Source organism: Gymnoscopelus braueri, assembly GCF_963280865.1.
Source record: "Gymnoscopelus braueri genome assembly, chromosome: 8".
In the NCBI taxonomy this organism is placed as follows: domain Eukaryota; kingdom Metazoa; phylum Chordata; class Actinopteri; order Myctophiformes; family Myctophidae; genus Gymnoscopelus; species Gymnoscopelus braueri.
Window position 1 is genome coordinate 43,702,566 of NC_137609.1, and position 144,179 is coordinate 43,846,744.

At 41.9% G+C, this 144,179-nt stretch overlaps 1 protein-coding gene across 5 annotated transcripts; it reads right to left on the minus strand.

Moving 5' to 3' along the window:
• Nucleotides 1-13,234: 13,234 nt before the first annotated feature.
• gabrg2 (gamma-aminobutyric acid type A receptor subunit gamma2) lies at nt 13,235-79,916 on the minus strand (the record flags this gene model as incomplete). 5 transcript variants are annotated; one of them, XM_080435238.1, is made up of 8 exons in its annotated part: nt 13,235-13,513; nt 17,136-17,159; nt 22,822-23,027; nt 31,575-31,724; nt 64,098-64,235; nt 69,621-69,703; nt 73,166-73,386; nt 79,860-79,916. In XM_080435238.1, 8 exons carry the CDS (start codon nt 79,899-79,901, stop codon nt 13,235-13,237), a joined length of 1,143 nt encoding a protein of 380 aa, XP_080291364.1. The 5 variants fall into 5 exon arrangements, with proteins under 5 accessions (XP_080291364.1, XP_080291362.1, XP_080291366.1 ...); XM_080435236.1 differs by having other exon boundaries at nt 31,575-31,727; nt 79,860-79,901; XM_080435240.1 differs by lacking the exon at nt 17,136-17,159.
• Between the last annotated feature and the right edge of the window lie 64,263 nt (nt 79,917-144,179).

Here is a 144,179-nt window from a genome sequence, read left to right on the forward strand (position 1 = left end):
CTATGCTGAACTCAGACTTTCTAAAACACGCTTATATGTAGGCCTACTTTAATTTCGGTGGCATTTCTGAGAGGTGCAAGTGCACAGAATCTGCATGCGCTAATTTTGCTATTATTGAACCTGCGCCACTGGAGATTCAATTAACAGCAAAAAAATGAAAGGCTTTTTCAACCCGAGCATTTCTCTTTGAACTTTCCTCATGAAAAATGCTAATCGTGCAGGAAAAAAAAAACACATGTAAATCGAGCATCATAATCATGATATCTAGCACATAGATGCTAGTGGGTACTTTACTGTATACATACTGTACAAAGAACCTTGCACATCACAGAGACCCGTTTGTGCACTATGCACCCAAAAAGACGGTCCCAGCAGAGGCTCATGCTGACATGTTTGATGTGGATGCATTAGAGCGTGCCAAATAAATAAACATTCGCATCCATCACCCCCGCACTAGCAAGTGGTAAAAGTTGTGATATATAGCAATGCATAATTCAGTCTTTGGGATCATTTTCAAGAAACAGGGCTGAACGTGACCTGAATGCGCGGAACTTGCAGGGTTTGATAGCAGCCGTGAGCGTAAAAGCTGTGTGGCATATAGATGTCAGTGATCCCTAAAGACGCTATATAGTCGCTAAAGTCTCTGGTAATTACTGAAGTTATTTTTTTTTAAAGATTTTTGTTTGGCTTTTTCTGCCTTTATTGATAGATACAGTAGACTGACAGGGTTAGTGGTGGAAAGTAACTAAGTATATTTACTTAAGTACTGTACTTAAGTACAATGTTGAGGTATTTGTACTTTACTTGAGTATTTCCAACTTCCAATACTTTTACTTCTACTCCACTACATCTTGGATCCAAATATTGTGCTTTTGCTCCACTACAATTATTTGAACACTTTAGTTACTAGTTACTTTGTAGATTTGGATTATTATTACAAAACATACATCAACCACTTCAGCCCTATATACATTTCAGCCATTTGAAAATAGCCGATATACAAGCTCACAATGCTATGCGACGCATTGTGAGCTTGTAGATCTGCTATTTTCAAAAGATTTGTATACATGTGAAAACGCGTGAAATGGGACATTCTGCATTATGAGTACTTTTACTTTTGGTACATTTTGATGCCTATACTTTTGTACTTTTACTCAAGGACATTTTGAATTTCGGACTTTCACTTGTAACAGAGTATTTCTACATTGCAGTATTGATACTTTTACTTAAGTACAAAATGTGTGTACATTTTCCACCACTGCTGACAGGAAATAAATGGGGAGAGATAGATGGGGGGTGACATGCAACGGAGGTCGCCTGGATAGGGATTCGAACCTAGGAGCCCGGACCGCTACGTCAGCCGTACGGGCCTGCTAATTACTGAAGTTCGGGGGGAAAGTGAAAAATCTAATTTCTCTGTCAAAAACTGGGTGTGATTTTACAATTGTTTTGGTTGCAACCTGATTTGGTCACAAGTTATGGCACAGTATACGTCATTCTCTTTGTCCGCCACATGTGCTTTGTTTTGCTTTTATTTCATCAAATGCATCTATAATGTCGCTTCACTTAATACCCCAGGTTTATCTGTGTTAACTAAGCATAGCCTTCTCCAGACAAACACATTTTCTGTTTAAGAGCAAATAATAGAAGCATTGTTCAACACTTTAACCCATTAAGACCTGGAACGCATCTGTGTCATTTTTAGATTTGAGCTAAAAAAGCATTATTTTACACTTTGGCTATTCAAAAATAGCAGATATACAAGCTCATAGCGCGGCACCGAGTGCCGCGCTACGAGCTTGTAGATCTGAGATTTTTGAAAAATCTAGAAAATGTGTGCAAATCTCTAAATATATATATTTTTAAAGCGAACATTTGTAACTCAAATCTTTGCTTCTAGGGGGTCCCTGGAACAGAATATTTTGAGATGGGGGTCCGCGGCCAAATACATATCATTTTGGGGTCCTTGGCATGAAAACGTTTGAGAACCACTGATATAGCAACATAAGTTTTTTCCAAAAAAAACTGTGAGTTGAGAAGACATTTTGTAGAATCGGAACCTCAGGCCTTGGGTTAAGAGCAAATAATCGACACTTTAACCCTGGTATCCCCATTGTGTGTGTGTGTGTGTGTGTGTGTGTGTGTGTGTGTGTGTGTGTGTGTGTGTGTGTGTGTGTGTGTGTGTGTGTGTGTGTGTGTGTGTGTGTGCGTGTGCGTCACCCTTTCTATCCAGAATGGGTCAGTGTGATTGAGCAGATGTAATTAGGGTGCCTTGTCAAAAGGACACTTTGAAGGGCCACTGTGGGCTGTTGTGTGTAACCCAGTTATAGCATAACTTTGTAAGAAACAAGACAACCCTGCCATTTTGTAAACATGAAACTGCCTTGCTGAGAAACCTCTGTAGAGCCAGACAGTAGTATAAACTTCTAGCCATCAAGATTCACTGAACCTTTTCATGTCTTGACAACACACACACACACACACACACATATCAGCAACACACTCATGCACTTTAACCCTGCATGGTATCCCCATTTGGGGATGGGCATGTTGTTGTTGGCGAACATTCTCTTAAGCCCATGAATGCTTAATTTATACATCGTTCGCCAGTGTTTCGCAGCGGAAATGTAGCCAATCTACAAGCTCGTAACGTGTCGTGATGTGTGTTGAGCTGGTAGATCTGCAATTTTACGTGAACTTTCCCACCGGAATAGGAATGTTAAGGTCAAATATTCAGTGAGAGCTGTTCAGATATTGAGTTTTCACAGCTAGAGGTGGAAGCGTTTTCGTGATCATGTGAGCTTTCTCACCATTTACCAGCGGATAGGATACCTCAACAGTATGAGTGTTATCAATTCAATTCAGTTCAATTCAATGCATTCCAGACACTCAGACAGTGAGCTAGCTTTCTTGGCGCAGGGGGTTGTTGGACGGACTGGTGAGCCGTGGACTTTGAGCAGTGGTGGAAAGTAACTAAGTATATTTACTTAAGTACTGTACTTAAGTAACATTTTGGGGTAATTGTACTTTTACTCCACTACAATTATTTGACAACTTTAGTTACTAGTTAGTTTTCAGAAATAAATTATTACATTATAAAACATACATGAACCACTTTAGCCCTATTTTATACCTAGGCTATTTTCAAATATCTTAGTATTTGTATAAAGTACATTTTGAATTCTGGACTTTTACTTGTAACAGAGTACTTCTACATTGCAATACTGGTACTTTTACTTAAGTAAAGAATTTGAGTACTTTTTCCACCACTGACTTTGAGTTCGAGCCCGGCTCGGGGCGCTACACTGTTGTCAGAAGTGATGCGTTGCTCGTGTGGGGGACTCACGTGTCACTGGAGTGAAGCGCGAGGGCGGGCTTGGATTCGAACCGTGCAGGAGAGTGTAGCATCCCCATAACTGGCCACAACTCGCTCCACTGAGACCGAGTGAGCTAGCTTTCTTGGTGCAGGGGGTTGTTGTTGGCCGGACTGGTGAGCTGTGGACTTCCGAGTTCGATCCCGGCTCGGGGCGCTACACTGTTCGGTCGTTACAATAGAGTGCGTACAAATAATAGACAAAACACATCAAATAAATGTAACAGTTAAACAGTTAAAAACCATAACATTCCTTGTGGTTTGCTTATATTCATTTCCCCCCTCTTTTTTATTTGTACATATAGTGTTATTTTCTCTGTATTTTGTGTTGATTTTTGAACTGTTTGTCTGCTACTATATATGTCTATGAACCGAATACCAAGGACCTCAATGGAAACAAGACCGCAAGTACTTTTTTGGACGGACCTTTTAGACAAAGTATTATAAATGTAATTGTGATGTTTAAATGTTTTGCCTAATAAAATATTCAATCAATCAAAGCCTTCGTTGAAAGGATTCATTTGAAGTCATGGCTGACTATTTTGTAAAGTGGCATCATGGGTTGAGCAGTTCAAACTGTATTATTCACTAATGAAGGCTGCAGCATATTGATGTGACAAGGTGATACAGTATTTTCAATAGGCTATTCATTTTTCAAATTACCCTTAAATGTTTTTTTGAAAGCAATAACTGCCAAGCTTAGCTCATTAAGATCACCCAATTCAGTTTGAGGACTTTTCATCAATTTATAGTTCACTTTTGTGTGGCCCTTTATTCTACAACAAGGCCATGTCAAATGCATTCACAGCAGTGGTGGAAAGTAACTAAGTACATTTACTCAAGTACTGTACTTAAGTACAATTGTGAGGTATTTTTTACTTTACTGGAGTATTTCCAGTTTTCAGTGCATCTATTACTTTATTAATATTGTACTTTTACTACACTACAATTATTTGAAAACCTTATAGAAGTTCCTTTGTAGATTTTGATTATTATTACAATACATACATTAACCACTTCAACCCTATACTGTACCCACTTCAACCCTATATACATTTCACAAAAACCTAAGGTGTACTGTATATGGTGTATCCTGCACCAGCATTACTAAATGCCAATCACCTTTAATAATATATATCTGCATTCAAGCTCGAAGCTTGAATGCAGAAAGAACATTTAATGGTGCCATCAAGTAGGGTTCAAAAAGCACCTGAAATGCAAGAAAAATTGGCAGGCTGTCAACATGCATGCACAGCACGCACCGAGTTTAGGATTAGAGTGCTCCCTCAGGCAGCTTTTCTTTTTTTTCCTATAATAATGAAGCCATATACAACCTATTACTGTATCTAACAGGCCCATTTTGTTACAAGTTATGAAATGTAACTTCAACTGTTAGTTGCCACTCACATCTAAGTTGAAAAAAAAGATTGTATATATCATCTCTGTTCAAGGACACATCGACAAGGCTCTGACAGACATTGCCTGAATGCTAACACACACTACCGTAGCCAAAAAGTAAGCCATGTGCAGACTGCATTATTAATACAGGGCACCTTGTACTCCCAGCTCCCCACTCTCTGAAGCCTGCACCTCAGCAGATGAAAGGGGCCAGCTTTAATGGCGTGACGTTGCGGTATGTTTCAGATGGTTGTGTAATAATCGGAGGGTTTCACAGCCATTTCTGTCCCCCTGGCAGCTGCCACCCTGCACAGTGGAGCGAAAGGGGGCCAGGTGCCAGGTAAGGTTCCTGTGTCAGCCAACTGCTACACTGTAGCGAGTACACTGCTGGAGCGCAGACAGTTACAATCGAATCATTGACCCGTCAAGCGACCCTAAAAGCTGTACATGACAAACTTCTTTCAAGCAAAGATGTGATTTATACCATGCTCCAATGGTAGAATTTTATCTCGCCTAATAGTAATGTACTGGGCAGGTTTCCCAAAAGGCCCTTAGCATTAAATTCACCTTTTTTATTCTTCTTCCCTCTCCCTTATTACACAACTGAGATATTATACAACTGGTCATACTTCTCTGTGCTGTAAGGATATGCCTCCAGGGCCATCACAGTCTGCGATGATCATTCTGCTCTTAAATCCAGAGCACTTATCGTCACAACAGTTATCCATACAGAATATATAACACACGGCAATATATTATTATCACCTCAAATCAGAAGTGAGTCATATCAAATCATGTGCTCCGCAAGTGCTCTCTTTCTCTCTCTCGATCTTTCTTGCACACACGTCACAGACACTTTCAAAGGAGAGGGCAATACACAGCAAGATTGGCACGTACAGTACTGTGAGAAGTTCTGTGTAGAACCCTTTACTGCGGAACTGAATGTACGTCTTCAAAAGCACGTGCATTTGAAGACAGCTGTCCGTTATAGTGTCACTTCGATGTTGCATCGCGTACACGTGAAAACATGAGGTTAATTAATGATGGATAAGATGGATTGCATGTAGACGAGCTGTCAAGTTAATTGTTGTAAAGGTTGTTGACCCCATCATGAAACTACACTCCATAATATATCAAGAAAACCTACATGCAAAAAGGTTAAATTCAGATCTTAATGAGGTTTAAGGCTACAGTGGTGAAGATGGTTAACTTCATAGTTAAGCGATCTGCTATCACACACCACCACTTCCAGTTCCTGCTTGAAGAAATGGACTGCATGCAGATATCCCTCTGCACTCAGTGGTTACGCTGTGGAAAGGTTTTGGAGAGTTTCCTAGGCTAATTTGATGCTTGTCTTGCTGGCTGAAAAAGACCAAGACTACCCAGAAGTTGAGGACGAGACACTTCAACAAGCTCAATCTCAAATTACAAGCTGCGGGGCAAACTGTTTGGGCGCTTTTGACAGCAAGCTAACTATCTTTATAAGAGACATTGCTACCTCCACTTACCAGTACTTCAGGCATGTATGGATGGAAATATGCCAAATACATCAGAAAAGTTGAATTGGACTTCACAAGACAAATTGTAGACTTATGGAACTACTAGGTTCAGGCCGCTACGCTACGCTACTCTTTCAACTACTCTGCAACTAAACATACAACTTTGGGGGACCACCTTGAATACATGGTAGTCAGCATTTAGCTCGGGTGAGTCGGGTCTACAGGCAATTTTTCCAAATCCAACTTTAAATGTGAAACAGAAAGGCAATATGTTACGATTAGGCGTGATTTTGTCGAAACTTAAGCAGGAGTTAAATGGATGATAGATGATTCAGTGAGTGTTCACAGTATTACTCCCAAAGTGTCGAAAAAGTGGGCAACATTTCAAGGAGGAAGAGATGCATTTTATCATTTGGACCAAGTGCTTTGCTATTAGTCATTAATTCTGCTTTATTGTACTGCAAGCCAAAAATTTAATTAAACAAACACACCCACCCCTTCAGAAGCAGAACTTCCGTCCTCAGTCAGCAAAACCATTGGCCTTGACTCAGAAGAAGAGCAATAAACAGTCACACACTGACAAAAGAATATATACTGTACCCGCCAGAGGTGACATTTTTTTTTAGGTGCTGCTCTGTATTGTGTGTGTGTGTGTGTGTGTGTGTGTGTGTGTGTGTGTGTGTGTGTGTGTGTGTGTGTGTGTGTGTGTGTGTGTGTGTGTGTGTGTGTGTGTGAGTGTGTGTGTGTGTGTGTGTGTGTGTGTGTGTGTGTGTGTGTGCGTGCGTGCGTGCGCGTGTCATGCAACGCGTTGTGAGCCTCCCAATTTGGAACCTTCATGTCCTTTGGGCATCTGTATCTCCCTAACTGGCACTTCTGTGATTACATTATTTAAGTTAATCAAAAGGGGAGCAATGGATGATAAATCTGTAATGCCTGCAACGTTATTAGCTGAATGTATCACCTGAACAGGATAGATTAATCTTTGACTGTATGGTATACCCATGCACCTCAGATTCCAACTATAAATGTGCAGTCAGTGAAGTGCATATCTCTGTCAGGCTGTGTAGCCTACCCAGGGCAATTTACGTCGTGGGTTGCAGCCGTCAGTACCTGAGGAAGCTGCCAGGGGAAATAGCAAAATGGCTAAACTTCATTGCATGCATGGTTGGATGTTTGAATTTCTGCAGGGTCTATTTTGAGCTACTTTGCTTTAAATGCTTTTAAAGAACAAGTTGAGAACAAGTTTCAGGACAATACCATACTGAAATCCAAGTGGCTATCTTGAAAATCAAACAAAACTTTATGCTTTGAAAAGTGGTTTGGCAGCAGCAGTATAGAGAGGCAAAAGTTTATGGGATAAACATGGCCTCTAAGCTGAATACTGGACGTTTGAGTGCAGGTAATCACAGTTATATTAGCTGGGCTACACAAATGGATGCATATTGAACGAAAATATGTTTCTATCACTGCAGGCTTACAGTTACTGAAGATGGAACAATGCTTTAGGCATCTTTTAAGGGTGGATGGAAGACTTTCGAGCTTATTTCAACTCTTGAACCTTCGAGTCTGAATAATCATTTCTATCTCTGTTTATTAAAATCCTACTATAAAATGAGGAGATCTCTGTCTGTCTGTCCTGTCTGAATGCATGTTTCTCCTCAGGTTGACCGATTGATCTGAACTTGCACACGGGCATTGACCATTGGCATATGAGAGTGACAAAGCCCATTTTTCACTTTCCCCCCAAATGTAATCTGTTTTAGCATTTTGCCACGGGCTATGGGCTCTGTTGTCACGGTTGCAGTCCCCTCGGGCGATAGGATCCGTAGCTGCGGTCGTGGTCCCATAACCCCATAACGGACGGTGGGCGGACCTAGCTTCGGGGCTCACACACACCAATGTGCCCGCCAGTCGCCAAAGAGAACGGCAGCACAGAGATAACTGGCTCAGTGTTACAAAGTTATGAAGGACTTTGATTTAGGAGCCGTGTCCACAGAAAGCATTTTATGAGCGATGGGGGGCGCTTTGAGAATCATGTCCGAAACGCTCGCGTTTATTGACACCCGCAGCGTTCGCGCCGATCAACCGTTGCTGTGTCATCCTCAAATACGTGTCATCTGTGTTATTAGCACAACAAATGGCATAAGCTGAAACAACGTAACCATGTAAAGTTGGTTTCATGGTTTGTATGGTTGTGGCAACGATTCAACGTCAGGTCGTAAATGACCCGGGTCGTCAGATACAGCCAGCATGATCAAACGAGCAGCGCTCCTCTCCAAAAGTTAACCCATTAAAACCGCATCTGTGTCGTTTTCGATTTTTGCGTTGGCTATATTCAAAAATAGCAGATATACAAGCTCACAGTGCGTCACTTTGTGCCGCACTGCAAGCTTTTTTAACATTTTTGAAAAATAGTGAAAGTGTGAGAACTACTGATTGACGGGTAGTGCACATTCCTGGGTATGGACACGTTGAAATATAGAAACACAAAACACAGTTGAATGCAATCATTTTATTGTAAAATACCACAGCTGTGTGCAATTCCCTTATGAAAAGGACTTCTTTTTTTTTCCAGTACATGTACAGTATAGTATATTATGCAGACCCTAACAGAATTCATCAGTGCCCCTTTTCATACAATACTGAAGAAATACAGTAGGTATACTGTATGTTTAGATGGCAAACAACTAACATGTCTATGGTAACCAGATGAAGATCTTTTTTTTGTTTTGTTTTTTGGAAAACAAGTACATGGCTCCGCAAATACATCATGGCATGTTTTCTGCAGTCTGACAAAATATGTAATAATAGAAAGTATTTACGTGTGCTCTTCACATATAGGTCTCATTTGTGGGTCCCCAAATAAATAATAGAGGCGCTTTCTGGAAAATAAATACAGTACAATAATGGAGGCAAAGGCCTGAGGGCAGATGAGCTAAAGCTTAGATTAGTCCAGATTCCTTGAACTATCTGAAGTTCCTCTCTGTACACAGACAAATCCAGAGGGTTAATTTAACTATGCGGGTTAAATAAACCCTCTGGACTATTGCTAGTTGACCTATTTGTGCTATGCACATTTTGGTGATTATCAACACCGTTCAGCTTCCCTTGTGACCTTCATATAGGTTTTGCCGTTATATTGGAGTACGGTATGTGAAAAGACACAAAACATTGATAATACAAGCTTTATCCATATGGAAAATAAAATACAATTTATTTTTTCCTTTTCTTTTTTTTCTCAAAATCATTCTTTACAGACATGACATGCTAGGCTCTCTGTACTATGGGCATGTAAACAATCTGAGCTTGACTTGCATAACATGTGTATGGTCTGATTGCTGTCCAAATGAGCAAAACAAAACTCAAAAAGATGTTTTAATAATGTTGTACCTTTAACCTTTTGCAGTATGAGATATCAAAAAATTTGCATGTTTCAAGCATCTGAAAATGATATTATGTCCATTATGTTCCAATCGATAATAAACATGGGATTGTATTCTCTGTACAGCATTTTCTCGGAGAACACAAATATGTTTCATTTAATTTGATCCACAAAGTACTGTACACTACAGTATAGGATGAACCAGGAACCATATGTTTTGATATTTTGTATGTCGTGTGGCTAATGTTGGCACTTAAACACATTTTTTCCATTCCATGTATTTCTCTAAACTAAAAATAATATTAATGGTGACCAATGTACATTACTATTGACACATATATTTCCTTCAGATGTGAAAGATATGTGCACACAAATGCCTAACTTATACTCCGTAGTACGGCGTTTTTTAGCTTGTAAATCAGTTGTTGTCAGCAAGCAACACCATGGTGCATTGGAGTATAAATCCAGCTTTAAGACAAGTCAAGAATACTAAGCGTAAGCTTTGAAACACAAGAAAACCACAATTGAATACAAAAAAGGAGAAAGGACTCTAGGACATGTATGATTACTGTCATTGATTAGGGCAGAAATGCGCATTCAAACCATGGGGGTGCTTTGCAGTATACAGATAAATAATCACAAAATTAAGCAAACGTCTTGTTGCCGCCTCAGGAATTAACACTGCAGTGGAGTGTCTATGTTTTCCCTTTCTTTTCTGAAATCAGTTGAGTCTAAAATTTTGAAGCTGCACAGGTAACGGGTAACTGGAACTATTTGACGGATATAATACGTTGGACGGGCCTTTTTGAGCCCAAAGCATGTAGTTCACAACATAGAAAATACACAGATCAACAAGATCAAACTCCATTACCACATAGAACAAAAAATAAATAAATCAATACAAATGTGTCTCTCTCATTTCAACGTTAGCATTCTCTGTTTCTCTTCAGGGGGCTATATCAACATAAAATACAACAAATTTTCAATTAAATAAATAGATAAATACCCCGCCCATGATATATTTTATAGAGTCAGCCCATCATAATACAATAAATCTAATATAGAATGATGTATTGTTGGAATGCTGAAATTAACAAATATAGTATATACATTTACAAAAATTATATGGGTTTGATATATGGTGTGTCCCCCTTTAAAATATATATACATAAAACAATGTGATTTACACCTGCTTAGGAGATACCGAGTCAGGTAGAAACACCTAGCCTGGGATCCAGCCTGCTTCGCTACGTTCGGCTGACTTTTTTTTCTCTCTTCGCTTCTCAGTCTGGAGAGCACCCTATTGACTCGTTTCGCAGAACTACACTGGAACTACACTGGAACTACATATGTTACGTTGGGCAACGTCGTTGCTGATTGGATGTTGTTCAAACGAATGACGAATCACAACGATCACACTGTTTTTTTTGTCCCGCCCCGCACCACAGACCAATCAGAAGCCACGGTTCGATTCCTACCTTATGCCAAAGTCCGCCGAACGTAGCGAAGCAGGCTGGATACCAGGCTAAGAAACACCTGCCCTATGTTCTTTATCAAAGTTTAATTGTGAGGGATTATACAGTACTTAACAGTGAAGGATATTATGTTAAACATTCACAACTGTTACTTTATCTGTGTTCGTTCTCAACTCATTTTGACACTGTATTATAAAGTAACCCAAACAATTAAAATTAAAATAAATACTGAAATTCCTTGAACATCTTCCAGACCATTTGATCATTTTGTCAAAGTCAGATAATTTACAACTCCACAGTGTCTTTAAAGAGACAGCCAGAGACAGAGAGAGTGTTAATAAGGCCTACATATCCGGATCACAGATGACATTTCTTTTATTTTTTTTACCTGTATTGTACTTTACAACTTTACTAATATTTCACACATTGTTTTTGTTCCCCTGCATTGCCTTTAAATACTCAAATGATTACTGAAGGTATATACTCACGGTAGCCCTGTTCAACCACTGGTTTCAAAGTTCCAGATATAAGATACCTTTACCTGTGTACACAGTACTTGTATTTGCATTAGAATAGTAATGCATTTTTTTAAGTCATATACTTGGGAGAAGATACAGCCTTTGGAAATACACATACATTGATATGCAATACTTACACTGAAAAAAAAATCCTTAATGCATTGATATGTAATTTATACACAGCAAAATCCTCAAAGTTAAATTAACAGAGGATTTTATTGTGTAGGAACCCAATATGCATCCTTTTGTTGGTATACATAATATGTTTTTATGCCGTTTCCCTGTATGCTCAGAAAACCAGTATGCGAGCCACCAGCGACTTGTTATTTATATACTGTACCTTTAAGTCATTGTTTTTAATACGAGAGACTTTTTTCATCACAGCCTATACAGTAGGCTAAGGTTAGGCTGTTATTACTGATAGCAGAATAAAATCCTTAACTGATCTTGCTTGTAGATAAAGATAATTCTCAACTTGGAGAAATACACAAACAAAAAGAGATCAAAAACACTTTAGTTTTTTGTTTCCTTTCCCACTTTTCGTTGCAAGAACATATAATGAGATTCTGAATGATAACCAACAGTGCTCTTTTTTTTTTTTGTTGCTTCCAGCCAACAATAGAAGACCTTAAAATGTGTTGATATTTTTTGTTTTGGCCTGAAAGGTGCATGCAATAAATGTAAAACACTACGCAATAATAAAATATATACAGGGTCTGTACATGTGACCATTGATCATAAATAGCATTATCTAACTCTGTGAAACCTCACATGAAAACAAAAAAAGAATGTTTACTTGTACCAGATAGCAGAATACATTTTTATCAAAGTGAATCTCAAAAATCACACTGTCCAACATTGCTCTATTAAAGTGCTTCAGATGTAGCTTTTTTTTTGTATGTTAGATGGATTCAAATAAAATTGTAGTAACGCTGTGCGAGTTGAGGTCGTAACCGAACGCCGCTCAGAAAATACTGGACAGATGACTAATTGGAATATCAGTACGGTTAGTGTCATCTCAGGAGAGGGAGAATATTAAGATCTTTGCTTGTAGACCCTTCACTGTTCATAGATATCCTACAAAGCAATCAATGCTGCGCCCACAGAGAAGAGATAAGTACGTTTGAAAGGAAAAGCATCCTTGTGTGTAACAGTAGAGGGAATCTGTTATAAAGCCTACTGTAGGCATGCAAAAGTAAATAATGGAACTCAGAGTTTATCGCTATCCCCTAGCACAATCATTGTTTCACTACACATCATCAGACGCCTTCATGCCAGTTAGTTATAATGCTACAACTTTTGCATTGTCGTTATTGTAAACATATAACTAATACTGGAGAGAGAGAGTAAAAGTCATGAATACAAATTTCATCATCCAGGAAAAAAAGAAGAAGAGAGAATGTCAAATCAAAACATTGTGGATTTCAGTTGGTCTCCTCCTTGAAAATGTTTTTCGCTGGAGCAGAGGATGGATGGATGGGTACCTGAGAGGTACTGATCTAGTGGGTACCCAATGTGATGATCTCAACTGGCTACCACTGTAATGCGATGAAACTGTGTGATAAGGCCGGGCTACGCAACAGAACCTTTTAGAGATAGAGATATGACACCCAGTAGACGAGGTTGAAGAGGCCAAATGCGGTGGGGAAGCCGATGCGCGCGTACGAGTCTATCTTGGCGACGCGGATGTGCAACCTGCCGTGCCGCCACGCCCCAGAGCGGCAGTCCTCGAAGCAGCAGAAGAAGCTGGTGCAGTCCTTCCCGTCCAGGCACTCGTAGCCATACTCCTCGTCCCTCTCCTGCATGTGCGAGGCGTTGTTCATCTGGATGGCGGTGGCGGAGCGCGGGCGAATGTCCACCGTGGGCGTCTGCTTTTGAACAGGACAAAAAAGGGGACGTGGTTAGCCACCAGAGTCACTGCGAGCGCTCCGATTCAACGGGCATTGTGCAACCAGTGGTGGAAAAAGTACTCAAATTCTTTACTTAAGTAAAAGTGCCAATACTGCAATATAAAAATACTCTGTTACAAGTAAAAGTCCAGAATTAAAAATGTACTTGAGTAAAAGTACAAAAGTATTGGCATCAAAATGTACTTAAAGTACCAAAAGTAAAAGTACTAAATATTTGAAAATAGCAGATCTACAAGCTCACAACGCGTCGCACCGCGACGCGTTGTGAGCTTGTAGATCGGCTATTTTCAAATAGCCTATGTACTGTATAAAATAGGGCTAAAGTGGTTAATGTATGTTTCATTATATCATAGTTTATATCTGAAAAGTAACTAGTAACTAAAGTTTTCAAATAATTGTAGTGGAGTAAAAGTACAATATTTGCCTCTGAGATGTAGTGGAGTAGAAGTAAGTTTTGGAAATTGGAAATACTCAAGTAAAGTACAAATACCTCAAAATTGTACTTAAGTACAGTACTTGAGTAAATGTACTTAGTTACTTTCCACCACTGTTAGCCACCAGAGTCACTGCGAGCGCTCCGATTCAACGGGCGTTGTGCAACGCAACACCAAGGGGCCTCATTCATTTCCTGTCAGTAGTCAGCGAAATGTAATTTGCACCTTCAACTTGCCAACGGATCCTTTTTGAAGGAAATGTCAGGGTAATACAAATGGGCCCATAACTAGCACCTGTGGTTGTAATTAGGGGTGTTTAGGCCTATACATTAGCTGACAATGGGTCAGTCCCCGTGGAACTCATGATGCAAATGACACCTTTGGGTAAACTCTGGGATAGAGCTGGCTTGCTGAGGTTTCCTTTTTTTTTTACATTGTTATTTTGCAGATTTATGATGCTAGTGCTGGGCAATTTCCATTCCACATTTAATGGTAATGACCCTACTGTCGCTGTACAACAATTGAACACATCGTGAGATGAAATTTGCAGATCAAAGCATTAAGTCCTTTTTGGTGTGCGATGACTCACTGAAATTACATAATTTTGATGCTGTGTGGATGACATTGTGGGAGCTTCACTGTAAGAAATGCAGGACACATTGTAATTGGCTTATATGATGCATCAGGGATCTAAGCTGAGAGATACGGAGTGTTTTGTTGGAAGATGTACACCGCATCTCTCCAGCCCACTCTTCCTCCTGCCACTTTAATGTGTTAAAATAAACTCCATTTCAAGCTGCGCTCACTGCTGGAGGGCACACACAGGCCTTCATCTGTGAAAGACTCCCGAAATAGGACAGTGACATCAGCACGTCTTTGCCCTGTCACTTGAAAGGGAGACAATTAGTATTCAAATAGTGAGTTTTCATCACGATTTATCTCAAAATGCCATGCCACCTTTGCACAAATTGGAATTCTGGTTCTTTGGAAGATTAACCGCTCAATCCCTCCTCTTGGCAGTCGAAGTTTTCCCTGACCTTGCAGATAAACTCTGGGCGTTGACCTCAACGTTAAGAAATACAGTGCATTGTGAGCTTGCAGACGTCAAAGGGCCAACCTCCACAGATTTATCGTCACTGCACATTTCAAAAGAACTGCCACTTGCTGTCGCCTAAAAAGCTTGTTCATGTCTTGGTTTTGAAATGGATAAAAGTACATCAAATAACCGCATGACTTTCATAACATTATAGTCTAACCAGGTGTATTTACATTGGGCACTGTAAAACATGCTTCATGCTGACTGTCTGACATTTATTGTTAGATGTTTATAATGGACAAGAGGGGTGTACTTGTCCCTCACTCACAAATAGAGAAATGTTGGTAAGCATGTGGTAGAGTTCCCACATGTATTGCCATTCCTGGCGGCTTCACATTTTGCCCAGCACTAGTGTACACAAGGGTGGCTGTCATCCCCTTGAAAACGATACATAACCATGAAAAAAATACGTGCTTTTTTTCTCCCACTTGTTTTTTTCCCACCCTTTTTTCCCCCCCTGAATTAACAGCCAGTTCGGCTCGTGCTGGAATGATTAGCACAGCAGGTTATGTGAGTCAGTTCTCAAAGGGGATTGGCTGCACCGCAGGAAGCGTGGTGGAAGCTCAAGCAGAAGGAAGTGGCACAGACAGCATCCCGCCGTACGGCAGTGGTGGGGGCCAGGCCCCGGGGCCACAGGGGTTTAGCAAAGAAAAATACAATACGTACAGCACAGTGGCATCTGCAACTTTAACCGGCTGAAAGTCAGACAACCTCCCTAGATGACCAACATCAAGCACCCGGTTTATACTTAGCTGCATGGCTGTGTCGCTCTGCAAAAACTCAAGCTGAAAAAAAGTGTCAATGTGATTCGTGACAATGAAAATAAATAACAAAATAAAATAAAGGATGTATAATGCATTTATTTATTTTTGGTCGAGTGACACAGCCATGCCACAAAGTATGACTCAGCCTTCAGAATGCTTGTCTAATATATGTCATTTCAGCAACAAATTTGCCTTTCACAATTAGTTACCTGCAGAAAAAGGGGATTTGTGAATCATTGTAAAAAATATTTTAATGCAATAAAATATTCGTAGGTACATATTTAGCATTTAATATATTTCATAAATTAAGTATATGTAAAATATCTTTGGTAAAATACTGGAGGTTTTTTCCTAAATTTAGCTCCTCGCTGGCGCCCACCCACCTGGTGTGCATTTTCTGGGTATTTAGAGATTACGTTGTGTTAATCCACTGAACGGACCCAAGCTCTAATTAGACTTAACACAGTGTCGGGGTTGTCTATTTCAGTCTGTTAAGGCTCTGCTGACTCTGTAGGAAGCGTCAGGGTTTAGAAGCCCAACAAACACGGTTATAGATTTACTGGCAGGAGATGGGGGAAGAAGAAGAAGAAGAAGAAGAAGAAGAAGAAGAAGAAGAAGAAGAAGAAGAAGAAGAAGAAGAAGAAGAAGAAGAAGAAGAAGAAGAAGAAGAAGAAGAAGAAGAAGAAGAAGAAGAAGAAGAAGAAGAAGAAGCTGTTGCAGCAACTACTAGCTTATCGTAGATACCATTACGGCGGAGAGTAAAGCCTGATATAGACAGTGTCACACGCCGAGAATATCAGACCTACAAGCTCACGACGCGTCAAGGATCCGACGCGTTGAGAGCTTGTAGGTCTTCTATTTTCGGCCATTCTCTGCGCACGACATAGCATAAATTAGGCTTGACACAGGACAGAGGGAGCCAGAATGCTGTCATACAGGGCCCTTGGCTGGTGCAATCATTTTCTCATGTACACACGTATGTGTGGGCATGCATGGTTATTTGAGATTCCAAACAAAACCACATTAAGTAGGGTATACGTCTGGCTGGCTGGCTGCCTCCGCACTGTGCGCTGCGGAGCCCAGGTTTCTGTGTTATTTCTGCTTATTTCGCTACCCAGGAACTCAGGTGGGAGTACATTGACAATACAGGTAGTCAGAGAGAGGATTATGCTTTAAGGAGAGGCAGTACTGGTCAAAGCAGTGAAGTGCTAGGGGCCCAAAGAGCCACAATGCAGCAAACACATGCAGTCAGTTAGAGGGTATAAACTCAGACACAGGCAGTATACCTTTGACGAAAAGAGTCGGAGGAGCTTTTGTCCGGGACAGGAAACAAAGAACATGTGGAATATTTTAAAAAGAGAGCAACACTGGAGTAAACAAGACGGCTAAACAATTAGATTATCAAACAGACACAGATATACAACTCTACTGTCTTAACAGGAAGGTAGAAAAGAGACGTGTAGGTTACAGTACACAGCAAAATCCTGAGTGTAAAACATGGACCCGGGGGTTCATTTTAACATGCTCAGAGTTAGACTAATGCTCAGGATTTGGCGGTGTACTGTAAAAGAGACATACTTATTACACAACAGACAAGGCTATTGTCAATGGAGATGCATAGTACAACATACAGTATCACAGGTGGCGGTGCTCTTAACCACATAAGCCCTATTTAAATGTGTTCAAAAATATCCAATCTATAAGCGTGGTGAGCTTGTAGAATGGCTATTTTTAAAATATAAATAAGTAAATAAATAATTATTAATAATAATTAAAAAAATAATGATAATATTAATTCAAAGACATTTGGGAAAACAATTCAACATTTTTGAAAATCTTTGACATCTTTTTGCCTGTAATGACATGCCCAGAATAGGGACACTGTGTTTAAAGTTGTTGGAACTCCTTGGAACATCTACGACTGACACAAAGTAGAGAGAGATTAATTATAGAAAGTAGAGAGAGATTAATTATAGCACAATACATCGGTTAAATAGCGTCTACATGGCTTATGAGTATTTAATGTGGTACATTGGGGCAACGTGGTAAACGTTGGCACTTGTCATGACTTTAAACTGAGGTAATGCATAAGTAATCTTATCTAAGCCATTACAGAATGTTTCACACATTTAAGTTTATTTGTATTCATTAATTCGTCTTCTTTATTAGCTGTCTTATATGTGGTACACATCAAAAGATTGTTTGCATCTCGTTGATAAGACAGTAAGCCCTGGGATATGTGTTATCAGATCTAGTGTGCATACATAAGATAAAACACTGGTGGCTGTGCATAATACAGTATTTTGGGAGAGAAATATACCCCAAACAAAACATCACAGCTCTAAAATAGGACACAGTGTTAGTATCTCTGGCAGAGAAGTTGATTTATATGGAACACAGCTTAAAGGAAATCAAAAGTGTTTTTTGTTCTTTTGCTTTGTATCTAATCTCCTCTGTCTTCTGTTATTTTTAGAGCATACTATATTTTATAACTTATCGTAAAGATCAAAACACACACACACACACACGCACGCACGCATGCACGCACGCACGCACGCGCGCGCAGTTGCGCAGTCACGCTCAGCATGCAGTGGTGGAAAAAGTACTCAAATGTTTTACTTAAGTAAAAGTATCAATACTGCAATGTAGAAGTACAGTACTCTGTTACAAGTAAAATTCCGGAATTAAAAATTTACTTGAATAGAAGTACAAAAGTATTGGCATCAAAATGTACTTAAAGTACCAAAAGTAAAAGTACTAAAATGTTTGAAAATAGCAGATCTACAAGCTCACAATGCATCGCAATGCGACACGTTGTGAGCTTGTAGATCGGCTATTTTCAAATAGTCTATGTATAAAATAGGGCTGAAGTTGTTAATGTATGTTTTATAATGATTTATATCTGCCAAAGTAACTGGTAACTAAAGTTATCAAATAATTGTAGTGTAGTAAAAGTACAACATTTGCCTCTGATATGTAGTGGAGTAAAAGTATAGACAATTGGAAATACTACAGTAAAGTAAAAGTACCTAAAAATTGTACTTAAGTACAGTACCTGAGTAAATGTACTTAGTTACTTTACACCACTGCACGCACACGCACACACACGCACGCACGCACGCACGCACGCACGCACGCACGCACGCACGCACGCACGCACGCACGCACGCACGCACGCACGCACGCACGCACGCACGCACGCACGCACGCACGCACGCACACACACACACACACACACACACACACACACACACACACACACACACACACACACACACACACACACACACACACACACACGCACACACACGCACAGACACGCACGCACTTGGCACGCCGAGTCGGAACATCCCCTCTGAGATGGTAAACTGGCATACCACCTTCCCGTTCATTATTCATTCATTCATCCAGTTACTTCAGAGCCCCGCAGCAGAACCTTAGTTACAGCGATGGAAAGTAGAGCGCTCCAGTTCTCCTCAAATGTTCAACTCAGTGTTATATGTTGCTGCTCTGACTGCATCGACAAAATGTTGGTCAGTGGACTCACTAAAGCGCCCACTCATGTTGTTTCCCCTATTTGTTATTTATTTATTCCCCCCCAGAACTTTGGAACCTTTCTTCTCCTTCATACTTTCACATAGAAAGTTCTTTCAGACTTTTAAATGTTTGACTTCGTAGGCTTCCATACAACTTTTAATACTTAATGGTGGCAACAAAAAAAAACACTGCCCGTAGACTTGGGTTTTAATAATATTTATATCAGGCTTTCGGTCACAGACCTTGTTCTTTGAGTGTGCGTTCAAATGTTTTATACATAAAATATTTTACTTTTTGAAATATACATTTTATACTGGAAGTCAATGGCGAGGCAAATATTATGGAGCTACGTGGAACGCCATTTTATGTGGACGTCAGTGTAGCCTCTCAAGCCAGACAACTATTCCACAATCTTTGAATGCTACATAGTTGAGGCGGAAGCCAGTGTCGTGAGCTTGTAGATCGGCTATTTTCAAATACTATTTATTACTAAATATTATTTTTAACAACACAAATCTGGTCCCTGGCACCAAATGTTTTCAGATGGGTATACGCGGATAATTACATTTAATTTTGGGGTCCTTCACATGAAAATGTTTGAGAACCACAGGTTTAACAACATTAGGAAACAAGCCCAAATTAGCAACAACATTTTACAAAGTCGCTTATAATAAGCAGACATGGTCGGAAGCATTTGAAAATGGCTGGAGTCAACAGTCTGGCTTGAGAGACTAACGTCAATCAATACGACCACACTGTTTGTTCAGGAAACAGTATTGGCCAGTTAGCTCTGTCGTTGTTTTTCCTCATTCATTGCATGGGCGGGAGAGAATACCACACATTCTGACTTGATCTTCACCTGGTCTGTTATGAGGGGATAACTATGTGAAGAATGACAGGAGAGATGAGAAAATAGAGACGGATAGTCAGAGGGACCACCTATAATCTAGCCTCGGAAACACATGCCTTTTTTTTCTGTAGGCCTATATATGTTTTTAATATCAATATTATATTATCAATAAAACCTTACTGTTTCGCAAATTATTTAGCCTTACTTGCAATATTGGGAGAACCTTGCAGAAACGGTGGTTTAGGACCTTGTTATCTCCTAGCCAATCAGAGTGCAGAGGGGCGTCGCTCTAAATTTGGTGACGTCAGCGTGCTCCGTGCACAGGCCGGGGGGGGGGAGGGGAGGCGGGGACATAGATTGGTGAAGCAATGGGAAGCGGCGCTGGAATCCAACCGCCTGGGTTTGGATCCGCCCTTCAAGACCATCGATAGGGCTCGCTCTTTCAGGCTACCTGTAATCAGACTTCTGCCTCAATTAAAAGTATACTGTGGACTAGCGGAAGCCACTAACTATGCCAGCGATCCTCAACCTGGGGCCGGCCCACCTAGTGGGCCGTCAGAATATTGCAAGTAAGCCTAAATAATTTGCGAAACACTAAGGTTTTATTGATAATATAATATTGATATTAAAAACATATATACAGAAAAAAACATGTCCTGGAATGTTTTTCATTAAAACCTTGAAAAACTACTTTTCATTGTGATACCTACAAATAGGAGCTGATAGTTCCATCGATCAAGCCAGAACACGACTGACTGATCAATAAAATAAACATGCGCTGAAAAAACACACGGCCCACCCACCTGATCACTTAACACGGCTGTGCTAACCGGGAACGCATCTGTGTGATTTTAGATTTTCGCTATAACCATTATGTTCTACTTTGTGCCATTCAAAAATAGCAGATATACAAGCTCATAGCGCGGCACAGAGTGCCGCGCTATGAGCTTGTAGATCTGCTATTTATGAAAAATCTTGACAATGTGTGCATATCTTTGAAAATATATTTTTTTATAGCGAACATTTTTAACTCAAATCTTTGCGTCATGGGGGTCCCTGGCACAAAACATTTTTCAGATGGGGGTCCGCGGCCAAAATGTATATCAATTTAGGGGGTCCTTGGCATGAAAAAGGTTGAAAACCACTGCGGTAGAGGGAAGGCTGCACTATACGCTGCCGTGTGTGGGACTCAAGTCTCCTATACAGTACGAGAGACTGCACTCCTGTTATAGTATAGTATGTGACACGGGTTTAGATTACAGATGTGTGATGTGCTGTGACAGATGTGTTGCACAGATTAAGGACAGGTCGACTGATCCCCCCCCCCCCCCCCCCCGCCACCACCCACCGTGAGTGACATGAGGTTGTGACCTCTGGGGGAGATGCTCCCTTAGGGACAGTTAGCAGCACGGGGTAAAGAGATGTCCCTAAGGCTTATCCCATGTATACTCTATATAATACACTAGGGGTGATTGGGTTGTTGGGGGAAGAACTATAAATAACAAGCAAAGGTCCTGAAATCTTTGACCTTTCGCCTACAGTGTACTGTATACTGGAGGATTTTGACTGAGCAAAAGTCTTTTGCATGGCGATTCTCAACCCTTTTCATTTTCAGGACCCCCCAGTTTGGTGTGCCACGGACCCCCATATTCTTCAAATAGTACAATCAACAGGAAGTTGACATTTATATTAAAAAGAAACAGGAAGTTGACATTTATATTAAAAAGAAAAAACAGTACTGGGTTTGGCGATGTTCTATATCGTCTGAATCAACTTTGTTTGCGTTCGTTTACGTGCTAAAAGAGTGACTTTGAGAGCTGTTTCACTTTACGATGTAAGTCGATGAGGAGCATTTTTGAATTATCAATTTCTAACTGATGGAGCAATTATCTTTGATTTCTTGTCCACCTTTTGGAGTTACACATCATGGCAAGGTAACTACAAAACCCCAACCTCTACCAAAGTGGTCTAGCCCTTGAATCTCTAGGACCCCAATCTACGCTGTCAAATAATCAGCGTAAATTTAACTCTGAGAGTGTACCAAATGGAATCAAATGGAAGGGTCCATTTGTTCCTTATGGTTACAGGCCTTACATTTGGTTCCTAACTATCATTTAACCCCACTTAAACCCCATATGGGTAACCGGAGTCCCTCATGGCTCAATACTAGTATCTTTTCTGTTTTCTGTTATTGTGGGGAAAGTTTTCGCTGAAAATAGCCGAAAATAGCTCACTGTCGACCGGCTATTTTCATCGAAAGCGTTCCTCACAATTCCGATGCTGGGGTTTAAGTGGTTAACTGGGGAACCCCCTGGAATCCCCTCGAGGAGACCCCACATTGAGATACAGTTGTCTAGAATGAATCAATGAACGGACATAAAGTCATGACGTAGCATCAAAGGAATGCCTCGAACTTCACCAAGCAGTTTCGTACTTTCTGCTGAACACAATAGCTGTAAATTAACACTCTCCTTTGTAGCTTGTTGTCTGAAGAACCTTCACGTTTAAAAAAGAACAGAAAAACAGAACACCTGAGCCTCGTTCACCCTCGTTTTGTGTGTTTTGATTTTGGGAAGACTGCTTACCGGATTTTTCCTCTTCTTGTCTTTTTTAGGGTTGGGCTTCCTGTTGCTGACGAAGTAGTGCAGCGTGCCGTACTCTATCAGCGCGGCGAAGACGAAGATGAAGCACACGGAGACAAACAGGTCCATGGCCGTCACGTAGGACACTTTGGGGAGAGACTTCCGGGCGATGGTACTCAACGTGGTCATGGTCAGCACGGTGGTGATTCCTGGCAATGGGAACATACGTTAATTTCAAGGACCCCCATAACTCAGTATTCAAATGCAGTGGTGTAAAGTAACTAAGTACATTAACTCAAGTACTGTACTTATTTGAGGTACTTTTACTTTACTGGAGTATTTCCAATTTTCTATACTTTTACTTCTACTCCACTACATCTCGGAGGCAAATATTGTACTTTTACTCCACTACAATTATTTGAAAACTTTAGTTACCAGTTACTTTGCAGATATAAATGATTACATTATAAAACATACATTAACCACTTTAACCTTATCTTACACCTAGGCTATTTGAAAATTGCCGAACAACACTTTTACTTTTGGTAGGCTTTTGGTACTTTAAGTACATGTTGATACCAATTTGCATACTTTCAGGATTAAAGACCACTGGTATACACCACAAAATCCTGAGTGTCCATTTATCTCTGGGAGAATTGTGCAGAGTCCTTTGTGTGGTATCAGAAGACAACACAAACAAAGAACAACATTGTTTTATGAAAATTAAAGCCACAAGAAGACCATAGATGATTTAGATTGATGTTGATTGATGTCAATTACAACATGTTCTCAGTATTCTCAATTATTGCCTGTTATGAAACTATGCTATCAACAGTCTGAAATAGAGGACACAGAGATCAAGTACCTCATTCTTAAAATGGTTGTATGATCAGTCATCCCACTATTTATGGGGAAATCATTTGCACTAATTTAAAAGTATTATTTAGTGTTGCCGTTTGGGTAGAAACTGTAAAAAAAAAAAAAAAATAGATTTGTTTTTGTTGGTTTAATCAACACAAACATAAATCCTGTTATCCTTGGAAAAATATGTCAGCCTTGGATCTTATGATCAAAGAAGCTCAAATCAAACTTTATTTGCAGAAATGACATCTTAGATGGGGTTAAAGCAAAGGGTGACACGTGCCAGTTGCTGTAAATCAAACTGACAGATGCCACTGATTGCTGTGCCTTTAATGTACTGGATTCCCCATGTTATTCATTTTAACGTAGATGTCCGTGAAAAGAGACAAACAACCCAAAAGGCTCGTCTTGCATACCAATGTCTCTAAAGCAAAACTGTTTTGATAGAGCCTATTTTGACTGCATAAACCAAACAAAAACAACTATAGTGATGGCTAGCCACACACACACACACACACACACACACACACACACACACACACACACACACACACACACACACACACACACACACACACACACACACACATGCACGCACACACACGAGCGAGCACACACACACACACACACACACACACACACACACACACACACACACACACACACACACACACACAGACACACACACGCACGCGCGCGCGCGCTTACGGTACTTTATAAATGGTGAAGGTATATATTGGTTATGATCAGGTAATGGGAGAAAGAGCACACCATGTTTATTCATGAGGTACTGGTATAGAGGAACGCTAAGTAAAAAGGAGAATCTACACGCGCTGGCTCTTTTGTGATAACTATTTTACCAATATTTTGGCTGTGGTCTTCGTCTGTGTCTTGTAAATACCTGGTCAAATAAATAGTTATCACTTTCATCTAGAGGTTGTTTTCTTTTCTTTTTTTCCAGTTGATGTCAACGAGGTTGTTTTTAAACAGAGCTAACGGACAGTGACCATAAAAGGTCACGCTGACATACGCTGAACGACGAACACAAACGATCAACAACATCTGATCACTCTTATTTATAGATATTCTCAGCCCAGAAAATGGAACGCTTACATGGATTAACAAAGCAAAGCGAAGGATTACACAGCACGGTGAATGCATGCCGTTTGATTGCAGACACTTAGGGTAGTCACCATAGGCTGTCCTCTTGATCCATATAGTACTACATTTCTGGGTTTCAAGAGCAGCCGGCACTGACTGAGACTGTGCCTCTGTATCCAGTGGTGTAAAGTAACTAAGTACATTTACTCAAGTACTGTACTTAAGCACAATTGTCAATACTTTTACTTCTACTCCACTTCATCTCAGACGCAAATATTGTACTTTTACTTTACTCCACTACAATTATTTGAAATCTTTATTTACTAGTTACTTTGCAGATATACATTATTACATAAGACATACATTTACCACTTTAGCCCTATTTTATACCTAGGCTATTTGAAAATAGCAGATCTACAAGCTCACAACGCGTCGCGATGCGACACGTTGTGAGCTTGTAGATCTGCTATTTTCAAAAAATGTTTTACTTTCACTTTTGGTACTTTAAGTACTTTGCTTCTACATTGCAGTATTGATACTTTTACTTAAGTAAAACATTTGAGCACTTTTCCCACCACTGTCTGTATCCACCATCTGGTGCTCTCTCTCTCTCTCTCTCTCTCTCTCTCTCTCTCTCTCTCTCTCTCTCTCTCTCTCTGATGATGTGGGTGGAGGTGGAGGGTTAGGGGCACACAACGCTGAACCCAGTTTAACAAGAACAAGACTACTGCTGCCAGTGGAGGTGAGCCCCCCCAATAGCCCCCCCCCCCCCCCCCCCCCCCACAAAAAAAAGAAAAAAAAGCAACCCTAAGCAAGCAGACCACCACTCCAACCCATCAACCACCCAGACAGCCAGCCTAATTGGCCACAGGGGGGGTGGGAGTTCTCGGCAGTCTGTGATTCGTGTCTGTTTCTCACGTGGAACGAGGCACATCGTTGTGGGTTTCAAGATTAATGTTGCAGTGTTCTGAGCGATTTTGATATTTTTGCTGGATTGCCATTGAAGGATTAAGAACTATGTCATCGCCATTAATCTCCCCCCCCCCCTCCTCTCCCCAATCCCACCAGCTTGCATTAACCTCTCCTGTTATCTTTGCAGGGGGGGGGTGAATTAAGACATTTTGACTCTGAGCCCAAATCCAGTGGGCAATTAACAACGCGGTGGTGTTTACGCGGATTCATGGGGAAGAGCGGCGGGGAAAACGTGTGATAATCCGGCCTGCAACGGAGACATAAAACAAAGCAGCCTATTTTTAGAGTAACTAATAACGGGAGGAATGATTGCGGTACAGGCTGCACAAAGCCTCCTGCCCCCCCGATGTATAAACTCAAACCATGTCGGTGGACGTCAGAGCCCTGGATCACTTTAACATTCAGCCATGTTCACTAATGATCACACGGCTATTAAAAAAATAGCAGATACACAAGCTTGTAGCGCGGCACTAGTGCCGCGCTACGAGATTGTAGATCTGCTATTTTTGAAAAATCTTGGAAATTTGTGCAAATCTTTGAATCTTTTGAATACTTTTAAAGCGGACATTTGTAACTCAAATCTTTGCTTCTGGAGGTCCCTGGAACAAAACATTTTGAGATGGGGGGTCTGCGGCCAAAATACATATCTAAAAATATTGTCTAAAATCCTAACAGTATATCAGTGGCGCTCCAACTTTTCCACGTCAAGGACCCCCGAAATGAAATGTATTTGGCCGCGGACCCCCATCTCAAAATATGTTGTTCCAGGGACCCCCCCAGAAGCACAGATCGGAGTAAAAAATGTTCTCTTTAAAACACATTATTCAAAGATTTGCACAAATGTTCACGACTTTTCAAAAAAATAGCAGATCTACAAGCTCATAGCGCGGCACTCGGTGCTGCGCTCTGAGCTTGTAGATCTGCTATTTTTTTAAATAGCCAAAGATATCTAAAATGACAGAGATGCGTTCTCGGCCTTAAAGAGGTGGTGCCATGTTTTTGCACTTTTTCTGTTTTTCATGTGTCTATGAGGTTGATAGAACTTCATTAAGCCCCCCGGTGGTGTTTTTATGGTGTTTTATGTATTCTCTGACTATTTGGAGTTTCTTCCTGGAGGCTGAAACCTTGAGGGTCAAACGTGCCAATAGAGAAACAGCGCTTTAGTGACATCACAAAGCCCACACCCTCCCCCTCATTATCATAACACAACAGGTGTGGGCATGAGGAGGAGGAGGAGGGACTAGGACAGGTGGGTGGTGCTAAGGTGGTGGAGGAGGTGCTAAGGTGAGAACCAGGTATACTTAATGCACTGGTGGGTGTGTCTACATAAAAACAACAATTTAACACTTACTGTACACTTTTTTTATGTTGAAAAAAATCCTTACATAATAATAATACCTTATGATCAGGTTTTAGGGTTGAAAAATATCATGGCACTCCATCTTTAAAGGTTAAGGGGAGGTGGTGGGGTGGTTGGGTAGGGGGGCAGCTAGCTGACTAAGGAATACTGCATCTGCACCATGTACGATCTCCACTCCTTACATCCTCATGAGGATGGCCAGCCCTACACCCTCGGGATAACCAAGGGCAAGTTCAAAAGCTAATGAATTTCCTCAAAATTCAACCTGTCCGACCCCACAACTTTTTTTTGTGCGTGCGTCTTTTCTTTGCCTTCAGTATAGGAGCATGCCACCTGCATTATTATTATTATTACGCTGAGGCGGCATCTTTGCATCTTCCCCTCGCTGCGTTGCATAATTAATGCCTCATTAAGACATGCATAAAAACATATGTGCCGGGATAGGCCCTTTTTCTAATCAAGGTGGACTAGATTCCTGAGCAGATGCCCCCGGTGGTCTCTGAGGAGTAACCGGGGCAGGGAGGAGAGGAGAGAATGTACAGAATGGAGGCTCTATGAAGGAGTGAAAAACAGACTGTTCTATGCCGTTTTTAACCAAACGTTTCCAGTGGTGGAAAGTAACATGTACATAAGTACAATTCTGAGTATTTCTAACCCTATGGAATTTATGGAATGCATGTGCTAATAAACAATATTTAAAATATTCCTTTGATGCTCATTTGCTCATATTTTATTAGCACATGCATTCCATACATTCCTTAGGGCTGGACCACACATGGACATATGACATCATCAACTTGCGACGGGAGCAGTCCCTATTGAGTGAAAGAAGTACTATTTATAAAATAAATACAATATTTAAGGTGTTTTTAATTCGATATCGATATTGGACCAAAAATTGCTCAGATTGGCTATTTTTTTGCAAAGAGATTTGGTGTAGACAGGAACAAAGTGGTCCAAGTACAGAGACAACTCAGGTCCAGTTTACTAAGTCTAGAGGGTTTTAAGTGGTTAACAAATATGTATATGAGCTGTTTGAACTTGTAAGATGTGTGTCCAGGCCTGGAATTTTGTCATTTTAGGGGTTAAAGCCACTTGGCCTTTGGTGTTGTCCATTTATTACCCAAATGCAAGGCAGGAAGGCCATCAAATAAAACAAGATTATAATAATTATAAATAATTATTTGAATTTAAGCTTTAAGGATTTTTTTACATTTTAAATGTAATATGTAGAGTCTAGACTATCTGCCGTGAAATAAATCAATTATGGTATTTGCAATCTGATCCATGCTCAGCCCTGCACCAATCAAAGTCACTGGATTGGTTTAAAGATGGAGACTCAGGGGAGTTAAGAATTAAGAATCTCAACCAAAGACTGGTGTCTACATGACAAGAAAGAGACACTGGTGTCTACATGACAAGAAAGAGACACTGGTGTCTACACGACAAGAAAGAGACACTGCATGGTGTCTACATGACAAGAAAGAAGAGACACTGGTGTCTACACGACAAGAAAGAGACACTGGTGTCTACATGACAAGAAAGAGACAGACACTGGTGTCTACATGACAAGAAAGAGACACTGGTGTCTACATGACAAGAAAGAGACACTGGTGTCTACATGACAAGAAAGAGACATTGGTGTCTACGACAAGAAAGAGACACTGGTGTCTACATGACAAGAAAGAGACACTGGTGTCTACATGACAAGAAAGAGACATTGGTGTCTACATGACAAGAAAGAGACACTGGTGTTTACATGACAAGAAAGAGACACTGGTGTCTACATGACAAGAAAGAGACACTGGTGTCTACATGACAAGAAAGAGACACTGGTGTCTACATGACAAGAAAGAAGAGACACAGGTGTCTACACGACAAGAAAGAGACACTGGTGTCTACATGACAAGAAAGAAGAGACACAGGTGTCTATACGACAAGAAAGAGACACTGGTGTCTACATGACAAGAAAGAGACACAGGTGTCTACATGACAAGAAAGATACACTGGTGTCTGTCTAAATGACAAGAAAGAGACACTGGTGTCTAAATGACAAGAAAGAGACACTGGTGTCTGTCTACATGACAAGAAAGAGACACTGGTGTCTACATGACAAGAAAGAGACACTGGTGTCTACATGACAAGAAAGAGACACCGGTGTCTACATATTGACAAGAAAGAGACACTGGTGTCTACATGACAAGAAAGAGACACTGGTGTCTACATGACAAGAAAGAGACACTGGTGTCTACATGACAAGAAAGAGACACTGGTGTCTACATGACAAGAAAGAGACACTGGTGTCTACATACGGTATTGACAAGAAAGAGACACTGGTGTCTACATGCCAAGAAAGAGACAGAGGAGAAAGTGGTACAGTCAGCTGGGGCATTAAGGCCACTGTGGCCTCGGGGCATATGCCATTTTTTGTGGGGCACAAGGCCAAACTGAGGGGCAACGACGGCCATGGCCTTTGTGGCCTCCCTGAAATTCCTGCCCTGTGTGTGTCATTGATTGATAACCAAAAAATAAGGAACAAAGTATGTCCCTTATCACTTCAATACGTCTTTTAGTTTCCAAATAAGGGACAATTTCTTATTTCAAGGGACGGTTGGCATTGGCAACCCGAGTTGCGAGCCTTCCTATTTTAAATTGAATCCCCCGGCAGGACATAAAAGTTATGGAGCAGCCAGGGGTGGAGAGTAATTAAGGACAGGACTGACTGCTAATGAACTTCATTGGTATGACTGCAGCATATGTGTGTTTGGGCTAGGTTGACTGATTATGAAAATGAATCCAAGCATAGACATTTTCTTCTCTCACAGGCTCACTGAGCAATTACACAAAGCAAAGGGATAAAAAAATAAAAGAGACAGCATTCATGCCTCTCGTATTGTAATTTAGTAAACGAAGCAGTTTTCTGCTGTGTATACAATATGCTACCAAATTAAGTTTGGACTAGTTTGGAAACAACACACGACTTCTGAGAATAAATATTTGCAACTATTTACATATTCATACTGAAAGGCCCTGCAATTCCCCAAATTCCAAAATATTATAAACTATTTATATTCAATTTTTTTCTCTTTTCCTGCATACTTTTTCTTGCATGTTCACCCCTGTCCTTAGTAAAATAACACAGCCTTTGTGTTAATTTAAATCTGACAGTGTACAAATAACTCTTCTGAGTTAAATTAAAGCTACACTACAGTATGTACTTTAAATTTGTTGTGTAAATAAAATGCTATTTTGACCAATCTGTATGGTAGTGGTTCCCAAACTGGGGGTCCGCCCCCAAATTATTTTGGGGGGTCCACAGATGATTAGCTTAATGTGCAACATTGTTTTCTCACTCAACAGTAAACAAACCAACTTACAGTATAAGTGTAATAAGTACAATTTAATGCGGTGATTTAAATTGGTCAAATATTACATTAGAAAGGGGCAAACGTTGTTGAAAAATCTACAAGCTCTCTGCGAGGCGTTGTGAGCTTAAGTTGTAGTTAGGCTATTTTCACAATATTTATCTGTGGAACAGAGTCAAACTAGATGTAGTGCCTCAACTCCTACAATTCCAAGTGCTTGTCGGTGTGGGGGGGGTCCCCAGTTCAAACATGATTATTTTCGGGGTTCACAGCCTGAAAAGTTTGGGAACCCTTGCGGTAGAGTATGCTAATACAATATAACGAACACAACTGGAATGGTTGTATTTGGTCTCCCTGACACATTTTGATCATGTGGTCTGGTGGCAGTGGTGTAAAGTAACATTTACTCAAGTACTGTACTTAATACAATTTTTAGGTACTTTTACTTTACTGGAGTATTTCCTATTTTCAATACTTCTACTTCTACTCCACTACATCTCAGAAGCAAATCTTGTACTTTTACTCCACTACAATTATTTGAAATCTTTTACTTTTCAGATATAAATTAAGATATATAATATTATTATAAAACATACATTAACCACTTCAGCCCTATGTTATACATAAGCTATTTGAAAATAGCCGATCTACAAGCTCACAACGCGTCGCGATGCGACGCGTTGTGAGCTTGTAGATCTGCTATTTTCAAACATGTTAGTACTTTTACTTTTGGTACTTTAAGTACATTTTGATACCAATACTTTTGTACTTTTGCTCAAGTACATTTTGAAATCCGGACTTTTACTTGTAACAGAGTATTTCTACTTAAGTAAGACATGTGAGTACCTTTTCCACCACTGTCTGGTGGGACCACTACTGGTCAACAAGTGGTACTGACAAAATTCTGTATCTCCCCTGAGCAAGCAGGTGATTTGCTCTAATGGCTCAGTGAAAGAAAAAAAATAACTTGCGAGGGGGACCGGGGTTCGAATCCCCGCTAGTACATGAAAGTTGCAGAGTGCAGCTTTAACGGGAAACGGGAGTATGACCCCACCTGCCACCATCATCACCACCTCGATGAGACTCTACGAACGTACCTAAAGAGGTCCTGGCGGGCACGGCGTCTTTGTTGATCCAGAACGAGACCCAGGAGAGAACCACGATGAGGGTGCAAGGGATGTAGGTCTGGATGGTGAAGTAACCCATCCTCCTGCTCAGGTCGAAGAACACCGTCAGCACCACATAGTCTCCTGCATGGAGAGAAAGAAAGGGGGAAGCGGAGAGAGAGAATGGGGACGGGATGTTAAATATCGCAGAACAGAGGGGAACATGAGTTTTAACCCTTTAAGACCGGGGGACGCATCTGTGTAACCACTTTATCCATATTTTATACTTTTGGCTATTCAAAAATAGCAGATATACAAGCTCATAGCGCGGCACCGAGTGCCGCGCTATGAGCTTGTAGATCTGCTATTTTTTTTTAAATCGTGTTTTTTTTTTGCAAATCTTTGAATATATATCTATAAAGCAATTGTTTTTTACTCAAATCTTTGCTTCTGGGGGTCCCTGGATTTTTATTTTTATTTAGATGGGGGTCCACAGCCAAATACATATCGTTGTGGGGCTCCTTGACACTGACATTAATATTATAGCAACATAAGTGTTTCAGAAAACTGTTTTAAACTGATTTAGAAGACATTTGTAGAATCCCCAGAAGCAATAACATTTTAGCTAGAAATGCTCGCTTTAAATATATATATATTCAAAGATTTGCACAACATTTTTCACGATTTTTCAAAAATAGCAGATCTACAAGCTCATAGCGTGGCACTCGGTGCCGCGCTATGAGCTTGTATATCTGCTATTTTTGAATAGCCCAACGAAATCTAAAAATGACACACAGATGCGTTCTCAGGTCTTAAAGAGTTGGGGTAACGTTTTTTTTTGTTTGTTTTTCTCGTCCTGGTCAGAAAGTCATGGGAAGCTGTCGGCAATTGTGGAGAGGGGAAAAAAACAACATCGAATAGAATAATAACATGGCCTGCCTGTCCAATCTTAGCCAGTGGTCATAATGTGCAGTTTGTGAAACGAAGTCGCACAATAGACCAAATCAGAATGTTTGTAAACATACTGCATGGGTTGGGTAGGCAGTATAAATATTGTATTTATTTCAAAGATCACGTGATCACAACAAAATGAAGCTGGTTGTGTTTAGTATTATAGGATTTATAAAAATAAAAAATTTCTCTGCGTTTCTGTTGCTTTTTGCCAGAAACTAGCCATCATTCAACTGCCCATAACTATGGAATGGATTTAGCGCGGCGGCACATTTGTTTTTCTCCGATTCTACGAGACCCCCCCTACGTCTTTTAAAGCGATCGGCGGGTGGATCGTTGAGAAGAATAATATTCTATGATTTTTTCAAAGGGACATGCAATAGAGGCACAAAAATGTAAAAGCGTAAAAAAAGTGAAGATAAGTAAAGTTAAATTAAAAACGTGTCAGTCCAAGACTGCATCGCTCGACCAGCCTATCTCTCTTGTTGCTGCCAGCTCTCACAAAATATCTAACCAAGTGTTCAGCAACAATTTAACGCTGGATTTGTGCAACCCCCTTAGGAGTACAAATTATTAAAGCCATTTCAGTTGTTCACTGTGTCGCTCTCATCCTGTGTTCTGTTCTGTTCTGTTCTGTTCTGTGCAATTCAAATGGTGTTGGAGTCAGTGTGTGTAATGAGAATGAGAACCCCAGGGGCGCGGGGAAAAAGCTGCTGTCCTGGCAGTAGTTAGCAGACCATTAACAGACATGATGAGCTATCCCTGCGCTGACCCACCCACCCCAGCAGATGTTAGGTGCTATGGGGTGGAGGTTAGCCGCGCCTGGATGGACCTGACCCTGACAATCTGGATCAGCAGGCCTCCCTCTGTGTAAAACACACACACACACACACACACACACACAAACACATACGCACGCATGTAGACAGACGCACATGCATGCACGCACACACAGACACACACACACACACACACGCACGCACACGCATACAGTATGCACGCATGTAGACAGACACACACACGCGCGCGCACACACACACACACGCACACGCACACGCACAGGCACACGCACACACACACAAATAGAGTACATCAGATGCACACCTAGCTCTTCACACACACACACACACACACACACACACACACACACACACACACACACACACACACACACACACACACACACACACACACACACACACACACACACACACACACACACACACACAGATAGAGTAAATAGAGTGCATGTCCACAGATGCACACACACACACACACACACACACACACACACACACACACACACACACACACACACACACAGACACACACACCGGTGATCTGGCAGCTAGTACTGTGATGTTGGGACCACTGCCAGTTGTTGCTGTTTCGCTATACTTGTGTCTGTCTGTCTGTCTGTCTGTCTGTCTGTCTGTCTGTCTGTCTGTCTGTCTGTCTGTCTGTCTGTCTGTCTGTCTGTCTGTCTGTGTGGGTTTAGTGCCAGCTCACCAGTGGCCTGCAGCACACTGTGTTGTCTGCTAATTGATTAACATGCGACTGTCAACGGTGTCGCAGCCCTTCTCCTGCCCTTCTGCTACGGCTCTGTAGCCTGCAGTGTCCACACTATCTCTGTCCTGTGTGTGTGTGTGTGTGTGTGTGCGTGTGTGTGTGTGTGTGTGCGTGTGCGTGTGCGTGTGCGTGTGCGTGTGCGTGTGCGTGTGCGTGTGCGTGCGTGCGTTGCAGGGATTCCTTAGTAGCTGGGGAAATAACAGCTGTTGTCCGTTAATAACGAACAGTGCTGAGTAATTTGGCAACTTGGTGAAGGAGGGCCAAACACATGCTGTGTGGTTTGCTGAAAAACACCAAACATCTGTGTGTTTGTTTAATCACTTTCAACCTGGCGTCCCTGTTTGGGCATTTCAAAAGTTACGGAAATAGCCGATCTACTAGCTTGTAGATAGGCTATTTTTGCTATTTGTCGAATGATAAAGGATTTGAGAAAAAAAATCGGATGTGACTGCAGTCTAGAGGATTCATTATGGCATGGATGGCAGGAGCTGCAGTCACACATACTGCTCGACCGGCTAGTGTTTCAACAGGAAACAGTGAATAAAGTGACATCTGCGTTACAGTAAACGGGGTCAGAAATTGTGGTCGCAAGCACACATTCGATATGCAAGGAAAAACAGGTGACTGACAATGTCAACGCTGAATGTGATCAGACTGTGTCAGCGAGAACGGTCTTTCGTCGACTACAAGGATGCTATAGTACATTTGATCGTTCAGCTGTGTTTGCGAAACCCATAGGTACTGGTGTACAGAGAGATGTGGGAAAAGGTGATATGATCAGATGAGTCAACCCTTGACTATAATCTTGAGAGGTGGGTAAGTGCAGTGGTGTAAAGCAACTAAGTACATTTACTCAAGTATACTGTGCTTAAGTACACTTTTGAGGATTTTTGGGCGGTGAAACCGCCCCTATAAGTGAGGTTTGGAAAAATGTACAAATATCCTATGCTGTGAAACCGCCCCTATAAGTGAGGTTTGGAAATTTGTACAATTATCCTGCACCGTGATTGGCCAATCACAATCTATTCAGGACTGTGATTGGCCAGTGTCACATGACACATGTGCATAGCCCTATATAAGAAACCATAACTTTAAAAAAAACATAAATTTGTTTTTTTCAAGTTATGGTTTCGTCCATCATAAAGAGTGTTTCAATAAATGTATTTATCTTTTGTACATGATTGGTTGACTCCATTCAGTATTGTGATTAGCTAGCAAGACACCGCCCACTTCACACAGGGTGTGATTTTTTTTACTTTACTGGAGTATTTCCAATTTTCAGTACTTTTACTTCTACTCCACTACATCTCAGAGGCAAATATTATACTTTTACTCCACTACAATTATTTGACAGCTTTAGTTACTAGCTACTTTGTAGATTTAGATTATTATCACAAAACATACATTGACCACTTCAGCCCTATATATATTTCGGCCATTTGAAAATAGCCGATCTACATGCTCACGATGCGTCGCGATGCGACGCATTGTGAGCTTGTAGATCCGCTATTTTCAAAAGATTTGTATTCATTTTGAACTTGTGAAATTGGACATTCTGCACAATGAATACTTTTACTTTTGGTACTTTAAGTATATTTTGATACCAATACTTTTGTGCTTTTACTCAAGTCAATTTAGATTACTGGACTTTTACTTGCAACGGCGTATTTCTACACCGCAGTATTGATACTTTTACTTAAGTAAAAGCTGTGAGTACTTGTTCCACCACCGGGTAAGTGCAGGTACACCAAGCAGAGCACTACAGGGTTGAAAAGTGAGGGAATCCGGTATAGCTGTCATGCTGTGGACTTGTGGAGGGTATTTTCCTGGCATGGTTTGAGTCCACTTGTCACCTTAGAGGGGGTCACTGCAAATTGATAGAAAGTTATCACCCTTTATCCCATATAATGAAACACTTCTATCCTGATGGGAGGGTTTACTGAATGGAATCATACTCTAAAGCTATGGCCTTCGCAGTCAGGCCCAGATCTCAGTCATATCGGAGTGTGTGGACGTGGACCAGGTTCCAGATCCATATCCCAGCATGCACCCTGGTTCACCACAGTGCAGATACTATCATTAGATGGACTAAGTGCATCAGGGACACCGGCATAAACTGTTCATATCCCTTTGTATGCTTTTTCTGCTGAGGCAGGCAGGTGTGCCCGTTAGATAGCGGTATAGCAATGAAGCCTGCTCATATACTGCCCACCCACCCCTCATGATTTTTTTGTTTTTTTTATTAACATTACATTAACGGGAGCCTGGAAGTTCCCTAGCCAAACACACCCACTGACAGCTGAGAAACTGCCAGCTAATACACTTATTTCCGCTTCTCTCAGCAGTTTGCAAGCTGGGTTCGCCTCCTTCTCTTTATGCTTGCAGTCTTAATAATGATGGGATTTCGACCACAGGGGCTTGGCTTACTGGCTCGCTGTACGGCGAGGCACTCCGGCCAAACGTCCGGTATAGTTTGTTTGCCAGTTTCATTACGGCCGGCAGACCTTGCCAGGTAGAGTTTTGTGCATGTGTGTGTGTGTGTGTGTGTTCCGAGGGGATTTATCGACCGGCGCCTTCTTGGCAGACCAAAGTGTATCTGTATCAGTAAGTCCGCCATTACGGCTCCTCTGCTCTAATGTACCAGTTTTGTTAATGACTTCCTGATTCCCCCACTCCACTCCAAAAACAAAATGGTTTCCACTCTACTATTGTCTGTTTAAAGCTTGCTGGGCCGCAGTTCCGGCTATTGCCTCATTGGAAGAGGGGGGGCTGCATTTACTCACGCACAAAAAGCAGTCTAAATGCAATCAGCAGGCCGCGAATGCATATCAAATTACACCGTTATGGCCTGTGTGCAGAGGACTGATTGCACCATATCGATTTTAATATGCATTTTTGATACCGGGGTGCAGTCAGCGAGGGAAAATATTGGGGCAGCGTACTGAAATTGGTTCTCGTCACAGTGTGAAATTCGTGTTTTTAAAAGTTCTTGTCAATGATGACACCTGCGTGTTGTGTTTTTACGTCTGTTATGCGCTATGTGTTGTGCGTGGATGCTGGTATGCACGTACGTCCAGTGGTGAAAAAGGACTCAAATGTTTTACTTAAGTAAAAGTATCAATACTGCAATGTAGAAGTACTCTGTTACAAGTAAAAGTCAGGAATTCCAAATTTACTTGAGTAAAAGTACAAACGTATTGGTATCAAAATGTAATCGTACTCAAATGTTTGAAAATAGCAGATCTACAAGCTCACAATGCGACGCGATGCACTGTGAGCTTGGAGATCTGCTATTATCAAAGGGTTTTTATAGATTTTATACATTTGAAAACTTGTGAAATGGGATATTCTACGGAGACAGAGACAGAGACAGAGACAGAGACAGAGAAAGAGAGAGACTGCATTATAATTTCAATGTTTGTAGGTCTGAGGTTTGATGGCGGGGCCTCAAGTTGCAAACACTGAAAGATGATCAAACTCTAGACTTTCGTCTCAGGTTTAAGTTGGTCCAGAGAACCAACAGAGTGTGGTGGTTAATTAAAATATATTGACCGAGTATGAACTACATCCCTGACTTAGACATAAAAACAATTAAAATGTGTGTTATTAAAAATTTGCTTTATGAAAGAGTTGGGCAAACTGAATTGGAGTGGGTTTGCCCTTCATTCTTCATTCCTCCTCATATCCCTTTGCACAAGTTGAAAATATTCTAATCCTATTACGCTATTGCGGTAATTTCATTGCATTCAGCCTGATCTATGCGTCCCTGTTTACCACGCGGGGATGAAAAATGCTGATGTCTGCGGTGTGAGAAATCAGCCGTGCAAAGCGATGGCTTCACAAAACCTACAGCCGGCGCGGCTTATATTAAGATATTGTTTGGAGTAGTTTTATTAGCATCGCACATTTTCCCATAGAGGGCGATTTACTATACGTACAGCTAGCAGATGTAATCTCCTCCTCTCCTCCGTCTGAAGTGTTCTGGAACACAATAATAAAGGGGTGCGGGTGGGTGATCATTCATCAGCAACCGGTGTCTATCGGTTGTTAAAGCTCCACAGGGAGAGCACGCCCAGGTGAATTGCTTAGCGAGTGCACTGGAAGAGGTGCGTTTTTTTGTTTTACTTTATATTTTTATCCCACGATTTTTGTAACCCATTTTTTTCACCCAGCGATTGCCTACCTAAGCTGTAACCCTGGGCGCTACTCTCCCTCTGCCAGCCTGGGGAAGGCCCCGAATTGAGTTCAATGCATGAGGAGTGAGCAGGACGCTTTTTATCACCTGACAGGGGGGAGTTTCCCCTATAGGACGTAGCCCGTGGAAGGAACACGTTATTCCAACCAGTTCCTTTTCCCTCCATCAGGCGCCCTGGCTGACCTGGCAGCCAGGATTACTGCATGTTTTTTTGTGAGGGTACCTATACCCTAGGGGACACGGGGAGAACATGCAAACTCCACACAGAAAGGCCCTTTCGCCAACCCCACCTAGGGTATGGGCACTGATGACGTGGAGGAGAGAACACGCCCCCCAGCGCCCATAGCGTCCCCAAGACCCAGGACGTAGCTGTGAGGTGACAGCGCTACCGATTGTGCCACCCTCTCCATTTTATCTGTTGAACACTGAAACAAGAACAGTGTATATAACCTAACCTGGATTGACAGTGGTGGAGTAGACTTTCTTTGTCACAGTATGGGTTGTGTGGTGAACTACTGGGGAGAGATGAAGGATTGGTGTCACATGAGGATACCATTGTGCAAGCAGCCAAGCTGTAAATTGCCGTGAATGTGGACACACAGAGAGAGAGAGAGAGAGAGAGAGAGAGAGAGAGAGAGAGAGAGAGAGAGAGAGAGAGAGAGAGAGAGAGAGAGAGAGAGAGAGAGAGAGAGAGAGAGAGAGAGAGAGAGAGAAAGAGAGAGAGAGAGAGAGAGACCTGAGGTGGAAAAAGTAAGCTCACAACGCGTCGCGATGCGACGCGTTGTGAGCTTGTAGATCGGCTATTTTCAAATAGCCTAGGTATAAAATTGAGCTAAAGTGGTTTATGTATGTTTTATAATGTAATAATGTATATCTGAAAAGCAACTAGTAGCTAAAGTTTTCAAATAATTGTAGTGGAGTAAAAAGTACAACATTTTCCTCTGACATGCAGTGGAGTAGAAGTAAAAGTATTGGAAATTGGAAATACTCAAGTAAAGTACAAATACCTCAAAATTGCACTTAAGTATAGCACTTAAGTAAATGCACTTAGATACTTTCCACCACTGCATGTTATAGCGATGGCGCTCCGATGCTAGGCGGACGAGCAAACACTCGTGTCATGAGCTGCTGACACACTGCATCCCGCTGCCGAGTTCCTCTCCTGTCGGGGGTCATATGAGACGTGACAGTGGGCACTGCTGCATGTGACAAGTGAGTGTGTGTGCGCACGCTATTGCGTAGGCTATAGACTATGTATGGCGTGTGCACATGCATTATGCTATCTTCCTATAATTTGAGTAACCTCTGTCTGTCTTGCGTCGTGTCTGTCTTGGGTCGTCTGTGCCCGATCAAACTGCGCATGCGTCGCATCCAATCCAGCCGCGACACACTGTTGCCCGTGTGTGTGTGTGCGCGCACACGCTGGCTCTGTGTGTGCGTGTGCGCGCACGAGACGACTCGTGCTAAACTGTGTGTGTGTGTGTGTGTGTGTGCGCGAGTGTCGCGCCTGTGTGTGTGTGCGTGCGGGGGTTCCGCGACGGGGGGGGGGGGGAGAAACCGCGCGACAGGACACGCACACACAGAGCCAGCGTGTGCGCTAAACTGTGTGTGTGTGTGTGTGTGTGTGTGTGTGCGTGTGTGTGTGTGTGTGTGTGTGTGTGTGTGTGTGTGTGTGTGTGTGTGTGTGTGCGCGCGAGTGTCGCGCCTGTGTGTGTGTGTGTGCGTGCGGGGGTTCCGCGACGGACGGGGGGGGGGTGCCCGTGGGGGGGGGGGAGAAACCGCGCGACAGGACGTGCAATAACCCCAAGTTTGCAACTACTTTCGCCTGCGCCCTTCACCGGGTATGGTCTAGTAGTGTATAATGGAGTGTGTGTGTGTATGTAGTCAGCGGGCAACTCTGGTAATGACCAGGGTTGCACGCTGTGGCAACTCTTCAGGGACAGCTTACAAGAGTGGCAGAATATGAACTCACCCTTTTCCACTGACATGTCCCGGGGCAATTTGAACGAGCTAATGAACTATTTACCCTTTTCTTTTTATTTAAACTTCCACTATAGGCTACTGCTGCAACTCTCAGCCAGACAGTGAGTGGAGGGGCTGATGTCACCTTAATCTTGCGTTGCCACATGATCATGATGACCTACCATCAAGATCCAAGTTAGTGGCTATATAGAGAACATTGACGAGAACGGCCGCTAACAAAACCACGCCTATACAGCTTTGGAAACCAATCATATCACTGCCCCAATGTGAAGGACCGCCCTCAACCCATTAAGACCGGGAACGCATCTGTGTAACCACTTGATCCATTATTTTATACTACATAATCGCGAACATTTTTGCAAATCTTTGTATATATATATATTTTTTTAAAGCATTTAAAACATTTTTTAACTCGAATCTTTGCTTCAATCTCCCATTGAGATGGGGGTCCGCGGCCAAATACATATCATTTTGGGGGTCGTTGACATGAAAAGGTTTGAGAACCACTAATTATAGCAACATAAGTTTTTTTTTTAAATGTTAGGATTTAGAAGACATTTGTAGAATCCCCAGAAGCAAAGATTTGAGTTACAAATGTTCACTTTAAAAAATATATGTATTCAAAGATTTGCACACATTTTCCAATTTTTTTTTTTTTTGCAGATCTACAAACTGGTAGCATGGCACTCGGTGTCGCGCTATGAGCTTGTACAGTATATCTGCTATTTTTTAATAGCCAAAGAAATCTTAAGATGACACAGATGCGTTCTCGGAATGAACGGGTTAAGGCTTTGTATTGGTTCTGCAATGCAGGTGGGGTTGTGTTTTTTTAACTCTGAAAATGTAAATGTTTTTTTGCAACAAAGGCTGGGAGATCGTCCTCAGTCTCTAGTTGAGAGCAGCGTTTAGAGACTGACGTGTGAGTCTAATGTCACCCAGACAGTGAGCGGATGGAGCCGATGTCACAGCTAGGCTAAAGAATGCAGAAGTGTCATCACAAGAGAGTGCTGTATAAGGCAAGCAGCCTGTGATTAAACCACGACACAATTGGATTCCGCTCCTTGTAAAACGTTGACTTTGTTGTTGACTTTGTACCTTCACCGATGTTTATCGGTGTCTCTACAAGCATTAAACTAATGGAACAACTGCTGACTGGCGGGCCGAACTGTCCCGGATACAAGGCAGCTATAGAATGAGTCAAAATTATTTCCCCTAAGATTATATGACGATTTCATTATATAAAATGTTAAATAAAGCAAAAATGATTGTCGCTGAAGGGAGTTGAAAATGCAGTATTTCTGCAAAAGAAAATACTGTGCTAAAAGAGTTACGCTTTAGGCAGATAACCCACTATCCTTTTGTGGTATAATTTGTTTACATGTTCTGCCATGATCAGTCTGCAGAAATAGCTCTCCCTGTTTACAAGTGTCATTTTGTAAATGAATACATACATAACAAAAATATAAATCCCTATTTATTTTTGTTCTCCCTGGACTAATGCACCTTTATCCAGTTTATTTGCATGTAATCACATCTCCATCTGGACACAAGTCTATTCCTGGCAATAGAGGATGGACAAAATGGATCCAGAAATGCGTTCCCATCTTTCTTTCTCCAATAAACAAAGCGGTCTTACATCCAGTAGTAAACCAGCACTCTTTCCTCTTTCCCTCACAATGTTACATGTCCCTGGTTAGCCGGTCTAAAAATGGCCTCATTATTCCTTATTTGCATGTCGCGGAGAGATGCGATTCACACCCATTATGTAACCAACACATTTAGCTCCCTATACCCTCCTTTCCTCCCCCTGTTTAATACTTTCCCCCCTTTCTCTCTCTCTCTCCTGCTTTCATCTTTTCCGTTCTATCCGTCTCAAATGAACTGTATTTGGGACAGATGGTTACAAAGTTATATTCACTGGACGATTGGAGAGGCAACCCGTCCCGGGGTAAACCCTCTCTAATCCCAGATGTGCTGCTGTTATAAATAAATAAACATAGTCTGCAATAAAAACAAACACATAGCTCAAAAAGATAAGATCTAATTGGCAGTGGTGGAAAGTAACTAAGTACATGTACTCAAGTGCTCTACTTTTAAGTGCAATTTTGAGGTATTTGTACTTTACTCGAGCATTTCCAGTTTCCAATACTTTCACTTCTACTCCACTACATCTCAGAGGCAGATATTGTACTTTTACTCCACTACAATTATTTGAACACTTTAGTTACTTTGTAGATATAACATTATTATACTATAAAACATACATTAACCACTTTAGCCCTATTTTATACCTAGGCTATATGAAAATAGCCGATCTACAAGCTCACAACATGTCGCACCGCAACACATTGTGAGCTTGTAGATCTGCTATTTTCAAACATTTTAGTACTTTTACTTTTGGTACTTTAAGCATATTTTCATGCCAATACTTTTGTACTTTTACTCAAGTAACATTTTGAGCACAGGCCTTTTTGCTTGTAACAGAGTATTTGTATACTGTGTATTGGTACTTTTACTTCCTCCACCACTGTTAATTGGTGAAAAGTGAATGGCGGCAGTACAGCAGTGGTGATTTTGCAGCAAATGGAACGCCGTCGCGTCACGCTATTATTTTTGGAACAGCCTTTAGGAGGCTTTTGAGGGAGAGTCTGAAACAGAATGGTGGGGGTCTGCTCAGCTCGGGAAACAGCTATGGATAAGGTTGGAGAAAGAATTAACGCATTACGATAAATACCGCAGGCAGCCATACAGAAAGACAGATGGACAGACAGCCTGAAGGGTCGAAATTGGTACAAAACCCATTAAGACGGAAACAATTATCCCCTAGGACAGTTGAGAATGTTTTTCACGAACATTCAGTGCAGTCTTGCGCCGCTAAAAATGCAACATAACAGGTCATTCCAATACATAATGTAGGTAGTACATATACATACATAATGGAGCCCATAATCAATGTGCTCCACAGGGGAAGACAATGGTATGTGACTTCTATGACTTCTTCTGGATGCATTATTGGACTCAAGGGCACAGTTTCATGTTTGTGACAGATGGCACCTCTGCTATATGACGGTAATTTCAATGTCAACGCTTAGACGAACATCGTATATTGTGTGAGGCCATAAAAAACGGTGTAATTCCAGGTTGTTTTGTTCCTGTGAAGGATTCAAGCTATTCCAATGAATTGGCACACAGTCACCTTGAGGAGACGTGCTCCTGGTTGTTTATTTTGAATACTGTGATATAACTAGACGGACATTTTCTTGTGTCTGTCTATTTGAGGGATATTTGATTCTCTCTAACCAATCACGAATGACTGACGTATCTAGCCACTCTGTAGTCCACAGAGCCCACAAACGCACTGATTAGCTTGGTTGTTTCTCCAACCTGGAAAAAAGCTGTGGACGAGGGCAATGTAAGACCTCCGAATCCCTCAGGAGGAGCGTTTTAAAAGTGAAAATAACAGCAACATGTCCGCATGTTGGTAAATACATGATCCTGGCTATCCTGGGATGAATAGGAACAATATTTCATCTCGTAAAGATTCAGGGAGAGATTTATCTCGAGTAACATATTTGTTTGAAGGCCAGCTAATCCTCTTAAGTATTCAATGTCAGGGCTTTGGTGCCGAGAAACCCAGCGTTTACCACCCATTATGCTGATGTTAGCCTACATACCATAACCCTTCACTTCTGGCCTCTATACGTATTATCTCCACATTACATGCAAAGATAATACACACACACTTATCTCTGCATATTTACATAATATTTTGCAGATAATATATGCTTCACTGCGTCCAAGGGTTGTCTCAGGATCCATCAAATGCATAGAACCCATCACATTATGTAAAGGATTATTGTAGACATGTCTGTATTCTAATACCATGAAGAGGTACAGTAAAACAGTACAAAAAAATAAATAAGGAAAAGGCCTGCAATCAGGGCCGGATCTAGGCATAGGCATAGGTGTGTGATTTCATATCACACACCATAAATGTAACTTTCACAAGCCCCCCCCCAAATGCCCTGACTGCCCCACCAAAAAAAAATATATATATATTTATTTATTTTTTTGGGGGGGGGGCTTGTGAAAGTTACATTTATGGTGTGTGATATGAAATGTGAGCTTACCATAATCAAAGTAATCATATTCCATCATGCATCATTGCACAATTCAAATAATTCTCCGCCCTGATTTGCCATGGACAGTGTTGCCAGATATTGCGAGAGAAAGAAGCCTAGGAAAACAAGCCCAAATGAAGCAAAGTAGGCAGAAAAAAATAAAAAAAAAATTATCCACACCCCATCAGTATTTCCCATTGCCCCCCCAATAAAACATTTCTGTATCCGGCCCTGCCTGCAATGCATCATTTGCACCAGAGGATTCTTTTCTAGAATTAGAATGAGGTGTAGAATAGTCAAATGGAGAACAATTGTGTTCCGAAATCACACATTATCCAGCTAGAATCAAAGACAAACCTGCATCTCATGAGTGTCCTTATTTGAGGACGCTTAGCTCTCTGGGAACCTGGGTGGCTGATACAACAGCATGCAAGGCCAATTAGCCAAGTGAAAGGAGTCCCAAGGAGTGGAGTTTGATACCAATTTATTGAGCTGTGTGGGGGCCTGGGCTTGGCTAATACGGTCCCAAAGAGTAGCATTATCTTTGAACTGGCTGCAGTCTGACTGTCTAGACAGGAGAGACAACACAATTAGGTGGGTTTCAAGTGTGTGTGTGTGTGTGTGTGTGTGTGTGTGTGTGTGTGTGTGTGTGTGTGTGTGTGTGTGTGTGTGTGTGTGTGTGTGTGTGTGTGTGTGTGTGTGTGTGTGTGTGTGTGTGTGTGTGTGTGCCTGTGTGCATCTGTGACTGTGTGTGTGTGTGTGCGCGCCATGCGTGTGTGTGTATGTGAATCTTCAAGGCTGGAGCGATGGTTCTCGCTCCATGTAATTTTGACGAGTCACTCAGTCACTCTACAAATCCCTCAAAGGGCTGGGAAACTAACTTTATGAACTCATCCGGTCCCCCAGAGTGCTGTGTTAGCCTTAGTTACTTCTGCATGCTTTCCGGCACTCAAAAATAAAAGGCTTGCTGTGCAAAAGAAAATTTCAAACTCATGCTACTTGGAAGTCTTGGAAAGGTGTCCGGAAGTAGGAAAAAATACAATATAGTCAGAGTATGCTTGTCTGACGGCCTTTTTCTTTATTCTCACGTCTAGCTCACATGACATAAATTTTCCTGCCCCTGTGTGTGTGTGTGTGTGTGTGTGTGTGTGTGTGTGTGCGTGCGTGCGTGCGTGCGTGCGTGTGTGCGTGCGTGCGTGCGTGCGTGCGTGCGTGCGTGCGTGCGTGCGTGCGTGCGTGCGTGCACATGTGAGTACTGTAGTACATGTGTGCATGCATACATGGCTGAGGGCATAACGATTAGGGCATCAGTGTGTTAGGATTAAGAATGGCCATACATTGGCATATTATGTTTTAGGAAAGCTGACTTGGACATGTTAATGTGCACTTAAGGTTGGGGCACAACTTAAGTGGACATTGATTTACATACAAGATCATGTGCTGCATATTAATAACAAGCCACATACTGTATGAATATGCAGGGTTTTTTATTTTAAACGATGCAAGTTGGGAATACATGGTCAACATACATGTTGAGCTCCTCTCTCCTACTACCTACCCATACTGTACCCAGGGGCGGACTGGCCATTTGGCATACCGGGCAAAAAAAAAAAGACACATAAAATGTTTGATCCTGTGAAAAACAATATTTGAAAACCGCAAAACAAAGGGTATTTATTAACACATTGGGTGCCAGCATTTTTTCATAACAACTTACGTTGGGTGCCAGCATTCTCCCCATTGACTGCGCTTTGCTGTTTAAAGCTCTAGACTCCACGAGGAGCAAATCCATGTAAAAAAAAACATCCATTCATGTTGCGCGATGACCCTGGCTACAGCCTGGAACGATAACATTTCACTCGCGAGTTACAATGGGGGGGGATCGCGCATCGCGCATGACCGGTTTTCCCCACCGGAAACAGATTCGGAGATATAGGTGTTTTAAAGAAGGAAATAGACAGGAAGTGGATGGGAGCCATGTTTTTGTTTCCGGTGATCTATCTGGCCTATCCTTCTCAAGATCACAATGGGTACTCCCAGAGCTGCTCTAGCCCCGCCCGTGTGGAGAAAAACGAAAAAAACAAAAAGACATATTTCACGGTCTGGACCGTGTTCGGCACCAATGCGCTACTCTGTGAAAACACGGTCCAGACCGTGTTTGGCACCCGATGTGTTAAATATAGTATATCATACAATTAAATATTCCATTTTCTTTTTTCACAGAATAAAATTTGTTTATGGTCATGATTCACCAGGATCCTGGATGGCTTGATTCTAGGCTTAAATTAATTGATATAAATGTTTTTGGAAATCTCTATGGGAAAAATGAATGGAGTCTGGAACGATGGAACCAAAAAATGGCCGCCACTGCTATGCCCTATTCCTGGAAAGTTATAATGCCACAGTATAATGGAAGCCATTGTTCTCGCGTTAACAAAAATCTAACTTTTTAAATAAAATAAAAAAAACCTGCCTAAAGATGATGTCACTGGTAGGCGGTTTTCTGAAGTGTCCACACCCCTCCGCTGAGACACAGACCAATTTATCATGAGCATTAGCAAGTACCAATTATACGAAGATGGGCGAACTCTGCCCCCCCCGGGCTGACAGATACAGATATTCATGTTTTTTCTGTTCTCGGACACTGTGTCCAAATTGCTATTCGGCACTGCACACCACGGGGTCAGAGACACACATGCAAAGTTTGAGACCGTTCGGTCGGACGCTTTCCGAGTCAAGCCCGGGCCAGAGTGACAGATATTTGGTGAATTATTAGAAGGAAAAGAAAGGATTTCGGATAACGGATCAATTGAAAAAATGTAAAAGGCATGACCCTCCCTCTGGCAGCAATATGCTTTTTCGGATAATTCCATCCCATTGATAATATTGATTCATTTACGTTCGAGCCGTACCATTATCACACATCACTGCAAATTAAGTAAGGTAATTAAGGACAAGCAGGGCATGATGAGGATGACCTGCTCTGAATGTGACGATTATGACGATTACGACAAGCACACAGATTGACTGATAGAGCAACCAAAGACAAATAAAAGACAGGATCATAAATAAAAAGAAAACAGCCACCCAGGAACGAGATAAATATACTAGCAGTGGAGGGGAGTCGTTCTTATCACTGTGAAAATATATATTTTTGATGTACTAGTGCCAATTAAAAAGTGTAAGTAAAGCTCACACATGCCCAAAATAGGAACGCCAGGTGGAAGGTGGTTTAAAAAATATATATAATTAGGGTATAGAATTTGCCTCTGTATAGGAACATTCAGAAGAAGCGAGTGCATTCTCCGGCAGCGGCAACAGCCGCGGAACTTCCGCGGAACTGCCGGTGGAGGAGCGGCAGCTCCCGGCAGTGACTGCCGGCGGTGGAGCGGCAGCTCCCGGCAGTGACTGCCGGCGGTGGAGCGGCAGCTGCCGGCGGAGCAGCGGAACTGCCGCGGAACTGCCGGTGGAGGAGCGGCAGTCGCGGAACTGCCGGTGGAGGAGCGGCAGTCAACTTATTTTTTCCGCCGATAAAGTATAGTTTTGGACCATGACAGAGGCACGCCGAATCAGCAGACCTTGAGGCCAAGGAGTCGCGCCCGAGCGCCTCCAGGCGCGAGTGCCCGCGACGACCGGCCGATGGTCTGCTATTCGACTAAGCGCCGTCCGAGTTATGTACCGATAGGCACAGAATCGTAAATAATATTGGTGGGGACTGCGTTACACAAACGCAGCACACTCCCAAAGCTGGCGCCGCCGGCAGCTCCGCGGAGCTGCCGCGGCAGCAGCCGCTGCCGGAAAATGCACTCGCTGTCCCTCCATTTGTGCACACAAAGTACTGATATTGTGTCCTCTCTCATGTCCATCTCCTCCCATAACATGTTCCAGGCCCACACCAGGAGGTGCTAATAACAACCACTCGCAAAATGTTCTCGTCTTTCAACCTACCTCTCTCCCTCATTCTCTTTCTCTCTGCTCCTCCTCTCTCTGATATTTTATTCATGTCTGTCACCTCGCTCTCGTGAAGGTGAGGAGTTTTCATTTTTTGTGCCCTGTGCATTCCGGTGTGTGTCCTACTTTTAACCACTCCGGGGCTCACTGTGTTAACGGCCACACCTGCGCTGCGGCGAAGGCACGTCGCCACTGACTGGGGACATAAAGATCAGGTCGCCAATGTTAACTGATCTTCAGGAGGGTGAAAGGAGAGTGGGCCTTTGCAGTTTTTTCTTTCTTTTTATATGTATCAGAGAAAAGGCACAATTAACTCTTCCCGGCCATTCAGTTGCTCTTTATTCTGTTGTTCTCCTGCTTGACTGTGTGTTTCTTTTCTTTCAAAAATAAAAAAGGGGTTTTTCATCGAAAATTGCACGAAAGACACATGCAATCTAGACTGCCCTAGCGTGTCTGATATCTGGTCTAGAGGGGCAGGTTCAAAATCAACAGAGAAAAATTCCGTCGGATCCCATTGGTTCATCAATCTGTCCGTCAGCCCCCGCCCGCCCCGCGCACCTCCTCCTCCCCAATGTGCAGCATTGAGAGCACAACATTTGGAGCGACGCCCACTGCACTCTGGTTGGTTGGGGGTCCAGGCTCTTATTTTTTTAGCAAAACAAAAAAATAAAAGCCTGGAGATCGAGGCTACACGCAATCTAACAGAATAGACACAATTGAAGAGAATAGAAAAGAGGGAAGGATAATGTGTTGGTCCCATAGCTCCTCTCTCTCTCTCTCTCTCTCTCTCTCTCTCTCTCTCTCTCTCTCTCTCTCTCTCTCTCTCTCTCTCTCTCTCTCTCTCTCTCTCTCTTCACAGTTTCCCTGTCTTTATTCCACTGTGCTGTGCACGGCCGGAGCTCTTTAATATGCAGGTGATGGTCAATAGGGAGAAAAACAAGAGGCTTTTTCCCCCCAAAGCAATCTTTATTTATTTTCGGCCTATCAGAGACTCTCATTTCCAAATGTTAATTACTGGCTTTTTGGACGAGAGAGAGTAAAGGGGGGAATGGGGGAGAAAGGGGGGGGACTAGGGCACGGAAATATACAGCACAAAATGAAAAAAGACAGGAAAGAAAGAGTGAGAGGGCAGCACAAATGGGGCTTTGCGGCTTACTGTGTGTGTGTGTGTGTGTGTGTGTGTGCGTGTGCGTGTGCGTGTGTGCGTGCGTGCGTGCGTGCGTGCGTGCGTGCGTGCGTGCGTGCGTGCGTGCGTGCGTGCGTGCGTGCGTGCACATGCGTGTACGTGCGTGCGTGCGCGTTTGTGGGCTAAATTGGTATTTCACTTCACCAAAGCAGGATTCGGCACAACTTTCACGCTGAGAGAAGGAAGGAGCGATCAGAGAGAGCTGCTATTATGGCGGCGAGAGTGGCACCGCGGCTAATTTGTTGTTTCACACCGCAGGTGCTAACCTTCTGTTCTCCACCAAAGATGGGAGTCGAGATGGAAGGCGCGCCGCGACAACATATTATTACTGCAATTAAGTTACATTGTTGTTGTGGTAGCGTGCACAATGAAATCTGCAGTCCAGAGCTGAATTAACACTCCAGATTTGACTGTGTTTGAGTTTTGGTTGTTGGTCTGTTTGTGCATTAAGATTTTTCCTTTTGCATATGTTTTGTGAATAAGCAAACGTGCTAAACCAACATGAGTCAGCAAAACCATAGCCTGTTGTGAATAATCACTAAATGTTTGGTCACACTGCTTTTTCTTTTCTTCTTACCAAAGGAATTAGAAGGCGTTATGATATAGAGAAGCTCCTTCAAAAATAGTCCCTTTTCACAGCAGTCATTTTGAAGGGTATACTGTATAAACACAGCTGAAGTTAATAGAGCACCGAAGTCTGACATCACTGCCGCTAGAGGGCGCTATCCCTCTGGGTCATGGCGTTATTTTTTTGTATTGGATTTCCCATAGGGGAATCTTAGATTGCATCATATAAGAACTGTTTTCCAGATAAATCACCCCAGTGATTTTCCTCATACGGATATGAAGAATCAACTGACGGTAAAAAAAAAGTACTAATTTATCCAAAGAGTAAGATTATTTCTTTTTTTTCTCCAAACACAGACGTTATCAAATGTAACGCAATATCATAAACGACACAGTCACATGCCTGACAAAATCGCCGGGGTGGTTTGTTTATTTTTGGAACACAGTTCTTATATGACGTCATCTAAGATTCCCCTATGGGAAATCCAATACAAAAAATAACGCTGTGACCCAGCGGTAGTGGGAGTGACACCAGGACTTCGGTACTCTATTGCAGTGGTTCTCAAACATTTTCTTGTCACGACACTTATAAGCCCGCGGACCCCCATCTGAAAAGATATGCCAGAGACCCCCATAAGAGAAGATGTTTACGGCTCTATCAGTGATTCTCAACCATTTTAATTTCAAGGACCCCCAGTTTGACATGCATTAGGCTACGGACCCCCATTTAATGACATTTCTATCAAATTTAAATTGTAAAATCAATGTTAACTTAACTCTGAGAGTGTACAAATGGAACCAAATGGACCCTAACGGGTCCATTTGGTTCCATTTGTACACTCTCAGAGTTACAGACCCATAAGGGTTCATTTGGTTCCTAACTATCCATCATTTAGCTGGGGACCCCCTGGAACTCCTTCAAGGACCAATGCTCTATTGGGCCTTATAGATACAGTAGTACGTCACAGACTCCCTGTCTTGTTAGATATGCATAACCCTAACCCAAAATAAAATTGGGACGCAGCTTTCTTCAATTATCCTCCCAAATTATGGAACACCTTGCCTAAAGAGATTAGAGAGACAGGCTCTGTTGGAATCTGTAAACAACCTAGCCTTTCTATTGCACAATTTCTCACCGTTTTAAGGCATTTCATTTTCTATTTAACCATCTCGTTATGCTTGAGGTGTTTTAGCTTAGTTTTATTTTTAAGTTGTTATTTTTAAGTTGTTTCCGTCTTTTAATGCAAAACACTATTTTTTTTGTCTTCTTTGCTTCCTATTAATCGGTTTCCTCTTTTCTTTTTACCACTTTGAGCTGCATGTTTTGTAATGAAAAGTGCTATACAAATAACATTAATGGTGGGTGTGTTTCATCCAGGTGTTACTGTGTGCCAGCATGGACAGCTCCTGTACAGTTAACTTCATGCTGGCACACAGAAACATCTAAATGAAACAATGCATATAGCATAACACAGTGTAACACAGCTAAATCATTAGCTTAAGTCATTTGTGAGCAGAGTAAAAACTGGAGAAGCTTATTTTCGGAATTATTTATTTAACTGCCTCACCGTATATTTCCAAATAGTTCTAAAATGACATATGTTGTGCTACTTAACAAGCAGTTATCGATTTTAAAAAGACAGCACACAATTCCCCTTTATGCTTGCATTCTGCGCTTATTTAATTAGATCAGGGATACATTACAGCCACAATAAAGGAACCTATTGACATTTTGGCTTTATTGCACTCCGTCTCACGCAAACTTTTCTTCATTAAAGTGACTGGCCGGTGACAAGGCTCTGCGCGTCCTTGTCTCCTCTGCGTCATTTTCTCAAACAATTCAATAACATGTCGCCTTAATTTGCTTTTTGATTTCTTCTGCGTTTGCCGGGCCCATTACAGCGCCTCCGCTGGGGGATTCCTCAAACCGTGGAGACAATATTGCCTCATGCCTGTCTTGTCTCCCCCATAAGTAAGGAAATCTACTTATGGGGAGACAAGACAGGCATGAGGCAAAATTGTCTCCATGGTTTGAGGAATCCTCCCATAGGAATTGTGTCTCTAGTTGTGACTGCACTACCAAGCATCCATTAACCACTTTTGTTTCGTTGATTCGTTCTACTTTATCCCCTCCTTTTTTCCCTTACACAACATCTCTTCAGCAAAAAAAGCTTATCTACAAGCTCACAACACATCGCAATTCATTTTCAGAATGGGGATCAACCCAGGAACCTTCTGGTTAAGTTCCTAGACCAGGGATCTTCAACGTTTTTCAGTCCAAGGACCCCTTAGCTGAGAGACAGAAGAAGCAGGGACCCCCACTACATATTGGATAGAATTATGTTGCAGATTACACGTTTTCATAGATTTCATAGATAGCTTCAATTGCATCAGTGTTGTGTAAATTAATGGCTTTTGTTTGACTTTTATTTTTTGACATTTTTAACATCTTAAACCCTCAATACTTGATTTGTCTCTGTACTTGGTATGCTCCTTTTTCCTTCTACCCCAAACCTCTTTGCTGAATATATTTCTGGCTTCTGTTCCCCTCAGAATAGGGATGGTAGGGTTCAAGAAAAAAAAAAAGTTCCTATCAAACAAAGATTTGACGGCCCCCCTGTAACTCTGAGGACCCCCTATTGAAGACCCCTGCCCTAGACAGCTGCTCTACCTATGAGCCACTGCCCTACCCTCTGTGTGTGTGTTGTGTTGTGTGTAGGCACACACCTGCATATGATGCTAATGTTATTAAAAGAACACGCACACACCTGCATATGATGCTAATGTTATTAAAAGAACACGCACACACCTGCATATGATGCTAATGTTACTAAAAGAACACGCACACACCTGCATATGATGCTAATGTTACTAAAAGAACACGCACACACCTGCATATGATGCTAATGTTACTAAAAGAACACGCACACACCTGCATATGATGCTAATGTTACTAAAAGAACACGCGCACACCTGCATATGATGCTAATGTTACTAAAAGAACACGCGCACACCTGCATATGATGCTAATGTTACTAAAAGAACACGCACACACCTGCATATGATGCTAATGTTATTAAAAGAAAACGCACACACCTGCATATGATGCTAATGTTATTAAAAGAACACGCACACACCTGCATATGATGCTAATGTTTCTAAAAGAACACGCACACACCTGCATATGATGCTAATGTTATTAAAAGAAAACGCACACACCTGCATATGATGCTAATGTTATTAAAAGAACACGCACACACCTGCATATGATGCTAATGTTTCTAAAAGAACACGCACACACCTGCATATGATGCTAATGTTCTAAATATCATGTATATACCTGCTTTAACCTACGATAGTATCTGTACACTATGTTTTTATTCGTTCAATTTAACCTGTTTTATATCTCTTTCCCTTTACTCTCACTCTACCTCTGTCCTAGCTCTCTTCTCACGGAATACTTCAAAACGATGGAGCCCACTGGCTTTCCACCTGTAAACTGTGATGTGACAAGTTAAACTGATTCGGATTCTGTATTTCTCTGGTTTCTGGGAAAGAGTGCATGTGGGAATTTGCGAGCGCACGCGTGTGCATTTGATAGCTCTCTGTGCAGCACTTAAGGGCTAGAGAGGAGAACAATAGTGCACTCTTCTGTGCTACTAAAAGTATAAGGGGAATCCATACCAAATGGCATATAAGTGACTGCATACGGTCAGTGGTGGAACAAGTAGCCTACTCAGATGTTTTACTTAAGTAAAAGTACCGATACTGCAATGTAGAAGTACTCCGTTACAAGTAAAAGTCCGGAATTCAAAATGTACGTGAGTAAAAGTACAAAAATACTTAAAGTACCAAAAGTAAAAGTGCTAAAATGTTTGAAAATAGATGATCTACAGGCTCACAACGCGTCGCGGTGCGACGCGTTGTGAGCTTGTAGATCATCTATTTTCAAATAGCCTAGGTATAAAATAGGGCTAAAGTGGTTAACATGTTTTGTAATATAATAATTTATATCTTCAAAGTAACTAGTCACTAAAGTATTCAAATAATTGTAGTGGAGTAAAAGTACAATATTTGCCTCTGAGATGTAGTGGAGTATAAGCAAAAGCATAGACAATTGGAAATACTCCAGGAAAGTAAAAGCACCTCAAAATTGTACTCAAGTACAGTACTTCAGTAAATGTACTTAGTTACTTTCCCCCACTGCGTATAAGTGACCGCATACTGTACTGCATGTGCATGTTACAGTATAGTGTATATCTGTGCATAATATGTGTTTGGCTCACTCGTTCCCTCGCTCGACCACTTCGCTTTCGTCCTCTCAGTGCCCCCAGACATCTGGGGTCATGTGCCCGCTGTGTGGAGCTCCCATAATGGGGGAGAAAGGCCCTGCGATGCTTCCCGGGGCTTTTTCAACTCAAAGCGAATCACACAGGCCGACGCACACAGACAACACGGCCGCATGCCACAGCATCTCGAAGGTCACTCCAGGAATAGCTCTCGATACAAAACAAAACCCAACACATGGACTCGTGTTCGCAGAGGGGGCACGACGCACGTATAGTACACACATGAACACACACACACACAGTGTTGGAAAGTAACTAAGTGCATGTACTCAAGTACTGTACTTAAGTACAATTTTGAGGTATTTTTTACTTCACCGAAGTATTTCCGGTTTTCAATACTTTTATTTCTACTCCATTACATCTCAGAGGCAACTAGAAAAAGTTCTCCTCGGAGCACAGGTCTCCGCCAGGTCAGGTACGTTATTGTGACCTCCTGGTGGCGCTATAATAGGCCAATGTGAAAAGGGTGCCATTTCTTCTTAGGGCTTTCATGGCAATCGGACACTGCATGCATGATTTGAGGCATTTTGTTCGAAAAATGCGTTATGCTAAATTAGACCTGCTGGTGGAGCTATAACAGGCCAATGTGAAAAGGGTGGCATTTCTTCCTCGGCCTAGTGGGAATGTGTGTGTGAAATTGCACGAAAATGGCAAGCTGCGTTCATGATTTGAGGCATTTTGTTCAAAACGGACGAATCCTTTAAACTTTGGAAGCCAACCGTAGCCAATGAGGATGGAATCTGGAACATCGGATAGATCCGTGTTGATCACATGACTATAGAGATACTGTGTACCGATTTGCATGACATTTGGATAAAATCTGTAGGAGTACTATCAAAAAATGGGTTTAGCACAAATCGGCCTCCTGGTGGTGCTCAGGCCCATGTGAAAAATTTGGGGCAGAGGTTCTGAATTGGTATCCAGGGGAGTGTGTGTGCACAGTTTCACAGCGACCGGGCCAACGGTGCCGGAGATTAGCTGCTAACGGACGGACAGGACGGACGGACACACGGACGGACGGACACACGGACGGACGGACGGACGGACACACGGACGGACGGACAGGGTGCAAAACATACTCTCTCGCCATGCCTTTCGGCCTGGCGGAGACAAATATTGTACTTTTACTCCACTACAATTATTGTACAACTTTAGTTACTAGTTTCTTTGTAGATTTAAAATATGATTACAAAACATACATTAACCACTTCAGCCCTATATAGACTTCGGCCATTTGAAAATAGCCGATCTACAAGCTCACTACGCGTCGCAATGCGAAATGGAAGATTTCTAGTACTTTTACTTTCGGTACTTTAAGTACATATTGATGCCAATACTTTTGTACTTTTCCTCAAGTAAATTGAATACCAGACTTGTACTTGTAACAGAGTATTTCTGCATTGTAGTATTGATACCTTTACTTAAGTAATAAAGGTGAAAGGTCCAGAACTGAACACACAGTCTCTGATAAGCAGATACTGTAGAAAATTAGCCAGATCTAATGTTCCGCTTAAACCATCCCATGATTCATAGCAAGAGGGGAGAGGGGGGGCGGGGTGGTTGTTGCATAATATTGAGGCAAATGGCATTGATTCCCTGTACGCTTGGGAGAAATGCCTCGTGCCCTTCTCTAAATGATGCTTTTTCAAATAATTTATTCAGTTAATGTGCTTGACAGATGGCCGATTCAAACAGAGAGTTCCCCTCCGATAATAATTGACGTAAATATTATTGGAGACATATAAATGGCATCTGGGCACATTCTTTTCCTACGGTTTGCCAATGGAGTTGGAAAGAAAAACTGTGTGGTTATCCATGTATTGATGAATCGCCTCGCCTCTACTACAGTATGTGCTATTCTTAAGCTCTTCCGCTACTTCTTTTTTCGCTGTGGCTTCCCATCGCGGCCTCCCAGTAGACACTGATCATTATTTACTTCAGGTATCATTTATGTTACCGGATAGAGACTCTTGTATAGATTATGTATTTTGTTCTGTGCATTGTGTCATTTTACAGTATGTGGTGTCAGCGATAAAGTAATTTTTCCCACTGTGGGATCAATAAAGTGCTACTGTACTGATATTCATACTTGTGCTATCGGCAAAGTCCTGAGTGTTGTGCAACTGAAAGTGTAAAATAGACCCTGCAGTCGTGGCTCTTCCCCAAAGACTGACGCAATGGCGCTGCATCATCATAAGCATTTTAAAAATTACTCTTCTTCCACCTAGGTGAAAGAAAAGTAATATAACTCAAACACTCACATGTGCCAATAAATAAATACATTATTATTATTATTTATTTATTATCCTGTTGAAACAAAGTTACAGCTATCTTAAATAATACAAGGTAATAGCAGACCTACAGTTCCATTGATTTGCCAATAGTGTGATGACTTATTTTTTCTTATTTCACTTTGACTGTATATTCCCTTTGTTTGGTACGATTGAATAAACATTATACAATTCAGACAAAGTCTTTCTCTTACAGTAGTTGTTATTTGTTCATCTGATCGAAAGTGTGCTTGCTTAACATCTGGGGGCGACATCCGCAAGGGTAGTATAGTCTTCAAAAAGGAAAAATAAATAGCAAAATAGTGAATTGAGACACAAAATAAGGTGTTATTGTCAGATACTCCCTAGAGATAGTAGACACTCTGTGAATGCAGGTTATTGGTACACACTCCCTACAAGCAGGCTTCAGGCCGGTTGCCCCGCCCCCTTACCCACCACACCTGCTGCAAACAGAGTGTTTGGGTGTTTGGCTCAAGCTCTGTTATATTTGGAAGTAAAAGAGTGACATAAACAACTTGTAATGTGAAGTCATGGAAGTTGTCAGTGTTGTCAGGGAGTGAAAACAGCTGAGTCACATGATGTGTGACAGTTGAAAGAAAAGTAAATTATCTTCATGACAGACTAAACTCCAGGTGAGTTAGCCATCTAATGTTAGCTGCCTAGCATTAGCCACATGAACCCCAGCATGCCTATTCTGGGGGGAACAGAAATAAGCTCACAACGAGTCGCATTGCGACACGGCTCATCCGAGGATGAGCTAGAGAGAGGTGGACTATCTCTCTGTCCATGGGTTCCAAAGTTTGACCCTGGCCATCACTTACACAACTGGTAAAGTCAAGTAGAAGATGGCTCAAGGTAGGAACCTTGTTTTTCTTTCTTTTCTTTCTTTTTTTTGGCTGCTGCTGCTTGTGTTGTATGCTGTGTAAATACTAATGTGAGTGAAGCTGTTGCTGTATTGCTGTCATTTTTGGATGTTCTGGCTCTGGAATTGAATGCTGATGTGAATCTACAGTGTGAGGTGTGTCGTTTCTGCTGTTGAAGGTAGTGAGTTGTAAACAGTGAACGACAGTATTATGTGTACGTATAGCTCTTGGTCACTTCAATTAAACAATGTGTGGGTTTGCTATTTCCTTTTAAAGTTCAAGCTAGAGGTTTTTGGCCCTGACATAACTGCCATCAAAAAGACTGGTGTGGACCTACAATTCATATATTGACCCATCTTTGAGTGAAACAAATGGGGGAAATTCAGCCTTTCAGAACTGTCGCTGTCATAGAGCTATGTAAAAACGGTTGCTGTTCCCCAAGGGGTACTGTACGTCAGTGGCATTACTTAGAAAGACAGATCAGAAGGCAAAAAATACAGGGTACCAGTCATGTGGTTAATAAGCTATTGAGACATTTTTGGTTGTGTTTGTTATTATTCTATTTTCTGAACATGCAGTATTTTGTGAAAATGATGTTGTAACACACGATTGTGTGTATATAATAGGCACATTTTATTGTGTTATCATAATCTGAATCTTCAAAATGTGTTATATTTATACTGTTATATGACAGAAATATTTAATCCTAATTTAATTGGTTTAAAGACTACTATTTTTGGACTACAACTAATGACTAAACTGGACTGAAAACGCATAAAGGTTGAGAACTAGGGGAAATGGCCTTGAACCCAGATCAATGTTTACACACAGAAGAGATAAACTAACACTTACAGTTGGGATTAGGATTTCACTGTGTTTTCAGTATCCAATTTCTAGCCGTTTTCTTTTGTTTTCCCTCTTCTACCTTTTTTTTTTATCCCACTCCCTTTCTTTCTGCCAATACCCACCACCAGTGTTGCCAGATTCTGTGAGAGAAACAAGCAACCAAGTCTAGGAAAACCAGTCCAAAAGAAGCGACTAATGGGCCACATGAGCACTTTAACATATACATCAGCTATTTGAAAATAGCAGATCTACAAGCTCACAACGCATCGCGATGCGACGCGTTGTGAGCTTGTAGATCGGCTATTTTCAAATACAATCTTGTGGGGAAATTATAATAAGCAGATCTGGCAACACTCCCCACTACCCCCCACCCCTTGTCCCCCCACCCCTTGTCCCCCCCCCCCCCCCCCCCCCGTCTCGGAGTCTGATCCCTCCTGATCTCTCCAGGCTGGCAGATGGGTGCTGGCCCAGCCCGGCTCCGTACACGCCAGCTTAACCCTGTCACTGAGGGGGTTAACTTTGGAATACATTCACAGGAGTGTTAACCCAGTGCTTCAGATGCAACGTCTGCAATGGCTTCCACATCCTTTTGTCCTGCTTTCACTTCTCTCTCTCTCTCTCTCTCTCTCTGGTCCTCTGTGTCTCTCTCTCCTGTCTGCCTGCGTCCTTCCAAGACTCCTTACTTGTCACACACAGCAGGGAGTCTGGGGAAGGAGGGGGTCACTCTCAGGGTCACTGTGTGTGTGTGTGTGTGTGTGTGTGTGTGTGTGTGTGTGTGTGTGTGTGTGTGTGTGTGTGTGTGTGTGTGTGTGTGTGTGTGTGTGTGTGTGTGTGTGTGTGTGTGTGTGTGTGTGTGTGTGTGTGTGTGTGTGTGTGTGTGTGTGTGTGTGTGTGTGTGGTCACTTTGCTTTTCAGATATAAATTATGATTTTATGAAACACACATTAACCACTTCAGCCCTATTGTATACATAGGCTATTTGAAAATAGCCGATCTACAAGCTCACAACGCATCACATCGCGACGCGTTGTGAGCTTGTAGATCAGCTATTTTCAAACATTTTAGTACTTTTACTTTTGGTTCTTTAAGTCTATTAACAGAGTATTTCTATATTGCAGTTTTGGTACTTTCACTTAAGTAAAGAATTTCAGTACTTTTTCCACCACTGCCTTCTCTTACAGTACTGTATATGTGTGTTCAAATGCAGGTAAAGGTTCCCAGGCATTGCGAGATGCCCTGATGAGAACCGACACGGCGGATCGAGAGAATCAACATGCAAATGGAAACAGACATATACAAAGATAACAAAACAAAAGAAAAGAAAACACGGAAATGCATCTGTAGCTGAACCGCAGATGTCTTTCATTTGAAAACCTCTTTATTCTTTCATGCACCGTCAATATTAATAATTTCCCTTCTTTTTTTTGTTTTTGGTCCAACGAATGACACGGGGAACACGTTCATTAAGTAAGGCGGAACACATTGGAATGATGTTGTGACAAAACAGGACCGTGACAGGCCGGCCGTTGCTTCTCGTGGAATAAACAGGAAATCCATGCCTCTGGCGGGCCGCCACGGCCACCTCTGTCTGCATCAGGCCCTGTGCACCCGCTCTCCTGGCTGTCCCGCTTTTTTACTACTATATCTGCGTTTCCCACCGTTGCCTTCACCTGACCCAGTTCAGCAAGAGTCGTGGAATTAATTCATCACACCAATGAGCAGTGCTGAACTTTCGTTTTCATTCACTTCTGACAAATAAGTGGCTCCCTTGTATGTACAATGCTATTTACTCTGAGAGGAAAAAGTCACGGTGTGGCAGTTTTAATTAAGCTTTAATTAAGCTATCTCCGCACACACCTGGCACAATGGTTCAAACCACAACGTGACTCAATAACTTCAGTCATTGGACGTGCGGTAGCCCTCCCTATCATTCCCAGTGCTCCTTCAAATCTGTTGCAGTCGAATGAATCGTATTGTTATGGATGGGGCTGTGATAGATTCTGGCAAAAAAATACTGCCCAAGGTCCCTCTAGTTGCAGCTGTACGTTTTAAAGCGTAGCTTACCAGTGGTGACAAGTAAAAGGCCTGTGTTCAAAATGATACTTGAGTAAAAGTACACAAGTATTGGCATCAAAATATACTTAAAGTAGCCTACCAAAAGTAAAAGTACTAAAATGTTTGAAAATAGCAGATCTACAACGAAAATAGCAGATCTACAACGTGTCGCGATGCGACACGTTGTGAGCTTGTAGAATGGCTATGTGAGCTTGTCGATCGGCTATGTTCAAACAGCCTATGTATGAAATAGGGCTGAAAAATAACTAGCAAAGTAACTAGTAACTAAAGTTATCAAATAATTGTAGTTGAGTAAAAGTACAATATTTTCCTCAGATGTAGTGGAGTAAAAGTAAAAGTATTGGAAATTGGAAATACTCCAGTAAAGTAAAAGTACCTCAACATTGTACTTAAGTACAGTAAATGAGTTACTTTACACCACTTATGAATACTGTATACCGGCAGCTCGGCAAATTTGCGTGAAGCCACCTCGAACCTCTCTCTGGCTGTTTCGCAGACAGATGCTGATGTTCATAAGTCATGAAGGAGGACACATCCGAAAGGACTGTAAGATTACATCTCATCAGGTTCTCTCTAGTCTGGCAAGAGATCAGATGTTTGTTTTATGTAAACTAGTGCAGTTCTCCTTCAGGGAGTGGCCATTCAGAGCGCATGCCCGTTTCGGAGGTTGTCGATGTCTTGGCTGTTTACAGCGTTGTTGAGAACCTGTAGAAAGGCTGCTTGTGGCATTATCCAGAACCACTCATTCCATCGACTTCGCACTCAACACTGCACTTCCCTTGGGTCCTCAGTGTGAAGTCGATCGGATGAACGGTTCTCAAGATTATGCAAAGGATAGTACATACAGAGATTCCTTAAACGTGTAGATCGATAATGGACCAAAAGACAAGTCAGAGCCAGCCGCCAGAGATTGCTTTTCTCCCTATGATTTAGTCTTTCATGTTTTCCACTTTAAGAATCCCTTGTGTTGATCAACACAGATACAGTCAAGGGCACCGATACTGTGGGTGCCTCGGGGCTAAAGCACCCAGGAGAAATGACAAGCACCTATCACAAACGAGAGAGAGAGAGAGAATGTGTATGCAGGACTGCATGGGTGCATATGCATGCCCATAAATGTGTGCATATATAGGCTTGCGTTCTTTCCCAAATTTGTGTATGTGCGCATCTGTGTGAGTGTGCTTATTTATGTGTGCATAAAGGCTAAACAGCTGTCAAGGCAAGGCAGCCGTGCGTGACAGATGAGCAACGGTGCACGTGCATGAGAGAGCGCCTCGCTTTGTTAGCTGACAACTAAAATAAACAGAGCATTCTGCTCTATCAGACACTGCATTCCAGCAGGAGGGGGGGGGGGCACTTTTTGCTAATTGTTTGAAAACTGAATAATGGAAATGGGTCATTATGTATGTGCACTTCTGTATAGCACTGGATTGCTTCAGCAGAACTTTTAACAATTAAGAGACTACTGCTGTTTAGCTTCCGACTATTGTACATCAGGCAATGGACTCATCAGCCAATGGAATTTGGTTGACTGCAATCTGGAAACCCATCGGCAAAAAAAAATGGGGGGGGGGATCTGTCTTGAAAGATTAGGTTGACTGTAAACAATACACATTACTAGGCTATAGGTCACCCTGCAAAGCTCATTAAACAGCCTAATGTGTCGGTCAGACAGCATTACTCTCAGCTAAGCTTCCTCGTTGATTACAGAGTTAGAGTTGACTAAAACCGAGACACTTCAAACCACCAAATATATTGTCCAATCATATACGCCACGGAGGGCCAAATGTACACAGATGTTCTGTCCGTCTGTCCGGCTAGTCTGGTGATTGGTTGGAATGAAAACCTGCTTGAACTTGTACCTCCACGATTGGGGTATATTCTTCACTCTTTTACTCAGGCCTTGTTGCTTATAATACCTTCTCACAAATGTAAGCAGTGAATAGTAATGTGTACTTACAGTAGGGGCCACAATGTACCGACCTGTCAATGATTGTTAGACTAATCCCACTACAGAATTTCTGGTGCAACCAATTACCACCAATTTCTATAGGCCCTCAGAGGTGGAAGGAACAGAGACAAAACTGTTACCATTCCCTTGATAAATATCCACTTAAGGTGAACAGTCTGAATTGACTGAATATCTCTCACAATTTCCACCAACTGTGCAGTGAAGCCAAAATGGAAAATTACTGCCATGTTTACAGTATGGAGGTAGTAATAGCCCACATCTATAAAGCTGCATTCCTTCTTCTGTGAAGATGCCTCTTGAACTGTGGGCACATAAATTCCGAAACGTCGGCGCATGTGTGCGAGTGATTAAACAATAGAATTTACGAGGGAACATTTGATTCGACAGGCATTAATTTCCCATTGTTGTGCCCTTCTGTCAGTTCCCTGTGGCAGACATGGATGATCTGATGAAGATAAATCTTGTGTTTTGGCCAAAAGGTGCAAGTCTCTTGACAGACGTGCCTCTCCACAGGCAGCGGGGAGGTCCCAGATTACATTAAGCCTCATTTCCATATAATTGCACTGAACAACGTCGCATACGTTAAGCGTGATTTATGCTTAGTTGCGGTCTCGCAGTCTCGCACCAAAAATAACTGATCTACAAGCTCAAAACGCATTGCAACACAACGCGTTGTGAGTTTGTAGATTTTCAGGTGCAAAACACCGGCGCAAAACCAAGCGTAAATCAGGCGATACTCATGAATATAAACACAAACACGCACGCATGTGAGAAAGCAATACATTTCTGTCCGCTGTGAATGCTGTCTAGGGGAAAGCAGCAATTTTCTCTTTTCTCACTAACATTCATATTCCTGTGTCATTAGCTAGTAGAGTCCAGCCAATAGACAATAGATTATATCCCTGCACATTTCTCCTTCTTATTTATTGCACAGTGCAGTCTTTTAATCCAGCAGTATGCACTCTTGTTAGGGCATGCCAAGAATAAATATAGGGTATAATTAATTTAGGGGAGAATAGTCACCACATAAGAGTGTTTGTGGAGGAAAGAACTGTAGAGTACGGACTAGTCTAGATTTAATTTGAATTGACTCTCTCAGGGTTTGATCACACCTATAGTTTTTCTTTGATCAGCAATACCCTCGCTGCAAATCAAATCAAGCTGAAGCTACGGTGTGCTATGCTGTGATTTATCTTCTCTGGTGCAGCAGGTATAAGGGCAAATAAATAATTGAATATGAGCATCAGGCGATACTGTGACAGGAGTTTGTTCAATATACATACCAAAGAGGCTGTGTGTACTATGTGTGACACTAGGGACATTTTATATGGAAAGATGAGACATTTACAAGTTTTCTACCCAATTAAGGTCGTAGCTCACAGCCATAGCATCTGAAAGTGAATCTTATAATCACGTGTAACCGACAGGGAGTACAAGATGGGTGGAATTAAACCATTTATATCTGAATTGTTCAAATAATATCAAGTGTGCATTACTCCGAGTGGAGTACACCCATGTGACATCTATTGTAAGTAACCTAAAACAAATGTAATTTAGGCCTAATTGATGTAAGCCCAGTAGACGGAGATCTTACCTGAGACGGTCCTGACAACATCTGAGGTGTTCCTCAGGCCAACGAAGGAGAACTGGTAGAGCCTCCAGGAGCGGATGTCCCCAACCTCCACAGAGCTCCTCTTCCACTTGTACACAATCTCCTCCCTGGGGTAGCCGTCTGGATGGATGAGACCAGTCAGAACACAATACAACAAGCAGAGCAGGACAGGATGAAAAATAATATGAAAGCTATGACTGTAAATAATGGTGGTGTCATATTGTTTTGTCAGGGGTTCAATCACCAGCCGAGTCACACCAAAGGAAAGTATAATGCCTTCCTGCTTGGCACTCAGCATCAAGGGTTGGATTGGGTGCAAGTCCCTGACACACTAGAATATCAACATCACAATATGTAAACAGGAGATAGGCTCCTGACCTATGGCCCACGTGTTTCGGAAACCATAGGTTCCCAAGGCTATTTCACAGCATGAAATCAACATGAGACACTGGACAGACAGACATGATGAGTCACTCCGGTCACCGCATAGCGCCTTGCCAAATTCACAGCTTTCCTCTAGAGCACAGTAACATCCTCAGTGTTCAAAGGGATATTTCACTTTCAAAAGGCTTTTGGGAGCACCCTGGACAGTTTTTAAGTTGCTTGATTCAGTATTTAGATATTTGATATTCATTTTATCAGGCACGCCCCCGTACAAACCGAAAAAACACGGCCCCTCACGTATTAGGAGGCCAGGATGAGTCACCAGAACCAAGGACGGGTGTTTTTGATGAATCTAAAATGTTCAAAATGGAGTTTGAAGTTATAATGGGTTTGTATAGGAAGGGGCGTGTCTGATAAAACTAATATCAAATGTCTAAATACTGAATCAAGCAACTTAAAAACTGTCCGTGGGGCTCACAAAAGCCTGAGTAGACGATAAAATGACCCAATTTTTTGAGGAAAGTGAAATATCCCTTTAACTAAGTCAGACAGAGAGTGGAAAACATTTTAAGTTAAGATTTAAGGAATCACAACAAAAAACAGTGTTTCACCAGTGGATTACATTTGATTGACTTTGTTGAAAACCATTAGGATAATGTGCTCAATGCCTACAATATCCCACCGAACAAATCACAGTGGGAGCATGCAGGTATGATGCGGTAAGAAGAGCCTGATGGATTTTATGCCACTGACACTTCTTTTTGGATGACAGAATTAAGACACATTAATCCATGAAAAAGGTGTACAATATACCCTGTGGCTATTCAATTACTTTTTTGTTCTCACCACGTTATGTTGCAAGAAACGGAAATTGGCAATTAGGTTAGTTATTACTGCGACTGGATATATTAGTAAATTCAATAAAAAGTGAGAACCTCTGCCATCAGCAGTGGTCCTGAATTTAAACGATTTCCAGAGAAGTCTATTTTGATTTCAGTGGAGTGGACAAGAACAAAACAATACAATAGAATTAAATTCCAAGCAGCTCTGCGGAGCATCTCTAGCTGAGTGTGTAGAGAGGGCCTCTGGCAATTCGAAGGTCACCGGTTCGAACCTCGGCTCACCCATCTACGAAAGTGTCCAGTAAACTCTTTAACAGCTCCCCACAGAGCGCTCATCAAAAAGCCATATCTCAGCAAGCCATCTGCTGGGGTGAATGCAGAAAATGTGATCATAACCCCCTCCCCCAGGGACGATTACTATACTCCATTTTCCCCTGTTGTTTGCAGCCAGAGAGCCAAGTGAGTTGGTTTACATAAAGCACATCAACTTTCCCTGTCGAACACTTCACTGTAATGTCTTGTTTTGTTTGTTTCTTTTGTTTCTTTGTTAGATTTTTTAATCGAAGTGATCTCTGACACCACATTAATGTTGGACCTCAGATGCGCAGAGGATGGAAGGCATCCCATGCCCATTACCCACATTAAGCCTAGCTAGCCGGTGAGCCAATCAAGCATTCTGCCCCTTTAGTCTGCCAGTGCGTCTAGGACACAGTGTCTGGATGTTCTTCTGTTAATCCACTAAGACCGGGAACGCATCTGTGTCATTTTAAGATGTATTTGGCCATTCAAAAATAGCAGATCTACAAGCTCGAGCTTGTAGATCTGCTATTTTTGAAAAATCGTGAAAATTTGTGCAAATCCTTGAATATATATATATATTTTTTTAACTACATTTTAACTCAAGTCTTTGCTTCTGGGGATCCCTGGAACAAAACTTTTTAATTTCAAGGACCACCCAAAATGATATGTATTTGGCCATGGACCCCGATCTCCAAATATGTTGTTCCAGGGACCCCCAGAAGCAGAGATTTGAGTTAAAACGTTCCCTTCCTTTACCAAAATGTGAAAATATATATATTCAAAGATTTGCACAAATTTTCAATTTTTTTCATAAATAGCAGATCTACAAGCTCATAGCGTGGCACCGGATTGCATAGCTAAAGTATAAAGACAGGGAACGCATAACACAGATGCATTCCCAGTCTTAATGGGTTAAAAATAATGCTGCTGCAAGGGACATTTTAAAAGCAGATTTAACTGTGTGGTTAATTGTACAAACAAAAAGGACGTCTACATAGTTTGTGTAATCACGCAAAAATACCCCATGAGGAAGAGTCGAAGATAAATGAAGCTATTCACTGCTTTTGGAATTATTTGAGAGTCTGTCAGGGAATTGAGTGTGGTGCCAAGTCCCATCAACCCAAAACAAACAAAAGCGTCCCTGCCGTTCTGTCGTGAATTTCATCGCAATTGTAACAGCGCAAAAAAAATGACTTCTCTGATGGCGTGCACGGACGCAGCAAGAGCTAAAGCCTTCGTGTGAAGTATTGTATTAAAAAAAGAGTGCCATCCTTTTGGGCCGACAAGAAGCACAATTCTCAGCATGCGCCGAGAAAATCATGTCAAATGGTGAATTGCCGCATCCCGCTGATCTCTGAGATTGAGCTCGACTGACACATCAACAGATTTTTCAAGAGTGCTGAAAAACATCTGTGCTTTTCATCCATTTTTAAATGCCTTTCTCTTGTCCTGTTTTTGAGCCCACAATTTCCCCTTTCTCTTTGTAGTTGCACTGCAGCTATTTAGGAAGCTATTCTCTCTGGAGAATATCCAGTGGTGCCTTTGCCCTGTAGCTTTCTTGGCAAAGCTCATTAGCATAAATGAACCCTTTTAATCCACTCCTCACAAGGAAGAACGGCTCCTTGTGGGTCTGTCGCAGTCTTAGACAACTTCAGAATAATACCGGCCGAGCTGGAGGTATGGTGGATAATATGACTTTGACAAACAAACACATTCTCTTTTTTTTTCAATTTAGCGTAGCCAATGATTTATTTATTTTTGACTCTTTTTTCCCGCCCAATTTAGTCATTATGCTAACAAATTCCTCCCCACGCTTGTCTGCGTTGTTGTCACTGCTATTGTATCCTACTGTCTCACCTGCTAGCAGGGGTGGGAAAAGTACTCACATTCTTTACTTGAGTAAAAGCATCAATACTGCAATGTAGAAATACTCTGTTACAAGTAAAAGTCTGGCATTCTAAATTGACTTGAGTAAAAGTGCAAAAGTATTGGTATCAAAATGTACTTAAAGTACCAAAAGTAGAAAGTACTCATTATGCAGAATGTCCAATTTGACGTTTTCAAATGTATACAAAATCTTTTGAAAATAGCAGATCTACAAGCTCACAATGCGTCGCGATGCGACGCATTGTGAGCTTGTAGATCGGCTATTTTCAAATGGCCGAAATGTATATAGGGCTGAGATGGGTAATGCATGTTTTGTAATAATAATCTATATCTAACAAAGTAAGTAGTAACTAAAGTTTTCACATAATTGTAGTGGAGTAAAAGTGCAATATTTGCCTCTGAGATGTAGTGGAGTAGAAGTAAAAGTACAGAAAATTGGAAATACTCCAGTAAAGTAAAAAAAAATACCTCAAAATTGTACTTGTACTACAGTATTTGAGTAAATGCACTTAGTTACTTTAACTGCCTGCCAGTGAGGAAGTATAGCACCTCCGTCTTGTCTTACTCCTCCTGTTCGACATCCCCCGGCTGACAGGCGCCACCCCAGCCTCCCTGAACACGGCCGATCGTGTTCGTACAGACGCTCCGTCAAACTGAATGCACATTGGCACCGTGGCGAATTCGAACCCCTAGACTCGTTAAACAGACACTTTCACAAAATGGATACAACCGAATCAATTCGTTCCAAGGTGATCTAATTGTTCCGGTTACACAATCTTCAATATCTCTGCCCGACAACAACCGATCTAACACTCACAGGCCTCTGGTTTGAGAGTGATGAACTAGCACACTCGCCCTACTAATTACCCCGGTGCTGTGTTTTCTCTGTTCTCTCTTTCCAAACGCAAACCGTAACGAGATCTCCCATCCGTCAGCGCTGAGATTGCTAAACATTGCAAGTCTTTCCTGATGTGTCGTGATATTCTGCTGATGTTTATGTTTGACTGATGACAGCATTATCTAAACAGGAAACACATATTATTCATGTCCCCAGCTTTTCCCCTTTATTTGGAGAGAGACGATACGATAATACTTTATTGTCAGCTCACGCTGAAATTTGTCTTGCGACAGCAGTTGTAAATACTGTACTGTAGGGTGCACAGACCGCTGTTAAATATGAATTGAAATATGCATCAAAGGCCAGTGTTCTTGTGGCAAGTTTCCCTTACATTTTTTTATTTAGGAAAAGTGTGTACATCCTACCACATAGTTCCACCTTAATACGGAACATTTTACAACAACCTTGGTAAAGGATGAACATCTTGAAAATTGTAACCCTTCCCAAAATACCATCCTCTTTTTTTCCCCCGTTTTTTAACACAGAGTTGTCCCTTTTCATTAGGTTCAGCTTTTTGAGTCCATTAGTAGCAGTTTACTCATTCTGCTGCTGTGTCAAACCTCTGAACCCATCAATTGGACTGCCGATAAACATTAAAGCTACCGCCCTCAAACTCAATCTGTTTGATTTCATTGAGATATGCAATATGAAGACTTTAAGTGTGTGCAGTTCCTTTTAATATGATCCAGTTAAAAATATCACTCCTCTGTACCTCAGTAGTGGGATTATGTTTTGGAGTATATTTTCAAATTGTAAATTTTTTTGATGATTTAAAAGATTAAATTAAATGTAAATGTAAGTGCTGATATCGTCTGTACAGTAGACTGTAAGACTAGACACGGACACAACCAATTATAAACGTTTTCTGAAGGTGTGAACTTTCCCATGGCCTACCCAATTACTTAACAAAACCTTTATTTTAAATGGCGAATTCAACTCAATCAGGGACAAGCCTAAGTAGCAAAAACAGGCATGATTTCTGATAAATGGCACCTACTGTATAATGATGACACGTGTGTGTGTGTGTGTGTGTGTGTGTGTGTGTGTGTGTGTGTGTGTGTGTGTGTGTGTGTGTGTGTGTGTGTGTGTGTGTGTGTGTGTGTGTGTGTGTGTGTGTGTGTGTGTGTGTGTGTGCATATGTGAGATAGATGGAGGCGGAGAGAGGAAGTGTAATCAGCATATGGCGAGACTTACAGCTTGAAAACTCCAGGGGACATGAGTGTTCATCCATTGGGAAGTTGTTCAGTTTAAGCTGGCACTCGGCATCGATGGTCAGCCTGCAAATACAAAGACAATACTGTATCCACTGGGCCAATTATTATTATTATAATAACCACTTAAACCCTCTCGTCTTAGTGAAACAGACTTGAGTTACAGGTGCTGTAGTCAGACCACGTTTTTCCTGTCTAGACCAAATCTCTTCGCCAAAAAAGTAACCATTTTGAGCTTGTAGATTGGCTAATGGCTATTTTTGCAGAATGTTCCTCCCAGAACAGGCATGCTGGGGTTAAAGTGGTATTAATATGAAAACGTACGTCAGCAATAACAATTCATGCAGTTGCTATATAACACAGAACACATAATCTATGCTATTTGGGGGAGAAAAATCCATCAAGATTGATTGTTGCCTTACATTGCTCCACAGAGAATCAGCTCCCCGTAGGACATGCATTATTAATTAATGTTCCAATTAATGGCATTTTCTGTTTTTCTACCAAAGCTTCACACTCCAGGACACTTGAAGTCATTAGACTCCCCCCCCCCTTAATGAGAATGTGACCTTAACTGACTTTACCCATCCATGCACTGGCTACTGTCATGTATCATTGTGCTGTGAGACAGAGCGGCCGTCCTAATTAACCGTTGGTTGGACTCCAAGTTCCTTCTAACTAATGAAGTTGTTCTGTGAGGGAGAGCATCCATCATGGCTTGATTGAGTCTCTTACGGTTCTCTACGTTATTATTATTGATGATGCACTCTTAACTTAAGGCCTGGTTTATATCTCGTTGTACCACAGTGTCCCGCGTCGAAAACAGGCCGATCTACCGCGGCACACCATCATTCATACGACCGCGTATGAATCCAGCTTAACATTACAACAAGGTCCCAAAGTCCTACAGTACCTGTTTCAGCTGAATTAACACTGGTAAAAGTATTTAATAATTAAGAAAAATCTCCAAAAGAAAAATCTCAGTAAAATAAGGTATTTTTGGGTAAACAATAATCATTTTTGCAGACTGGATCAGCTCTATTTTAGGAACAGCGGTTTACGTTAAATGGGTGATAATAAAATGTCTCTGTAATGAACACCTCTATAGCACCCTCGACCCCTGGTCACCGGCACCCTTTTCCACCTTGCCCCGGTTGAGGTCAAAGGACCTGAGCCTTGAGGCACTTAGTATAATTGTCAGTGGCCATAAAGAAATGCCAGTCTGTTTCGCTCACGAGGACAAATCTCTGGCCACTAATAAATGCCAAAGCTGTAGACCATCTAGAAATCTCAGGAGAAATCAGAAAGAGATGTGTATACAGTGGTGTAAAGTAACTTAAGTACATTTACTCAAGTACTGTACTTAAGTGCAATTTTGAGGTACTTTTTTACTTTACCGGAGTATTTCCAAGTGTCTATACTTTTACTTCTACTCCACTACATCGCAGAGACAAATATTGTACTTTTACTCCACTACAATTATTTGAAAACTTTATTTACTAGTTACTTTTCAGGTATAAATTATTACATTATAAAACATACATTAACCACTTTAGCCCTATTTTATACCTAGGCTATTTGAAAATAGCCGATCTACAAGCTCACAACGCGTCGCATTGCGATGCTTTGTGAGCTTAGATCTGCTATTTTCAAACATTTTAGTACTTTTACTTTTGGTACATTTTTATACCAATACCTTTATACTTTGGAATTTCAGACTTTTACTTGTAACAGAGTACTTCTACATTGCAGTATTGATACTTTTACTGAAGTAAAACATTTGAGTCCTTTTTCCACCACTGTGTGTATGTTCGTGCACCGATACCTCTGTGTTTCTGTGGACCCTAGGAAGGCAGTCAGCATGACTAGTCACCTTGGCAGCTAATGGGGCTCCTAATGAAGATGATACATCTTGTGAGACGTTGCTAAACATCTAAGTAGCCTGGTTGGGAAGTATTTTAGCAGAGTACCAATCCAATTGCATTATTTAGCAGTGGTGGGAAAAGTACTACATTTTTTTACTGAAGTAAAAGTATCAATACTGCAATGTAGAAATACTCTGTTTCAAGTAAAAGTCCTGGAATTCTAAATGTAGTTGAGTAAAAGTACAAAAGCATTGGTATCAAAATGTACTCAAAGTACCAAAAATAGAAAGTACTTACTTACTGTGTTATATAGTAACTAGTAACTAAAGTTTTCAAATAATTGTAGAGGAGTAAAAGTACAAAATTTCCCTTTGAGGCATAGCGGAGTACAAGTAAAAGTATTGGAAATTGGAAATACTCAGGTAAAGTACAAATACCTCAACATTGTACTTAAGTACAGAACTTGAGTAAATGTACTCCAATTCAAAAATAGCAGCTCAAAACGCGTTTTGAGCTTGTAGATCGGCTATTTTTGCTACTTTTTTGTGACTTAGAACAGGCCCGACAGTATATGCAATGTTGCCCTCTGGAGTGAGTGTGTAAATATAGTGGCCCTCTCCATCATCAAAGTTGCCCACCCCTGTTCTAGTCTGTGTCAGCGTCTTCAATACACTGTACTGGGGAATAGTCGACTAATCAGTCGAGGGGTGTCTGAATCAACTGCCAATCTCTTAGTGGAATTTCTCTTATGAAATTATTTGAATTATTCGACTCAGAGATTGGCCTAGTTTGTTATATTAATTAACTAATAGTTTGCCAAAAATAGGATATACATCATTATGTATTGGGAGAAACCAAGCAAGTATATGTTAAATCAGACAATAAGCACCCCTACAGCCCAAATGGAATGTTCCTCTATTGCATAACATATTTTTTTGCATGATTTGACTGAGAGATTGGCAGTCGACTGCATCTCAGTCGAATCATGCAAAAAAAAAAATCAGGCCAATCAGATTCAACTAAATCCTTAGTCGAGGACAGGCCTACTGTGCTGTATAATGTACATGGGCTATTGTGTCTTCGAATGCTACAGACAGTCTGTAATTCTGCCCGGTAAAAGCTGAGAAGCTGTCATCCTGTCTTAAGACCAGAAGGTATTTTTTTTGACCAATCAAAATGCTGTTCATGAACATGTATTTTAAAATGTCTTATTATAATAATATATAATATATTTTTGAATTTCCATTTCGGCTATAAACGGCTAGAGAGGCTTAAACTAAATTGGATTCCAGTAGGAGTTATTTAAGTGACGGCAAATGACATGTTATCCCATTTATTTTCTATTTATTTTCATAGTTTCTGAAGTACGCGTGGGTCGTGAGAGCCTAGATAGAATGTCTAGCATGAGGCTTAATTGCGTCTATTTCAGGGTCCGAAAGATATCTACCAGGGCTTGTGTTATAGTCTGTATGCGATGCTGCCATGGGGTCTTAAAGATATCTAGCAGTGTTTGATTTATAGTCTTTATACTATGCTATTTGGGGGAGAAAAATCCATTCAGATTGATTGTTGCCTTACATTGCTCCACAGAGAATCGGCCCCCGTAGGACATGCATTAGTCTGTATGCCGCGGGGCATACAAAAAGCCTTCTTAATGTTTCACCTCAGCGTGTAGAGTATTCGGCCGTCGTTCCAAATACGGAGCATGCGATTAGGTGTGGTGATCCAGTGGGCGTCTGCCTTTTTGGAGTTCCGGAAGAAGGTGTCGGGAATCCAGATTTTGCCCACCATGTTGCTGTTTAGGCGTAGCACCTTCATCGTACTGTTGAACCTCAACCTTCTGTCGTACCAGGTCTGGGCGAAAAAGATGTCGATGGTGTACTCCTGATGGTGGAGAAAACAGACATTGTAGAAGTAGCAATTAGTCGTTTAAAATGGCAAAAGGGCAATTCATAGTCTCTAGGTGTTGCATACATAGACAGGCTACTGCTGGGGTCCATGTGAGCTAAAATGACGCAATAGTGGACCTCAGCATACAGTACGTCCGCCTGCATGTCTGCATGAAGGTTTATCACTGTGCATAACTAGCGTTCACGTACCAACAGGGCTCGCCACATCTAGTATGCACTATCGCAGTCAACCTCACACTAATTGCAACGAAAACAAACTCAACTGATTTTGTGTCCTGAATGAGAAGAAAAAAAGTTTTAAGGAATTGCATGAAGGGAAAATCCTGAAATTCAAAATGGCCGCCATCACACACTTTGACTAGCACCGGCATATCCCATGAGCCGAAGGGACAGGAGCAAAGTAGTATAGATGGGTCCCATAAGCTGGATGGACAGCTTGCACCCATTTGGTTATAGTTCCAGTCCATCGGGATGCATATCTCAAACATACCCTGGAGTGACGATTGCTCTGCGATCATGAATTTACAAAAATGACATTATTGTCATTGACCGATTGGGTAAATATTCAGTAATTGAAGTCCTTCGTCTGCTGGCAGTGTGCACAAGAATGATGCTGATCCGCCTAATAGTTTTTGAGATTAGATTAGAACACACACACACACACACACACACACACACACACACACACACACACACACACACACACACACACACACACACACACACACACACACACACAGCGAAATGACAACACTGAAACCGAAACTCTAAAAGCACTCTGAGAGTGTTAAACAATCACTCAGCTATGGGAATGATGACTTAACAGACGACAAAGGAAACCTGACTCGGAAATAATAATTCGGGGGCGCCTTTTCCTCAGTCCACAGCTTTCCTCAGCTGTGAAATCCCATTGTCCGCGCTAAAGAGACCATCCGGATGCCCTCAACCTGAAAATTAAATCATTGTTCAGGTGGGAAATTTGCTAGCTCCTTTTGTTTGACTACAGTATTATCTAACCTCACAACAACACCCTTGAAATGCTTTGTCCTCAGTCCAACAAAACCTCTCGTGTTCTGCCCCTCCCAAGAACTGTGTTGCAAAGCCCATAGGAAGGATCAAAAGTCTTGTCAACAGAGGCAGAGGTAACAGAGAGAGAGAGAGAGAGCTGTCAGTCTTTCTTATTTATTCCCTGATATTTATGGAACGGTTCGGCCTGGTGGCTCACACAATGAAGAACAGGGTAAGGAGAAAGTCAGGGGATTTGTATGCGGGAAGAGCCATTAACTTCCTGGCAAAGCTTACAGTGTATAGTCCAACGATAAAGCCCAAATCTGCACCAAAAAAACTCCTTAAACGAGATTTGAAGGTTGAAATTTGACAGTTGAAATGCAAGGCTTTTTTCTCTCCCGCCTGTCCTGTCTCCACTCACTGTCACTGTGGAATAAAGTGGAAAATGAAAAAGGATAATCTTAAAAAATAATAATTCACAGTGGTGTTCATGCTTTGATGCACCCATAACCCGCCCCGCCCCCTCCGTCAGGCACCGTCGCTCTATTCCAATATCCAATATAATCCCTTCCTCTTCCAAACAATCTGCTGTCCTCACCGCATTTGTCATGTGATTTAGCGTGAGCGCAGCCAGGGCAGCACCGCTGATTACATCTGAAAGCAGAGCAATCAATCAACCCTTTCATGTGAGCAAACGGGCGTTGACGCTAACGTACGATCGTAAGCAGGACTTGCTCACACATGTACATGACATTCATACACACACACGCGCGTGCATGTGCGCATGTGCGAGCACACGCCCCACACACACACACACACACACACACACACACACACACACACACACACACACACACACACACACACACACCCCACACACACACACACACACACACTGAAATATTTATTTATGTCCACATAAACAGAAGTACAAGAATGCCTTGTACAAAGGACATAAACACTGCCAGTGCAGTCAGATAATGGGAAAACAGCCAGTTACAAAGTGCATATAAGGCAGAACATTGTTACATACAAAAACGATTTTTCTTTAAAAATGCCATTTTGACTCAACCTGCTCAGCTAATCTAACCATAACCTAACCCTAAACTCAACATCCTGATCCCTCACCCTAAATCTAACCATAACCTTAACCCTAAACATAACCCCCAATTGCCTAATCCTTACCCCAACCTGAATCAATTCATAACTGTAACCCTAACTTTTTTTTTAACCATAGGCTACCAACCATACTTTTCCTCATGGAGACAAAACAAAAGTCCAAAACTAGGACCTTTGACACCTACAAAGATAGTAAAACATAGTGCACACAATTCATGACCATGTATAAATGTGTGTGAACAGATACTGTACAGTACAAACCCACACACTTCCTGTTTATGTATGGGTTGAATGTGATTACAGTAGAAGCATGCAGATCAAAACAATGATCCTCTCTGAACTCCCCCAGACAGCCATTGACTGGAGAACGCTTGTTTTTCTTTACGTGATAAATGATCTTCGACGCGCACAGCCATCGGCTGCTCCCCATGGCCACACACTTGCCTATAAGCGCCTCTCGAGATACATGAACTACAGCTCGACGCACAGACTGAGTCAAATTAGATTTTACACATTTATTGCAGTGGTGGAAAATATTTTACTTAAGTAAAAGTACCAATACAGAAATACTGTTACAAGTAAAAGTTCGGAATTCAAAGTTTACCTGAGTAAAAGTACAAAAGCATTGGTATCAAAATGTACTTAAAGTATCAAAAGTAAAAGTACTCGTTGTGCAGAATACCACTGGATAGAGCATACAATAGAGAGTATGCACATGCATCACTTTTCCACCGGGACACGCCCCCCTCATCTAGACTGGGTGGCAAAACATTGAGCAGCATGGAGCATTGGGGTTCGGAAGCGCTCATTGGAAATCACTCAACGGTCCTGCGTACCACCTGTTTCTAAATGTCACATAATGCAGGAGGCAGCGGGACGTTGGGTTATTGAAAACGAGCGCTTCCAAACTCTGACACAATAATCACCTGCACGGAATGTATTGACAGAAAGTAGCTCATAACATGTCTACGGTGGATTTTTATGAAACAAAAACTTTGCAGATAGAAAGAGGATAATTCAAGCTTTATGTACACGTACAGCTTCCATGTTGGTGAGTTTAACATCGTTTAATACAATCATATAGGACTTTTCTGTTTGGATGTATGGGCTGTCAAGGCCAGAAAATAGTTTTTTTGCCACTCTGTAGGCTTCCGGGTACGATGATGTCACGCACATAGCCTCTATTACGCCGAATTGCAACGTGATTGGAAATATCAGACAGCTAGAGCTGTGAGACGGTAATAGAATACGATGCGACCCTTCTGTGACGCACGTTGACTGCAGTGCTCGCTCTGTGTATTTCCCTCTCACTCTCACTCTCTCTCTCTCTCTCCTTTTCTCTCTTCTAATCTCGCTCCTCAACCACCACCCCTTATCCGTAGCCTATTTTTAGCATGGATGCAGCTTAACTCCGGTACGCTAACCTGTATTCTCGTCTTCAAAGTCTAGAAATAGGATAAGGGGTGGCGTGTAGCACGGTGTGTTCATGAGGCTTTCATGTGAACGGCACCTCCCGGGGGATTCAGGACAATGGAGCCTGTTCCTCACCGCTTGGCGGTGGTGGAACGTAAACTTAGCACTTTTACTCAATTACTGCATTAACTCTTTGACTGCGGACGACGCGATAACGCGTCAAGTGCTACTTTGTCCAGTTGGCCGTCGACGCGCTCGACGCGCTGGACGCGCGTTCATTGTTTAATCTCTGATTGCGCTATGCTGCTTAATATTCAATGTTATTCTCGTGTTCCACTTACTTCACGGACATCTACATCCGGTTTCATGACCTGGATTCCGTTTCCGGTTTTTGATTCTTTTCCCCAGTCATTTTCGTCCAAAATAGGTAAATAAACGGTCTTTCACACGGTATGACGGACAAACGGACAGTTTCTCTTCTATAATCTATGGTCTGGGTGACGATCAGTCATCGCCGTCGTGTCTCACATCGTAATTTTGGCGATCAAAACAATCTGGGACAACGTCACATCCGTTTTCATGTTTTTCCCTGTCTAATCTATCAAGAAGGGTGAGAGAGACCTAACGACCTGATCAAGCAGTCATGTGCTGCACTCTAGTGGCGGATTTGTGCTGGGTCTTTATATTATGTGCCCTTAAATTATTTTCATGAGAAAAATTCAAAATATAAAAATAAAAAAACACGAAAATTGCTGGCACTGGGGGAGTACTTTATGAAAATACTCTGGCAGTCAAAGAGTTAAGTACAATTTGGAGGTAGTTTTACTTTACTCAAGTATTTTCCATTTTATGATACTGTATACTTCTACTCTACTACATCTCAGAAGCAAACATAAACATACCCGGAGTATAAAATACTCGCTTTTACCAGCCTAGGTGCCCAGACGGTTACGCCAACCGTCTGGGCCATGGTATCGATACTTTTACTTAACACATCGAGTGCCATAAACGGTCCGGACCGTTTTTGAGGATCCAAACGAGAAGTGCCGAAAACGGTCCGGACCGTTTTTGACCCAATTCTATTTTTATACGAGTGGCCCACGTGGGGCGCTAAAACGAAACTTTGACATCACCCAAGGAGTTTCTGAGAAGAAGAGGCTGGATGTGGCTCCATGTCAAAAATCCTTCCGGTCGGCGTTTTCAATGTTATCTCCTTGACTAAAAGCTTAATATCTCCATTTCTTTTTAACGTGGTGGAAACGAGCCGTTTTCGATCGGCGATCACGCTGCAATGGAGGATCGCGTTGGAAATATTATTGTTCCAAGCGTTAGTCGGGACCCTCCGCCGTCTCGCACGCACGCTTTGTTTACATGCACTTCCGCGTCGGGGCTTCTACAGCACGAAACGTATAACGCAAGTGGATGGAAGAAATGCAGGCACTCAACGTATAATATTTTAATAAACCTCTGGTACCCAATGTGTTAAGTAAGAAATCGAATGTAATTTATGATAAATTGTCAATTCTGCAGAAAGCTTAGGCACTGGACTTATAGCAGGTACAGATGCATTCATATTAGTCATCTGTGTTTATTATATCAAGTGACTATAGCCATTAAAATAAAGTGTAATAGAGAAACTTCACCCATCATCCGATTCTTTTTACAAACATCAGTTTCATTGCATTGCACTTAAAGCACCACGTTCAACTATCAACCCAATAGTACTCAGCACAGTTTGACTAGATTAGGGTGAATAAAATCTATACTGTATAACAAGTGAATACATTAATATTGTATTATTTCAACATGACAACATCAGAATACTAAAATAACTTTTATTCATTTGTATAAATATATGTTGTATGAATTGGTACACAGACTTTAATATAATTGCTATTATTATTTAAAAACAAGTTATTCTCGTTTATTATCGTTTTGGGCATTTTTAAGCCTTTAATTGACAGTGATAGTAGAGATAGAGACGGGAAATGTGGAGAGAGAGAAGGGAAATGACAATGACTCAGCCAGTAGGAATGGAACCGGGGAGTCGCTGATCAGGGCATTGCATCCATGGGGTGTGTATGCGCCCTAACCACTTGGCTATCAGGTTTGCCCCTACATATTACTCCAACATTATAACATAGACATTAAAGACCCCAAAAAGTACTTATTTTCTATCAATTATACACCCCATGAAGCCTTGAAATTCATGGAGACTCCACCGGTCATCAAATTATTGGCTTAGGAATGCGACAAAAAGCGACGAAAAAATCTCCATGAATTCAAAAATAAAAACATTGGGGTGTGTAATTGATAGAAAATAAGTCATTTTGGGGTGAACTACTCCTTTAATGTCTAAAGTGACAGCTATTTTTTTTTTTTCTCTGAAAGAATAGCTGTCCCCTTTGTGATAATCAACAGAAACCCCATTCAAAGACTTAAATTACTAGGTTATACCTTACTATACAACAGTGGTTCTCAAACTGTTTCATGACAAGGACCCCCAAAATGATATGTATTTGGCCACGGACCCCCATCTAAAAATATATCAGACGACTTTTCGAAAATAGCAGATCTACAAGCTCATAGCGCGGCACTCGGTGCCGCGCTATGAGCTTGTATCTCTGCTATTTTTGAATAGCCAAAATATAAAAGGTTAAAGTGGTTAAAATTATTGTGATTCTATGTTACACATTTTGCTGGGGACCCCCTGGAACCCCCCAAGGACCCTTGGGGGTCCCCGGACCCCACTTTGAGAACCACTGCTATACAATACTTAATAATAACCCTCAGATCCCGATTTGAATTTAATTTCTTTATGTAACATTTATAGAAGCGCATTATATAAGCCTCTAAGCTGCAATGTTGCTCTACAACAATACTTATTGGTAATTCAGTGTTACTCACCATGTTGATAGCGTTCACCGGACCAATGCTGTTGACGAACATATCCGTGTGTATCACCGTCGGCTTGACTGCAAAACAAGGAACAAAGGAGGCTGTTTTAGAGATTAAGTGGTCTTGTCATGCCATATCTGCTGCTTTATTGCGTATTGATTTCAGGGAGCGTATGTATTATTGCTGCTGCCGCGAAGATTAATTATCGTCATTATCTGCATCGTTATCGCCATGATTGTCCTCATCACTAACCGCTTCACTATCGATAATGATGAAAAAAGAAAAGCAAAAGAGGAATCAGTGGTGGGAAATGTACTCAAATGTTTTACTTGAGTAAAAGTATCAACACTGCAATGTAGAAATACTTTGTTACAAGTAAAAGTCCGGAATTCAAAATTTACTTGAGTAAAAGTACAAAAGTATTATTATGGATATAAATGAGTAAACATGGTGATTCTCTGGCACATACATGAACATTGTAACATTTGAACACATTATGGACAAACTCGCACCTTGACTTGAACACAGATTACACACATTTATCGATAGAGCAAGTGTAGCGATATGTAATGGAAAAGTAATAATCTGTGAGTAAAAAAAAAAAAAAAACTACTGTACATCGGAACACCGGATCTTGTTTTGTTTTTTTCTCGATATACTGAACATTAACAGTTTCGGACATACATGTACAAGGTTTTCACACCGACGGCAACGAAACGTAAACGATTAAGGTGAAAAAGTCATGTCCTTGTGATGCCGTAGGGAAAGCATCCCTACGGCATTCTATACACACTATTGGGACTTGCGAACATTTAGCCGGGGACAGCAACTTTTATGATTTATTAGTTCAGGAGGTCTTCCACTATAACTCTCATTCCTGAGGGAGGGGAATATACATGACAATGTAATTCCGGTGCAGCGCGCCGCATCTCTCTAACTCATCTCAGGGCCACCGCCTATGATAATGCAATCCATCTAGCTCAAACATGGAATTTACTTTAACCCATTAAGACCGGGGACGCATCTGTGTCATTTTAAGATTTCTTTGGGCTATTAAAAAATAGCAGATCTACAAGCTCGTAGCGCGGCACCGAGTGCCGCGCTACAAGCTTTTTAATTTTTTGAAAAAACGTGAACGTTTGTGCAAATCTTTTGAATAAGTATCATCATTGCTTTTTTAAAGCAAACCACTCAAATCTTTGCTTCTGGGGATTCTACAAATGTCTTCTAAATCCTAACAGTTTTTTGAAAAACGTATGTTTCTATATCAGTGGTTCTCAAAACTTTTCCATGTCAAGGACCCCCAAAATTATATGTATTTGGCCGCGGACCCCCACCTCAAAATATTTTGTAATACGGACCCTCCAGAAGCAAAGATTTTAGTCAAAAATGTTCCCTCTAAAAACATACATTCAAATATTTGCACACATTTTCATTTTTCGTGCCGCGCTATGGAGCTTGTAGATCTGCTATTTTTTAATAGCACAAATGAATCTTAAAATGACACAGACGCGTTCGCCGGTCTAAGCGGGTTAATTCAGTCACTTTACATTCGCAGAACACGAGGACATCTCAGGGCTTCATTTGATCTGACGTGTGCCCAATTGTGACAAAGAGAGATAGTTTGGCTCTTTTTACTATCCCCCCCCCTGGTCTAAGGCGAGGGGAAGGGAATTTGAGCCCAGATGGTGTCTCTGGGAAAATGGATGTAATGATAGATTAATACCGTGAGACTAAAGACAAATGTGACAGGAGGGACAGACTCAACGGGGAAAACGTGTCCCGGGACAAGATCAAGTGTCTAGAATTCATCCCTATAATGTATTGACCTTCTAAAGAAGTCGAACAAGGCTATATAAGTGTAGTGTAGTGTAGTAGTGCAGCAAGCTCTGTTGTGTCGTCTCCAGGGACGGCCCGTATGTACAACACTCCGGATCAGCATCTCCTCTTTAAGGGGCACAGCCCTTAAGGCGTAGAACGTATTACACCCGCTAAAACACTAAGGTTATTTTTAAACTCATTCGATCCGGGAACGCATCCGTGTCGTTTTTAGATTCCTTTGGCTATTCGAAAATAGCAGATCTACAAGCTCATAGCGCTATGAGCTTATAGATCGGCTGTTTTTGAAAACATCTAGAAAATTAAAGTGCAATTAAGCGAACATTTGTAACTCAAATCTTTGTTTCTGGGGGTCCCTGGAACGAAACAAAACATTTTGAGATGGGGGTCCGCGGCCAAATACATATCTAAAAATGTGTGTTTTTAAATCCTAACGGTATATGTTGCTATATCAGTGGTGCTCCAACTTTTCCATGTCAAGGACCCCCAAAAGGATATGTATTTGGCCGCGGACCCCCATCTCAAAATATGTTGTTCCGGGGACCCCCAGAAGCACAGATCGGAGTAAAAAAAAATCGCTTTAAAACATATATATTATGTAAATTATATATGTATTTTCAAAGATTTGCACACATTTTTTCCAACAATAGCAGATATACAAGCTTGTATATCTGCTATTTTTGAATAGCCAGAGAAATCTTGTAATGACACGGAATGCGTTCCCGGCCTTGATGGATTAAAGCCGTTGCGAGTGGACTTGCCTGACTTCTAACCAACTACTTCTTGCCTTCCCTGCTTACACCCCCTAAACGCATCCCGTCTGTGACCTGCACTAAAGATACACTTTACAATCACATCACTTTTCCTCAGGATCTTCTCTGTGTGTGTGTGTGTGTGTGTGTGTGTGTGTGTGTGTGTGTGTGTGTGTGTGTGTGTGTGTGTGTGTGTGTGTGTGTGTGTGTGTGTGTGTGTGTGTGTGTGTGTGTGTGTGTGTGTGTGTGTGTGTGTGTGTGTGTGTGTGTGTGTGTGTGTGTGTGGCCTAGAATGTTCTGAAATTGCTCTGCCTGAGAGATGAGGCTCCCCGATGAGAAGAATAGTGAAGTCTATAATTAGACTTTTACAGAGGGAAACCTCATATGTCCAAAACTGTTAGGTTTCAGGATTCAAATAAAAAAAATAGCAAACATAGCAGGTCTATAAGCTCAAAATGCGTTTTGAGCTCGTAGATCGGCTATTTTTGTAACCTTTGGTCACAGTAAGTAGGACATTAATTTAGGAAAAAACTCAAAAAGGTACAAAATGTGGAGATAAGAGGTGTCTGACGATAGGCTTTTATTGCAGGCAGTTTAGCTTAGCAGGTGATTATCCATGGATCATATAATACAAGTCAAAACCAGATGTTATGTATTAAAGCAGATCTTGCAATCTTAGCAGTTTCTTGTAGTAGACATAGTTCTATGACCCAATACCATAATGTGGAGGAGATGATCAGTCCTACTATAACTCCCTTTCAGCCGACCCAGTGGCCCTTCTTCTTCCTTTCTCAGTGATCTCCCCAGAATTGCTATTATAGCAGTTTCAAGGGAGCGTGTCCTTTTTTTTTAGCACAGAGGAAACAAGGTCCTCGCTAGAGGCTTCGGAACAGCTGGGAAGCTGGGGGGATTGAGGCCAAAATCTTCATAGGATGTTGGGGCCTTCAGCATCCACTCCAGATGAGCAATCCCCGTTTTATGTTTTGCATTTATCTCTCCTAACATTCTCAGCTCCAATGATTTTGCTGTTGCAACACATCATACTCTGGTTCCATCGATAAAATCAAAGGGATTACATTTCACTTCAAATCGCTCCCCGATGAATCAATTCCCTCCACATGACTGAACGCATGAATGACTTGTTTCTGTTTTAGCTACAGTACTGTTCCGTTATTGGGAAGGATGCTGTTGGTCCAAGCTACAGCTCCCAATAACGGAAAGGTATGTGTTCTTTTTTTATAGCTCTGTGCAAATGTACCTACTTGTTATCGGTACGCAACGGTCTAGACACATTAATTATCCTATTACTCGATTTGTACATATAATAAACCTTGATATTTAAGTGTTAAATAGCTCTATGTTCTGATAGTTCGCTGCCATAGAGTGTTTGTTCAGTAAAAGGAGTCTCCCATGTCTCTCCAGCTCTTTATTAAACAGAAAATGCATTTTCAGTGCTCTCTCTTGATTGGCTTAAACGTTGTCACCTACCTGAAAGTGTACTATATTCTGTTTATTAAAGAGCTGGAGAGACCCCTGTGACCGAACAAACGCTCTGTAGCAATGATTACTATCAGAATATAGTACTAACCTTTTTAACAAAAAATCAAGCAATCAATCAATCACTTACCCTACCTTTAATTAAAGTATAGAAAGTAGCATTCAAATGGTTTACTCCTTCATTTTTCTATGTGTTGCTTTAACTCCAGTTGTATTCACTTAGGTCAAATCCAATATCTTCCTTATTACTGAATTAACCATCAGAAACATTCATTCTGATCACAGTCCTGTCCTATTACCTATTATTACCCTTCTCTGCTGTGGCAACCCTCCTCTTTCCCCCTAAACCTGGTGTGTGTGTGTGTGTGTGTGTGTGTGTGTGTGTGTGTGTGTGTGTGTGTGTGTGTGTGTGTGTGTGTGTGTGTGTGTGTGTGTGTGTGTGTGTGTGTGTGTGTGTGTGTGTGTGTGTGTGTGTGTGTGTGTGTGTGTGTGTGTGTGTGTGTTCACGCATGTGTTTGTACAGTATGTTCAGTAATGTACAGTACAGCGTATGTCCAGTATAGTGTGTGCGCACGCACGTGTGTGTTGGTCCGTGTGGACGCGCATGCTCCTCTGTGCAACCGTATGACTATACACGCTCGAGCGGTCATAGGTGTATACACTCAACTCTCTCCCCTGTGCGTGACAGCTCTTTGTGTCAAGCTCCCTTACTCTGGCCTGGTGACATGGGGGGGGGGGTGTCAGAGGAAGTATGGCTGAAGGAAGTGGACAGCTTGGTTGTCAAGGGGGACAGCCATGCTCTGTCATGTCCGCTGGGTCAAGCCTGGATCAACCATCACACTTTAGCGTCTAATGTGTATGTTTATGGATGACTGAACGGTGTGTGTCTGTGAGTGGATGCATGGGCGAAGCCCCCCCCCACTGGCTTGATATGCGGTATGCTGCGTGGCACAGCTATATGTGGACACGAGAGACTACCGAGTCAGAGGGAGAGAGAGGGGGGAGGGGAGAATGAACGATGACTTACATTTTTCATGCCATTCCCAGGCATATGGGAATACACACACAAATGCACATTGCACACTCATACACCACAGGAGCACCTTTGGAAGAGCATACATGCACACTCACACGTGCACACGCACACGCGCACGCGCACACACACAAGCATGGCTGCTGAGTGGATATGAATAGCAGTGAGAGCTTTATTGCATTTAGTACATCTGTAAGTCCTGAAGGATGTACTCTCGAAGACAGGTCTAAGGGTCTAAAAAGCCCCTGGAGGCTGTATTATTATGCCTGCCATACACTACAAGACTTTGAAAAGATTTTGAAGGACGTTAGAAAGACTTCAAGTCTCACATCTACAGACAATTTGTCTTTAGATTTAGAGCAAAGACTTGGGATATTGCAGAGTCACTATTTGCAAGAAATACATGCACCTACAAATTACTTTTGCGTTTAATTTTGGACATGCTAATGACATGGTATCGAACCACACAACGTTCGGAAAGTGCACCATCTTGATCATGTGCCAGGACTAAATACCTGCGATTATATTTAACATGTTGATCGGAGCCGTCAAGATAAGAAAAGTACCGACTAAAGACATGTCTTGACCACTGCGCTGTGGTGGCGCAGTGGTCAAGTGCCTGTCCACCACCGCAGAGGTTCTGGGTTCGAATCCACCGCGGTGCATCCGGATTTTGTCGAGCGTTTACACGGACACAATTGGCCCGCACGTGTAATCCTACGGGCTGGGGGGCGGCACCTGTCAGCAGGGAGTGTCGGGCGGGAGGAGTAGGACGAAGGCTCTACGTCCTCCCGGTGGAGACTCCTCACTAGTAGGTGACAACACAGAAATGTGTGTGGAGAGGAGCTATTTGGCATAAGATCTAAATTGGGGAGAAAATGGGGGTAAAAAGCACAATAAAACACGCCAGACTACCGACGTTGATGAGAAGAGCATGCCACGACTCGAGCAAAACTGTAATGCTTTTATTTCCGACATTGGGAAATTTGTCTGCAACAGTGAAATCGTTAAAATGTTTAAAAAGAGAAAAAGGAAGCGCTGCAGGCATCAGTCAGTGGCTCTGATAGATAGGTGCTCTTTGGTGATACAGGTAGGAACACATGAACAAAAAAGGGTTTTCAAAGAAGTACTGCTTAACTCCCAAACGGTGTGGACTGCACACTTGCAAAGAAAATAATTCCAAGGCACTCCGACTTTGATGAAAAAATATGTAGGATTTATTTTGAGCAAGGCAACAAATTATGACCGACGACGTGTATCGACCTAGAAGGTCTTCATCAGGGTCTGTTGAAAAGTTGTCGTTTATTATACCCTCTAGCACTTCCCCTCGACACTTGGCACTGAACGTAGCTTGAAGTGGAGGTGGGCACTATACGAGGGGGAGCTACGGATTCCAATGGAACGCACTTGCCCTACTGGAGTATCAAGTGAAGTAATTACATAGGACAATGAGTTAACATTATCACACAAGTTGATTATAAACATAGGATTATGATAATTATCTTGGTATTGTCCGTTTACTTCAAATTGTCAACGTGTGCAGGACTGAAAGGTCACCTCCATTTAACATTTGAAATTGAGTTTTGGCAGAAATTACAAAGCATGTAATTTGATGATTATGACCAATTCCGGTGTATAACACCATGTCAGGGTCTCGTACATGAATTAAATCACAATGCATTCTGGCCAAGATGAGCCTCTAGACTGGACACACCTCGGTCCTAGAAACATTGACCTCATAAAGTTGACTTGACTTGAGTCTTTGTAGGTGTGTAGAAAAGGCTTTCACATACAGGTTCGTTGGATATGTCGCCATAGTTACTCCATATATGCAGCTAACTGACATTATCTAAGTCCGACATCACGGCATCCATCTTTGGGCATATCGGGACTCCATATACGGATATGACTGTCTCGTATTGACATCACCAGGATGACACACGCACCGTAGCCAACAATATAAAGGCAAGGGAATCGCAGAGTTGGTTCAGATCCCAGGATGACCCCCAGCTGATCCTCCAACCACCTCTAGGAGAATAAGCAGCAATAAAAACCACAGGTAGCTGGCAGCTACCAATAATCCTCAATACAGATCCCAGGTGACAGGCTTTTACAGCCCACGTATACACCTTTGCACGGATCCGGTCCCGCTGATTCTCCTCCTCCCTAGATTGCCAAAAAGGGGGCATCTCGGTCTATATACTTCCTGCTTGGATACCAGCACAGCGGGTCTTGGGTCCGGTTCAAACAACCAGTCGAGTATGTTGGTGTTTTCTAAGGGGTCTTCAACGTTTTTTTTCAGGTCAAAGGAGGACCCCTTTACTGAGAGAGAGATTAACGGACCCCCCCCCCCCCCCCCCCCCCCCACTACATATTGTATTAAATTCAACGTTTTTCATAGATTTCATAGATAGCTTCATGGACTTGTTTGACAGCATTATCATCAGTGTATGTTGGATTCATGTTAATGTGTGTTTTCAGATATTTAACCACTTAAAAGCCGAGAATAGCCGATCTACAAGCTCACAACGCCTCGCGCTGCGAGGCGTTGTGAGCTTGTAGATCGGCTATTTTCGGCTGAAGCTCTCCTCAGAAAAGGGATGCTATAGGGTTCAAGTGGTTAATGTAAAAAAAAAGAAAGTATCCTATCAAACAAAGATTTGGCGGCCCCCCCTGTAGTAACTCTGAGGACCCCCTAGGGGTCCCGGATACCCTGTTGAAGACCCCCGCATTAGAGTGAGATGGTGTTGCGGGTAGAGCCCATGGGTAGGTCAACGAGTGCATTGCCGACATACTGTACTACAGTTATGTGACAACAAAAATCTCTTGCATTACATAATAGTAAAAGAAAAAAATCCCAGATTTATATTCCATAATGCCCAGCTGCTATTCAAAACGAGTTGATAAGCACACAAGGAGATATTCAGAACTAACAATAGTGTGTCTTAGGATTAGAGGTGACATTAATGATCACATATGGACAACTGAGAATGTAACCACAATGTGGTTACATTATCAGTTACAATAAAATCACCGAACATTATCGATCGATTTGGGTCCGTAAGTTCCAGTGTACCATGAATCAATTTCATGAGTTTACTTACGGGATACAAAACAATCTGTTTTTCATTTGTCCCCCTGCAAAATGATGACCTTGAATCGTATTTTATGCCGCCTCTCTCTCTCTCTCTCTCTCTCTCTCTCTCTCTCTCTCTCTCTCTCTCCCCCCCCCCCCCCCTCTCTGGTTTTGCTCCATCTTTATACATAGACTGCAGGGGCATTAAAATTGAATGAGCCTCACAATGAACTTCAAAGGACTGTGGCATACAGTTGACTGCGATGAATCCAAACCCCCAGTAATTTAGCACCACGAGGAGTGTGTGTGCGTGCGTCTGTGTGTGTATGTGAGTGGAAGGAGGGTGGCTACTTTGCCTCAGCCTTCACATGGTTGGTTGGTTGCTCGGTTGGTCGCTCAGAGGCAGTGACAACAGTATAGAAGGCTAATTATAACTGCACTGTATCTGTGTGACTTGGCAGTTGGCAGCAGCTTGAAGGATGAAGGGGGGGGGGGGGGGGGGGGGGGTGGGCGACATCATAGCCAAGCTCAAAGATGTTGGTTGAAAGGGTGGCAGCGGGAGGGGGGAGGGGTGTTGCACTTCAAATTAGGTCTAAAGTGTGATTTATAGTTAGTGGTGTGCCAGTGTCGCGCATAGACGATTTTTTACAAGCTTGAGCGAGTGTGGTACACCGCCATGCAAGTTATTACGTTGCTGAAGTTGTACTTCATTAATGTAATGTATGTGTAATGTACAGTGCTGCTCTCTCTCTCTCTCTCTCTCTCTCTCTTCAATTATTTACCAACAACAAGCCCTGGATCAATGGGGACACACCTGGAGCACAGGCCAGTTGCGTCATGAAGATCTTTGAGAGAGTGGTCTTATAGTGGTCTTGCACCACCTTAAAGTGGCAATGCCACATTCCTCCAAAAATAATGATCTTTAGGTATTATTATTTACGGAAGATATCAATACTAATGTGACGCAATGTGTATGGCCTTTAGTGCGTCACAGGACTGTCTGTACCGTGAGTGGCATGTTCTTCAATTCTCCAACGCCTTCAACATCATCCAGCCATTCTGGCTGCTGAGAAGCTCTCAGAGATGCAGGTAGCCATTATGGACTACCTCACTGCTGGTGAGCAAGAAACAGTCACCTTTCCTGTTCTGTTTTTGCTTTTTTTAAAAAAGCGAGATTCAATATCTATTTCAGGGAGCGCCCTCCGCTTTCTCCATTTTGGCAGAGGAGGCAGAGCCATAAGATATGGAGTGTCAAGTTGAGAAAAGTTCACCTTTGCCTCTCCCGCAGTGCAGCGAGAACCGACCAGAAAGTGTGCTGTGCACTGAAATAGGTGCGTCCAGAAACGGACCACTGCATGGTGGACGTATCAAATATTTATAACAAAGCTGTAAATAAGCAATTCATGACCCAGGGGTTGACACTAAGGTCTCAGAGGCACTTGCCCGTCGGGCAAGTACAGGTCATTTTCTACTTGCCCACAGGTCTTGCCCACTTGCCCGAAAAGTAAATCGTCCTTTATAAAATGATAGGTTAAATGTCCAGTTAGGTGACACCATTTCAGCCAATCAGGAGAGAGTACCCATTTATCAGCTTCATTTTTATAATGTTCCAGTTCCAATTTTACATGCTCATTTCTTTGTGTCATCACTTCCAATTTCACTTGTTTAATCTGTATCCTGTCTGAGTTCTCTGTCCTGATTAGATAAAATTGGTATCCTGAATCGAAAATGCATTTTCTGTTTAATAAAAAGAGCTGGAGAGACAACATGTGCACCTGCCCATGGGGCAACCAGATAGCAAACTTCACCTGCCCTACCATTTTATTTACCTGCCCCGGGCAGGCGGGCAGGTGTTAGTGTCAATCCCTGATGACCTATTTTTCCAACTAAAATGTATAGAGACCATTTACAAACAAGCTGCCAGAGAAGATCATTGAGTGTCTATCTTCTGCCTGTGAGTTCTCCTGCTCGGCGTATCTGTGTTGGCTTGAGCTGCTCAGAGCAGCAGAGCCTTAGCTGGACCACATTTCGCTTAGTTACATTGGGTATGTCACTCAATACCTCGGACATATACCCATATAGTGAGATTCCAGACATTTTCAGTGGTGGAAAAAGTACTCAAATGTTTGATTTAAGTAAAAGTATCAATACTGCAATTTAGAAGCATTCTGTTACAAGTAAAAGTCCGGAATTCAAAATTTACTTGAGTAAAAGTACAAAAGTGTTGGTATCAAAATGTACTTGAAGTACAAAAAGTTAAAGTACTAAAATGTTTGAAAATAGCAGATCTAGATCTGCTATTTTCAAATAGCCTATGTATAAAATTACGGCTAAAGTGGTTAATGTATGTTTCCTAATATCATAATTTATATCTGAAAAGTAACTAGTAAGTAAAGTTTTCAAATAATTTTAGTGGAGTAAAAGTACAATATTTGCCTCTAAGATGTAGTGGAGTAGAAGTAAAAGTATTGGAAATTGGAAATACTCAAGTAAAGTACAAATACCTCAAAATTGTACTGAAGTAAATGTACTTAGTTACTTTCCACCACTGGATTCCAGACATTTGTTCGCCACTACTGGTGTGAATTCAGCCTGAGGATGACAAGGAAGCTGGACCTTGCCCCTAGGGCCAACAGCTCAGTATCTTCGTCTTTATTTGTATCTGTGTTTATCTCGGTTTGGTTATTGACTGATACACTTACTTGTACTGTACATCGCATGTGTTTCATTCTCACTGTTGTTGCCGCTATAACACCGGAATTTCCCTCCGGGGATCAGTAACGATTTATCTTATCTTATGCTATCTCATCATTATACAGTGCTTCAGTCCCTGAAGGTGGAGGGCAGTTCTAAAGGCCCTGTATGAATTCACCAGTGGTGGAAAAAGTACTCGAAGGTTTTACTTATGTAAAAGTATCAATACTGCAATTACAATAATTAAAAACTACTGTAGAAGTACTCTGTTACAAGGAAAAGTCTGGAATTCAAAATTTACTTCAGTAAAAGTACATAAGTATTGGTATCAAAATGGACTTAAAGTGCTAAAGGTAAAAGTACTAAAATGTTTGAAAATAGCAGATCTACAAGCTCACAACGCGTCACGATGCGACACGTTGTGAGCTTGTAGATCGGCTATTTTCAAATAGCCTAGGTATAAAATAGGGCTAAAGTGGTTAATGTATGTTTTATACCATAATTATTTATATCGTTTACCTCAACATTGTACTTAGGCACAGTACTTGAGTAAATATACTTACACCACTGGAATTCACAGCATCACAATGAAAAAAAGGTACACCTTTTTTGGCAACCTTGTACAAAATGTACAGTATATTCCTACATAAAAATGGAATGAATAACATTCCACTTGTTTCTGTATTGTATTTAATCCCAACCATATGGCCCCTTGAACTGGCGAAAGCCCGCGGCTAGATGACATCATTCATAAGAGAGCAGCAAGGCATTGTGGGTGCACTCTAGTTGAAGCAGGAAGCTGAAAGCCATAAAGAATAGCCTACTTGCCTCTCAGCTGCGGACCCCCGTGGGGCGTGCACACTCTTTATTACTTGTCATGTCAGTGATATTAAAGTCAGTGCTCCACAGCGAAAGGGTATATTGTCAGGAGATAATATGCCTTGCATAAAATGCTGTGAATAATTAGTTCCGTTATGGAACTTGGAATGATGGATAGGTTAACATGACCTGGGTTTATATAAATGGAGTCTATGTTGGACGGCTTGCTGTTCAAAGAAGAACGTTTAAAGCGTTGACATTTATATTCGGTATAGAATATGAATGCGTTGTGATTCAGCACATATCCATGCTTGTAAAATGGCGGCGCTGCTGCAGTTTTTAGTGCATACTGTATGTTCTCATCTGGTTTTCACAGTGCCTTTGATGTTACCAGCACTCTGTAGGAGCCCTGGGGTGAATCACAAATACAGGTTTGCTCAGCTGATTAGACACTGGCACCAATATGTTTATGTTTTCTGTGTGTTAATGGCATCAGAGAGATTGACACTTTATCTTGTTTTCCCTTTAGACTACAGACAGACAGACAGAGACACACACACAAAAACACGCACGCACACACACACGCACGCACGCACGCACAGAAATCCCTGTGAACCGGTGCATACATGTGCTACTACCCTGAAATCTTTGATCTTTGTGTTTTTTTATGGACACAACAAGGTGAATACACAATTAACCACAAAAATATTCTAAATTATGACACGTGAGCTTGTAGATCGGTGCCCTATAACGACATGCCCAATATATATGATTGTGACTATATCCCAGCAGCCAAAGCCAAATGTACAGCACCAGTGTTGCCAGATTATGTGAGAGAAACCAGGTCTAGGAAAACCAGCCCAAAAGAAGCGACTATGGGCCACATGAGCACTTTAACATATACATCAGCTATTTAAAAATAGCAGATCTACAAGCTCACAACGCGTCGCGATGCGACGCGTTGTAAGCTTGTAGATCTGCTATTTTCAAATACATTCTTGCGGGGAAATTATAATCAGCAGATCTGGCAACCCTGTACAGCACCGCTACAATATTTAGTGATTCGACATAGGAAGCACTACACGTTGATTGACAGGAGACACTTCTAACATACAGAAACTATCAATTTTTTAAGCTCAATCTGCTCACTGCAAAAAAAAAACTACTATTTAGGGCCCATATGTCTGGAGATGTGGGAGTGCAATACGCAGCAGCTTGACAGGCATGCAAAAAAAATAAATGCAGGCCCAATTGTGAATGACAGACTGTGACTATATCCTCGGGAAACTGACCGATGAATCAAGAATTCAAGGCTTTGGCGGGCTCCCTTCCTCCGTTCTCTGCGTTTGCTAGTGGTGCACGCTTGACAAGCTGCAGGATATATGCACTTCCCGCAGACACAGGACCCCTGGCCAGCTGTCTGTCTGTCAACGTGAAGGGAGAAAGCTACTCCTCAGCCTGGGCTGGCTCTCTGCTTGGCTCCCCCGCTTCATATTGACAGACAAGGCTAACAGGAGGCGTGATGGATTACTGGCCTGTCCTAAAGCTACGCACGCACACACCACGCACGCACACACCATGCACGCGCACACACACGCACGTACGCACGCATGCACGGAAGCACGCACCTCATGCAGAAGTGCACGTGCAGTACTGCATCTACTGTACAGTACGTGTGTACCCGAACGAACATATACTTTATACTTATACTCCACTACTATTACTCCGCTAAATAAATAAATACATGAATAAGATTTGTTTTTAGTACCTGTGTGTTGTGACAATAAAATGCTATTGATTGTCTGATTGTGGTATTGTAACGTAAGTACAATTACTTCTTCCACCACTGGTTTAGTGTTACATCAAACCCATCCTACTGTATGTTCAGATTTCAGTCTGACAGTCATAAGTCATTCTCTATTTCACCCTGAAACTTCACTTTGACTCCACTTTGACTCTGTCTGCTGCTTCTGTTTCAAAGTGTGTGTGTGTGTGTGTGTGTGTGTGTGTGTGTGTGTGTGTGTGTGTGTGTGTGTGTGTGTGTGTGTGTGTGTGTGTGTGTGTGTGTGTGTGTGTGTGTGTGTGTGTGTGTGTGTGTGTGTGTGTGTGTGTGTGTGTGTGTGTGTGTGTGTGTGTGTGTGTGTGTGGCATCAGAGCCTTCCTGCCTTTTTTAAATGTTTTGCGTATGTGTGTGGGGTCTCAGCCAGTGGTGGAAGAAGTACTAACAATTTGTGCTTAAGTAAAAGTACCAATACCACAATGTAGAAATACTCTGTTACAAATAAAAGTCTGGCATTCAAAATTGTATTGAGTGAAAGTACAAAAGTATTCACATAAAAATATACTTAAGTACTGAGTACTCATTATGCAGAATGTCCCATTTCACAAGTTTCCAAATGTATGAAAATGCTTTGAAAATAGCAGATCTACATGCTTGTAGATTGTGGTGAAACAGTGCGACTTGTAGTAGCTTATGATGGCATTATGGTTATATATCACATTTCACAAGACATAGTACATGTAGATAATAGAGATCAATTGGCTGAAAATACTCTAATAAGTCTTAACTTTACATTCAAGACACTGTTTCAGCTGGAAGTCAGATTCCCCATTCTAGTGAATGCAGCAGCCTAGAGGGCGGAGCCAAAAGTACACCGTGCGTATGTCACTGATCACATGACCTCAATCAATTCTCCAGTTCTAGGCAACATAAAAAGGGGGGGGGGGACTTTTTTCTTATTTCCACACAACAGCTCTAAGACATAGTTCAATGTTGAAAATGAGTGGTAGTTCCCTTAAGTATACACAGGGCTGAAGTGGTTAAACAAAGTACAGTACTTGAGGAAATGTACTTAGTTACTTTACACCACTGGTCTCAGCTTATGTCAGATATAAGAAGGGGGGGCTCCAAGGAAAGAAAGGTTGGGAACTACTGCAGACTGTGTATTTGGGTCCTGAGGGGAGGGCCTAACCCTTTTTTGACCATGTGACTAAATGGAGAGACCGCGGGATAATAGAAATCGATGCCTTACCTCCGATGTCGGGCCGGAGTTTGTTGTCGTAGCCGTCCAGCAGGCTGTTGAGGATGTGCGTGACATCGCTCTCGATCACTTTAGGAGTCAGCACCCATGTCTTGTTTGCCACCTCGTCGTCCTCCTCCGTCTGGAAGGAGCTGTGAGGGTGGAGAGAAGAACGAGACATGCGATATGACACCTTTTGTTTGAGGGGCGAATCACAGATTCCCCTGTTTTACCTTCTTTAGCGGAAGGAAAGGAAATAAGCAGTGGTGGAAAAAAATACTCAAATGTTTTACTTAAGTAAAAGTATAAATACTGCAATGTAGATGCACTCTGTTACAAGTGAAAGTCCGGAATTCAAAATTGACTTGAGTATAAGTACAAAAGTATTGGCACCAAAATGTACTTAAAGTACAAAAGCAAAAGGACCCATTGTGCATAATGTCCTATTTCACAAGTTAAAAATGTATTAAAAACATTTAGAAAATAGCAGATCTACAAGCTCACAATGCGTCGCATCGCGACACATTGTGAGCTTGTAGATCTGCTATTTTCAAATGGTCGAAATACATATAGGGCTGAAGTGATTAGTGTGTTTTGCGATAATAATCAAAGTAAAAAAAGTAACTAGTAACTAAAGTTTTCAAATAATTGTAGTGGAGTAAAAGTACAATATTTGCCTCTTGAGATGTAGTGGAGTACAAGTACTGAAAATTGGAAATACTCCAGTAAAGTCAAAATACCTCAAAATTGTACTTAAGTAAATGTACTTAGTTACTTTACACCTCTGGAAATAAGAGAGAGAGAGAGAGAGCGAGAGAGAGAGTCTAGATTTGATTATTTTGGAAAACTTTTCCATGCCTTTCCATTATATTGTAGCAGTTATTTCATTCTGCACAAAGGGTGGGTGCATATTGACTGCCACATAATGTGGGCTGCAGAGTGTAAAGTGAAATACAGTGACACGTTATGCAGTGAAAATGTATTACCTTTTGAGTAGATTAAAATGTGAATCAAACTAAGCCACAAATCCACTGAAAGCATATCGGACGTTTCCATGCCGGAAGTACTGTGCCATTCAGACCGTGTAACCACTTAAACCATTATGTTTACGCTTTTGGCTATTTAAAAATAGCAGATATACAAGCTCATAGCGCGGCACCGAGTGCCGCGCTATGAGCTTGTAGATCTGCTATTTTTTTTTAAACGTGAAAATTTGTGCACATATATTTCAAGCGAACATTTTTAACTCAAATCTTTGCTTCTGGGGGTCCCTGGAACAACATATTTTGAGATGGGTGGGGTCCGTGGCCAAATACATACTAATTTTGGGGGTCCTTGACATGGAAAAAGACTGAAAACCACTGACATAGAAACATCGTTTTTTTTTCAGAAAACTGTTAGGATTTAGAGGACATTTTTGTAGAATCGGCTTCAGGTCTTGAAGGGTTAAGATGAAGAGCCACTAGTCATTCTAAGAGTCACGCGCTATGCCTTTTAGGAGCCAATATGTTCAACCTAAAAAAAAAAATGACAGAGTCAAAGGTTTCGGTAACAGCGCTGCATCCTGCCTGCATGCTGAGTGAAATCAAAGCGAGATGAAAGGGCCGTGCTGGTTCGCTTCTGATCTCTTTGGTTTCCATATCTGCCCCGCATGGAGACGACATCCGTAATGCTATCATAATCCCGTGGCTTGCAGTCTTTTTGATGCTGTGACATATATACGCGAGATGCCGTGCTCTGACTCACCAACCGCTTGGGAAAGTCAAAGGCAGTGGAGGCCGTGTGTGCTTCAGTATGAAGTGTTCCTGTCAATAGCAAAGCATAGCCTACTGTAGAGCACTGCTGGCCAGTGAAGGTTTACATGAACTTATTTTATGAAGTGTAAGCATATGGATCTCAGCAGAAGGTGCTGTTTCTTACAGTGGAACTATAGGAGTAAAGGGCCAGTCTGCATTTTTTGTGTTGGTTTACTGTATAAGTAGGAACTATTATACAACAGTGGTTCTCATACTTTTTGGCTTCAGAACCCCCTTTACCCGACCACAACAACTACCTATGTTTAAATCCTCTATTCAATAACAGTTGTGGTTTTGGATTTGATTTAATTACACACTCCAGCAGGTTCAGATAAAGTTTGTCAATGTTTGATCACAAAACTAACAGTATTGAATTATGTTTTTTCCCCCCACTTCCTCTTTCCCTGTAGTATACAACTGTACATCCACATACTTCCAGGGGAACGCACATTCCCATTTGAGAAACACGGCACCGTACAGAATAACATTATATTACAAACTCTACAGTTTCAATATCTTCACTGGAGTCGACAAGTTATCGTACATTTGGTCAGACTGTGACATTTTAAGCACTTAAACCCTTACACTTCGTTGACTCAGAGGTCTATAGCCTACTTGGTCTGCTCCTTTTCCCCCTACACCAAATCTCTAAACCGAAAATAGCAGATATACAAGTTCACAGCGTGTTGCACTGTGACACATTTTTAACTTATAGATCTACTATTTTCGCCCAATACTTGCCCCAGACCAGGAACGCTTGGGTTCATGTGGTTGAAATGCAGCTGGTGTTTTCAACAGTTGCTTCCATTAACCTTTAGCGTGCAGCAGTCACAGAAAGCCTAGAGAAGTTTATAATTCATAGAAAAGCAAACCTATAGTTTTATGATACTGTCATGTCTACATAAGACATACATTGTATGTCTTATGTAGACAACCCATGCAAACAATTATTTGCAAACAGTCTTTGACACACTGTCCAGTCTGGACAAATCATTTTTTTGTATTTGAATATTTCACCAGCAACAGCAGCAGCTACAAAAAAAAAAAAAAATCTTATCTGTGAACTAATGACTCTCATGGAAATGATTAATTAGATACAGGGTGTTATGGTGGGAGAATGTGAAAACAATATTGTGTGTTATTCTGTTAATTGTTAATGGCTTGGGTAGATGAGACAGTTTTCCATAAAACGGCTCCCTCATCACGATAAATATCTGAAAACGACTCGAAAATGACTCACCGTGTGGAAGTGATCAGGGTAAATGTTTTCCTTTCACTTCCACACTCAGCCAGGGATGATATAAAACAGAATGTTTCTGGAGAATGTTTTTTTTTTTTTACCCCAGCGAAGAGACTGAAGAGGTCAGAAGCTGAGAGAACTCGTACACTGTGTGTGTGCGTGTGCGCGAGCGAGCGCTAATAATGGCCACATCAGTGTGCAGGGGAAGACTTGCCGAGAGCAACATACAGTAGTGCTGCCATATAGCAAGAGTATGTGTAGAGACTTGGAAACGCACAGCATGGGTGTGTGTGTGTGTGTGTCTGAGAGAAAGAGAGCAAGAGAGATTCATAATGTATCACACATTGGATAATCTCTCAAGAACAGATTCTGCTCTGCGTTGGAATCTGTCGTGAAGGCTCGTCATAACATGTACGCACTGGGCTACAAGTAGGCGTGCCTTCAGATCAGGAAGCAGGCCGCGCTTTACCCAATCAAATGTAGTGGGCGGGATTCACGTGTCCGTCGATCTTTCCCCCTCGAAACAAACCCAAACTAATTTAACAATAGCGTCCGCGGAGCAGACAAAACCACGGAAAGATATTCACATTTTAACTTACTCTTTCATCATAGAAACAAGTGGGCTTATAACCAAAACGATCCATGTTCTCTGGGAGAAGTGGTGTTAGTGTTCCGTGTAGAAATATTGTTAGTGGGAATGAAAACATAGTGGCACCACCGGAAGTGAAAGCTGAAGGCAGACCAAAACCCCGGTTTCCTTTGCGCACGGGTGCTACGTCGCCATTGTCCCAGAGCCAGTGAGAGATAGTACAAACAGCAGAGGGCGCTGTTTTTCATTCTCACTGGCTCTGGGTTCCCAGATTGCACATTGGATGGATGGATACATATACACCATACATGGGCATCTTCTTTTTTATGTCCAATGTATTTGTATTGAAGTTCATAAAGTTAAAATAAGTATAATTAAATGCATTTGAAATTAAATAAAAATGTTACTTTTCAGAATTCCAATTGAAAATGGCAAAAACAATCTAGATTCCAATTTAAAAATAGCAGATCTACAAGCTCAAAACGCGTCGCAATGCGACGCGTTTTGAGCTTGTAGATCGGCTATTTTTGCTACTTTTGTGTGACATAGAATGTCAATGTCCCGACAGTATATGCAATGTGGCCCTCTGGAGTGACTGTGGAAATATAGTGGCCCTCTCCATCATCAAAGTTGCCCAGCCCTGAAATAAACTATAGAAGGAAGAGATTCAGAGACGGAGGCGATCTCAGTTCCGGGCCACTTCTGTCACTCTGGTAACCATGGAATCAGATCAGGACGGTGGGCTGGGGAACAAAAGCGCAACCTTGAACAAGTTGCGAGCCTTCGACAGGGCTTTACAGCGAGAGGAAAAGCGAAGGCTGCAAAGCTTTCAGATGAAAGGGAAAATTCATAACAAAGGGGGGAGAACGTATTTCCGTGGTGCGAAAAAAAAAAAAGAACAGAAGTCCTAATAGCTTTCTCATGCTCTTAGGGTTGATGTGGGCCTCCTCGGCATGCATTATGGGCCGTTAAGTGCTATCTATCTCCACCCTGAAACCACCGCCTGACGCATCAAATGTTCATTATATTGCTCAGGTGGACCTTTTAAGTCTGTCTTACTGGATGCAGTGAGTGGACATGTCCTGGAAAATCCTATTCAGCTATTCAACACGACAGCCCAGAGCAAAACGGAGAGAGAGAGAGAGAGAGAGAGAGAGGCGTATGGAGACAGAAAGGGAGACAGACAGACAGAGAGAGATTATGAGTGGGGAAGTCCTTGAGAGTGAGACAGAGATGGGGAGAAGACTGAGGAAGCTAGCAAGTAATGACAGAGATAGACGGAAATAGCAGATCTACAAGGTCACAGTATGGGCATTGTTCACTACTTTTTGCACCACACTGTCATGCAACAACAACAAACATTAAAAGATGAAATATGGAGATACAAGGTTTTTGATAAACACTGGACATGGATACAGATACTGTAGATAGATAGATAACATAGGACCACAATGGAAACAAGTCCCCAGGACTGTTTTTGTGTTATCCTTTTAGCCTTAATGTCCGACTGTACCTCGTGCTGTTTACATTTCTGACTAATAAATTATTCAATCAATCAATAGATACTAGTCCATACCCGTTGGGGATATGAGCATCGTTTCCATAGACCTGCTTACTTATTCCTCTGGCAAAATGTGGCAACACTGATCCCAATCCCATAGCCTGGGAGACCATGACAACAGATGGGCATGCGCAGTAACCATAGATATAGAAACCTCGATACCTCATTGGCCTCTGCAGTTCGTTGGAGCGACTGGTATCGCGGTCGCCATTTTAGAGTAGGCAAGCTACCATTCAAAGTGACTACTGGCCAATCACAACGAAAAGACCCGCCCCCACCTGCCCCTGATTGGCCTACCGAACGCCCCCTTCTGTGACACAGGCGGAAGCTTGGCTACTCTAAAATGGCGCCCGAGATACCAATGCCTCAGAGCCGAAGGAGGCGTCTACCTTTATATGTCTATGGCAGTAACGGCGCAAAAATGTGGCAACACTGATCCCAATCCCATAGCCTGGGGGACCATGTAGAGTTAGACATAGCCAAAAAAGGCTAATAGGCAGCTTGAATTTGGGTAAAGTGAAAAACAGGCTTCCTCACGGTGGGCATTTGCTAATGATGAATGAAGGGCCATGTGCAAGTGCTGAGCAAAAGGCTTTATGCACAGCAGCCATATTGTAAAGACATTCACAGGTGTTACCAATGATACTAGTGAAGGCTCTGTTCCATTCTGGTCAAACAGAGTCAGGGTGCTGATATTGTGCATGTTGGCTCACTGGAAACACCAACTACACCAAGTGGCTCTAAAATTTGGGTCCAGGGACCCTCATGGTTCCCTAAGGGGTTTCCAAATGGCCCCTTACGAGTGTGTAACTCTGAGAGTGTACAAATGGAACCAAATGAACCCGTAAGGGTCCATTTGGTTCCATTTGTACACTCTCAGAGTTATGGGGGTCGTGGAAATAGATAAATCTGAGAACCACTGTGCTACACTTAACAGAGCCTTCATTAGTATCATTGGTAACACCTGTGAATGTCTTCACAATATGGCTGCTGTTTATAGAGCCTATTGCTTCAGCCACTGAGGAGAACCAAGCACTTCAGACAGACTAACAGACTGACATTCCGTTAATTATATGTAGGATAGGATATATGTAGGATATAGATAGATGGATAGATACATACATACATACATACATACTGTAGTATACAGTTAAACAACCTGAGAGAGATTCTCGAGATTTTGCAAGGTGCTGCTGCAGTTCCTCATCTATATTCATCTGTGGGAGTATCTCTCTGTGAATAGAAATACTCCAGAGACAAAACAGATCAAACGCAGAGCCATGAGTTCTCCACCGCAGACAGATCTGAGGTTTTGCCTGCTAATTTGATACCGGAAGTCCACAGAGGGGCCTGTTTGTGTGTGCACATGCGAATAATGCGTGTGCAACAGAGAACCGTTGTGATTTAACACATTGGTAGTCAACAAGATTGAGGACAACCTGGTGCCTTGTACTATGTATAGTACGCATTATTTATTATTATCACCAAGACAGCCATATAGTGTGCAGCACACACAAATATATGGTTCTATTCTATTTTAGTGTCATAGTAAGTAATCGTCAAAAATGGCAACACATATTTTGCATTCTACATTGCAGTAATAATACATAATTTATACCGTACACTTCCAATGCATATCTGTAAATGTAGAAAAACACCCCTGCAAGCAGGAGAGCTCATGCCAAAGTGGCTCACATTTCAATGGATTATGTATCCCACCGGCAGCGACTAGGCAGTGGGCACCCACTTTATACCAGGCAGCAGCTGAAGTGTCCCTTTAATGTGAAAACTGAGCCTGTGCAATTTTGAAATCTCATTTGTCCATTTCTGCTGAGCACCACTGTGGCACAGTTTAAGGTCTCTTTACCAGATTGCAGAGAAGCGCCTTGTCCGTGCAGTTTTTTTTTATAGATTCATTACAAGGTCTAGGGAGGGCAATAGTAGCAATATCGGTTATGGAAACCACTGTTTGTCTACCATTAGCATTCCCATCAAGTTCTCCTGTGCTGCCTTCTCCCCATGTACTCCAAGTACATAATTGCAGATAATGAAGGCGCACGTCCTAATGAATACTGCGGCCGGGTATCCGAAATGAAACGGGCTCTCTGCCTATATGACAACCACACAACAACACTTATGCTTTGCGTCTAGTCTCGTCTCAAGAACCAACATAAAAGCTTATTTCGCAGGCCCTGTTCATAACGGCACAAACAACAAAACTGACAATTCCACGGAGCTTGTTGTTGCATCTTCAGCAGCGCCACAATATACTATTCTGAGTAGGTACAAATTACCCTCCCTGGGGTGTTTTATCGTGGAGCAAGACAGAAACAGATTGGTTGTCACTTTGCAAATGACTGTTCGCCGTTACCATACCCTGAGGACACTCGTGATAATAACGCAATAGATCACCTGACCTACGGTGGCCCACGAGGCTCCATTTAACCAACCTCTCACAGTACAGGCAGTGACTTATAGACTAATCTCAACGGGCCAACAGCCTACACCATTAAGTCAAGTAAATTAATGCAAATGAGAAAACCTTAAAAGGTGGCTGAATGTGTTTTTCCTTTCCTCAGGTTGACAATATTGCGGTAAGCTCTGACTTACTGAATAAAAAGGTGAGTTACTGGAAAAGCTCTAGTTCAATGCTACACCTCCATGATTAGTGATCATTCCTTATATGAAAAAGCGGGGACTGTGTTTTGCTTGGAGTGCAGTGGGAAACAAAGATGTAGAGGGGAAACATGTATTAACCTTTAAATGTATCCCTGGCTCACCTGCTATATTCCTGTGCCCTTTAGAAAGAAACCCACACACTGTTTTGGATTAAGGAAAGCCTTGAGACCTATATTTATCCAGAGAGTCTCTCAGGATAAAGATAGGTCTATTACCTGCAGGGCTAAGACAGCGGCGGTGTGTCCATGGTGAAATACTTATACTCTGAGCACTATCTTACAGTGTGCTTGCTGTACAGTGGAAGTGACAGCACTACTTCATGACGGAATTTGTAAATCCCCATGACCCTACTCTGGGATTATTGTAACACTCACCAGGGGCTGTTCTGAATGCCGATAATAATATCCAAATATATCTGGAAGCCCTCTAAGATCCCCCACCCTGTGGGTGATGACTGTGACAGAATCTCAGTCGGCGGGGAGACGTGGCTACGAGCTTTTGTGACAATCGACCGTTCTGTCAAACTGTCTTCCACCAGGCAAAACAAAGATTGACATCTGCACAGTGTCAACGCCATTTCTTAACCCATTAAGACCGGGAACGCATCTGTGTCATTGTAAGATTTCTTTGGGCTATTCAAAAATAGCAGATATAGTACATGCTCATAGCGCCGCACCGAGTGTTGCGCTATGAGCTTGTAGATCTGCTATTTTTGACAAATCGTGAAGATTTGTGCACATTTTTAAATATATAAATTTTTAAAGCGAACAGTTTCTCTCTTCTTTTTTTTTTTACTTATATTGCTATATATATCAGTGGTTCTCCAACGTTTTCATGTCAAGGACCCCCAACATAATATGCACTTGGTTGCGGACCCCCATCTGAAAATATATTGTTCCAGGGACCCCCAGAAGCAAAGATTTTAGTTAAAAATGTATATAATATATATTCCAAGATTTGCACATATTTCCAAAATTTTTCAAAAATAGCAGATCTACAAGCTTGTAGATCTGCTATTTTTTTGAATAGCCAAAGAAATCTAAAAATGACACAGATTCTTCCCCGGTCTAAATGGGTTAAGGTGCTGTGGCATTATAAAGAACAGGAACGCTCAAGTCTGGGGCACATCATGTGAATTGATACATAACAGCTTAGCAGAGAGTCATAGAGATATCCCAAAAGTTCAAATGTTTCCAACAGATGAGGACGGCACAAATGAGGACGCAAATTGGTTCAGTGGGTATAATATGATGAGTATGGTTTGGAATTAGAGGAATAATACAGCAATAATTGTTTTAGCCATCTACAGTACAGTACTAAATAATGTATTATAATTTGTATTATAACACTGTATAATTATAGTTATAAGAACTCATTAATGCTCATAATGCTTTATTACAATCATCACAACACATTATAAAGCATTCTATAACTACTTATAAGGTCAACTATTATAATTGTCTCTATAATGTTTAATAAGCAACACATGACCACTTATAGCGACTTATAATGACAGTATAATACATTTTAACAGCGATTACAATGCATTTTAATGGTGATTGTAAAGCATTATAACATGATTACAATGTCGTACAACTATGAGAATTAACATAGCAAGTTATATACTGGTTTGTAATATATTATGATTGTATTATGAGTACTTATGAGTGCTTATAACTGTAATTATACAGTGTTGTATGCATATCACAATGCATTCATACTTGACCTTACCAGTCATTATAGAATGCTTTATACTGTGTTATGATTATTGTTATAAAGGATTATGAATATTTATGAGCTCTTATAACTATAATGATGCAGTGTTATAAGCAGATTATAATGTATTATAAGTATGTGTATAATGCATTATAGACATGGTATGCATAGCAAGTGTTACCGTGATGGTAGTTGTGGTTCGTCAAATAAGTGTTAATATTCTGTATATTCTCATAGCAATCATTGCTAAAGTGTATTTGTTCAGTAACAGTGGTCTCCCCGTCTCTCCAGCTCTTTAGTGAACAAAATAAATCATGTTTGTATCACTCATACAGGTGAAGTGAAATTGGAAGTGATCATGAAACAAATACACGAGCAAACAAAATTGGGACTGGATCACAAGCTGAGAAATCATCTTTGTGTGGTTCTCTTTCCTGATTGGATGAAATTTGTAACCAATCTTAACATTTATTTTCAGTTTTTAAAGAGCTGGAGAGACGGGGGGGGGGGGGGGGGGACCCCTGTTACTGAACAAACACTCTATAACAATGATTATGACTGGAATCTAGAGCTTTACCAAAAACTATAACGTGTATAGCACCTTTAATTAAAGAATTCTTACAGAGCTAAACACATCCAGACAGACATCAGGAATCCCCCTCCCCCCCTCAAATATCACATTATCTAAGTAGTACTTCCTCTTATTCATCCAGAAACTGGTAACAATAAAAACAACAACAACATAGGCATAGGTATTTTCCATACACTACTGTTATAAATCTAGGAGGTTCCAATGTGTTTCTTTTCTTCTAACCTTCCAGAGTTCGAGTCCTTTTGAGACTGGTCAGTATCTGGTTAACAACAACGTTATAGGGGATTGCTTGAACTTGACCTAGTGATATTTTGCTTCTTGTTTTACCAATACAAAACACACACAATCAACGCAAATAAAACAAGTTTTTCCTTCTCAATTTTCTCTTCGAATACCATACCATGCATGCATGATTTATTATTTATTTCAATATTGAAACCAATTATTTCCATGCTGGCCCATACTTCTCTAGATCTATCACATTCAAGAAATGTTGATGGCAACCACTGGGTACAGGACATTCAGGTGGGCTTACTGTGTTACACCATCTCAAGACATGTCTAACTGGAAGCTTGTTTTGGGAGATAAGAAAAGCTCTGTCTTGCATTTCATAAGATATATTTCTCAAATAGATGTTTTTTTAATGCATTTTTAATGTTCTTCAACTATGATATAGATATAGATAGCTTCATAGACAGAGATAGCTTCATAGACTTGTTTGACAGCACTGTCAATGTGTTGTGTTGGATTCATGTTAATGTGTATTTTCAGACAATTAACCACTCAATACTTGTACTTGGTCTGCTCTTTTTTTCCCTCTACACCCAACCTAAAAAATATATGCAAGCTGCGAGGCGTTGAGAGCTTGTAGATCTGCTATTTTCGGCATATGTTTCCCTCAGAAAATGGATGCTAGGGTTCAAGTGGTTAAAGTGAAGAAAAAAAAGTTCCCATCACACAATGATTTGGTGGCCACCCTGTTAAAGACCCTGCTCTTATGGGTTGGATTTTTTTTTTATCCCACGATTTTGTAACCCAATTGCCTATGTAATCCTGGGCGCTACTTTCCCTCTGCCAGCCTGGGGAGAGCCCAGAACTGAGCTCATGCCTCCTTCAATGCATGAGGAGCTAGCAAGCCACTGCTTATCATCTGACAGGGGGGAGTTTCCCCGGTTGGACGTAGCACTTGGAAGGAACACGTTATTCCAACCAGTTCCTTTCCCCTCCATCAGGCGCCCCGGCTGACCAGGGGGAGGCAGTATATGAGACCAGGATTACTGCATGTTTTTTGTGAGGGTACCTAACCTAGGGGGCACTGGGAGAACATGCAAACTCCACACAGAAAGGCCCTTTCACCAACCCCACTGGGCACTGTTGACGTGGAGGAGAGGACACGCTCCCAGCGCCCACAGCGTCCCCGGCGGGCATCGAACCGAGGACCTTCTATGTAGCTGTGACTGCGCCACCGTGCCCCTGAAGGGTTGGAATTGACACCACAGACCAGTGTGCTATATAGGAGGCTGTCATTTCTATATATATAATCAGAAGGTAGTAGGCCTACCTATGGGAAATGACATGTCAAAGTTGACATTATGTTGAAAGCATTAATTATCAGCTTGAACAATTGGATATATAACTGGGGTTTGCAGCAATTTATAATAGCTACTCTATGACCAATGCCCATTTAATTTAGATGGGTGATTACAGTATACTGCATGTTTGGCACAGCAGACTGAATTATGACTAATAATCACCCCCACATGTAGCTCATTCCTTTTAGTTTTTTTGGACAACACTTTCGATGAAGCCCATAATTATAAACACTTAATGCAATACGCTTAACACTGCATAATTAGTTATTTCTGTGAGTGTATCATGATACCACATGCAGTAGCCTGTAGGCCAAGTCGTTATACAATGATTACATAGCCTATAGCATTATGAATATGCATGAGTTGTACTGTAGACGCATGTAGACGTCATATATAGCATAACAACTGGTCATATGTCTGTATTCTTGATGTATTAGGCCTAATTGGACTAGCACTGGAGTTTAATTAACACTTGTGTGTGTGCATATAGGCTACCATCCCAAAGGCACACAGGGCACATCACAAAGCATTGAACAGTAGCCTATAGACTGTAGGCTATTAAAGCCCCTGTTGTTGCTTTAACAGCACGTTGGGTGATTGAGTGCAGACTGATTTATCAGCCTCCATCTTTCACCTCCTGGCAGCATAAGAGGGAGGAAGCTTTATGCAGTGGTGGGGAAAAAGTACTCACATGTTTTTATTTAAGTAAAAGTATCAATAGTCTACTGTAGAAATACTCTGGTACAGGAATTCAAACATTTACTTGAGTAAAAGTACAAAAGTATTGGTATCAAAATGTACTTAAAGTACTAAAAGTAGAAAGTAGCCTACTGATTATGCACAATGTCCCACAAGTTTTCACATGAATACAAATCTTTTGAAAATAGTAGATCTACAAGCTCACAATGTGTCGCATTGCGAAGCATTGTGAGCTTGTAGATCTGTTATTTTCAAATGGCCGAAATGTATATAGGGCTGAAGTGGGTATTATGTAGCCTATGTTTTGTAATAATAATCCAAATCTACAAAGTAACTATAGCAACTAAAGTTGCCTAATAATTGTAGTGGAGTAAAAAGTACAGCATTTGACTCTGAGATGCAGTGGAGCAGAAGTAAAAGTAGGCCTACTGAAATGTGGAAATACTCCAGTAAAGTAAAAGTACCTCAAAAGTGTACTCAAGTACGGTACTTAAGTAAATGTATTTGGTTACTTTCCACCACTGGCTTTACGAGTCTGACGATCCAACAACCACCCACTCTCCTCCGAACTATATATTCTTATGTTATAAGTGCAATGGAAGCGTCATGCGTCATGACGACGGCTATAGGCTACGTCTTAAGACGATTTCCATTGAGAGGGGCTGAGAGAGAAAAAAACGTTATGACGTTCCGTTGGCCAGAGAATGGCTCCATATGTGTTATCCTTATTGTGCCTTTAACAGTTCTATTTTCTCTGTGAAATGTCTGCCATTTTGAAATGTTTCCTCGGTTTCCCCCTTCCAATGGAGGAAGATATCTTCAGTCGGCTTATAAAAAACGCCGGCTGATGCTTATTTCGTTCCGTGTAGTGATAGCTATAGCCTTACAAGAAAACATCGGTCGCTTTATTCAGAATGAGATCTTGGGAAATAAACAAATCGATCCATGGAACACAGCTTAGCACTGAATACATGCAACCTTATAGCTTCAAGTCAACGTATCATTCATAGCACTGGGATTGCATTTCTAACAGCTAGCCTATACCACTCTCATAATTAATGTTACAATATCAAAAAGGCATCTGTAAATAAGGCTACACCACTGTCAGACAGTGTATCTAATGGCCAGCCTGTTGCAATCGTTTTGCTGTTCATTGTAAACATAAATATCAGCCACAATACAAAAAAAAAATCCCTTTAGCCGGATTTATACTCCGTAGTACGACGGTGTCGCTTGCCGAAAAGGCATAATACAACAACTCAAGTCTGTCTTCTAGGCCATGAAACGCAAAACGCAGCGACTTCTAGTCAACGTATTGGGGGGGGGGGGGCTGTCAAAAGATCTGTACAAGGTGTGATATAGATTACATGCCTTGACCCCCCCCCCCCCCGTCCCCCCCTCCTCTTTCTAAGCCCCTTCATGATCCGACTTGATGATCCCTCTAAAACGCATAGATAGAAATTCAAGAGACAATTGTATGTGAATGATGGCACTCGGGTGGTTGTGCCATCATTCACATACAATTGTCTCTTGAATTTCTATGAGGGATCATCATAAATATAGGCTATACCTTTGTAAGAAAAAGCAGACGATCAACAATGACTAACACGGTCTTATGATGTTTTATGGGAGGGGGAGTCTTTTAGCGTATCTTACCTGGTAGGAAGATGACTGAACACGAACAGCCACAGAAACAGCTTCACGGGGAAGGAAGGAGGCTTCGCCATCGCTGCTGCTGCCGCCGCCGCCGCCGACGAGCATTTGGAGGCTAGTATAACGTTCGGTGAGCCGATCATCATCGTCAACGGGTTCCTCTGCTGTCTGTAACGGCAGATGAACGCGCCGTCCCCCCTCGGTAGCCTATATATTCTACTGTGTTTCCTCCCGATCATACATTACGACGCATGTAGCCAGAGCGGGTCTGTTGAACATTAGACCCGACGGTGGATGGAGAGAGAGAGGGAAGAACAGCGGAGGAAAAACGATGGGAGTCGATCAAAAGGCGTCTGAGATTTTTTTTCTTCTCTTTTTTTCCACGGCAATATTTTTGTGTACGATCACCCAAAAAGCGAAGGCTTCTCCAGTATTATGGCCTAAAAAAAAAAAAGCCCACCAGTCGCCGAAGCCCCCCCGCGTATAACAGACTATAGGCTCTATATGGTCTTAATATCCACCAGCAGCTGAGAAAAGCATTGGGAAGCCCTCGGTCTGAATGCAGATTAAAACACTGGGGGTCAGAGAGAGTAGCTGCACGTTGCTGCAGCACGGCTCAACACATGCGTGGTTCCATCGAGCGGAAGCATAGCTGGGAGAAATAGGGGCGATAAGCTTTAGCCTTCTGCCTAAAATAACGACAGATCATTGGGGGTGGGGGGGGGGGGGGGGGGATTGTTTTCTGTTGAGGATAGCAGGTGCATTTGACGTGATTTAATATAAACGCAATCTTGATTCCAAATATTTTTTCACAGCATCACAACACATGGTGTCACTGGCCGTAATGGCTGTAATAGCCTATATATATTCTTTTTTTTCTTTCTTTTTCTAGTTTTCTGTTGTCTACACGTAACTGTCAAATAGCGCCAATTGGTTTGTCTATAAGTCGTGGCTTTCAGCACCAGGGACAGTTCCGTGATCAGAACCACGGATAGCGCCCGTCAGAATTCTCCTGCTTTCGTCAGAGAGAGAGAACATGCTCTCATGGCCCATTTCATTTGCTGTGACGGAAATAAAGGCGCTCACCCTCAAAATGGAGACCCTGAAAAATTGATTGATTAAGGTTGCATTTGAACCAGCAGCTGCACACCTTTTGTTAATAGACTGCAAGTCAAGCACATTTAAAAACAGGAGTTGACCCAAAGTGCTTTCCAATTGAGAAACAACAACAAACAACACATGCCATCCATAACCCACTGTGTATTATAGACTTGAAGGTGTGATTTAATAATAACAAATAAAATATATATATTTTATAGGCAATGTTCCTGCTTTGGTTCACCTCATCTATTGGACAAATGTAAGCAATAGTCTATTTGTTTATGCACACAGCATGAGGTCACCTGACAGCATTGGCACACCATAAGGTCTCCCCCCCCCCCCCCCCCCCCTCTCTCTCTCTCTCTCTCTCTCTCTCTCTCTCTCTCTCTCTCTCTTGCACTCTCTCACACACACACACACACACACACACACACACACACACACACACACACGAGGAAATAATTATATAAATGAACTGATTAAAATTCATGCCTGTAGGGGAAGAGTTAATGACGTCAGCAAAACGGGTCACATGTCGGCAGCATGTCCCTTGGTGATCTATGTGTTTTGACTGATCCCAGTTTCTGGGGGCTGCTGTCTGTAAACATCAGCCCAAATGTTGTCTGAGACGCCCTACATTTCCATTCAAAGCCAAGCGTTTACAGAATGCTATCAACTCTACTGTATATGAATTCATGTAAGATGAAATCATCCCATAGATTTATTGGTTAACATATATATTTTGCCTCAGTAAGCAATAGCGTTATGTCAAAAGAACGATGCCGTCAATCTCCAACACTCTGTGGAGGCAAACAAAGTTGTAAGTCGAGTACAATTTACTGGGTCAGCAGGCAAGGGCAAACCTGGCAGATCAGTCACTCAGGCAAACAAATCTGACAAGAAGCAGGGAGGAAATCCAAGGCCCAGAAAAAAAGGCAGGCATGGACAAAATCGTGAGATCGGGAGGAGCTTGGCACACGACAATCTGGCATGGACTGGCATTCATGCTGGGGAAACTAATGATAGGATGAGCTGCAGGTGAGAAGATGGTGAGGGAAATGAGGAGAAATGGGCAAAAATCCGAAATTACAGGAGAATTAGTGACTTCTTGAGAACAAAGTATGTTAAGAGATAGTAGGATGTGTGACATTTATAATACACATCAAACAAAGACACCCACAGCTTCAACTATTACTGCTGTCAATAGACATGACAATAAACCTAATTGAAACAAAACAAAACAAATAAACAAAAGCAATTCAGACACACTGAGACAGACTGCAGATCCCTTAAGGAGACCTAAAGCCCTTTAACTCCTAGTGGTTGCTCAGTGTTTTTATTTTTGGTTTTAAAAACAAGCAAATTGTGATTGCTGCTGTTAGTGCCTGAGTGTGGTTGTGGTAGGCTATATATAACTTGTTGTATACTTTCTGTTGTTTGCCAAGCAGGGGCTCAACAGGGGTTTAGTCAGTTTAAGACAAATAAAATAAACTTTGTATTTGCAAAACAGCTCAAACCATCCACCAACAAAGAGTGAATAATATTTAATCAAAATCCGAACAAAAGTCTAGACTCTAGTCTAGACACTGTGATGCATCAACCTTCAATTACTCACTGATTCAGGAAACCATGGATTCAACCAAACAGAGGCCCAAAATATACTGTGATTACATTTCTTTGATACATTTTTTCTTTGTCTTGATTGTTTAGTTTTGGCCAACATTTATGAAAAAGTTTTAATTGCCAAGTGTCTAGGCTATAATCTGAAACACAGAAATTTGATCCCAAAATAGGAAAACTAATTGTCTCATTAGTCCACAATGCTGTCATACACAATTGACAGCATAGCTAACACGCAACATTAGCATTATGAGCCAAAACATATTTATAGCACCCACCCACCTCATGCAATGTAAGCATCCTCTCCCAAATTGACAATTCTATCTGTCAAACCATCTCTATCCTTCTCACCCCATCTTTTACCTCCATTATTTAGTCATTATTGTCTAGTAAAAACAGCCACAGCAATGGGATTTTTAGGTTGGCTGCTCTTATGGACTGTCAGGGTTCATGTGGTCTCCATTTCACGTGCACAAGCGCGCACACACACACACACACACACACACACACACACACACACACACACACACACACACACACACACACACACACACACACACACACACACACACACACACACACACAGGCCAAGACAGAAAAAAAAACACACAAATGAACAGTTGACAGATACACATCCCATTCCCTGCATCACGCACACGCACGTGCACACACACAATATCACCACACATCCTTCAGGGACATTAACCACATGAACCCTCCATTTTCTGGGGCCAACATATAGGCAAAAATAGCAGATCTACAAGCTCACACTGCGTCACAACAAAACTACGTGTTATGAGCTTGTAGATTGGCTCTTTTTGATGAAGAGGTTTGCTGTAGAGCCAGACCAGACCAGAGACAGAGATGCTAATTGGCATTGCTAGCTATTGATCTGGGTTAGAAGGAGATAACCAAACCCAGTGGATATACTTGTGACTCGGCGGAGCACTTTGGGCCTGAAGAAGGCCACGGCCATTTTTCAGCTTTTTTACAGCTTATGAAAGTACAGAATGTAAGCTTTCAATTTAGGCATTTAGCAGATGCTCTTATCCAGATGGACTTAAAAGAGTGAAAGATCAGACTAAATCGCATGAACCTTAGTCAACAAACGACAGGATAAATGGACACATAAATAGAGCGGGGAGAACATAATTAGGTCTAAGTGCTACAAAGTAACTTGGATACAGGTAATTATCAAAGCTACTGTAGTGCAGTATATTACTGTAGTATAACTATTTAAATAACATTCTTGTTCAAGCTCTTTGCTTGAATTGGGTTCAAGCCAAGAGTATCATCTATCTAGATCAGGGGTCTTCAACGTTTTCAGCCCAAGGACCCCCTAGCTGAAAGAGAGATGAAGCAGGGACCCCCACTACATACTGTATAAAATTGAGTTTTCATAGATTTCATAGACCAACACTAAACCTCTTTGCCAAAAATAGCAGATCAACAAGCTCGCGTTGTGAGCTTGTAGATCTGCTATTTTTGGCTTAAGTTCTCTTCAGAATAGGGATGATAGGGTTCAAGTGGTTAATGTAAAAAATATTTGTCGGCCCCCCTGTCTGAGGACCCCCTGTTGAAGACCCCTGTTCTAGATGACATTTGAGTAGTAAGTAACCGACATTCATCTGCATAGGATAAGTGGCATCTATCGAAAATGGGCAACAAGACGTGATACAAGGAATGAGGAGTGCTAGGGGGTGAGCTGGAGTCTGAAGCTGTGAGATTTCAGACTGCATATTAGATGAACTAATACACTAAAGTGTACATTATCTTGGCATAGGGATAGGGCTGTGGTTAATGTGATTATATGATGAGAAGAAATGAGACAATATACTGTAGGAATGGGGTGCTTCGCTATTTGTTTTATACCGGGGGGGGGGGGGGGGACATGGAACTTGGCTTGAGGTTTACTCTCCAATGATTAATATGTTGTACATTTAAGATTGAATAGGGCAGACATCACTTGGTTTACTCCAGTCAGGAGTAAGGGCATACAAGTTCACAAGCAGAATATTATAATGGACCACTGTGCAACTTTGCTCATTGTGTGACATTGATATCTCTGACAATAAGAGATATCTTTCACTATCTCTCAATATCAATGTAACAATCCATCTCTTTTTATTACCCTCCCCGTATGTCTTTCCTTCCCTCTCTCATAAATCATCTCAAAGAATCATCGTTTCAATTCGAATTCAATTTATAGTGTGCCAGTTTAACCAACCTGGCACCCCTGTTTTGAGCACGTCATTATTGTCAAAATGTTCAAAAAAGCGGCTATGGCTATTTGGAAGTGCTTGCCTTGCAAAGGTTTGGGAACCCCTGTGCTATAGCTCAGATGGCCATGGTGGGAGTCTGAGTCGAATTGGCACATCATCACAGCATGGAGGCACCTGGGCTCTCAGGCATTCACCTGCGTCTGTCTGTCTGTCTGTCTGTCTGTCTGTGGGAGACAGAGATAAAATGTATGTTGTGTAACGTCGACCCACTTGACGTAAATGTGATTCATTCATTCGAGAAACAAAAGTAGCTTTGCTGATTTAGAGACACAATCTATGCAAGAAGGCTGGCCAAATGAGTAAAACATTTAGTGCAGACTGTGTTGTAAAACTGTCCTCATGTAGTATAAATGCCTCTTCGTTCTGAGGGTGAAAAACTTGCACGGCGATAAAAGGAACAAAAGAAATGGACTTGATATATTCTTTATGACAGGGTGCACACACTGCCTACAAAATTGTGTGAAGCGAAAACCAAATTGGAGCTCGTAAAACCACAAGGGAATGCTGGCTACCTCAGCAGTGTTGGTTTGATGCACAATACGGGTGAAATAAAGGATAGCACCCATCGATTCCAGTCCTATGTTACAATAACAAGTGCATTGATCCCAACAGAAACTCCAGCCCAGTGTCAAAGTTATCCTATATTAAAATTGGCTCAAGGGTGGACCGGCCGGCCAGAGGGCGGACCTTTGACACTACGCTCATGTAGGCCTGACCTCGACTAAGTCGACTAGTCGACTGGTTAGTCGCGGGGGGTCCGAGTCGACTGCGTGTCTCTTAGTCGACTCTAGTTTTAAGGGCCAAAAATGTTTTAAATAGTTTTTTGGCCAAGTCTACACCTGCAACCACACGTAACTTCCACTTTATTCTTCTTATTCCTCGTCTTTGTATTGTTTGTGTTGGAGCGCCTCAGTGCGGCTGCAGAGTTCATGTGCAACCTCTTCCAGAGAGAGATAGAGACACTAGAAACTCTGCTGGAGACACAAAACAAACTGTGTAGACTTGGCCCTTTGATATAAAATGTATTTTGGCCCTAAAAATTATATTAGTCGACTGCCAGTCGACTATTGGCAATTAGTCGCCAATTAGATTCGACTAAACAAATCCTTAGTCGGGGACAGGCCTACGCTCATGTCACCATGACTCAGCCATAACCATATAAGGAGTTCCCAATGCAGCTACGCCCAAATATGGAGTGTGTTGTCTAATCTTAATGTGTTGACATGGCATCAGCAAACAAATCAGTCAGCTCCATATATGGGCACAAAAGGGGGCATGCCCATTTATGGGCATATACTGATGACATCAGGGATCTCCATATATGGACTTAAAAGGGACAAGGATTGACATATATGGGCATGAAAGTGACAAGGACTGACAGATATAGAGATCTCAATATATGGGCATATCAGTCAGATCGGCGGTGCGACATAGGTGTGAGGGCCACGTAGCGGCCTGAACTCTATAGGGCTGCGTAGTGGCCTGAACCTCTAGTTGCCTAAAAGGGACAATGGAACTGTTTCCATGCATTATTTGCAGTTTTCGATCGATAGGGATGACAGTTAACAGGATGGATGTGATAGATGGTGTTTCAAACTGAACAGTGGAAGGTTCTTTGATTTGTCATATCCCTACATGCTGTAGGCTTGTATTTGAATGATGGAGGGCCCCGAAGCAGTGCATGCACAGCTGAAATTGGTGTGTTACTCTAATTCTTCATTTCAAAATAAATGTATAAAGCCACTAGAGGTCACGGTTTACCGTAGATTTTACAATGGCTTTGAGGCTTAGGGCTCTATTCTGGCCAAGGCTATACTTGTAACCCGCTGCCCCACTACCCGTGAATTACTGCCCGCTACCCGTGAATTCCGGATAATGGAGCTATTTTGCCCACACACGTTTGGCAAAATCAAGGTAAACCGTGACCTTTCGGATGGCTTATTGCTTTTCTAAAACGGTTACAAATATGGTATCATGAAAATAGATAGATAGATATAGATACGTCCTAATTAAAACAGTTCTTGATAGCAATTCACTACAAGAACTATTTCTACTAGAAAGTAGTTCCCGGCTTCCCGCGATTGACAGCGCAAACCAGGAAAAGCAACTTCCTGGTTTGTGCCAAGGTGTATTAAAGCTAGGTACAGTCAACTGTCATATTCCGGTTTGCCTCCAGTGCCTCCCATGTTGTGTCGAACGCTTCCACCCTGGTGTCCGTTCCTTCTATATATCATTGCCCTGAACTGCACACTGCAGTCAGGGGCTTCTCGGTGGGTCATCGCTGATTTGGTGTAGAAACAAATAACGCACCTGTGACAGATATAAGCTGATCTAAGGTGTACATTGTAGAGTAATTTACCAAGGGAATCATCCAATCGCAATATATTGGAACAATCCATTTTAGTAAATAAAGCAATAAGCCACTTAGAGGTCGTGGTTTCCCATAGATTTTACAATAGCTAAGAGGCGTTGTGAAGAAGATCCTGGCCACCACCAGGAACTTCCAGGTGTGGAAAGCATTTTACCCAATGTCAATGTTGGCAATTTAAATGTGCAAAGTTAAAATAATTGAACATAACAAATTAGTAAATAGAAAGAGCAGAATAAAAACAATATATACACTTACACTCAGTGGTGGGAAAAGTACTCAAATTATTTACTTAAGTAAAAGTACCAATACTGCAATATAGAAATACTCTGTTACAAGTAAAAGTCCAGAAATCAAAATGTACTTGATTAAAAGTACAAAAGTATTGGCATCAAAATGTACTTAAAGTACCAAAAGTAAAAGTACTAAATATTTGAAAATAGCAGATCTACAAGCTCACAACGCGTCGCGATGCGACGCGTTGTGAGCTTGTAGATCGGCTATTTTCAAATAGCCTAGGTATAAAATAGGGCAAAAGTGGTTAATGTACGTTTCATAATATAATAATTTATATCTGAAAAGTAACTAGTAACTAAAGTTTTCAAATAATTGTAGTGGAGTAAAAGTACAATATTTGCCTCTGAGATGTAGTGGAGTAGAAGTAAAAGTATTGGAAATTGGAAATACTCAAGTAAAGTACAAATACCTCAAAATTGTACTTAAGTACAGTACTTAAGTAAATGTACTTAGTTACTTTACACCACAGAACTTGGTGTGCATTCAGTGCATATTCAAAATGTTATCAATGCAAATGATGCATTGATAACCTGGTCATATTAATTTCATCTAGCATGGCATCTGATCTGCTGCCTTGCCAGACGAGGCTGGCAGTGGGAGCTGACCTGCAGATGATTAGACGAGAGCTGCGGGAGGCATGCCTCTTCCATAATGGCAGCATATTCAAATCACTGATGCCCACTCGCTCGGCCGTTCTGCTTTTTTACAACCCACACACATGCCCTCTGAGCCGATTGGTGTGAGTGTTTGGTGGTAGACAATTAGAATGATGCACGGAAAGCATTATTGGTTATGAAAATATATTAATACATTGTTAAGTCCGGAGTTTTTAAGCACATGAACCCTATAGCACCCTAGTACCCTGGGCATGTCGTCGTAATAGATGCACATTCAGCAAAAAAAATACGATCTACAAGCTCACAATGCACCGCAATGTGATGTGTTGTGAGCTTGAAGATTGGCTGTTTTCGGTGAGATTTGGAGTAGAGGGGATCCCAGTCAACTAAATATATTATATGGGTTTACTTTGGCCAAATAGTCGGCCTGCAACAGTCCATTTTTGGACCCACATAGATATATACTTTATGGTCTGGGCTACTGCATAGACAAAAGTAGAAACAATATTTGTCCCCACCAAAGGTGTCCTGAGTGTGAACACAGGAAAGCACTCTTTCTGACATGACAAAAATCACTGAAGCACACAAGACTGGACAGCTCCTCAACTCTATATTCTGCTCAGGCCATCTAAAATAGCCCTGGCATTAACCAATGTTAAACTTTTATTATTCCAGCTGGTAGAACCGGTAGATTCACGTCTGTCATTGTGCCACTAATGCTTAATTTGTATTCTGTCATATGACATTATTATAAACCAGGCTTAAGCTGGAATGCGAGACAACCACAGGTCTTAGCAATGCCAATTTCTTTGGGCAAAGTAGACACTGTGACTGTTAGTCATGTAAGTGAAAAACTAGTCATGTTCGCTGGTCAAATAAGCACTGAAGTGGGAGTTTAATTTCATAATACATCAGTCATTTTAACCAGTGCGTCAGTGCCCCAACTCTATCTCCTGCCTTCCCACAGCGATGTGTCATTTTTCAGTATTCAGGTCTCTAATGATGAGATATCCAGGGGGATTGGTTCATGTCCTTCGTTAAGGGTAATGTAATAAAGTGTAGTTACTTACATACAGTGTTTCTGTCATGCTTTACATTTCAGGTTAACTAGGAGCAGCCCGAGGGGCTACTCAGCCACAGCTGTGATCACATTCACTGTTATCCACGGAGCAGTTGGGTGTTTTTAATGCTTTGCTCGGGGACACTTTGTTGGTTAGCCGCTGAGTGCGGAAAAAAGGTTCTTCTCATTCAATTTTACCCGGCAAGGATTTTTATGGCGTGGATCCTTGTGGGCGAGCCATCTAGAAGAGCCGTGTGTGTGTGTGTGTGTGTGTGTGTGTGTGTGTGTGTGTGTGTGTGTGTGTGTGTGTGTGTGTGTGTGTGTGTGTGTGTGTGTGTGTGTGTGTGTGTGTGTGTGTGTGTGTGTGTGTGTGTGTGTGTGTGTGTGTGTGTGTGCGCGCGAGAGAGATATGTGTGTGAGAGAGAGTCCTTAGCTAATCTCTCAAACAACGGACCGATCACTGCCAAATCTCTTGTGCAAGCTGACAGTAGGCCAACTGAATATTTTTCACATTTTTGCCAATATTATCTTTTGCCTTAATATCTTTAACATTTTTAGCATATCATCTCAGATCCCCTGCCCTGCTTTCCCTCCATATTTGGGCAAGACTGATGTCCTCAACATGATGTCAGACATCCTCAGGGAAGCCACGCCTTTATTAGACCCCCATGTTTTTCTAGATGAGTGATTCCCCGACCTGTGGTGTGCCGCGAGGGTCTTGCAAGTGGACCCCAAAATGATTGGCAAAACACTAAGATTTTAATGATAGCCTCATATAACTTTAATATTTAAAACATTAATGTAAAAACAAATTAAATAATGACATGGTACTTTTTCTTTAAAACGATATAAAAAGCTATACTACGTTGGTTCCTTTGATTCAAGCCGAAACACAAGCAATTGATTGAGCACCCTGTCTGCAAAGGCCTTTACTGTAAGCGCACAACGTGTTTCGATGCGATGGGAGTTTGCATATTGGCTATTTTTGCAGAATATCCGTCTATTTTTGCTGAATGTTTGCCTATTATGACATGCCCAGAATAGGGATGCTAGGGTTCATGAGGTGAAAGAATAACACACCATATTGTATTTGTATTGACACATAACTCAGGTTATTGTCATCTCATTCTCATCACATAACTTGTTTTATAACCCTTTATTATTATTATGTAGCCTAATGTTTGCACCCCAGGAAGATTAGCTCAGTCATAATGATGCTGCTTAAATAACTAAACAAACCATAAACTTGCTAATTAAGTTGAGGATATACTGTCAGATCTGGCAATAAGAACATTGTGACCTGGAACACAACAAAAAATCTGCTCCCAAATAGCTCCTGTTAAAATGAGTTTTTTTTAAATCTGCTAACTAGACATTTGGAGCAACAAGGCTCTTCCTCAGTCTTCTGTTACATACAGGTTGCCATCTTAATTACTCATAGTTCCCATTTCAAAGCCACGTGATATATCACATCTGTCGTGATTGTCTTGTGTCAAATAATAGCAAACAATGCATTTCATGTTGTATGTAACACATACTGTGCAGTCATTCACAGGCTACGTACAGTATATATAAAAGGTAGGTAGCACTTGCTATGCATCCTAAAAGGGACATAAAGAAAATCACAGTGCATGCAACTCATGTATCCCCAATAGTCAGTACTCCACACTGACTCAGGTTAGATAGCCATAACTACCTATCAGTGGCACTGGTGTCGTTTTCTATCTATGTCGCTTAGTATCTATTCAATTATATAGGGAAAATAAGTAACACCAAAAACTAAACTCTCCAAAACAAAGGACACACAACCTACAAAAGACAGAGGTCAATGGTCAATATCAAAATCCTCATTAATCACTTAAAACTGTACTCTGTAACTTTCATGTCCTACCTAAGATTCAAACCCGGGTCTTCCGCACAAGTGCTGAATCGTTTTTTTTTTATACCACAAGGCTAATAGAGTGTCTGCTTGCTCAGGGGAGAAATTTAAGTTTGACCTTCAGGCAGTACCAGTAGTAGCAGTCCTTCCAGAGCTCAGGATTTAAATGTCTCAACAGAAGAACAGGGAGACCAAATTCAACCTATCTCAGATCTTGCAACACAGTAAAACTTCGAGTGTTAATTTAACCCGTAGGGGTCCGTTTGGTTCCATTTGTTTGCTCTCTGACTTAAAGTGTCAGTAGTTTGGAACAGCCTTCGGGTTCCTGAACGTTTCACATCTCCATCCACATGCTGAGGTCATAACATCCACCTCACCAAATCCATCATCACTATCGCATGATGGCACCTCTAAATGGTGTTTACCCTCCGGCTATTTGCGTTTAACCTCACGAGCTATCTGGGTGACGTGAGCCCACGTCTCACCTCTCAACACAATCTATCTAAGAGCTCGGAAACACGGTGTGCCTGTGCGTGTCTGTGTGTGTGTTTATGTGGGGAGCGGACAGTCACATTAACTTTGGAGATGAATCTTGAAGCGAAGTGCAGCAGTTAGTGCTGAGAATTAAAATAAATCACCACACCAGCAAACGCTGATGAATGGTGAATATTTGGCCTTTTATTTTACTAATGTAGACAGATATGACTTGTCTCAGCATCATTTACTCTGTGTTGTACTGCCACGGCTGGAGCTTCCATGGGGCCTTTAGTCGGGCAGCTGAAATTGGGGCCAAACCGTCCCTTAAAAGATTTAATGACTGTTTAGGGACCTTCTCCATGCTGAGGGAGGCACACTACACTCAAACAATGTTGCCGCTTCCTTGATCCGTTGTTTTCAAATTAAAAGCTTCCCTCCTGTTAACTGAACCATTCATGAAATGCTCCAGGATGCACTCTAGCTATAACTTTTTACTTAGTGTATCAAGCAAGTGTAGTGAGGATAGATAGATATAGATGGATGGACAATGATGTTCGGACATAGTTGTAGCTATGTTCATGATAAACAAGAAAAAGGGCTTCATAGTGTATTTCTGTAAGTTTGGGTCACAGGGAGACACGACAATCCTTTGGGTCTCGAGCTGAAAAGTTTCGGAATCCGTGCTGTAGATGAATGGATGTGGTCAGTATGGATGGACATGGGGTTGGGACGTGGTCACTATAGGGATGGACGTATGGTCTCTATGGGGTAGATGAGCTGTTGAGCCAAAGCTCAGCTTTGAATGTGAGAAGGCAGAGACAAAGAATTGTGCACACACGCAGGCAGACAGGCACGCGGGCACACACACACACACACACACACACACACACACACACACACACACACACACACACACACACACACACACACACACACACACACACACACACTCAGTGTCATCCATTTTTTCCATCAAAAGTAAATCTCCCTATCATTCCAGAACAGTTGCCGTGAAGATTATCCTATCTCACAGTGCATCACTAATGCCCCCCCCCCCCCACATACACACACACAAGCAAGAGTAAACTGTGATTTACAGATGTAACGCATTGTACTTTTTGCAGTTTACTCTACTCAGTACTTTGACCCAAGTACAAATTTGACTGAGAAACTTTCACTTGTATTAAATTAATATTGGACTAGGATAATAGACTGTTATTCAACTTTTATTCAAGTTCTATTAAGTTTCAGTATGCATAATTATCTTGTCATTTGCCATTTCTGGTGGGCAACGCGGTGAGGATTACTTTTCATCGCTGCTGATGACAGAATGAAGCCCCAGTCTAGTCTGATGATCTTCCTGTCTTGAGTAAAGGGCTTGATTGTTTTTCCCATGACTGCTAAAATGGACAGCTCACGTTGCCTGGAGACTTTACCGTCACATCAACCATCCACTACAGAACCCCCCCACTGTGTTTCCATGTCGAGTTTTAATGGCATCCAAAGTGCTGCTCCGGAGGAGGCACTTTGGCCATCTCCTCGGGGCGACGTGACCCTACCTTCAACATCACTTCAGACACAGAGCACGTCACCTAAAGCCATTAAGGATAACGGCATGGGAATTGCCCCTCAAGGCGAGGATATTATTTATGTCTCATTTTGATAATAATGATAAAAGTCTGTCTTAATGGTGGCCACGGGCATAGACTGAGACCACTGTAGGGGGAAAAGAGTATGGCTCCAGTCCAGTATCTCGTTCTATGCCAAGACGGTGCACAGAAACTTTATACAGCACTTCTACTCCACTACAAACATTTTACTTTTTACTCCACTAGAAATATCTATTGGTATTTGTAAATACCAATGAATTATTTTCTAAAATAAACATCATATTTATGTATTCATTTTTTTCACTGATAGTTATACTATGTATTGACAAATATATGCATTACATTAAAATCATTGTTTTATTTGATGGCCTTCCTGCTAGCATTTGACATTTTTTAAATTAAGAAATTCCAGGCCTGATGCCAATACCTCTCTACTTTTACTCAAGTAGCATGTTGAATACAGCCAGAGTATTTCTACATTATGGAATTACTACGTTCACTTAAGTAAGAAATTGGAGTACTTCTTCCACCACTGTTCTGCCACTGTACTCTCATTGTCTGTGTACAGCAGGGCAGGAATTTCAGGGAGGCCACGAAGGCCATGGCCGTCGTTGCCCCTCAGTTTGGCCTTGTGCCCCTCAAAATAATGGCATGCCCCGAGGCTTCAGTGGCCTTAATGCCCCAGCTGACTGTACCACTTTCTCCTCTGTCTCTTTCTTGTCATGTAGATAGACACCAGTGTTGCTTTCTTGTTATGTAGACACCAGTGTCTCTTGCTTTTCATGTAGACACCAGTGTCTCTTGCTTTTCATGTAGACACCAGTGTCTCTTGCTTTTCATGTAGACACCAGTGTCTCTTGCTTTTCATGTAGACACCAGTGTCTCTTGCTTTTCATGTAGACACCAGTGTCTCTACTTTCTTGTCATGTAGACACCAGTGTCTCTTTCTTGTCATGTAGACACCAGTGTCTTCTTGTCATGTAGACACCAGTGTCTTTTTCTTGTCATGTAGACACCAGTGTCTTCTTGTCATGTAGACACCAGTGTCTTTTTCTTGTCATGTAGACACCAGTGTATTTGTTGAGATTCTGAAGTCTTAACTCCCCTGAGTCCCCATCTTTAAACCAATCCAGTGACTTTAATTGGTGCATGGCTGAGCATGGATCATATTGTAAATACCATAATTTTTTATATTTCACTGCAGATAGTCTACATATTAGTATCCTTAAATTCAATTAATTATTTAAATGGACTAAAATCTTGTTTTATTCGATGGCCTTCCTGCCCTGGCATTTGGCCTGTGTGTGATCAAAAAATAGACACCAAAGGCCAAGTGGCCTTGCCCCTAAAATGACGAAATTCCAGGCCTGGTGTACAGTAGCCTATAGGTTCTGTTGCTGAACCAGTACATGAGATGTAGGCTGTCCAACTGCTCCTCTCATTTTCTGTATGAACATACAGAGGCGGGGGTCTTTCAACCCTTCTCATCTGACCAGTGGGGGAGGCCTGGTATAATGTTTTTTGCTCTTGTACTCAGCAGCCATCAAAGGGCCCTGCTGAGAGCTTCATTGCCCTGCTTGCTGTACACGGAAGGGCCACAAGAATCCTTGGGGGTATGTGTGGTATGCCTCTGCGGGGCTCGACTCCCTCTGGGCTCCACGCACACACAAAGCAAAAGGGGATGTAAGGTACATCACCATGGCGATAGGCTGCACCCACTCACAAAGGAACCGGATCCTGACTGCTCATATCTGACAGATCTACTGTACAGAGAGTCCTTTTGTATAGAGAGAGTACCTGGAGAGGATATAGAGAGACAGACAGAACAGTAGAGAGACAGACAGAACCACTGAGAAAAGATATGACATTGCTGTTGGGCAGAAACCTTGTGTTGCCATATTTCAGCTTTTTTTTGTGGGTGTTTTTCTCCCATAAATTAATGCAAACTGCGTTGCGTAAAAGTAGCGAAAAATAGCTGATTGTAGATTAGCTTTACTTTTTCTTTTTTTTTATTAGGTATTGTCACTATTTGGGAAAATGTATACAAAATAAGTGGTTAACCCATTAAGACCTGGAACGCATCTGTGTCACTTTAGATTTCTTTGGCTATTCAAAAAATAGCAGATATACAAGCTCATAGCGCGGCACCGAGTGCCGTGCTATGAGCTTGTAGATCTGCTATTTTTGAAAAATCTTGAAAAAAAGATTTTTTATTTTTTTTCAAAAAAACTGTTAGGATCTAGATTTTTTTAAAGAATTGCCTCAGGTCTTAATTTAAGTCTAACGGTTTTGGACGGTTTACACCTGACAGTGGCAACATACAGTAGGGATTTTAAAAAGTATAGATACTTTGATGCTTTTTCAATACCACATGTCTTAAAATTCACAAGATTCCATAAATTGATAGTAGCCTATATTGAAAGTACTGAAGAGTACCAGATCTACTATCTCAGAGTTTCAACCCAAGTCTGCGCAGATGAAACATTGTGGAAGAAAACCAACTGGTCCTAAATGTGTGGTTGTTACTTAGCTTATCTGTACACTTATTCTCCGTCAGTCTGGCCACTGTTCATTTTTTATTTCCTCCTCCTCCTTGTATGAATTATTGAATTAAACGAGTTGCTTAAAAGAAAAGTATTACCTAAACAATCGTGCCCAACATGACAATTGGGAATTTTAATTGTATTAAAAATGCAGGGAATTTAAGAATTATAGGCCATACCATCGATAATTATCGACTTTCTCTCATGTAGAAAAAGTGTACCCATTACTTTTTTTCTCTTTTTGTTCAGGGTATCGAAATACGTCTTGCATAATGTATGTTTATTTAAATTTTGATTCTGTTATCATTGCAAACCTAATACACGGACCTAGAAAGACGGAGGAAGGAGCAAAAAACAAAACAATAGTGTGCGTGTGCGCGCGGGTAACAGACACAGAAAAACAAGTCTATTTTGATCGAGACCCCCTTGACGACGACACATCATAATATCATGAGGTATAGCATCCACACTGCATGGTTGCAAAGTTTACTTGCTAGAGGCTTGCATTTCAGTGCCTAAACAAGGGCCCTCTGCTCTCACCTGGGGACACCAGAAAAAGTTTATCTTCTAATTTAATCCACTAAGACCGGGAAAAGCATCTGTGTCATTTTATGATTTATTTGGCTATTCAAAAATAGCAGATATTCAAGCTATGAGCTTGTAGATCTGCTATTTTTTATCGTGACATTTCTTTACTCAAATCTTTGCTTCTGGGGGGTCCCTATTACTAAACATTTTGAGATGAGGGTCCGTGGCCAAATACATAATCATTTTGGGGGTCCTTGACATGAAAAAGTTTGAGAACCACCGATATAGAAACATACGTTTTATTAAAAAAAAAAGAATACATTTGTAGAACCCCCAGAAGCAAAGATTTGAGTAAAAAAAAAAGAAAATGTATATTCAAAAGATTTGCACAAACTTTCACAATTCCAAAAAATAGCAGATCTACAAGCTCGTAAGCACGGCACTCAGTGCCGTGCTATGAGCTTGTAGATCTGCTATTTTTGAATAGCCCAAAGAAATCTAAAAAAAAATGACACCGATTCTTTCCCGGTCTAAGTGGGTTAAGCAAAGAAAATAAACCCCCCCAGGGTTGAAAGCAAACTTCTTTAGTGAATATTTAGTGTTCAGACTTCCTGAGACCCAAATTTGAGATTACGTTTGAGGGCTGCACAATTCCCATGGTTATGTTTTATTGTCGCCATATTACGATCAGGGAACCATGTTCAGGAAATCTTCTGAAGCAGTGGGAGTCACCTCACTCAACTGAAGAAGCACATTTGAATAATGCATTTTTGTGTTTTCACCCCAAGTTTATCTGGGGAGTCATTCTTAAGTATTCACAGTAAAAGTACACCCGACCGATATACAGTATTATTATTTGTCTTCCTCTTCTTCTGGGTAATTCCCACAGCGGATCATCCGTGTTTCCATCTGGTTCTGTTTTCTGCATCTTCCTCGGTCACTCCAACCGCCTGCATAATCTTTTTTCTTTTTTTAAATATATTTTTTGGGGTCTTTTTCTGCCTTTTTTGATAGGATAGTAGGCTGACAGGAAATGGGGAGAGCGATGGGGGGGGGGGGGGTGACATACAGCAAAGGTCGCCGGGACCGGGAGTCGAACCCGCGACACGCTGTCAAGCTGGATTACCAGCATTATATGTGGTATGCACCTGGACCGCTTGGCCGGCGGACGCTCCCTGCATAACTTTTCTAACTGCAGCCAATTTCTTCTCCCATTCACCCCATGCACGGTAGAAATGTCTTAAGAACCCCCCCTCCGATGCTCCTGGCCCTGCTCCCCTACCACCTGGTCTCTTGGACTCAACGCTACCTTCCTTCTCTCCATCGTATCGGCTAGCTCTCTCCCTTTGCCGGTCATAGTGCCAACATTTAAAGTTTCAACTTTGAATGCTGCCTACTACTGTAATAATGGACCCTTTTTCATATCAAGGTCCATTATTTATTCAGCATTTGAGCCACGGATTCACCATTTGATGAGATTTAGCCTCTCAGACCCAAAACTTACTGTTATCTGTTGGATACGATGTTGTCCACAATTCCATGCTGTATTGATGTTGGTACCAATAGGACATGCTGCCTCCGAAACTGCCCTCTCCCCGTCCCTCTCCTTCACATACTTCACATGCATATGGCTCCTAGAACGTTCGATGAACAATATGTTGTAACTCAACTTATGAACATATTCTTTAGCAGAACTGAAAGGAGATAAGTCACTCTCCATCTATCAGTAACACATTATTCTGTGAATGTGAACGACTCCACCCTGTAGCTGGAGACCAGAGAAGCGAGACTCCACTCACTCCTGTGGTGGAAAGTAACTAAGTACATTTACTCAAGTACTGTACTTAAGTAAACTTTAGATTTTTTTTTCTTTTTACTGTACTAGAGTATTATATTGTACTTTTCAACCACTACAAGTATATATGAAAACTTTAGTTACCAGTTACTTTGTAGATTTTGATTATTATTACAAAACATACATTAACCACTTCAACCCTATATGTAAACTTTGGCTATTTGAAAATAGCCGATCTACAAGCTCACAACGTGTCGCTTGGCGATGCGTTGTGAGCTTGTAGATCTGCTATTTTCAAAAGCCTTTTACACATTTTAGACGGGACATTCTGCATAACTACTTTTACTTTGGGTACTTTAAGTCCATTTCGATGCCAATACTTTTTTACTTTTACTCAAGTACATTTTGAACGTCCGAACTTTTACTTGTAACAGAGTATTTCTACATTGCAGTATTGATACGTTTACGTATAAGTAAAAATGTGAGTATACTTTTTCCACCACTGCAACTCAGTAACACATTATTCTGTGAATGTGAACGACTCCACCCTGTAGTAGCTGGAGATCAGAGAAGCGAGACTCTCTCGGCTGCGCCGCTGCGGGCCGCTCAGCTGTCACAGAAAGGCGGGCTGACTTTGTGGACTTTGGCAGAACAAAATGCTTTGGGCTTTTCCACCCAGACGAGCCTTATTTCGCACAAGAGTTAACCCATAAATACCGGGAACGCATCTGTGTCATTTTAAGATTTATTTGGCTATTTAAAAATAGCAGATCTACAAGCTCATAGCGCGGCACCGAGTGCCGCGCTATGAGCTTGTATATCTGCTATTTTTCGAAAAAATCGTGGAAAAAGTGTGCAAATCTTTGAATATATGTTTTAAAGTGAACATTTTTAACTCCGATCTGTGCTTCTGGGGGTCCCTGGAACAACATATTTTGAGGTGGGGGTCCGTGGCCAAATACATATCATTTTGGGGGTCCTTGACATGAAAAAGTTTAAGAATCACTGATATAGAAACATTGTTTTTTTTCAAAAAAACTGTTAGGATTTAGAAGACATCTGTAGAGTCCAGAAGCGAAGATTTGAGTTACAAATGTTTGCCTTAAAAAAAAAAATATATATATATATATATATATTCAAAGATTTGCACACATTTTCCACGATTTAAACTAAGAATAGAAGATCTACAAGCTCGGTGCCGTGCTACGAGCTTGTAGATCTGCTATCTTTGAATAGCCAAAGAAATCTTAAAAATCACCCAGATGCTTTCCCGGTCTCAATGGACTAAGAGCCGTGAAGCAGAAGATGTGCCCATGTCCCCAGAACATATCCGTGAGACCCGTCACCACCATCACAAGGTTCTCCTCCCTCACATTCACTGCAAATGGAACAGCTCCCTCAAAGTGTCACTTGATGACACCGGAGATTAGTCTCAGTGCCTGTTTGTCCGGCGTTAAAAGGTTTTTATTTTTATTTTTTATGTGTCAGTGTGTCACAGACACATACAGCAACTTCCTGGGTAGTAATTCCACTCTGAGAGATAAAATATTGACCTGTAAGCCAGTGGTTCTCAAACTTTTTCATGTCAAGGACCACCAAAATGATATGTATTTGGCCGTATATCTGCAATTTTTTAATAGCCAAAGTATAAAAGGTTAAAGTGGTTAGAATTATTGTGATGCTATGTTAACACATTTTGCTGAGGACCCCCTGGAACCCCCCCCAAGGACCCCTGGGGGTCCCCGGACCGCACTTTGAGATGCGATGTGACGCATTGTGAGCTTGTAGATCTACTATTTCCAAAAGATTTTAATACATTTGAAAACTTGTGAAATGGGACATTCTGCATAATGAGTACTTTCTACTTTTAGTTCTCTAAGTACATTTTGAATTCCAGACTTTTACTTGTAACATAGTATTTCTACATTGCCGTACTGATACTTTTACTTAAGTAAAACATTTTGAGTGCTTTTTCCACCACTGGAAAGTACACACACAAGTCCTGTTTCTCCTAATGCGTTACATTGGTGGTATAGATGAGATTTGGTGTCCATTTAGATTCTAAAGATTTTCAATTATGCAATAACCCCCTTTTGATAGGCGGCATGTAAAAGGTCAATGTGGGCTCCATACATCACAGGTTTGAGTATTATTCACGCTGGCACAGTCATTTTTCTTACTCTCCGCAGGGTGAATGAGGAGTTATGTAGTCTGACTGCAGTGTGTATTAACTTCTGATTTGTGCCCTATTGGGTTATTCATGACTATAAAATGTGTATTAAGCTCAATTTACAATGTCTTTGTGAGGCTGAGATGGTGCTTTTATTGGCCAGAGATGATGATACAGCGTTGTTGTGTTTGTGTCGGATTGTCAGGTCATCAAAGTTGCTGGAGGTAGTTCAGTGTCTATATCATACTCATCATAATCAAGGACACCGTAAGGACCATTGTCTGACATGGGTATTGTGTGTATTACTCAGTGGTGTTAAGTAACTAAGTACATTTACTCAAGTGCTGTACTTAAGTACAGTTTTGAGGTACTGGTACTCCACTACAACTATTTGAAAACTGTAGTTACTTTGCAGATACACATTATAAAACATACATTAACCACTTTAGGCCTATTTTATACCTAGGCTATTTGAAAATAGCCGATCTACAAGCTCACATGTTGTGTGAGCTTGTAGATCTGCTATTTTCAAACATTTTAGTTATTTTACTTTTGGTACTTTAAGTACATTTGGATACCAATACTTTTGTACTTTTACTCAAGTAAATTGTGTATTCCGGTAGTACTTTTTCCACCACTGGTATTCTTATTCTTATAATTATTTTTATTATTATTATTATTTTGTTGTTGTTGTCCTGTATAGTGCATGCTAGTGTAGAGGGTGTATACTATTGTTCCTTATTGAAGATGTTTTCACCCTTCTGTATCTTACAGGACCTGTAAGTCCTGCCTCTGGGGACTGAAATACGCCCACAGGAAAATGAGTGCTAAACAAGTGTGAGTGAGGATGGAGATAGGGTGCTAAACGAGGCTAAAGTGAGGAAGGAGATAGCTAGGGTGTCATTTTTCTAACAATTACCAGAGACATTATTACATTTGGAGCATAAAGGTACCTGCCTCTTGTGGAGCATATACGGTAATAGATTTACCTAAGTAACTTTTGAATGTCTTTTCCCGGAGTGGATTTCTTCATCTTCCCGACATGCGGGTCCATTTTGGATCTCTCTCGGAGTTAAATGAACCCTGAGCTACTGTAATAATGGACCCTTTTCATACCAAGCTCCATTATTTATTCGGCATTTGAGCCACGGATTCACCATTTGATGAGATTTAGCCTCTCAGACCCCAAACTTACTGTTATCTGTTGGATACCATTTTGTCCACAATTCCATGCTGTATTGATGTTAGTACCAATAGGACAGACAACAGGCAAACGTTGATCAAAGTAACAATCCTTCTACATTCTCTAATTATGTGACTTCTTGTAAATTAACTAATGCAGATGTTTAACAATAATTTAACTCTTGAGAGCGTAAAATCTTACGCTCTCAAGAGTTAAAGATCTAATTCCATTGGTTGCCAACTCTCCATCATTTAGCTGGGGACCACCTGGAACCCTCTCAAGGACCACTGATGGTCCCCGGACCACTGGTTGAGAACCACTGGTCTATTTTGTTCTTTTTACCTTGCTTTCTCGCACCCCTGACAGTGCCCTCCCTCTTTCCCTCCCTCCCTTCTGGCCTCTCCTCACTCTCCCCCTCTCTCAATTCAATTAAATTCAAAGGGCTTTATTGGCATGAGAAAACATACGTTTACATTGCCAAAGCAGAAAGCACAATACAACAATACAGCAATACAATCAAAACAAAAAATTTGAAAGTCAGAATCTTCAATAGATCAATTTCTCTCTCTCTCTCTCTCTCTCTCTCTCCCTCTCCCTCCCTCTCTCCCCCTCTCCCCCCGCCCCCCCGATTCCCTACTCTTGTCTCACTCTACTGGTCGCGTCTCACCGGTGGAGTGTAGCGTGAACGACCCTGCCTGCAGGCTGGACGGGTGCAAGATGGCGTGGAGGCGTCCATTGAGAGACGCGGGGAAAAAGAAGAGCGTGGCGAGATATTGGCGCCCTCACTCCCTCTCTCTGCCCTGTTCCCTGTCAGCGCTGTGTCTGATGCCATGTCATGTCTCAGGGTAACCTGCCGCGGACCCATGGCCGCAGCCATCCGACCTTAGACCCTCAGGGGTCCAAGACAATAAATACTGAAAGAGATTAATTTGCACTTTTGCAGTGGTGGAAAAAGTAGCCTACTCACACTTTTTTACTTAAGTAAAAGTATCAATACCACAATGAAGAAATACTCTGTTAGAAGAAGGCTATTGGACTTTCAAGCACCCACCAAAGGCTGCACAGCCTCTTGTCTGCAGTAAAAAATAAAAAATACACTTTCGCCACTCACCAAAACAAAGACGGTTTTATGGAGTTGAAAGCCAACTCTATTAAGTGGGAACACTCTGTCTCTGAGCCCCCCACCTCACGTCTAAAATACACTTTTTGCCCAAAATGTTAAATATTTCACCGGAAAGAAAACATTCTTTAGTTAGCCCTCTACAGATCTCTACAGATCTTGTCAATAGAAAAAATCCATTGACCGGATCTGTAGAGGGCGCAGCGGAGTAAGGTCCGATCTAAAGGCTCACAACACGTTGCATATCGTGAGCTTGTAGACACGAGTTGTGAGATCGGTTGTATAGCTTGTAGATCGGCTATTTTTAAATAGCCCAAGCATAAAATAGTGTCAAAGTGGTAAAACTGATGTTGATGCTATATTAGTTATAATTTTGTTGAGGACCCCCTGAAACCCCCTCAGTGACCCCTGGGGGTCCCCGGACCCCACTTTGAAAACCACCAGCTCCAGGCTCCTTGCGTTACCTCGTATAATGAGAGCCAATCAGATGTGTGTGGGGGGGGGGGGTACACACATCTCACACACGCCTGGAAACCCGCTCGGCTTCATTCGTCTAATTGCAGGCCTGCGCCTCACTATGAAGAGAACGCCGTGTTGTGGCTCACACAAAATGGGAGCAGCAACTTATGAAAAATTCAATTGATAGAATTTCATGAATTTCTGCTCGGAGACAGAGCAGCAGTGAGGTCGCAAATGGCAGATGACCAGCGGGGGTTTGGTGCACTGCAGAGAGAGGGAGAGAGAGAGAGAAAGAGAGAGATATAATGTACTGTGGCATTGGTCAGCTAGGCTGCAGATTTTACAGCAATGATTTATTCAGTGCTAAAAGAAAAAGGAAAAAATACATAAAGTTTGCACGCGGCAAAGTCTGGGCCAGGTGTGTGAGTAATAGCCAGGTCCCCTGGCACATCATGGGAGAGCTTGGCGAGGCGATGTGTTAATAATGTAATAGAAAATAAGGCTTCACCTCAGCTCAATATTACCACCCCTGAGGAATAATTTGCTGCCTTTTTCTTCTTGTGAGATATATATATATATATATATATATATATATATATATATATATATATATATATATATATATATATATATCTCACAAGAAGAAAAAGGCAGCAAATTATTCCTCAGGGGTGGTAATATTGAGCTGAGGTGAAGCCTTATTTTCTATTACATTATTAACACATCGCCTCGCCAATATATATATATATATATATATATATATAATATATATATATATAATATATATATATATATATATATATGTGCTTTCTTTTAACGACAGAAACCACCACAGTAACATCTGTTATTCATTAAAGCTTTAAGTATTGGTGTTATGAGCTATATTTTGTTCCCCCCCAACGCAATTTAATTTTGTTTCTCCTTCTTGGAGTGATTATTTTTCACATTTCGTATTGTGCGAGAATGGAATTACATAACCTGAGGGCTCCGCAAGCGTAAAGCTTTGAACCCAAACTGGTAGCTGAAGTGATTGGTCCTGCTTCCATGAACAGTCTGTCATGCTCACCTGAAATAGGTGCTCCGAGGCGCACGAACACACTAACGCACGAACGCACGCCAGAGGCCATTCCAGGTACTGGGTGCCACTATCTGTCGAGCTCCCTTTTTCTTCACTTACTGGAATCAGATACAGTATATTCACTCTTGAGAATCAGTTATTTTCCATTCCCAGAATTTTTTCTCTTACATTTTTATCCCATGATTTTTGTAACCCATTTTTTCACTCAGTGCCAATTGCCTAAGCATGTAATCCTGGGCGCTACTCTCCCTCTGCCAGTCTGGGGAGAGCTCCGAACTGAGCTCATGCTTCCTTCAATGCATGAGGAGTGAGCAGGCCGCTTCTTATCACCCGAGAGGGGTGGAGTTTCCCCGGTAGGACGTAGCGCGTGCACGTTACTCCAACCAGTTCCTTTCCCCTCCATCACCCTGCTGACCAGGGGGAGGCAGTATAGAGACCAGGATTACTGCATGTTTTTTGTGAGGCTATCTACCCGCGGGGGGACACAGGGAGAACATGCAAACTCCACACAGAAAGGCCCTTTCGCCAACCCCACCTTGAGCATGGTTGGCGAAAGGGCCATTCTGTGTGGAGTTTGCAGGTTTAAGTTCTGATTTGTTTTGGTTTTTATTAGGACTCTAAAAGCACAACAACTCAAAGAACTTTCATGACACAAAAGCATTTCCAAAGTCGTCCTTTGAAGTTGGTGCATAACATTGAATAACAACAGTACAGAAACCGAAAAATACATCTGCAAAATTGTTAAATATGTCAAATATGAAACAAAACACATTTGTTTTATGCCTGAGGGGCAGAGGACTAACGTCTACATTTGCAAATTGCATCATGTGTCTCTGTGTTGCATGTGCGCGCGTGTGTGTGTGTGTGTGTGTGTGTGTGTGTGTGTGTGTGTGTGTGTGTGTGTGTGTGTGTGTGTGTGTGTGTGTGTGTGTGTGTGTGTGTGTGTGTGTGTGTGTGTGTGTGTGTGTGTGTGTGTGTGTGTGTGTGTGTGTGTGTGTGTGTGCGTGCGTGCGTGTGCGGTGTACTGTTTTATAAGAATTATTTAAAGAAAATGCAATTCGGCAAAGTTTGTTTGAAGTTGAGAAAAAAAACCTAACCTTAACTACCTTGTATAGAAACCAAAACAGAAAAATATATATGAATAATGGTTAAATTTGTCAAATCTGAAACAAAACACATTTTTAAGGTTTGTTTTTATCACATATTAATTAATTATGATCAATATGTGGTTTGTACCAGAAGTTTGTACCTTTTTGAGACATAGACGATTAGCATATTGTAACATCTCAATACAAATAGACAAACCTGCGTGCGTGCATGCGTGCATGTGTGTGTGGCTGGGGTGTACAGGTGCAAGCTGATTTATTGTCACATGCAGTACAATACAGGAGTAGCAGTATTGCGGTCAGTGAAATCCTTATACTCTGAGCTTACCTCTGAGCTTATCGTTGCTGTCCGGCAGAAACCAGCTAACTCCATTTTGATGCTTTTGCATTTTTTTTCCATAAATCAGGGCCATTGAACACTCTTTACGTCTGTGTGTTCAAAATATTGAACCAATGAAAAGCATTAAAAAGCGTGTCTGACAAAACCAGCTAACTCCATTGGAATCCTCAAACGTTCTGCTAAACCAGCTAACTCCACCGGAGTTAGCTGGTTTTGCTGACTCCAGGCTACGCCCCCTTTTGACCGCCAACCTCATAGTGAGCTTGGAGGTCCATTCAGCTGTTCTTATCAATGATGAACAAAACCTCCGAACTAACATTTTTTTTCATTTCCTGAAAAATGAACATTTTCGAGTTAGCTGGTTCCTGCCGGACAGCAGATATATATATATTATAACATGGGGTAAAGAAAAACAAGTGCGTAAGATGTATGTATTAAGGTTAGACACACGTCTATGTCAGTTTCTAAGAAGTAATGTTGGTTTTGGTTGCTTTGCGTGGTTGAAAAGTAAGACATAAATCCATAGATAAAAAAAAAAAAAAAAACTTAGTACGTATATGTGACACACCCACGCTACAACTTTTGCTATGCAGAAGATATTTCTCTATCTATAGCTCTCTACCTGTATTTGTCACTCTCTCTTCCAATCTCTCTCTCTCTCTCCCTCTCTCTTTCCCTCCCCCTCTCCCTCTCCCTCTCTCGCCTAGAAGACCAACAATGCAAAATGTCAGAAGCTCCCATGCAGTGGTCAGAATCAGAATCAGAATCAGTTTTATTGTCACATCACAGGTTTACAAGGTAAAAAAGTGGGTGAAATTCTTTTTTGTACATCGTTCCCATCGCAACGTTAGTTTCCATAGAAAGAAGAGGGGGGGGGGGAGAAGAAGAGGGTGGGGGGCAGGTGGGAAGGAGATCAAAACAAGAGAGCAACAGAAGGCCAGACAAGTTATCTACATATTTACAAATTACCTGAGATAATAAAAAAAAAAAAAAAAAAAAAACTAAACTAAGGTGCCTGAGCATAGCAGCAATGTATTGTATACTGTGCATGTTATACTTATACTGTGCATGATAGACAATGGACGTTAAGGTGCTTAGAGGAAAAGGAGCACAATAAAAAAAGACCCAAAAAAAGTCAGTGCGTTATACAAGGGATTAAGGTGCAAAAGGTCAGTGCGTGTCCACCTAGAGTGGACTGACCCTAGTATAATCCGCAAGTAGCTCCATGAGGGAGTGCAACAAAAAGTCATTTGTACCTGGTGTAGTCCACAGGTGTGTCCGAGGGGGGGCTAAAGTCCAAGTCATTGTCCCTGGTATAATCCACAGGTGTGTTCAGGAAGAGCCAGAAAAGTCTGCGCCGCCTGCTGTCAGGCTGCTGAACTCATCCAGGCTTATGCCCCATTCAGCATTCTGACAGCAGCTGGATTGAAACTACACCAAAACCTGGTGGTGGAACTCTTGATACTGCGGTAGAGCCCCTTGCCCGGTCGCGGTCGTTGTAGGGGGTTGAACAGTCTGTGACTTGGGTGGTGCTTGTCCTTGATGATGCGCTTGGCTTTGACCACGCACCGCTTTTTGTACAGTTCCTGGAGCGCTGGGAGCTCGATTCCCATTATCCGCTCTGCCGATCGCACTACTCGTTGTAGGCTGACCTTTTCTCGGGCAGTGCAGTTCCCGTACCAGGCCGTGACACAGCCTGTTAGGATGCCTTCAACAGAACTGTTGTAGTACAGCCTGAGGATGCGACGTCCTACTCCGAGCTTCTTCAGGCGGCGGAGCCAGTACAGTCGCTGCTGAGCCTTTTTCCTCACGTGTGTGGAGTGCGTCTCCCATTTGAGGTCCTCCTCGATGTGTACTCCGAGGAACTTGAACTCGCTGACCCTTTCCACTGCAGCACCGTCGATGAGGATGGGCGCATGGTCTCTCCGCGGCCTCCTGAAGTCCACGATCAGTTCTTTGGTCTTGTCGACGTTAAGAGAGAGGTTGTTCTCGCGGCACCAGTGTGCCAGTGATTTGATCTCCTCTCTGTAGTCAGACTCGTCGTTGTTGACGATTCGGCCTATCACTGTCGTGTCGTCCGCGTACTTTATGATGGTGTTGGAGACATGTGTGGCTATGCAGTCATACGTGTACAGGGAGTAGAGGAGAGGGCTCAGCACGCATCCCTGGGGTGCTCCGGTGTTGAGGGTCAGGGGGTCGGATGTGATGCTGCCCATTCTCACCACCTGATGTCGGTTGGACAAGAAGTCCTGTATCCAGTCGCACATGCTTGGGTGTAGCCCTAGGTGTCTGAGCTTTTTGTCAAGTATTGCTGGGACAATGGTGTTGAATGCTGAGCTGTAGTCCACGAACAGCATACGTACATATTTGTCCTTCAGCAGCTTGTTGTCCATGTGCGAGAGGACGGTGTGGAGAGCCATGGCAATAGCGTCGTCGGTGGATCTGTTTTTGCGGTATGCATACTGCCACGGATCCAGCGAGGCAGGTAGCGTGGAGCTGATGTATTCCCTCACCAGTTTCTCGAAACACTTGCTGACGATCGGGGTGAGAGCAACAGGTCTCCAGTCGTTCAGGCATGTCACTTTGGCCTTTTTGGGAATGGGCACAATGGTTGACATTTTGAACCCTGCAGGGACCACAGCCAGGGAGAGGGAGAGGTTAAAGATGTCAGCGAAGACACCCGCCAGCTGGTCTGCACATGTCTTAAGGACCCGGCCTGGAATCCCATCAGGTCCGGCTGCCTTGTGGATGTTGACCCGTGTGAAGGCTGTACGCACTTCTCTCTCCGAGATGGTTAGAGGAGGGTTCTCCTCTGCTGGTGCTGCTGATGGCCCCGCTTGGCTGCCGCGGTTGGAGCTGATCTCAAACCGGCCGTAGAAAGTGTTCAGTTCGTTGGGGAGGGAGGCAGGCGGGTTCACCTCGCTTCTGGTTCTTGTTTTGCGGTCTGTCAAGGTGTGTACTGCCTGCCATGTGCTCCTGATGTCGCCATTGCTGAGTTTGTCTTGCATCTTTTTTGTGTAGGCCTTTTTCGCCTTCCTGATGGCGCTGTTTAGGGCCGCGCGCGTCGTGTTGCGCGTTTCCACGTCGCCAGATTTGAAACCAGCATCCCGTTCATGCAGATGTGCACGTACTCCGCTGTCCATCCATGGTTTCTGATTGGGATAGATCCGAACTGTCTTTTTTGGGACTATGTCATCTATGCACTTGCTGATAAAGCCAGTGACTGAGTCTGAGAGTTCGTTGATGTTATTCCCAGCGGCGTTCTTAAACATCCCCCAGTCAGTCTGGTAGAAGCAGGATTGTAGCATAGCGTCTGTGTCCTCAGACCAGATTCGGATTTCCTTCTCAACGACCGGCTCCCTTTTTAGCCTCTGTTTGTAGGCAGGTAGCAGCTGGATGGCGTCGTGGTCAGAGCTTCCTAGCGGTGGGCGGCGGAGAGCTTTGTATCCATCCTTGAAGGGCGTGTAGCAGTGGTCAAGAATATTGTCACCACGGGTGCTGCAGGCGACATGCTGGTGGAATTTGGGAAAGACCTTTTTTAAGTCTGTCCGGTTGAAGTCGCCTAGGCAGATGACTGCGCAGTCCGGGTGGCGATTTTCTTGTGCACTGATCGCCTGGTGTAATTCCCTCATAGCTGTGTCCTTATTAGCTCCAGGATGAATGTAAACAACGGCTACAATCACGATGCTGAAGTCGCGTGGTAGGTAGAAAGGACGGCAGGCTATGATTAAAAGTTCAAGGTCTGGTGAGCAGTGACTATCTAGGATTTTAACATCTTTGCACCAGTTGTTGTTGATCAAGGCACAAACTCCCCCCCCACGTTGCTTACCGCTCAGTACAGGGTCTCTGTCCTTCCTATACGCGGTGAAGCCAGGAGGAGTGATAGAAGAATCAGATGCTAACTCCGTTAGCCACGTCTCCGTTAGCACAACAATCGACGTGTTCCTCGTCTCAGTGTTATACTTTACGCGCGCTAGTAAGTCGTCCATAGTGGTCACTGTTCTTGATTCACACAGAGATCTAACGTTCGCTAGCAGGATTGAAGGCAGTGCAGGTTTATATCCACGTTTTGTTGTTCTTACGAGGAGACCCGCTCTTGTACCTCGTCGACACGGTCTTTTTCGTCGCCTTGGGTTTGTTGTTGATCCAGCCGGAACAAAGGGAACCCCTCCCCCCACCCAGCCGAGTGGAAGGTTTTCGGCAAAAAAGTCCGGAATTCTGTGTGTAATCGCTGTGCTGATGTCCATAAGTGCTTGTCTGTCATAACTCCTTAGACACGCGACGGTGTAGGGAAAAAAGAGAAGGCTAAAAAATACTAAAAAGATGGAAAAACGTTGCGATGTTACGGAGCGCGTACGGATGCGGCCGTCCTTCATGGCGCTCCCAGGGGATCCAGTGGTGTAGAGTAACAAAGTACATTTACTCAAGTACTGTACTTAAGTACAATTTTGAGGTAGGCTATTTATACTTTACTTGAGTATTTCCAATTTCAAATACTTTTACTTCTACTCCACTACATCTCAGAGGCAAATATTGTACTTTTACTCCACTACAATTATTTGAAAACTTTAGTTATTTTGTAGATTTAGATTTTTATTACAAAACATACATTAATCACTTCAGCCCTATATATATTTTGGCTATTTGAAAATAGCAGATCTACAAGCTCACAATGTGTTGCGATGCGTCGCATTGTGAGCTTGTAGATCGGCTATTTTCAAAAGAGTTGTATACATTTGAAAGCTTGAAATGGGACATTCTGCATAGCGAGTACTTTCAACTTTTGGTACTTTAAGTACATTTTGATGCCAATACTTTTGTAGGCTACTTTTACTCAAGTAACATTTTAATTCTGGACTTTTACTTGTAACGGAGTAGGCTACTTCTACATTGCAGTATTGATACTTTTACTTAAGTAAAATATTTGAGTACTTTTTCCACCACTGCTCTCATGTGAGGGGAGACATGTCATGGTCCTCAACCAGCTCTCTCACTGGTACTGGTACTTCTCCTCCAGACATCCGAGTCCGACAGAGGCATAAAGAGGGGGGGGGCAAAGGGTGAGAGAGGGACAAAGTGACAAGAGACAGAGAGAAACTGACAAGAGACAACAGGAAGAATCATCCTGTACAGTACGTACACAGTCACTCTGACTATGAGTTACTGCTCCGGTATGGAACATTAGCTCCAACGATAGAAAAAATAAAAGGTGTGTGTGTGTGTGTGTGTGTGTGTGTGTGTGTGTGTGTGTGTGTGTGTGTGTGTGTGTGTGTGTGTGTGTGTGTGTGTGTGTGTGTGTGTGTGTGTGTGTGTGTGTGTGTGTGTGTTCACCTCTGTGCATTTGCACAAATATGAACCTGTTTTTGTTTGTATACACTTGTGTGTGTGTGTGTGTGTGTGTGTGTGTGTGTGTGTGTAAGTGAGAGAGAGAGAGAGAGAATACAGAATGTGTGTGTATTTATGTATTTGTGCCACGGCAGCCTGCAGTCAACCAAATATTGCAACACCTCCCCCTGCTGGCTCCACTGCAGTGAGATGAGCAGATGAATAATGGAGGCACTTGCGCTCTCTCTCTCTCTCTCTCTCTCTCTCTCTCTCTCTCTCTCTCTCTCTCTCTCTCTCTCTCTCTCTCTCTCTCCTCTCTCCCCCCTCCCTCTCTCTCGCTCTCTTTCAGTCCCTCTCATTGTGTCACTCTCTTATGCACCTCTTTTTTTAACTGTTATTTCTGTATGAATTTTCCACATCTGATGCATTGTGTCAGTGTTAGTTTTGAGGATGGCAAAAGAAACACCACGGTGGTGTTGTCAGATCATTTACAGCACCACAGCAACTGGAATGCAAAGATATGGCTGTAATTGAATGGTGTGTGTGTGTGTGTGTGTGTGTGTGTGTGTGTGTGTGTGTGTGTGTGTGTGTGTGTGTGTGTGTGTGTGTGTGTGTGTGTGTGTGTGTGTGTGTGTGTGTGTGTGTGTGTGTGTGTGTGTGTGTGTGTGAGAGTGATAAGAGTTTGTATTAAAGTTACAGTACTATCCTCGCATTGCATCCTTGCTGCTTGTCTCCTTTGGTTTTCCTTCTCTCACTCATACAATAATATCTTACTCCTACTCCACCATACCAAAGATTCTAAAGAAATGTGACCCATTGCCTCCTTGCTTGGCTCCCAGCATCAAGGGTTGGACTGGGGGTAAGTAGCTGCGACATACTAGCGTCATGTCCGGGGGGCTGTGCTTGTACATCAAGCTGCCTCACTGCTACAGGAACAGGATATAGGCAGCTTCTGCCCTATGGGGCCATATGGCTCGGGAAGGCTTACTTACTCCACCATGCCCCCCCCCCCCCACTCTTATTCTGTGTAGCTGAATGTGAGTGAGTTCACAGGTCAGGGTGCGTATACAGAGGGATGCAAAGGAAATCATCGGGCGGTGAATAAGGACCAAATACTGTGCCCGAGGCTGCAGAGGACTATATGACGTCTACATTCGCTAACTGCATCATGTGTGTTTGTCTGTGTGTGTGTGTGCCGGCTGCGTGCGTGTATGTGTCTGTGTGATGTACTGTTCTTATTTAAGAAAAGGCTAATCTGCTCAATATTTTAATAATAATAAGTAATAAGTAATAATAAGTTTTCTTTTCAAGTTGAGAAAAGAATAAAATAAACTATCTGTAACCTTAACTATCCTATCATTATAAAAAACATTTTCTCAATCATGGCCAGAGACACAACGTTCCAACGTGTTTATGCTTGGTTCCTATCATATTTTGAGAGGAACCAAGCACCAACACTTCTTGGGAACACTCTGTACTGACAAAGGCTTTTATTTGTGTTACTTGAGGCTGAGTGACTTTCAGCCGAGACAAGGTGACAGTTTATACTTCAAAATCGAAGTAACTGCCAAGAACTGACCTTGGATGCCCAGTTGTTTTAAAGGCCTTCACGACAAAAGATATATAAAACTTGGTTGAACGGAGTTCGTGAACATTTTTATTTTCTGTTTTCTTGTGTGTAAATGTTTCAAAGGAAAAGGGTGGAAAAAGAGGAACATGATGCCCTTAAGGCTTAATGAATGAGAAATGTTCTCTTCTACCTCAACAATGACTGCCCACGCTCCCTTGAGCAATACTCTCAAAGTGGAGCTGCTCGATGTTCAGTTGTAGAAGACTGTGGGGATACTGGGTATAGCTCCCAGGTGTGTGAGTGTGTTGTTACTAAAAACATCACAGCTGCCAAGATGAGGTCGACACCTTTAGGTTGGACGTCTGGATGGTGATTGCAAACCCCCCCCGGCTGTAGATTGAGGGTTTCCATGGATTATGGCTGTGGACTGTTTTTATAGTTGTTATTGGTATTATTGTTGTTGCAGCATCTCTCTCTCTCTCTCTCTCTCTCTCTCTCTCTCTCTCTCTCTCTCTCTCTCTCTCTCTCTCTCTCTCTCTCTCTCTCTCTCTCTCTCTCTCTCTCTCTCTCTCTCTGTGTGTCTCTCTCTTTCTCATGCTATTAGGATAGACTTCATCCTATTGCCTGGACGGCTGAAAGCTCTGCGATTGGCTATTTCCTTGTTAGGCCAACTGGTCGATCAATGTTGTAACTTCATCACTGCTGCGCTGCTGCCGTCTAGCCAAAAAAAACATGTTAGAAAATGACGGTTATCCTACGGTAACGGGTCAAAGAGGCAATGAAAGTGATTATAGCTTTTCTTTCATTTCTTATATAAGCCTCAGTTCATATCCTTGTCTTCAGCGTGACATCATGTGTTCATTTGTGCACGCTTATGTGCGTGCGTGCGTGTGCGTGCGTGTGCGTGCGTGCGTATGTCGGGGCTTGAAATTATTTTCCAAACGTTCTGTTCTGAATGGAAACAGATTTTTTTATATTTTCATTTTTAAGTACTGGCCAGATAATAAAGTTCCTGAACCAGTTAGGAATGAAATCATTTCTTGTTAATGATGTTATTAAAAATAAATTAATGGCTTCATATTTAATTGACTATATACAGTAGAACCTTTATCACAGCTAACTATTATGTTCGTTCAGATCAGTAAAGTCTTAATTTCACCATAACAGGAGCCGCCAGAAATGACATGAACATATTATTTGCTAACTAAATGTCTATAAAAATGGGCTGTATTAAATCTCTGGAAGGCTAAATATAAAGATAAATAATGATACATGTCTACTATAGTGGCCCTATAGTAACTGATATCAATCAAAAACCTTGATGACAAGTGGGGTAGCAGGCAGCAGTCTGATATAAATCAAAGCGTTAGGGTGTCTGACAGATGGCGATAAGGAAGGATTTACAAGAAAAGACAATCTTTAAATAGCCGCTTTTGGTGCGAGTGTAGAAGGAACAAGGTTGTGTGTGTGTGTGTGTGTGTGTGTGTGTGTGTGAGTGTGAGAGTACGCTCACATAGTAGAAGTGATCCCATGTCGTGGGAGGACAACAACTCCCAAAAAGCAAATATTGACACAGTTTAGTGCTCTGTATTATATTTATGTATTCATTTTTTTTAGAAGGAAAACAAGCATAACCCATTTTGACATGCTGTCTTTGTCAAAAGCTTGAAGCTTTTTGTGGTCCACACACAGCTATTATAGTGTGTGCTCGTATGAATGTGTATTTGCGTGGGCATGTGGTGTGGCTGTGTAGTACAAGTAAGAACATTACACGAAAGTGAGCAGCGTTGTCTGCCATGTAAAGTCTTAAGTGTTTCAGAAAGAAATAAGCGAGTCTTTCCTGCTAACCTTCCCCCAGGCCAGGCACATGTTAAATGAAGGTCTCGATGCAATGTTGAAGGGGAGTCTAGTTTTAATTTTTTAGTAAGTATTTAAAGGTAGGGTAAGTGATATTTTCTGGTATATATATTTTTTTTTTGTTAAAAAGGTTAAAGTACTATATTCTGATAGTAATCATTGCTACAGAGCGTTTGTTCGGTCACAGGGGTCTCTCCAGCTCTTTAGTAAACAGAATATAGTACATTTTCAGGTAGGTGACAACATTTAAGCCAATCAGGAGAGAGCACTGAAAATGCATTTTCTGTTTAATAAAGAGCTGGAGAGACATGGGAGACTCTTTTTACTGAACAAACACTCTATAGCAATGAGTACTTTCAGTAGAGCTATTTAACACTTATTTTAACCTAAGTAAATCACTTACCCAACCTTTAAGGCTTTTCTACCTTTATTGATACAGTGTACATCACTGTAACTATCACCTTGATGCTGCATACGTTCATATGCTGTTTTGTTTCATTTGTGTTGTGATCTGTTTAGCTTGTTTGTCTTCCTTTAATTATTTGCTTTTGCTTTAATTTGTTTTCTTCTGCTCTGTTTGCCTGTTTTTTAATTTGTTCTTGTTCAGCACTTTGGTTCGACCTTGGTCGATGAAAATGTGCTATGTAAATAAACTTTGATTTGATTTACAGTGGAGAGAGAGAGACAGGAAACACAGAGAGAGAGAGAGAGAGAGAGTAGTGCAATGACATGCAGGAAATGGTCCGACCGGCCTGGGAATAGGCTCTATGCACAGCATGCAGCCATATTGGAAATAAATAATTGGGCCTCTTCTTACTTCCTTAACAGGTGTTACCAATAATACTAATTAAGGCTCTGTTCCATTCTGGTCAAGCAGAGTCAGGGGGCTGATATTGTGCATGTTTGCTCACTGGAAACAGTGGGTCTCAAAGTGTGGTCTAGGGACCCTCATGGTTCCTTGAGGGGGTTCCTTACGGGTGTTTAACCCTGAGAGTGTACATATGGAACCAAATGGACCCATAAGGGTCCATTTGGTTCCATTTGTACACTCTTGGAGTTATGAGGGTCCTTGAAATTAAAACGTTTGAGAACCACTG